Below are 144,179 nucleotides of genomic sequence, written 5' to 3'. Positions count from 1 at the left end.
GTCACTTAGGCCAAGTTGGTTGATAGTGTTGTTCAAGTCTTACGTAAACTTGCTGATTTTCTGCGTAGTCCTTCTATTCATTATTAAAAGTAGAGTATTGAAGTCTCCAAAAATTACCATCAAATTGTCTATTTCTCACTTTAATTCTGTCAGTTTCTGCTAGATGTATTTTGGAACTCTATTGTTAGGTACATATATGTTTATAATTGTTTGTCTTCCTGATGGATTGACCCTACTATCATTGTAACATGCCCCTCCATCTCTAGTAATTTTTTTTGTTTTAAATTCTATTTGTCTAATATTAGTAAAGCCATCCCAGCTCTGTTAGCTCTGTTATGATTGCTGTTTGAGTGGTATTATTTTTCCCATTATTTTACTTTGAACTTATTTGTATAACTGAATCTAAAGTGTACCTCTTGAAGACACCATATGGTTGGATCTTGTTTATTCTTAGTCCAATTTAACAATCTCTGCATTTTTGTTGAAGTGTTTAATCCATTTACATTTATTGTAATCACTTATAGGGTAGGATTCATGTCTGTCATTTTGCTATTTATTTTCTATATATCATATCTCTTTTGTTCTTCTGTTACTCCTTTATTGTGCTCTGTCTTAAGTGAATATTTTCTTTTTTTTATCAGAAAACTGATATCAATTTGTTAGAATTTTATTTAGACTTTTTGGATACTTTTTTAAAAAGCATCTTTATTGGAGTATAATTGCTTTACAATGGTGTGTTAGTTTCTGCTTTATAACAAAGTGAATCAGCTATACATATACATATATCCCCATATCTCCTCCCTCTTGCGTCTCCCTCCCACCCTCCCTATCCCACCCCTCTAGGTGGTCACAAAGCACCCAGCTGATCTCCCTGTGCTATGCGGCTGCTTCCCACTAGCTATCTATTTTACATTTTGTAGTATATATAAGTTCATGCCACTGTCTCACTTTCTCCCAGCTTACCCTTCCCCCTCCCCATGTCCTCAAGTTAAGTGAATATTTTCTAATATACCATTTTGATTTCCTTTAATGATTTGATTTTTAACTATATTTTTGAGTTATTTTATTAGTGGTTGTTCTAGGATTTACAACATACATCTTAACATAGTAAAATCTACTTACAGATTTTTACTAAGTTAATTCTAGTAAAATATAGAAACTTTGCTCCAATATAGCTCCCTTCTTCTCCACTTTTATGCCATTACTGTTATATATTGTACATTTATACATGTCATGAACACAAAATAATATAGTGTAATAATTATTGCTGTATAAATCTTTGGTTTTTTAAGAATCTAAGAGAATAAAGAAGAAAAATACAGAGCCTTTTATATTAACCTTCATATTTACCATTGCTGGCACTCTTCATTTCTTCCTATAGAATTGAGTTATACTCTGGTGTCATTCTCCTGCCTCAAAATAGATCTGTTCCCTCTCCCCTGCTTTGTGCTATTATTGTTATATATGCTGCATCTTTATATGTTATAATTCAAACAATACTATTTTATAATTAGTATTTTATGCAATTATCTTTTAAATCAGTTAAGAGAAAAAAGAGAATATATATTTTTTATACTTACATACTTTGTTTCTTTGCATGTATTTGAGTTAACTTTTGGTGTCACTTCCTTTCAACCTGAAGAATTTCCTTTAATATTTCTTGTAAAGCAGGTTATCTAGCAACAAAGTCTTTTGGGTTTGTTTATGGGAATTTCTTTATTCTTCCTGCATTTATGAAGGACATGAATTTTTCTCCTCTTATGAGGAGAGCAGCACTGCTAGAGAGGACAGACTCCAACAAAGCATTGCAGGAAGAAAGGAGGAGGGAATATAAGGCTCTTGGATACGCAGTTAGCACTTGATAATAATTGGAGAAAGGGGGAGGAGAGGAAGGAGCAAGAGAAGCAAGACCTAAAGGGAAACATAGAGTTACTGATTATAAATTATATTCCAAAATTAAAGTAGTAATAATATTCCCTATGTGTACAACCTTTCCCAATTTTCAAAATTCTTTCATTTCCATTTTCTGTTTCTTCTTCTCAAACATCCTGTGAGTTAGCCATGACAAGAATTCTTATCCCTGGTCTCTTACACTACTCACAATTTTGTTGTCCGTTCTCCATATATATTTATGGAGCCAGACTTCCTGGGTTTAAATCTCTCCTCAGCCACTTACTAGCTGTGTGGCCTTGGGCAAGTTACTTAGCTTCTCTGTGCCTTAGTTTCTTTATCTGAAAAAATGATATGATAGTAGTACCTACTATATAAGGTTTCTCTGAGTATGAAATGAGTTAATATTTTTAGAGTGTTTGGAAGAGGGCCTGGCACCTAGTATCTACTATATATGTTTGTTAAACACATAAATTTCCAGCTGGGAAACTTCCTAGCTGTGTGACCTTAGGCGTCAATGTCTTCATCTGGAATATAGGGATGACAGTACCTGCAAAATTGTGGTTAAGTTTACTCTTATACATTCGCGGTGGGAGTGTTAGCCTTTTGGAAAACAATTTGTCTCTATGTATAAAAATCTTTAATTTTTAAAATCAAACAACTAAAATTAAATAAATTTCTACAGCTGTAGAAGTAATCCGAAATATGGTGGTAGAGGGGTATTTTTCCCATGATTAGTCATTGTGAAAGAATTTATAATAACAGAAATATGGAAGCAACAACAGAGGAACTGTTAAATAAATTATCGTACATTCACTTGACAGAATATTTCGCAACCATTAAAAATGATAGTAATAAAGTGCTATTATAACATGGAAAAAATGCTTACACTGTAGCCAGATAATAAGTTATATGCATAGTATTATTCTAATTATGTTAGAAAATATTCCTGTTTTTTAAAATATTACCAAAATTGTAAAAGTGATTGTTTGAGACGACCAAACTAAATTTTTCTTCTATTCTAATTTCCAAACTGTCTTTTATTTATTTATTTTAAAAGCTTCTTTTTTTTTTTTGGCTACATTGGGTCTTCGTTGCTGCTTTCTCTAGTTGCGGCGAGTGGGGGCTATTCTTCATTGCGGTGCGCGGGCTTCTCATTGTGGTGGCTTCTCTTGTAGCGGAGCACGGGCTCTAAGCGCACGGGCTTCAGTAGTTGTGGCACGTGGGCTCAGTAGCTGTGGCACACAGGATTAGTTGCTCCGCGGCATGTGGGATCTTCCCGGACCAGGGATTGAGCCCGTGTCTCCTGCATTGGCAGGTGGATTCTTAACCACTGTGCCACCAGGGAAGTCCCTCTTTTATTTTTTTTTAATGTAGGTTTAAATCATACTAATCTCTGTCCTGTCTACGTAACAGGCTTAATGTGAGGACTGAATGAGACACTGACATGTATGAAACTGCTTTGTAAACTCTCACATAACAATCTTATGTAAGGTGTTATTGTTTCATAGAGAGTTATGTGCAATCTGAACAGGTCCACAGCTGCACTAAATGGCGCTTCTGGGCAGTGCTTCCCACATTTTCACACCAGGACACACACAGGAAATGAAAATGTTTGCCAGCATACTGAGGAAAATGGACCAGGCTCCTTGCAGCCGGAGCAAGTGGTCAGGCTTCTGACCACTCCAGGCCTTGCCCCACCTGAGGGTGAGAGCACCAGTATCTCTGTATACCAAGTGGAAATCTCTGTGCTATTGGCCTTACACTTTCTTTAAAAGAGGCCAAGAAATGTAGAGCCCAAAGACCCAACACTTTGTGATCTTGGACATTTCACTTCACCTCTCATTTACAAATGGTGATAGCAATATTCCTTTCCTTCCCAGCCTAAGAGGTTAGTGAGTTATCAAGGGAGATGATGGATGTGAAAGTACTTTGTTTGGAAATTCAAAAGATGAGGGCACGCAGTGGACACTATTATTCTTTCACATTTAAACCCCAGGGAGGGGGACTTCCCTGGTGGTCCAGTGGGTAAGACTCCACACTCCCAATGCAGGGTGGGCCAGGCTCGATTCCTGGTCAGGGAACTAGATCCCACATGCCGCAACTAAGACCTGGCGCGTCCAAATAAATTTTTTAAAAATAAATAAAATAAACCCCAGGGAGGGGATTCAACACTAGGGAGACTAGAAGCCAGTGTATTTTTAAATGATACACATATGCTGCTCATTTATTCTGCGAGTGCTAGGTGCTGAGAATCAAAATTGCCCATTCTCCTAAGAAAAAACTGATTTGTTCTTTGGCCATAGCAACAAGTAACCCTTAGAGCCAGTTTTACACCCATTTCTTTTGTCAGTGACATTTGGTGCTAGTAGTCATGCTTCTGAAAGCCAACCGATCAGTGGTAAACCCACGCCTGGGCAAGTCAGCCAGTCCACAGCAGATACACTCCAACCACCATGTTGCTATAGCTAAAGATGGTAAGTTCCTAAGCACTTCTGCTTCTGAAGCTCACCAATCCCCAAATTCCGTGCTTTCCAAAACCCTACATAAGGTAAACTCTCTGCTTTTCTTAGAGCATCTACCCCTTACAAGTGAAGCTCTCCCTTACTTAAGCAAGCGATAAACTTAGCTTTTGTTTTCAGCCATTGAGTAGTAGCCTTCAACAGTACTAAAAGAACTAAAAGATGTTGTATAAGTGAGCCAAAGATGTTCTCTATATATTAGCCCTATGGTGTTGACTTGTTCATAGCAGGCTGGGATCTGTTGGTTCAAAAGCTAATAGGTGCAGGGGAGGGGGGATAAATTAGGAGTTTGGGATTAACACATACACACTACTATATATAAAATAGATAAGCAACAGGACCTACTGTAGAGCACAGGGAACTATAGTCAATATTCTGTAATAACCTATAAGGGAAAAGAATCTGAAAAGACAAAAAATATGTATATATGTATAACTGAGTCACTTTGCTATACACAATATTGTAAATCAACTATACTTCAATTTTAAAAAAGCCAATAGGCAACAAACTCAAATTTTTACACATCCAACTGTTTCAAATATAGCCCAAATAGACAGGTATTTGGCCATTTGGAGCCTCCCTGCTTTGCATAGCATACCTTGCAAAACCACAACTAACATCTGCTAGCCACAGGTGAAACAAACTCTATGGCTATAAAAGACGGCAAGCCACTGCTGCCCTTCAGAGCGCTCTGACTCAGAGGCTTCCCATCATGCTGCTGAGCAACATCACCTAGATGTGTAAACTCCCTCTCCAATTCCCCTCTTCCCTGGAAGTTCCTTGCCCTCCTGCCTTTCTGGGTGGTGGCCCTTGTACCGTAGCCTAGGGAAGGTCTAGTGCTGTGAGGGACACTCCCCCATCTCCACCATGCAAACCTGTCAAACTGGCACCCAAATCAATCTTATTGTGTATTACTGCCACCTTGTGGTCATATTGTTTTCCTTAATCAGCCCAGACACGCCCTCAAGCTCACTACAAGGAGAAATTAGGCTGGCCTGGCTTTCTGCACTCCAGGAGTTCTCAGGTTGATGGGGGAGTTACGACAAATCCATTTAGATCAGTGGCTAGTTGATGGATAGAAACTATTTGTGATCAGATTTGGGAGGGGGGAAGAGGTCATCAAGGGCAGGAGTGTGTCGGGACTAGCTTCCTGGAAGAGGTGGAAATGGAATTGGGTAGTGAGACGACTAGGCAGAGAAAGGGTTCTAGAAACCAAAAGATGAAACCAAGAGAAAACAGGTCAAACCACTCATCAGTGGGGTGATGTTTTCAAATTCTAAATCTTGTTGAAAGACCTAATAGAACTAGATTCCCTGACATAGGTCAAATACTAAAAGCTAGCTTCTACCAAGTGGATCTGCATCTAAATAGTGTGTCGAAGGCTATATTTCCCCTCCAATGGTGCTAGAGTAAAAATGCTGCACATGAAAATGTTCACAGGCTAAGTAATGCGTGGATCACGATACAGAACAGCTTTATGATCCACCTGTCTTCCTGGGTCTAAGTAACCCCGGAGAGAAATAAACTTTATAAACACAGAGGAAAGATTACATCCCACCATGGCTTTTCAAACACAAAAGAAATGCTCATAAATATTCTTTGATTTCACTGGTAACAGCAGGTGCTCGCAGGAAAATAAAACTGTCCTTCCCCTGATGTCCCCAAGCTTCCAAAGGCATCCCACTGCCCTGATCAGGTTATCCTCCTTGAAACAAAGTAACTTTTAATAAAGTGGGTCGCTGGCAGGGAGCACCTGATATGATCACACACCTGTTATAATAGGGTTTAATTCTGCTTCAGATGTGCTAGTTTTAATAAAAAAGGATTGAGCAAATCAAAAATAAATTACATTGAAAGGTCAGGCTTATTGCTTGTACAGTTATGTTAACTTCCCCACCAATACTTTTAGAGACTGTATTTATGAGACCTTTTGATTTGGGAAAGAGAGGTATAAAATACATCTACAATTTCCCCCTTATTTGCAGCAGTATTTAATTTTCAAGTGTCAATTCCAAGCACTTAAGTATGGCATTCTTTAACAGGAGTAAATCTAAAAAGTATGAATTGTTTACAGAATGCTATTATTCAATATATTAATAAAACAAGCTTTCCTATCCAGTGGAAAGCTACAAAAATCCTTCCAGAGTTTATGTAGCATGCTAATTCACTTGAGTGCATGTGCAGCATTTATTAAGAATGTGTTGGCTCTTAATATGAACGAATATATTCCTCTGACATAGCACCTCCTCTGCCAGAGGGAAGCCTGTTTGATTTACTAACTAGGGATGATGGAGCAATGATCCACCCAAGATTATTTTCCTGATCTTTCTAATGGGACATTCAAGTAGATATAGTGAGTTTGTTTCTTTGCTTAGCTTCGCTTTAGCTAGAAGTATTTCCAAATGCAATTCCAAATGTCCTTCCCTGTTCCTAGGTTGGTTTTATGATCCATCCATCAAACAAAACAGAATGTTGAAGGGGACTTTTATTGCCCCAGAATTGGTGACTATGGTCCAAAACTGAAGATAAGTAATAAATAATAATAATAACAACAAACTTGCATGACATTTATTATGTACCAGGCACTGTACTAAGCAGTTTACAAACCTTAATCCAATTAGTCCTTGCAATAACTCTATGATATATATGATATATATATTATTATTAATCTTACTATTATTCCCATTTTAAAGATGAGGAAACTGAGGCACAGAAAATATAAGTGAACTGCCCAGGATGATATATATGATATATATATTATTATTATCTTACTATCATCCCCATTTTAGAGATGAGGAAACTGAGGCATAGAAAATGTAAGTGAACTGCCCAGGAACACACAGTTTGTAAGTAGAAAATTCAGGATTTGAACTCAGGCGCTCTCGCTCCAGACTCGAAGTGTCTTGTAGCCTAGATTCTCTCATAGTCTAAAGAGAGCCACCAACAGATGAGACCAGATATTTTCCCCAGGGCTTACTGGACATACTGTCAACTACTATCCTCTACGACCCTCCCCCTCCAGTCTAGTCCCCTGAGAACTGGAGGAAGGGAGCGAGCAACTTATTAGAGTTTTCAGCCTGGTGGAAAAGAAGAAAAGGTTTTCCTCTTCCCACCACCAAAGGCAAGTGAAGTAGGGGATGGACCCCAAGAGAAGCTTTCACAGATTTGAGGAGAACCTGTAAGAAGAGGAGACTGGTATCTTCAGACTGGGATCGTCCAGTAGACCCTGCATACTTACTCTCATACCTTTGGGTGCAACGGTATGGGAATACTTAAGAGAGTGTGATATAGATTCTCTCAAGGCAGAGGGTGTGTGTGAACATTGAGGCTGGCCCTGCTCCTCACCTGGAGATTTCTGAAGGCAGGTGACTTGCTGGAATAGTTCATCCCAGTAGGATATGAAAGGATTGTAGTGTAATGTAACTTGGAGGAGAACAGGATGATACTCCCACCCCCAGATTGCTGCTGCCCTTGAAAGTCATAGAAAAGGACCACAGCAGTTGTGTGACTCCACATGAAGGATCGTGGAATAGAAGAGGAGGAGCCTGAGCACTACCCAGACAGCTCCAGGGCCGACAGTCATGGCGACCCAACTAGTGACGAGGTTGGGCGCATGGACTTCTGGGAATGACTGTGAGAGCCCAGCTGTCCCTCTCTGAGCGAGTTCGCAGTCACAGAGGATGCATTAGTGGAGCTAGCCACCACTCCCATGAAAGCCACATATGCTGCCTGTGTTCACAGATGGTAGCCCAGCAAGCAGAAGCTACCGGCAAAAGCTAGAAGCATATCTAACCAGGGTGAGGCCAGGGGCATCTCCCTACCCCAACAGACAACTAAAGTAGAGAGCAAAAGCAAAGGAGCCCAAGGACAAGCAGGAAGGGGAAGAAGAATGGGAGTGAATACCACACCCCTGTACCTACTCCCAGTTCTCCTATCCATCCATCTACACAGAAACGGGGTAAGGCGCAACCTCTGAATCAGATATGAGATTGGAATTTTTAATAGACTAAATTTTACTCACTGATAAGGACCAGAAGGTTATGAATTTAAAAAGGGAACTCAACAAATCAAGGTTAGAATCAACGTTCAGAAAACATGAAACCTTTACACGTTAATACCCTACTAACTTAATATTCCTCAGTTCCTCTGATGAAGCAGTTACATCAGAATTTCATGGTGGGGGGTTGCTGGAGAGCAGATGCCTCTTTAGCAGGCTACTGCAGGAGTGTGGAAATTACTCTTCAAGCCCTTCATTTCAAAGATTACAGGTCTATGTAAACATTCTGACCTTCCATGGTTCAGTTTCAGTCTGTCATTCCTGGATTTATGAGCAACAGGTGCTGTCCAGGCCACCAGCCTAGGGGAGGATACAATCACACACAAAGAAACAGGAACAAAATCATCCTTCTCTGGCTCAGTTCCTACTTGCATAATTGGAGGAACGCTAGCCTCATCCACATACTTCCTTTTGGCTCAAGTTAGCTATGGTGAATAGAAGAGGAAGGATCCTTGGGGTGTTTCGCAACTTCTGCCTTAGGCCATATTTCCACATAGTTCCTGGAGACCAGGTCCTGACCACTCTTTCCCGAGCCTACCATATGGTTGCTGCCCAAAGAGTCTACTGCCGTTTGCTGTTTCAGCACTCCACCTGCTAGTGTCATCATCAGCACTGTGGCAGGCCTCTTCTGTACTGGCACTCTTAATCTCACACAGAAATACTACACCAGAATGTGCTGGTACATTCCAGATGCTCCATGGGAGCCCTCTCTCCCTCAGACTCTGACATTTGTCCCAAAGGAATGTGCCAGCAACCTACATGAGTGTCAACCCGCCACAATGCCCGTGTTAAGCCCTCACTCCCCACACTAAGTTGGTGGACCCTAACTCTCTCTGTTACCGAGGTTAGCTCCTAATAATATTAGATATGTATTGTGCAAGCACCCTGTGCTCAAGCACTGTATCAGTGCTGTGATAACTGTATTATCACACTCAAAACCACCCAATTAGGCAGTTCCTGGTTGGGATTAGTTCTGCCTGGAAAAAATGGAAATAAAAAGGAAGTAATAATGGCTTAAACAGCATGGCAGTTCATTTCCACTCATGCTCAGGGAGGACTGGTATAATACCCCACTGTGTCAGAGACCTAGATTCCTGTTCCATTGCTCCATCTCGTGTGTTGCTTCCATTTCCATTGTCATTTCACAGTACTGGTTGGCTGCTGGGGCTTTAGCCATAATGACCCCATTCCCTCCAACAGAAAGTGGAACAGGAATGGGAAGGGTTTGCCCTTCCCTTTAAGGACACTTCCTACATGTTGCACATACTGCTTACAATTCATTGGCTAGAACCTAGTCACATGTTCACGCCTAACTGCAAGACTGCTTGGGAAATGTAGTCCTCATTCTTGATGACTTCATGACCAGCTAAAGAACTGGAGCTCTACTGTTGATGAAGAAAGGGGAATATATTTGGGGGACAATTAACAATCTCTACCACAGGTAGGTACAAGGCTCCCACATATGATTGTGCATTTTGTGGATTTAGAAAAGCTGAAAGATGAGAGATGAAATTTAGCCAGTGCCCACTAACGAAACTAGCGTGCCATAGCTCAAGGTTCAGCGATCCCAGAAGGAGTGCCTTTTGTATTGGGTTAAACCATATGGAATTATCATTTTCGTACATCAAAAATGATGGAGTATCAGCAATTTCATATGGTTCAACCTAATAATATGACCATACCACTGCTCTGCCTAATGGGGAGGGAGCCCTAATGGCTAAACGTTTAGCAACCAGCTCTCCGGGGACAAAAGCCCTTATTTGTAGTATTTGCTGATTTCCATGATTTAAATATACTCCCACTGTGACCAATCTCAAACCTCCAACTTGACATCACTGAACACAGAGCTGGGAATACATATGCAATAATACAAAATTACATAGTATTTCCACATACAAATATAAGTATATAATCTCAAGAGCATATAGAAGTAAAATGTAGTAAGAGAATTAGGAAGTGATGAGTTTTGCATACTTGTTTTCAATATAGTTTTTAATTATAAGTTTATACAATTTAATTTTTAACAATGGCTATGTTTAAAAATTGGCTTGCAAAATCTCCTGAGAAGTTAACAGTTGGCTCTCGTGAGCCAGAATGAGGCGGCTCTAGCACATCCTTGGCTAAAGGTCATGGTCCAATCATCCAGTCATTTGACCCACGTGGAAATTCCTTGCTGCCTTCTGTAAACCAATACCGACCACCCACCCCTCCAGCCTCCCAGATGTGTATGAGTTAAGTGAGTATTTATTGCTTGGCCTACACCCTGAGATCTCTGTCCATATAGCAGCACTTCTTTAACCTATTCTATTTATCTTTTCAGCCTATACTACCCCTTGGGATAATAAAATCTACATGTACTCTCTACTGGGTCAAGTCTACATTTCCCTAGTTTACTTATACTAAAGTAATCTTGTTAGTCCTCTAGCTTCAGAAAGCGCCCCCTACTGATCTTTCTAGGATCCAACAGCTCCATTTTCTCCTTCTCCCCATTCCCCTGACCCCCACCTTCCCGATAACAAAAATCTCTGTCCTGTCATCCATTGCTGCTCTACGTCGAAGAGGCCTAATATTTTGTCCTTGTGGTCAAATTTATCCACCTACCCATCCATCTAGGAAATTTATTCCCATATTCCCCTTGGTTAGTCTCACCACCTCATCACAGGACATAGATTAAACTTAAAACTCCATATAAGGCCCTTCATGAGTCTGTATAAATCCCTTTCCAGGGACTTCAAATATTGTCACTCCTTACCTCACATTTCACATTCCAGCAACACTGAAAAGCCTGGAGTTGTTTACGCTTTCCCAGGAGTTTCTTGCCTTGTGCTTCTGGTCTTCCCTCCGCCTGAAATGCCCTCCCCTCCTCTCCTCACCCCACACAATAATGTTCACTTGTCAAATGCTTGGTCACATCTCTTCACCTCCTCCATGAAGCATTCCCTGATACCTCGAGCCACAATTCGTTCATTTCTCTACTGCACAGCCTCTCTACTCTGTACATAACTCTACTGTTGTGTGACACAGAGGGTTGCCAGATTTCACAAATAAAAATACAGGACACCCAGTTAAATTTGAATTTCAGGCAAAAAATGAATAATTTTTAGTATGTCTCGTGTGATATCTGGGACAAATTTATGTTAACAATTATATATTTTTATCTCAAATTCAAGCTTAACTGGGCATCCTATATTTTCTCTGGCGACTCCAGTGACACCACACTAGCGATCCTCTCTGGTAGCTTGTCTATGAGTTCCTTGAGGGCAAGGATCTCAGCTTGCTCATCTGTGTATCCTTAGCGCCGTGCAGTCCTCAGCACGCGGTAAGAGCTTTACTAAATGTATCAGGAACTACATTTGGGCGCTGCTTTATACCATTAGAACTAGTTTATGTGCATCATTTTATGGAGTCTCACAAAAACCCAGTAAGGTTTTAAAAAACAGATATTATTATCTTCATTATACCAATGATAAAACCGAGGGCCAGAGAGAAGTGACGTACCCAAGACCATGCAGCGCAACCACAACAGGGGCAGAACTGAGACCAGGTCCTCCTGAGTCCCTAGCTCTTTCCACTAAGCCACACCGCTGTTTTTCTGCGTGTGGCCACAGATTTTATGCAACTTTGCAATTCTCAGAACTATCTCTAAGCTTTAAAGAAATGATTATACTTGTTTTGGTTTTAAATGATATTATGCCTCTATTGGTATAGCAGTGACTTTCATATAGTTTGAGATGCTTGAAATTGAGCCTAGTGAATTTTTAATTAGGTATCAATCAAATCAAGAGACTGGTTATAAAGCATCATTTTCCAGTAAAGTCAGCAACATGGTAAATGATTTTATTGGTAAACCATGAGCTTTCTTTACATATTTATTATTATTATGTCAATACAGTTTTCCTCTATCTGCGTATGTATAGCAGTTGACAATATCAGTCACATTATTAGCTTGGTTTCCTCTGCTTGGCTGGCTTTTCAGCTGTGGTAAGTGAAGTCTGCATTCCCTGTCTCAGCACTTCCGAAGAAGTGGCAGTTACAGTAAAACTTATATTAACTTGCACCCAAGTAATGAACCCTCTGTTAATTGAAAAATTTCTGCACTTAGCTGTTATGGAAAAAAAAAAAAAAAGCAATTACATGAGGATGGACTGACAAAGTTTTTTTTCCCCGGAAACGTTTGACAGTAGTCCATTCAGTCCAATTTCCTGTACTATTTCCATCTAGAGTTCCAGATAGTAATGGGCAATACGCACCTTGGCCCTTACGAAGGGCCCAGCTCTCTAGGTGCCGTAGGGTTCAAAAGAGGCAGGAAGAAACTAATGTTTATTAGATGACTACTACGAGCATCTCTGGAAAGACTCTCAAGAAACCGGTGACCGTGGTTGTCTCCTGGGAGGGAAACTGAGTGACAGGGGGGACAGTGGTAACAAGGAGGCTTATTTTGCACTACAGTCCCTTGTGTACATTTTGAAATTTTGATCGTGCACCTATATTACCTAATCAAGGAAATTAATTAAACGTTGTTTTAAATGCCCACCGTGTTCTTAGCATGATTGAATAAATTCTCACAATGACCCTTTGAGATAAGAACTGTTATCTCTATCTTTAGAGAGAGAAAACTAGAGCTCAGAGAATTTAGGTCACTTGCCTCAGCTCACACTAGTTAACTGAGGGAACAAGAATCTGAACAAGGGTCTGCCTCACTCCAAAGCTGTGCTGACTATGCTGTTCCCCAAAGAAGATGAAAACCCAGTACTTATACTTAAGGACAATCTTGTTGGAGAACAAAGACATAAAACTCTGAAGAGTTAATTACTGTATTTCATTGATTCTAAGAAACACATTTTAAATGTTCTGAAATTATTAGGATGTGTCTTCCAATGGATGGCATGTTGTCCTATATTTGGTGGTGGTTTATTTTTCTCAGTGGTTCATTAGATAATGGCGTGTTTTTCCACCAATGGTATCTAGGAGTCCATGAAATATGGTTCCAATAGAACGCAGAGAGAATCGAAAAATCCAAATACCCAACACAAGCAGTAAGTGCTGTAGTCCTGAGGAAGGAGCATCCTCTTCTGTAAGAGTTGCTAGGGAAGGCTCTGTATTGATCTGAGCTAAGCCTCAGTGAAGTGGGTGGTGTATCTGTTATACATTGCCACAATAATGCTGTGCAATAAACCACCCCAAAACTCAGTGGCTCAAAATGACAGCCATTTATTTATTATTTCTCTCAAGTCTACAGTTTAGCTGGGCAGTTCTGATCATCGAGGCTGCATTTGTTCGTATGTCTGTATATGGTGGGCTCTCGGCTAGGGTGACTCATGTGTAGAGATGAGCTGGCTGTTGGCTGATCTGGTTTGGCCTCTGCTTGAGTGAGGGGTGGTGTGGCTCTCCTGTGTTTCTGGTATGTGTTTCTCACATACCTCCAACAGGCTAGCCTGAGCATGTGCTCAGGGATATGGCAAGAGAGAAAGAGCAGATGTACAAGAGCGAGCAGGAGGAAATGTGCAAGCATTTTCCAAGCCTCCCCTCGTACATGTTGGCTAACATCCTGTTGGGCAAAGAATGACATGGTTGAGACCAGAGTCCAGAGATGGGGCAGAACACACTGCCTACAATGGGAGAATGGAATAATTATGTCCATCAACGCAATCAATCCATCACAGGTAGGCTTCAGATATACAGGCTGAGGAAAGGAAGGCTTTGCTTGATGGCTAGGAAAGAGGAGAGTCAGCCAAATAGACTGTATGTATGTGTTTGAGGGGGTGGTTACATCAGCAAAGACAGAACCAGGCTAGGCTATATCTGAGTTCATTTAGGAACAATGTTCACAATGACGACACAGAATCCTTGTTTGAAATAAGGATAGAGCCAACACGGGGGGAAGGGATAAATCAGGAGCTTGGGATGAACATACACACACTATTATATATAAGATAGATAACCATCAAGGACCTACTGTATAGCACAGGGAACTCTACTCAATATTCTGTAATAACCTACATGGGAAAAGAATCTGAAAAAGAATGAATCTATGTATATGTATAACTGAATCACTTTGCTGTACACCTGAAACTAACACAAATTGTAAATCAACTATAAGCCAATACAATTTTTTAGAAAGTAATTTAAAATTTTAAAAAAGGATAAAGCCAATAGTTCAATCAACTTAGCCTCCCCACCTCTGCACCCAGAAGCTCCCGAGGCTCACCCATGGAACCCTAAGTCTCTACCAAATACAGCTGGAAAACTACTGCATGGCACTCTTGGTCCCAGCAGCAGGCCCCGCCTGTCTTTGTTCACCGTCCTAGGACAAGCATAATGAATTCGGCTTGGAGTGCGGGCACTCTGGCCCTGGGGAAGTCACCCTCCAGCTCAGCCATCTTGTGAAGCCAAAGTGCTTTCCTCACTAACCAGGGCACCATTCCTCATGTTCGACTCCAGAAAGAGGTCCCCACCTCAGCAGATGAACTTTAGAAAGGACACGTGAACAACCTCCTCTCTAGGATTCCAATTTGCACCCTAATAATGTTTGCAGAGATTTCTTCCCCGTGATACTGGTGGCTAATCAACCACCTTTCAGTTCTGAATCACACTGAGGATATCCACAGCACTGAGAATTTTTCTTTTGAAAACAAAAGGGAAATCAATTTCAGCCAATTCAGTTATTGCCATTTTATGAAATTAAGGTGCTCAATGTAAATTAATGTTTTGAATGTATGCCTTTGATCAATAGGTGTAATTGTTGTTTGGAATCACACAAAGCCAAAAGCAAACCAATCATTCCTGACACTGTAGGCTTTATACGATGCAGATAAATCCCAAACACAACTGCACTGAGTTCAAAGCTCAAGTGCCTCCCTCCCAATTTTACAAGTCAGCTCTTAAAAAGAATGTAAGCATGTGCAAAAACAAACAAGCAAACAAAAAAAGAATGTAAACATGTTCACTCTTTGCCTTCCTTTCTGTGCAAACTCCTCTGGCTTTTTAATTAAAAGGATCCATAGACCAGAGTAGGGGCAGTTGTTCCTGATTGGTCACTTGTCCAGAAAGTGACTAATATAGTTCCTTATGCTTAGTAATGATGTAACTACTAGGAAGTATATATTAAACAGAATATACCGATGCAGAGCCCTCAGGCAAAGCTAGCCTGATTTTATTATTATTAGAGGACCACTGCAGCCCCTGCCCCCAATCAAAAGGATTACCCCATACGCTTGTCATAGCATACAAAATTCTTATTATTTGTCATTGTCAGGGTACACAGAGGCCTTTTCCCTCTTAAGCCCCAGGATCCATTCTGTCTCAGTCCAGTTTCCCATGCTCTCATGGACAGTGTCTAACACCCACTGAATACTTACCAATGGGCCAGGCACTCAGCTAGCACTTCACATGCATTACCTCACTGAATCTTTACAAAACTCTGCTAAATAGGTAACAGTACCCTGATTTCAAGATGCCAGTAATTTTAAGATTCACTTGATTTTTTAAATATTTATTTATTTATTCACTTGACTGGGCCAGGTCTTAGTTGTGGCACGTGGGATCTTCATTGCTGCCTGCGGGATCTTTTAGTTGCGGCATGCGGCATCTAGTTTCCTGGCCAGGGATTGAACCCAGGCCCCCTGCATTGGGAGTGCCGAGTGCTATCCACTGGACCACAAGGGAAATCCCAAGATTCATTTTAATTTAATAAATCCTATATGAATCCTATACACTGATTATGTAAGATACATATTGAATATGGAGGTGTGAAAATGTTAGAATCAGGAAAATAGGTAATATCCCCATTTACAGATGAGGAAACTGAAGTCCAGAGGAGATAAATAACCACTCCAAGGTCACAAAGCTAGTAAGTGGTGACCAGCATTCAAACCCACATCACTGATTCCATTGCCTGTAGAGGCACAATCTCTTTACTTCCTTTGCCACAGATCTTAGATGTCTTGCTCCTCTCCTCCCCAAATGTCACCTTGCATTGTCTTTCATGGAGTTCTGCTAACCCCTAGAGCCCAGCTGCTAGGGTGACACAAATACCTAGTTTCTTCCTTCCAGAAGACCTCAAACAACCAGAAACAAATGATCATGCCAGGAAATAGAAACAGTATCATCTGGTAATAAAGGTGCAGGATCAGTGATTTCAAGATGTAAGACCTAATACATGCAGCAATCTCTCTATCCAGCACCAAAACCATTGAAATATAGAGGAATCCCTGAAAGAGATAAAGCAGGTGGGATGGTGTTAAAGAGAGAAACTAGAGCACAACACAGGCAGTAAAACTCTGCTGTGGTAGATGAGAGCAGTACAAAGGATGCTTCATGCCCTCAGGTGGTGGAAACAGGAAGAGCCCTCCCACCTCCTCCCTCCACAGGCCAGGAAGTAGCAACAAACAACAGTAGTGTCTGCATCCAGGTGGGAGCCATGAGTATAGGAGCTTGAATCCAACAGACATCAATGCTTTAGGTATAAGATTGTCAGACAAATTACAGGACACCCAGTTAAATTTGAATTTCAGGTAAGCAATGAACTTTTTCCCCCATAACTATGCCCCATATATTGCATGGGACATACTTAAACTAAAAAAGAATTGTTTGTCTGAAATTCAAATTTAAATTCAAAAATTCTAACACTATAAGACTTTAACATGCAATATATGGGACATACTTATATTTTAAAACGTCATTACTTAGCCAAGACATGGAGGCAAACTAAATGTCCACTGAGAGATGAATGGATAAAGAAGATGTAGTGTATATATATGCAATGGAATATTACTCAGCCTTTAAAAAGAATGAAATAATGCCATTTGCAGTAACATGGATGGACCTAGAGATTATCGTACTAAGTGAAGTAACTCAAGGAATGACAAATATCATGTGATATCACTTATATGTGGAATCTAAAAGCATGATACAAATGAACTTATTTAAAAAACAGAAACAGACTCACAGACATAGAAAACAAACTTATGGTTACCAAAGGGGAAAGGGGGGGATAAATTAGGAGTATGGGATTAATGGATACACACTACTATACATAAAACAGATAAACAACAAGCACCTACTGTAGAGCACACAGAACTATACTCAATATCTTGTAATAGCCTATAATGGAAAAGAATCTGAAAAAGAATATATATGTACATATATATATTTACAACTGAATCACTTTGCTGTACAGCTGAAACTAACACAATATTGTAAATCAACTATACTTCAATTTAGAAAAAAACAAAAAGAGTAATTGATGTGAGATTTAACTGGGAATTCTTTTATTTACTCAGTCTGCCAACCATATTCATGAGACTAGCAAACCCTGAGAGTAATAGAGAGCACCCACAGCCAAAAGAATAGCTAGCCATGTCCTCCAGCCAGCAACATCTACTCTCCTCTAAAATAGTCACAGCAAACAGTAGCAACTTCCACCTAGTACGTAAGCCAGGTTGTGCAAACAGAGGCAAGAACTGTCAAACATTTAAGGAAAACTCACACCATTAAAGAGAAGGTGGGATGGGGGGAGGTGGGAGGGAGGTCCAAGAGGGAGGGGATATGGTATACATATAGCTGATTCACTTCATTGTACAGCAGAAACTAACACAACATTGTAAAGCAATTTTACTCCAATTATAAAAAAGAGAGAGAAACCCACAGCCAACATCGTTCTCAATGATGAAAAACTGAAACCATTTCCACTAAGATCAGGAACAAGACAAGGTTGCCCACTATCACCACTCTTATTCAACATAGTTTTGGAAGTTTTAGCCACAGCAATCAGAGAAGAAAAAGAAATAAAAGGAATACAAATTGGAAAAGAAGAAGTAAAGCTCTCACTGTTTGCAGATGACATGATATTATACATAGAGAATCCTAAAGATGCTACCAGAAAAATACTAGAGCTAATCAATGAACCTGGTAAAGTAGCAGGATACAAAATTAATGCACAGAAATCTCTGGCATTCTTATATGCTAATGATGAAAAATCTGAAAGAGAAATTAAGGAAACACTCCCATTTACCATTGCAACAAAAAGAATAAAATACCTAGGAATAAACCTACCTAAGGAGAAAAAAGACCTGTATGCAGAAAACTAGAAGACACTGATGAAAGAAATTAAAGATGATACAAACAGATGGAGAGATATACCATGTTCTTGGATTGGAAGAATCAACATTGAAAATGACTATACTACCCAAAGCAATCTACAGATACAATGCAATCCCTATCAAACTACCAATGGCATTTTTCACAGAACTAGAACAAAAAATTTCACAATTTGTATGGAAACACAAAAGACCCCGAATAGCCAAAGAATCTTGAGAACGAAAAACAGAGCTGGAGGAATCAGGCTCCCGGATTTCAGACTATACTACAAAGCTACAGTAATCAAGACAGTATGGTACTGGCACAAAAACAGAAATATAGATCAATGGAACAGGATAGAAAGCCCAGAGATAAACCCATGCACATATGGTCACCTTATTTTTGATAAAGGAGGCAAGAATATACAATGGAGAAAAGACAGCCTCTTCAATAAGTAGTTCTGGGAAAACTGGACAGCTACATGTAAAAGAATGAAATTAGAACACTCCCTAACAATATACATAAAAATAAACTCAAAATAGATTAATGACCTAAATGCAAGGCCAGACACTATAAAACTCTTAGAGGAAAACGTAGGCAGAACACTCTGGCATAAATCACAGCAAGATCCTTTTTGACCCACCTCCTAGAGAAATGGAAATAAAAACAAAATAAACAAATGGGACCTAATGAAATTCAAAAGCTTTTGCACAGCAAAGGAAACTATAAACAGAACGAAAAGACAACCCTCAGAAGGGGAGAAAATATTTGCAAATGAAGCAACTGACAAAGGATTAATCTCCAAAATATACAAGAAGCTCATTGCAGTTCAATATCAAAAAAACAAACAACCCAATCCAAAAATGGGCAGAAGACCTTAACAGACATTTCTCCCAAGAAGATATACAGATTGCCAACAAACTCATGAAAGGATGCTCAACATCACTAATTATTAGAGAAATGCAAATCAAAACTACAATGAGGTATCACCTCACATCGGTCAGAATGACCATCATCAAAAAATCTACAAACACTCAATGCTGGAGAGGGTCTGGAGAAAAGGGAACCCTCTTGCACTGTTGGTGGGAATGTAAATTGATACAGCCACTATGGAGAACAGTATGGAGGTTCCTTAAAAAACTAAAAATAGAACTACCATATGACCCAGCAATCCCACTACTGGGCATACACCCTGAAAATACCATAATTCAAAAAGAGTCATGTACCACAATGTTCATTGAAGCACTGTTTACCATAGCCAGGACATGGAAGCAACCTAAGTGTCCATCGACAGATGAATGGATAAAGAAGATGTGGCACATATATACAATGGAATATTACTCAGCCATAAAAAGAAATGAAATTGAATTATTTGTAGTGAGGTGGATGGACTTAGAGTCTCTCATACAGAGTGAAGTAAGTCAGAAAGAGAAAAACAAATACCGTATGCTAACACACATATATGGAATCTTAAAAGAAAATGGTTCTGAAGAACCTAGGGGCAGGACAGGGAGTAGAGAATGGACTTGAGGACACGGGGAGGGGGAAGGGTAAGCTGAGATGAAGTGAGAGAGTGGCACAGACATATATACACCACCAAATGTAAAATAGATAGCTAGTGGGAAGAAGCCTCATAGCACAGGGAGACCAGCTCGGTGCTTTGTGACCACCTAGAGGAGTGGGATGGGGAGGGTGGGAGGGAGACACAAGAGGGAAGCGATATGGGGATATATGTATATGTATAGCTGATTCATTTTGTTATACAGCAGAAACTAACACAACAAAGTAAAGCAATTATACTCCAATAAAGATGTTATAAAAAAAGAGAGAGAAAGAACAAACTCAATAAGTGAAAGAATTTAAGTTAGAGGAAGCAAAATTAATAAGAAAATCACAATAAGAGCTTCACATAAGTTTGGTTTGTTCTCTCAGAGAGATATAGAAGGATATTACATCCAGAAACCAGGAGTAAATGGTTTTGAATAAGAACTGAAGATTATTTTTAAAGCTAATTAGAGATCTTGAAAATTAAAATAAAACTATTGAAATAAATATCTCAACAGATGGGCTAAACAGCAGATTAGATTTACATGAAAAGCAAATAAGCTGCAAAATTGAACTGGGAAATTATCCAGTAGAAGCCAAAGAGTTAAGAAGACAGAAAGTACAAAACTACAAAGACATAGAAGTCAGACTCAGAAGTTTTTTTTTTTTTTTAGACTCAGAAGTTTTAATATCAGTCTAATAGATGTTCCAAAAGAATAGAACAAAATAGAGAGGAAGCAATATTTGAATAAATAATAGCCAAAATTTTCCCAGAATTGAAGAATGATAATGAATCTTTGATTGAAAAGTCCCAACAAGTGCCAAGCAGAATAAACACACACACACACACACACACACACACACACACACACCCTTAGACACATTGTAACACAATTTCAGAAACCAAGGATAAAGTGCTAAAAGTTACCAACAAGCAGAAAGAGAAGTCAGATTACCAGAAAGGAATGAGAAATCAAGTTGACATCAGACTTCCATCTGCAACATGGGATGCAAGAAAACAAGGAGCACTTCATATTGTTAAGGGTAAATAATTCTGAACCTAGAACTCTATCAAGAAGAGGGGTAAAATAAAGACATTTTCAGCCACACAAAGACTCAGAAATGTTACCTACCACAAACCCACACTGAATGGTGGATACATTACAGAAAGAAGAAAATTGAATCCAAGAGGAAGTAGTGAGATTCAAATCCAAAACTATCAATATGAGAATTGGGAATGGAGAGAAGAGGGTAGTAGAAACATGCTAAAGTTATTATCTTCTCAGGAAGATGAATTAGATACTTACTAAGTCTAGTGTTAGAAAAAATATAACTTTATGTGTCTGTTAAAAATTTAAGGGTGATTAATAAAACATAGAAATAAAATGTATAATTTTCCACCTTGAAAGAGGGGGGAATAAAAAAGTCTCAATCCATTCAACAGGAAGCAGAAAGGGAAAAAAAAATAAGAAAGTGAAAGCATGATAGCTTCATAACAGAAAATAAGAAAACAGGAATAACCCTATACACATCAGTGATCACACTAAATGTGAATGAATTAAACTTATATATTAAAAGACAGTAAAAATGATCCAACTAGATGTTATGTGCAAGAGAGACACTTAAAACAAAATGACTCATGCATTGAAAATAAAGAGTTAGAAAAAGCTAACACCAGACAAATGATAACAAAAAGAAAACCGGTGTTGCAATATTAAGAGCAGATAAAATATAAATTCAAGGTAAAAAGAATTCAGAATCAAAGAGAGAAACATCATTTTGATAAAAAGAGAGAACACTCCACTAAAAAGATATAACAGTTATGAACCTTTCTGCACTTATGAACAGAGGTTGAAAATATAGACACATAAACTGATAAATGTATAAGAAATCATGCTTTATGTAAGTCACATCACAATAGGAGAATTTAACATATTTCTCTAAGAAATTGAGAGATCAAGTAGAGAAAAAGTAAGAATAAAGAAAAATTGGAATATTACTCAGTGATAAAACAAAATGAAATCCTTCCATTTGCAGCAACATGGGTGGACCTAGAGGATATTATGCTAAGTGAAATAAGTCAGAGAGAAACAAATACTGTATTATCTCACTTATATGTGAAATCTAAAAAACAACACAAATAAACAACCAAACACAAGCGGACTCATAGATACAGAGAACAAACTGGTGGTTGCCAGAGGGAAGGGAGGTGCAGGGATGAGTGAAATAGTTGGAGATTAAGAGGTACAAACTTCCAGTTATAAATAAATAAGTCACAGGGATATAATGTAAAGCATAGGGAATATAGTCAATAACTTTTTATGGTGACAGGTGGTAATTAGATTGATCATGGTGATCATTTTGTAATGTATAAAAATCACAAATCACTACATTGTACACCTGAAACTAATATAATATTGTAAGTCAACTAAACTTCAATTTAAAAAAGAAAAAAATCATTTGGGGAAAAAAAGAAAAATTGAATAACACAATTAATATATAGAAATTCGCATTCAACAAATAGAGAATATATCTTCTTTTTAAACATACACAAATATTCACCAAAAAATGACCATTCATTAGACCATAAGGAAATATCAAATTCCAAAAACATAATGTCCTGTAGGCCATGTCCATTGTTCTTAATGCAATAAAATTGGAAATCAACTACAAAAAGATAGTTCCCTAAAATCTTTATACCTGGGACTTCCCTGGTGGTGCAGTGGTTAAGAATCCGCCTGCCAATGCAGGGGACACCAGTTTGATCCCTGGTCCAGGAAGATTCCCACATGCCACAGAGCAACTAAGCCCATGTGCCACAACTACTGAGCCTGTGCTCTAGAGCCCATGAGCCACAACTACTGAGCCCAAGTGCCACAACTACTGAAGTCTGCGTGCCTAGAGTCCATGCTCCACAACAAGAGAAGCCACCGCAATGAGAAGCCACCGCAACGAGAAGCCCGCGCACCACAATGAAGAGTAGCCCCCACTCACCACAACTAGAGGAAGCCTGCATGCAGCAACGAAGACTCAATGCAACCAAAAATAAATAAATAAATAAAATTGATTCTTTAAAAAGAAAAAAACCCACTTTATACCTGGAAATTATTAAAGGACACAATTCTAAATAACTCTTAAAGTATAAGTAAATAACACAGTATTGTGAAGCCATTATACTCCAATAAAGATCTATTTAAAAAATTAAAAAAATAAAGTATAAGTAAAATGGGAATTATATTTAGAACAGAACTAATCTCAAAGCATTAGGAATGGGTGCTCCACTTCATGAATCATCATGGAAACACAAATCACAGCTACCACCATTACATAACCATCGCACATTCACCAGAATGGCTAAAAATAGCAAGTGAGGTATGCAGAGCAAATGGAAATCTCATACACTGCTAAAAAGAGTGTAAATACTTAGGAAAACTGGGATGAAACAGCTGAACACATACATACCCTATGATCCAGCAATTCCACTCCTATGTATATACCCAACAGAAATGCATGCATATGTTTACCTAAATAGATGTACAAGAAGGTTCAAATCAGCTTTATTTGTTATTGCTAAAAACTGGATGGAAAAAATCCAAATATAATCAATAATAGAATGGATAAATAAATTAACTGTAGTATATTTACACAATGAAATACTATGCAGCAAGGATAATGAACCATTACTCACATCAACGAATCTTACAGACATAAGGTTAAGTGAAAAAATCCAGGTTCAAACGAGTCTATACTGTATCATTCCATTCACATAAAGTTCAAAAACAGGCAACACTAATCTATACAGCGTTATAAATTAGGATAGAGGTTACTCTTGGAGGGGAGTCGTTGGTGATGGGGCACCAACCACTGGAAGGGGCACAAGAGGGGGCTCCTGAGATGCTGGTCATTTTGTTTCTTGACCAGGGTGCTGGTTACACAGGTGTGTTCAGTTTGTGAAAATTAATTGAGATGTACACTTTTGATTTGTACAGTTTGCTATATGTATGTTATACTTCAATAAAAATTACCAAAAAAACTTAGATATGTGGCCAAATAGTACTCAAAAATAAATTTAGTCTTAAATGCATGCATTAGAAGTAAATATTGAAAATAAATGAACTAAGCTTTCAACTCAAGAAGGTAGAAAGAAAACAATAAAATAAATCCAATGAAGGTAAAATGAAAAAATTATATATGTAGATAAAAACATACATTTGTAAAATATAGAATAAAATTCAATAAGCTAGATAATAAAAAACCCAAAAGTGAGTAATCTGAAAAAATTAATAATGTAAACAAATATGGGTAATGTATTTTAAATATATTTATTTAAATAGTATTATTAAATATAATATATATTATTTTCAGATTCTTTTCCATTATAGGTTACTACAAGATATTGAATATAGTTCCCTGTGCTATACAGTAAATCCTTGTCATTTATCCATTTTATATATAGTGGTGTGTATATGTTAATCCCATTCTCCTAATTTATGCCCCCACTTTCCCCTTTGGTAACCATAAGTTTGTTTTCTATGTCTCTGAATCTGTTTATGTTTTGTAAATACATTCCTTGTATCATTTTTTTAGATTCCACATATGTGATACCATATGATATTTGTCTTTGTCTGAATTACTTCACTTAATATGATAATCTCTAGATCCATACATGTTGCTGCAAATGGCATTATTTCATTATTTTTATAGCTAATATTCATATATATATATCATACCTTGTATAATATTGTAAATCAACTATAGTTCAAAACTGAACTATAAAAAAGAATATTTTAAGACAGCCACATTGTTCAACTTCAAGGGTTCCTCCTGGAGTTGTGCAGTGGACACCCTGCAAGACCTTACTGCCTTGATTTTAAATAAAATGTACACTGTTATTTAAAAAAACTAAATTTTAAAAATTAATAATGTAAACAAAACTTTGGCAAATATGACTATTTTTTTAAAAAGAGAGGAAGCAAAAGAAGCAATATCATGAACATAAGGGTATAACTAGAGATAAATTGGGGACTAAAAATTACAAGAGAATACACATTATGTACAACCTAATACCAATTAATTTGAAACCTTAAAAAAATGGACACATTCAGGGAAAATACAAATTACCAAAATTGGCCCAGGAATAAACAGAGAATCTTGAATAGACCAAAAACCATTAAAGAAATTTTAATAGCATCCAAAATTTTCTAATACCCCCAAAAAGTCCCAGTGGTTTTATTGACGCATTCTATCAAAGCTTCAAGAAAGCAATATTTAAATGTAATGAATAGAAAAAGTTCTGGAAGTATACAACCAAACGGATAGTAGTGGTTACTTCTGGGAAAAGGAGGTGGAAATTATGATCAACAAAGAGATAATAAATAATATTTTCATTACTATAAGAAGAATATACTCATGTATTTCTTGTGTAATTTATAATTCCTTTAAAAACTGCCCTACAATTTAAACGCCAAAAAAAGTCTTGATCTGTACCTAAATTGAAGACCTAAATAAAATGGACAATTTCCTATATAAATTACCAACACGGACTCCAAATCCACCACTTCCCAGCTGTGTGATCTCTGGTAAATTATTTAACATCTCTGAGATTCAATTTCTCTGTAAATGGTGAGTAATAATAGTACCTTCCTTACAGGTGTTACAAAAATCAAAATTAAATGAATTAGACAAGTGCTTAGCACAGTGCCTGGCACTTAGTAAGTGTTCAACAATTGTTAGTTATTACCATTACTATTCACTAATAAAATAAATAATATTAAGGTATTACAGAGGCCACAGAACCTTACAGCAATCTCACAGTCACCATCCTTAGTGTGTAATTCCTGACTCCCCTCTGAGTCAGTGGTGACTGAGATCCCCCTTGGGATTCTGTATTCTACTCTCATTCCTGACTGTGGGCCTCACTCTCCCTCCCCACCCACAATTCCAAACCACTTCAGGGAAAGTCACATGGAGTTTCCTTTTTTGTTTCTTTCCTTTTTAAAAATTATTGTGGCAAAATATACATAACAGAAAATTTACCACTGGAATCATTTTTAGGTGTACAGATCAGTGGCATTAAGCACATTCACATTGTTGTTCAACCATCACCACCATCCAATTTCAGAAATCTTTTCATCACACCAAACAAACTCTGCACCCATTAAACAATAATTCCCCATTGTATATTCTTTTTCCTGGAATTTCCCTCTTCTCTGCCTAAAGATACTAAGCCTTTGTCTCCAAGGACACTTAGCATCTCTGAAGCTCTCCAGACTGGGTGGCTTCCAGTTCTCCAAGCTTCTAGAATGATGGTTTCCAGGCCTTTCCTCACAGTCAGTACTTTCAGTGAAAGTAGGGAAGGTGTCTTTTGAAATATAAATATATTTACAGGGATAATGAGCCATTTTAAGTCATTAAAATCTTACTGAGCTACAAAGAACCTGTTATGGGTTGAACTATATCCTTCAAAAACTCTTCTGTTGAAGCCCTAACCCCCAGCACCTCAGAATGTGACCTTATTTGGAATTAGCATTGTTGCAGATGTTATTACTTAGGGTAAGATGAGGTCATACAGGAGTAGGATGGGCCCCTGATCCAACATGACTGGCATCCTTATAAAAAGAAAACCATGTGAAGAGACAGACATGAACACAGGAAGAACACCATCTGGAGTTTTGCTGCCACAAGCCAAGGAACCACCAAAAGCTAAAGAGAAGGCTGGAAGAGGATCCTTCACTAGCACCTTCAGAGGGAGCAGGGCCCTGCTGACCCCTCATTTTTGGACTTCTGGCCTCCAGAACTGAGGTAATAAATTTCTGTTGGGCCAAGCCACCCCATTTGTGGAACTTTGTTACAACAGCCCGAGGAAACTAATACAGTCACCTACCAAAGAAAATAGGATAGAGAAATTTTGAAGAGCAATGGAGGGTTGGTGGAGTGTACTGGTTTTCTATTGACCTGGGTAACAAATTACTCAGAGTATAGGGCACTTCTGGGGAGAGTCAGCTTAGGTTAGAGGCCATAGTTGGGGGCTATGGACAGTAAGGGGCATTATAAGGGTCCTGGGTTCCTGGAAGACTCAGAATGTCTATAAAAACTAGGCCTGCTTACTGACATTCTCCTTGTGTTTCCAAGGTTACTTTTTTCTGGGTCTACCTGATGACACCCTGATGCCACATGATATATAACTTCTTCCTTTTATGTGCAATTGTTTTGTTCATCTAAAGAGAAGATCTCTTGGGAGCAGACAGGCGACTGAGGAGAACGGTCAGAGGAAGGCAGGCTCTCTTTCTAAGCTGTCCAGTTTGGCGTCATGAAGCACTACCTAGTGTTCAGCTCACATGTTGTTTAACTGGAGGCTGACTTTTGTCTTCTAAAGGGCAGTAGGCTACCCTGGATATTAGGGAGGAGCTTTGAGACATGGCATTTGGAATGAGTTGGCATATTCAATCGGCCTTTCCCAGAAGAGCTGGAGGCAGGGCCCCCTTCTCTGTCAACCATGATGTGACTTCCTTACTATAGACCACAGGCTCAGGAATCCAAGATCTTCTTCCAGCCACCAGCTGTTGTCTAAGACCTGGAACTGAGGCCAAAGAGGCCTGACTGGAAAGCTACCCTGTAACCCTCCTGATCTGCCTGGTGGTTGAAAAGGCAGGACTCTTTCTCCAGAGCTTGAAATTGGCCCCCCCTTTTCATTAAAAATGAAACTCACAAGGGCTTCCGTGGTGGCGCAGTCATTGAGAGTCCGCCTGCCGATGCAGGGGACGCAGGTTCGTGCCCTGGTCTGGGGGGATCCCACGTGCCGCGGAGCGGCTGGGCCCGTGAGCCATGGCTGCTGAGCCTGCGCGTCCGGAGCCTGTGCTCCGCAACAGGAGAGGCCACAACAGTGAGAGGCCCACGTACCGCAAAAAAAAAAAAAAAAAAAAAAAAAGAAAAAGAAACTCACGGAATTTAGAAGTTCTTGAGGTTAGAATGTGCACTTGCTGAAATTGGCTCTTAATGGTCTCTCACTTCTCATCTGTGTCTTCCTGTGTTCCAGCCTCCTGCCAGTGCGCCCATCATACAAAGAAAACAGCCTCTTCTCAGCAAAATATCTTGAGGTTCATGAATGACAAATAGCTGAGAAGGGAGAGAGCCCGTGCCTTAGTTGACTATATAAGTTTAAAATGTGTCATCTCTTATTTTTAAGTGTCTTTTGTTTTTTAATTTCCCTCGTGGATCTTTGCAGAAGTTAGGTAACCATAATTACAAATCAAAAGGAAGGTCCTCCCTACGGAATAATTGGCAAGATTTTCAGCCATAATCATCTTGACCAAATATCTAATATATAATCATGCCCTTGGCATTTGCAAATATTTTCCAAGATCAGACATGGAAGCAACCTAAGTGTCCATAGACAGATAAATGGATAAAGAAGATGTGGCACATATATACAATGGAATATTACTCAGCCATAAAAAGAAATGAAACTGAGTTATTTGTAGTGAGGTGGATGGACTTAGAGTCTCTCATACAGAGAGAAGTAAGTCAGAAAGAGAAAAATACCGCATGCTAACACATATATATGGAATCTTAAAACAAAATGGTTCTGAAGAACCTAGGGGCAGGACAGGAATAAAGACGCAAACATAGAGAATGGACTTGAGGATATGGGGAGGGGGAAGGGTAAGCTGGGACAAAGTGAGAGAGTGGCATGGACATATATACACTACCAAATGTAAACTAGATAGCTAGTGGGAAGCAGCCACATAGCACAGGGAGATCAGCTCGATGCTTTGTGACCACCTAGAAGGGTGGGATAGGGACGGTGGGAGGGAGACGCAAGAGGGAGGGGATATGGGGATATATGTATAGCTGATTCATTTTGTTATACAGCAGATACTAACACAACATTGTAAAGCAATTATACTCCAATAAAGATGTTAAAAATAGTGTATCCCTTTAAGAAGACATAAAATAAAAAAGTAAAATGAAGGAATTATGGCAAAGTTTTGCATTGTCACTATATTTTGTCAAGCTTTTTGAAAGGTAGTATAAGCTCTGATGTATGGTGTGATTCATTCACTCTCACTCAGCAGATATTTTTTAAAAACTTACTATATTTTAGGCAGCAGGCTACACACGAGGATACAGTGGTAGGCAAGATGGACCCTGCCTGCACTGAGCTTATGGGCTAATATAGGAAGATTCACAACTAAAGCAGCAATTGCAATAATGTGTGATGCATTCTGTAAAGAGTTAACCTGTCAAGGAGCTGTGAGACTATGATGGAAGAACATTTCTCCTGGACTTGGGAGTGGGGGTGGAGTTGGGAAGACTTCCCAGGGGAGGGGAAATTTCCGCTGAGACTAGAAGGATGAGTTAGTCTGGCAGTATGTGGGTAGATGGGCGTTCCAGACAGTAGAAACCCATACAGTAGGCTAAAGCTATGAGGCTTTGAGTAGGGTACATACAGGGAACTGAACCAAGTCCATTATGGTTGGAGTATTAGTGTAAAAGAGAGAGAGGTCTGGTTTAAAAAAAATGAGGTTGGGCAAGTGGACAGATGCCAGGTCGTAAAAGATTTTCTAAAATTTGTTAAGAAATTTAGAGTTTCTTTAGGCAATGGGAAGCCACTGAAGGCTTTCGGGCAGGGAAGTGACATGCTCAGATTTATGCTTTAAAAAGCACACTCCGGCTGCAATGGAGAGAACTGGCTGGAGGAGGGGACAAGAGTAGCGGCAGGGAGACCAGTGAGGTAATCGCAGTAGTGCAACACAGAAATGACAGGGGTGAGTGGTAGTCTATGGTGCAGTGATGGAAATGGAGAATAGTGGAGAGATTCAAGAGATACTTAGAAGATAAGATGAACAGGACTTGGTTATTGACTGAATATGGGAGAGGGAAAAAAAGTTGTCAAGGATGAGTCCTTGATTTAGGGCACAGAACTCTGGGTGGTTGGCAAAGTCATTCACTGAGATACAGAACACAGGAGAAGAAACTTGAAAGGCTATGGGGAGAGGAAGGAGATGAGTTTAGTACTGGAAAATTTGAGTTTGCAGCACGTGTACCCCAATCTAGACTTACCCTATTTTACTAATGTTTTCTCCAAATGGTTCCTGGTATAGACCTTCGACCCAATTAGTCAGTCTCCTTATATTGTCAACCTCATGTTAGTTTCTTTGCATCCCTCTCTCTCCTCTGTCCACCGAAAGCCTTTGAAGTCAAACTTAAGAGTTCACCTTCTCTCAAAGGCCTTCCTTGACTCCAAGTCATACTGATGGTATGCTCCCCTGCCCTAGTTTTAGCAGTTATCACAAACTACTTCTAACTTATTAGCTTTCTGTTTGAGATATGTTAGTCTTGCCACCCTAGCGAGACTGTAAATTCTTCTAGAGCAGCAACTATGTATTTACTTGCCTATCCACTCCCACATGCCAGACGCAGGCTATGTGCTCAGCAAGTACCTAATAAAAAACATTTTTCTACTGAAGCTGGTATGCAGCCTTCCTTTTCAGCTGTTAAGGCAGCAAGACCAAGCCCCACTCTCTGTCATCTGTGGTATGCTTATTGCAAAGGATCTTCATTCCATGGCATTTGCCATAGTTAATTGGGGGGTGAGGCAGGAAGATGTCAATATTTTAGTTGCAGTAAAGTACAAAAAACAGGCAAATGCACCAGGAAAGAAAACAACAGCAGGCACTGTGCTCAGGAATCTGGGACCTTTATTAGACATCCTCAAACCCCAGCATGGGCCTGGCCTCAAGAATGAACATTTCACACTGAGAGGCACTCATTTTTAAAGAAGGTCATGTTTGAGGTCATAGCTAGTGGACTGTATCGCTTTAATGGGGACAAGATAAAAATCATACATTTTTTAAACAAGGGCTGTTGGAATGACTTTGCCTTGGCTTATGATGCATTTACCCTGGAAGGAAAGCAGGTAAACATGGTTGAGACTTTCATTAAGCTATAAAAATTGATGGAGCCAATTACCTCCCTCTGAAAATCAGCCAGTATAAGGAAGAGGAGAGGAGATAAATGGCTTGAAAGTGGAAATGGGGCACTAACAGAGCTATGAGTTGCATCAGGCAGTCTCTGATTTTCATAGAGGTGCGCAAAGAAGAGGGGTTCCTTCTGAGAGAACAAAATTTGACTGAAGTCATCTTTTGCCAAGCACCTTTGGCTCCTATAAGCCTCTGTGTCTACCCCTTTTGTGGATGATATTAAAGTACAGAGTTCTTGGTCTTTCCTCTGTAGAACCCTATAGTGTAGTCGGTGGAGTCAAGATAAAGATAACTGAAATAACAAAAGAACATTTACAAAGTGGTATGAGTGGAAACATAATGTAAATTAGCTTCAAGCACTTAGGAAATGGGGACTCTGGGAACTACAATGATGTGTGTGTGTCCACACACGTATGTGTGTCCACTTCTGTCTGTTGGGGGAGGTGATGGTGCAATAATCTGGGAAATGGAGCTTCATCTTGAGGAAGTGTATGAGCTATAATATTGGAGGAAATGGAGCATTCTCTGTAACTGTATGAGCAGTGGGTGCAGAGGCAAAAATAAAATAGGGCATGTAAAGAAAAGGATTTTAAAAATCAGGCTATTTAGACCAATGGGTCTTTGTGAGCAAGGCTGGGATTGGGGAGTTGGGCAAACAGGCATGCAAAGGTTGGTAGTGAGGAAAAAGTTGGATTGATCAGTTGAGACTAGTTTAAGGAGAGATCCAAAACCTACGGTTAACATCATACTTAATACTGAAAGACTAAAAGCTTTCCCTCTCAGGTCAGGAATGAGACGAGGATGCTTGCTTTCACCAATTCGATTCAACATCATACTCGTGGCTCTAGTCCAGTCAATCAGGCAAGAAATAAAAGGCACCCAGATTGGAAAGGAAGAAGTAAAACTATCTCTACTTTCAGATGACATGATCTTGTATATAGAACACTAAAGAATCCACTAAAAAAATTATTATAACTAATAAACAAGTTCAGCAAGTTTGCAGGGTACAAGATGAATATACAAAAATCAACTGCATCTTGATGAACAATCAAAGAATGAAATTAAGGAAGCAATTATATTTACAATAGCATCAAAAAGAATAAAATATTTAGGAATAAATTTTAAAAGAAGTGAAAAACTTATACTCTGAAGACTACACATCATTGTTGAAGGATACTGGAGATCTAAATAAATGGAAAAACATTCACCCCATGTTCATGGATTGGAAGAATTCATATTGTTAAGATGACAATATTCCCCAAATTAATCTACATATTCAACAGAATCCCTATCAGAATCCCAGCTGATTTCTATGTAGAAATTTAGAAACTGATTCTAACATTAATATGGAATTGCAAGTTTCCCAGAACAGCCAAAACAACATTGAAAAGGAAGAACAAAGTAGGAGGAGTCACATTTCCTGATTTCAAAACTTACTAAAAAGTAACAGCAATCAGGACAGTCTGGTAGTGGTGCAGGATAGACATATAGATCAGAGGAATGGAACCACGAGACCAGAAATAAAACCATATGTCTAGGATCAAGGGTGCCAAGACCGTTCAGTTAGGAAAAATACCCTTTTCAATAAATGGTACTGGGATGGCTGGATAGCCTTATGCAAAAGAATAAAGTTGGACCCTTACCTCACATCCTACACAAAAACTAACTCAAAATGGATCAACGGGGACTTCCCTGGTGGGCCAGTGGTTAAGATTCCTTACTCCCTAGGCAGGGAGCCTGGGTTCAATCCCTGGTCAGGGAACTAGATCCCACATGCCACAACTAAGACCCAGCGCAGCCAAATAAATAAATAAATAAATAATTTTTTAAAAAAGGATCAACGACCTAAATGTTAGAACTAAAACTACAAAACTCTTTAGAAGGGAACATTGAGGCAAATCTTCACGACCTCAGATTTTGCAAAAGATTCTTAGATATGACACCAAAAGCATGGGCAACAACAACAACAAAAGTAGATAATTTGGACTTCATCAAAATTTAAAACATGTGTGCTTCAAAGGATGCTGTGAAAAAAGTGAAAAGAGAATCAACAGAATGGGAGAAAATATTTGCAAATCATATATCTGATAAGGGATTTGTATCTATTTAAAAAATCTATAACTATAAAAAATCCAGACTATTTAAAAAATCTTATAACTCAACAATAAAAAGTCAAATAACTCAATTTAAAATATGGTCAAATGACCTGAATAGACATTTCTCCAAAGAAGATATACAAAGGGCTTTTCATTAACACATGAAAAGACACTCAACATCATTAGTCATTAGGGAAATGCAAATTAAAACCACAATAAAATACCATTTCATACCCACTAGGATACAATATAAAAGATAAATAATAACAAGTGTTGGGGAATCTATGGAGAAATTGGAACCCTCATACATTTCTGGTGGAAATGTAAAATGGTACAGCCACTATGAAAAACCATCTGGCAATACCTCAAAAGGTTAAATATAGTTGTCATATGACCCAGCAATTCCACTCCTAGTTATATACCTAAGAGAAACCAAAACATATGTCCACACAAAAGTTTGCAGACAACTGTTCACAGTAGCATTATCCATATAGCCCAAAAGTGGAAACTCAAATGTCCATCAACGGATGAATGGATAGACAAAATATATATATATATCCATCATACAAGGGAACATTATCCAGCTATAAAAAAAAAGGAATGAAGTACTGATACATGCTTCAACACGGATAAGCCTTGAAAACATTTTTCTAAGTGAAAGAACAGTCACATCAGACCACATACTTTATGATTCCATTTATACAAAATGTCCAGAGGAGGCATATTTATAGAGACAAAAAGCAGATTAGTGATTGCTTAGGGATGGGACAGGAGAGAGGAAATAGGGAGTGGTTACTAATGGGTATGGAGTTTCTTTTAGGGGGAATGGAAATTCTAAAATTAGATTGTGGTGACAGTTACACAATTCTGAATATACTAACAACCATAGATTGTACACTTTAAATGGGTGAATTATATGGTATGTGAGTGATATCTCAATAAAACTGGTATTATGAGTTGAATTGTGTCTCCCAAAAAGACATGCTAAAATCCTAAGTGCTGGCACCTGTGAATATGACCTTATTTATAAATACGGTCCTTGTAGATTTAATCAAGTTAAGATGAGGTCATTAGATTGGTCCCTAATTCAACATGACTGGTATCCTTATAAGAAGAGGGAAACCTGGACAAAGATACATAGGGAAAATGCCATGTATGACAAAGGTACAGATTGGAGTGATGCAGCTGCTAGCCAAGGAACACCAAGGGTCGATGGCCATCACCAGAAGCTAAGAAGAGACAAGGGGTGATTCTACCCACAATCTCAAAGGAAGCGTGGCCTTGCTGACACCTTGATTTCAGGCTTCTAGCCTCCATAACTGTGAGACAATAAATTTCTGTCATTTTAAGCCACCTAGTTTGTGGTACTTTGTTATAATAGCCCTAGCAAAATAATAAAGCTATTTAGAACATAAATATATAAAACAACACAAAGAGTTTCAACTTGTATGAGATATCAGAGATAACACTGGGGGAGTTCCCTAGCGGTCCAGTGGTTAGGTCTTGGCACTTTCACTGCTGTGGCCCGGGTTCAATCCCTGGTCTAGGAACTAAGATCCTGCAAGTCGCGAGGCATGACATACATACATACATACATACATAAATACTAGAAAAAAAGAAATAACACTGGACTAAGAGTTAAAAGACCTAAATTTTTGTCCCAATTCTCTCCTGACTCCCTCTATGACATTAGGCAAGTCACTAACTCTGAGCATAAGTTTTCCCATTTACAAAATGCAGGGATTGGGTTGCATAATTATTAAGGTCCCCTTAAGGATGACATTCCCTACCATTAATAGAACTTATTCCTTTTTCAATTCTGAAAATGTTAGCATAGGGCCCCAAATTCATATGACACCAATAAAAAGAAGTGAAATATTTTATAATCAAATTAACTCCTTCCATCTTGAAGCTCTTTTGCTCATCTTGAAATCTCACTGGAACTAAAACCACTGTTGTTTATAAGACAAGGATGCCCACTCTTGCCACTTTTATTCAACATAGTATTGGAAGTCCTAGCCACAGCAATCATACAAGAAAAAGAAATAAAAGCATCCAACATGGAAAGGAAGAAGCAAAACTATCACTGTTTGCAGATGACATGATACTATACATAGAAAAACCTAAAGACTCCACCAAACAGCTATTAGAATTAATAAATGAATTCAGTAAAGTTGCAGTACGCAAAATTAGTATATAGAAATCTGTCGCATTTCTATATACTAATAACCATCTATCAGAAAGAGAAATAAGAAAATAATCCCATTTACAATTGCATCAAAAGAATAAAATACCTAGAAATAAATTTAACCAGGGAAGTGAAAGATCTGTATTCTGAAAACTATAAGACATTGATGAAAGAGACTGAAGACAACACAAATAAATAGAAAGATATACCATGTTCTTGGATTGGAAAAATGGAAAGATACCATGCTCATGGATTGGAAAACTTAATATTGTTAAACTGTCCATACCACCCAAAGCAATCTATAGAGTCAATACAACCCCTATCAAAATATCAATGACATTTTTCATAGAACTAAAAGAAATAATCCTAAAATTTGTATGGAACCACAAAATAGCCAAAGCAATCTTGAGAGAGAAGAACAAGGCTGGAAATATCATGCTTTCAAACTATATTACACAACTCAATATTAAAAAAAAACCTATTAAAAATGGGCAGAGGGGCTTCCCTGGTGGCACAGTGGTTGAGAGTCCACCTGCCGATGCAGGGGACACGGGTTCGTGCCCCGGTCCGGGAAGATCCCACATGCCGCGGAGCAGCTGGGCCTGTGAGCCATGGCCGCTGAGCCTGCGCATCCGGAGCCTCTGCTCCGCAACGGGAGAGGCCACAACAGTGAGAGGCCCACGTACCACAAAAAAAAAAAAAATGGGCAGAGGACCTGAATGGACATTTGTCCGAAGAAGACATACAGATGGCCAACAGACATATGAAAAATGTTCAGCATCATTAAGCATCAGGGAAATGCAAATCAAAACTACGATGAGATATCACCTCACTGGTCAGAATGGCCATCATCAAAAAGTCTACAAGTGGGCTTCCCTCGTGGCGCAGTAGTTGAGAATCTGCCTGCTAATGCAGGGGACATGGTTTCGAGCCCTGGTCTGGGAGGATCCCACATGCCACAGAGCAACTAGGCCCGTGAGCCACAACTACTGAGCCTGCGTGTCTGGAGCCTGTGCTCCGCAACAAGCGAGGCCGTGATAGTGAGAGGCCCGCGCACCGCGATGAAGAGTGGCCCCCGCTTGCCACAACTAGAGAAAGCCCTCACAAAGAAACAAAGACCCAACGCAGCAAAAATAAATTAATTAATAAAAAAAAAGTCTACAAGTAATAAATGCTAGAGAGGATGTGGAGAAAAGGGAACCCTCCTACACTGTTGGTGGGAATGTAAATTGATACAGCCACTATGGAGAACAGTATGGAGGTTCCTTAAAAAACTAAAAATAGAGTTACCATATGATCCAGCAATCCCACTTCTGGGCATATACCCAGAAAAGAGGAAAACTCTAACTCAAAAAGATACATGCACCCTTATGTTCATCACAGAATTATTTATAATAGCCAAGACATGGAAGCAACCTAAGTTTCCAACAATAGATGAGTGCATAAAGAAGATGTGATGTGTGTGTATGTATGTGATGTGTGTATGCCTGTGTATATATATGTATATATAATGTGTATGTTTATATATATAATGGAATATTACTCAGCCATAAAAAACAGAATGAAATCTTGCCATTTGCAACAACATGGATGGACCTAGAGGGTATTATGCTAAGTGAAATAAGCCAGACAGAGAAAGACAACAACTGTATGATTTCACTTATATGTGGAAACTAAAAAACAACACAAATTAACAAACAAAACAGAACAGAAACAGACCCATACATACAAAAAACAAATTTGTGGTTGCCAGAGGGGTGGAGGGTGGGGAAATGGAGAAACAGGTGAAGGGGATTAAGAGGTACAAACTTTCAGTCCTAAAATAAATAATTCATGGGGATGTGATGTACAGCATAAGGAATATAGTCAACAATATTATAATAACTTTGGTGACAGATGGTTACTAGACTTACTGTGGAGATTGTTTCATAATATACATACATAAATGTTGAACCACTATGTTGTATACCTGAAGCCACTATTGTATGTCAACTATACTTCAATTAAAATAAAATAAAGTAAAACAAAATAAAATTAGGATCCTAAAAAATCTACCCATTCTGTGTAAAAGAGACTAGAACGATTTTACCCATATCTCAGGGAAACATCAAGGACACTTATAGGCTCCCGACAGCTATGGATTGAAAATAAAGTCTTCCATAAGAAGTCATATTCTAAGTCTGTGACATATTTTTGGATGGGGGTGTTCACTCATATATTACATGGAATAGGACAATAAATTAACATAAAACTTGGCCCAGAATCGGTAAAAACTCCCATGGTTCCTGCAGAATCAAAACCAATTTTTAGAGACACCTCCACATCCTACGGTGTATGGAATACCCATAGAAAAGACAACCTTGAATTTATAATAAAAAGGTAGAAACCACTTGAGGAAATTAACCACCATGAGGAAGAGTCAGCTGTCACAATAAACAGCAGGATTACCATCCAAGAAGCACACAAAGTAAATAGTTGAAGGAGATTATAAAATAGGCATGTTTAAAATAATTAAAAAGATAAAAGAAGAGCATAGGACTTTGAGGAAAAAAGATGAATTTAAAGGAGAAACAAAAAGAACTTCTCAAAATAAAACATAGTCACTGAAATTAAAAACTGAATAGAAAAGAACTGAAGACTAAACACAGCTGAAGAGAGACTTTGTAAAGAGCAGAAGTTAGCTGAGAAATTAACTTAGAGAGATAAAAATGGATGGAGAACGTGAGGATTAAAATACCTAAAGATATAACAAGCAGAATAGTATTAAAGAAATACTATTATTTTAAAGGTCTTGTTTACAATAGATAGAAAATGAGTTACAGAAGAAATGAAGAAAGAGAATGGGGAAGAGGCAATATTTGAGGAGATAGTGGCTGGAAATTTTATAGAACTGAAGAAAGACGTGAGTTCTCAGATTAAAGAAGCACAATGAGTCTTAAACAGGATTAATATAAACATGGGTAGGCGGGATAAGCACCAACCTCTAGATAATGCTCACGTCTGAAGAGGAAAGGAGGGAAGGGTATGACACAACGGATAGAAGGGGAATGAGTCTTCAATGGTATGACGTGCCATTTTGTTTCTTTTTAAAAATTATCTGCAAAGGCAAATTTATAGAAAAAGGAAGTTGATTAGTGGTTGCCTGAAGCTGACGTCGGGAATGGGGAGTGACTACCATGGACATGAGGGATCTTTTGGGGGTGTTGGAAGTCTTCAAAAATTGAATTGTGGCGATGGTTACACAGTTCTGTAAATCACTGAATTCTACTCTTAAAATGGTAAATGTTATGGTGTTTAAATTATACGTCAGTAAAGCTGTACTTTTAAAACTATCTGTAATATATTTAGCAAAACATTATAATGTATGACTATTAACATAAAAAACAAATACATTTGTATATGCTATTAAAAGCTTTTTTTAAATGACGGGGCATAGTAGTTGGTTTCTGCCTATAGGTCTGATGGCTCAAGTCAATTGCTTTTTGGAAAGAAAAGAAAGAATGTGGGACTTAAAGATAGTGTTGCTGAAATACTAACAGTGATAATAATAGCTACTTTATATTATTTGATTTATTAATTTAGATACATGCATATTTAAATTTTAAGTTAGGGATGTTGACTATATTCTCTCATTCTGTGAAGCCAAATCAATGTTTGCATCTTCCTGGATCACTTTCTGCATCATCTAACACAATTTTCCAAAGCACATCATTTTCACTTCTGAATAGTAGCAGAAGATACAGCATTTCAAATATACATATATGATGCTCCCTCTAGTAAAAAAAAATGTTCCCAGGCAATAAGTTATACCTATAGGCATAACATGCATAACAACTAGTCCACTTTTTCTCACTAATAATTTAACACAGTGATTAAAAGAATAAGCTCTGGAGTTTGACCAGCTAACATCTATTGAGGACTTGCTAAGTGTCAAGCCTATCAATGTTCACAATAACCCTTGAAGTAAATATTGTTATTTAGCACCATTTTTCAGAGGAAAAAAAGAAGTCTCGTAGAAGTTGAGTAATTTACAGCTAGTGAGGATCTGAAGGCAAGTGTCTCTACTCTAGCTGCTCCTATCAAAAGTCTAACTACCCAGAGCCATGTTATAAAATTAACCACAGGGTCTGGTGGAAGGAATGTTGTCCTAAACTCTTGTCGGTGCTGTCAGATTAAAACTTTGTTTCCAGTTCAACCAATGATTTTAGGTAATTTTGACACCAAGGGTTCCAAAGAATTCAGATATCTTTGCCAGAGTTTTTCAGATTGTCTTTTCTAGGAAGGTTCCAAGTCCACCAAATCATGGATAATCTCCCTGTTGCTTTAGCTCTATAGAGGAGCTGGGAGTGTTGGCTGACTCGTTGGCCAGGTAGCAGATCAGAGATGGCTGACTTTCGCTGGCAGCAATGGAATTTTTTAAAATGTATAAACCCTAAAACAAAGGCAAAAGTAAAGAGACTATCGCTGGACAAGAAATATCAATAAGTTTCTGAACACAGAAAGCAGATGTAGAAGTGGTAATTGATGAAGTGAGGCAGAAGAAGCAATAGCTAGAAAATGCATAGAGGAATACAGCCAAGAAAGGAATCAGTATGCCGTCTATCGTCCCACAAAAGCTTATTGTTCAGAAGCACCAGAGACAACAAAAAGTAAGAGTGAGGTGTGGAACTGACAACACAGGAATTAATTAAAAGTCTGTATGTGGAACAGTTGACTCTCCCCAACATCCAAATGCCCATGCGCAGAAATATTAACCACCAGACTTTTTTCCCAGGTGAGGAAAAGGGGGCTTCTTCTCTGGAGAAATTAAACAGTCCTACAGCAAAGGCCTCTGCTTTCTGATCTTTGGGAGTTCCCTATCAGATGACTCTAATGTGAAACATACCAGTTGACCAGCTTTATCCAAGCACAGAGTTCCCAAGCAGTTGTTTATATTTTATTTCATTATTCTTATACATGAACCCAAGGATCATCAGGCATTTGAAGAAAGTTTTCAATGGAGAAAAGATCAATAATAAACAGGAAAATGGCCCCAAGGGAAACAGCAATAGTTCAGGGAATAAAGAAAAGTAAAAAAGCAATAAAAATAAAATAATTTTTTTATTGTGTTAAGAGCACTTAACATGAGATCTACTCTTTTAACAAAATTTTGAGTGCACAATACAGTATTGTTAAATATAGGCCTTATGTTGTACAGCAGATCTCTAGAATTCACTCATCTTGCATAACTGAAACTTCATACCTGCTGAACAACTCCTCATTTTCTCCCTCCCCCTAGTCCTTGGCAACCACCTTTAAACTCTCTGCTGTTTTAAGTTTGACTATTTTAGGTGCCTTAGAGAAGTCAAATCTTGCAGCATTTATCCTTACGTAACTGGCTTATTTCACTTAGTATAATGTCCTCCAGGTTCATCCATGTTTTAGGATATGAAAGGATTTCCTTTCTTTTTAAAGTTGAATAATATTCCATTGTACTTATATACCACATATTCTTTATTCATTCATCCATCAATGGACATTTATGTTGCTTCTGTGTCTTGGCTATTGTGAATAATGCTCCAGTGAACATGGGTGTGCACATATCTCGTCAGGATCCTAATTTCAATTCTTTTGGATATACACCGAGAAGTGGCATTGCTGGATCATGTGGTAGTTCTTTTTGGGGTTTTTTGTTTTTTTTTAAGGAAACTCCATACTGTTTTCTATAGCATCTGCACCATTTTACATTCTCAACAACAGTGTACAAGGGTTCAGATTTCTCTAAATCCTGGCCAACATTTCTTGTCTTTTGTTTTTTGATAAAAAAGGTTGTGAAGAGATAACTCATTATGGTTTTTGGGGGGTTTTTTCTACTTCTGCACTCTGTGTGCTACAATGCTCCCTAGATATTAAAAAACAGTGAATCAAATTCATTATGGTTTTGATTTGTATTTCCCTGATGATTAGTGATGTTGAACACCTTTTCATACACCTCTTGGCCATCTGTATGTGTTCTTTGGAGAAATGTCTGTTCAAGTCCTTTGCCCATTTTTTAATCAGGTTGTGTTTTTCTGCTAATTGAGTTGTAGGAGTTCCTTGCATATTTTGAATATTAACCCCTTATCAGATATATGGTTTGCAAATACTTTCTCTACTCTGTAGGTTGCCTTTTCACTCTGTTGATTGTTTGCTTTACTGTGCAGAAGCTTTTTAGTTTGATGTAGTCCCACCTGTTTGTGTTTGCTTTTATTGCTTGTGCTTTTGGTGTCATGTCCAAGAAATTATTACCTATACCAAGGTCATGATGCTTTTTCCCTATGTTTTCTTCTAGGAGTTTTATAGTTTCAGGTCTTACATTTAAATCTTTAATCCATTTTGAGTTGATTTTTATGTATGGTGTAAGATGTAAGATGTCCAGTTTCATTCTTTTGGATCCCATTTATTTAAAATAGCATCAAAAAGAATAAAATACTTAGGAATAACTTTAACCAAGGAGGTGAAAGACTTTTACACGGAAAACTACAAAACATTGATGAAAGAAATTAAAGAAGTCACAAATAAATGGAAAGACATCCAGTGTTCATGGATTGGAAGACTTAATATTGTTAAAATGTGCAACCTACCCAAAGCAATCTACAGATTCAGTGTGATTCCTATCAAAATCTCAATGGCATTTCTTTTACCAAAATAGAAAAAAAATTCCTAAAATTCATATGGAACCACAAAAGACCCTAGTAGCCAAAGCAATTTTGAGAAAGAAAAACAATTTTAAATAACATCCTCATAGAGATTCAAGATATTGTATTCCTAAAACAAGGACAAAATGCTAAGACAAGGGACCAATGAGAAAAAAAGAAAGAGATTGTGTAAATTTAAAATGTAATTTCCAAAATAAAATTTAGTGACAAGGTTGAGCATAAAGCTGAGGAAATTTCCCAGAAAACAGAATGAAGGCACAAAGAGGTGGGAAATCTGAGCAAAAAATATAATACACAGAGGATCAACTCAGAAATTCTAAATCTGATGAACAGGAGTTTCAGAAAAGAGAATTTAGAGAGGAAAGATAAAGAAATTATCATAACAAAGAATATAAGAGCATTTTATAGAGCTCCGTGAAGAATAGAGTTTCTATACCAAAGAGGCCTCCTCAGTGTCCAGTGCAATGAATCAAAAACACTCCACAACAAGCCACATCACTGTGAAACTCCAGAACACCAAATATCAAGACAAGGTGCTAAAAGCTTCCAAAGAGAACAAAAGTGGTCATCTACAAAGGTACAGGAATCAGACTGGCATCATATTTTTCATCAGCACCACCAGATGCTAGAAGACAACTGAGCCACACCTTCAAATTCTGAAAGAAAATACTTTCCAATGAGAATCATCCAACTACAAACTTATCAAGTGTGAGAATAGAATCAAAACATTTAAAACTCAAAAAGTTTATTTCTCACACATTCTTTCCTGGGAAGTTACTTGAGGATCTATTCCTGGAAGAAAAAGTAGTTAACCAAAAAAAAAAAAAGACATTGAGACCCAAGAACCAGTGGCTCTATCCAAGAACTGCAGTGAAGAGAAGTCCTAGGATGATTGCTGCTCCTTAGAACTGGGGAACAATCTGGGCAGAATGGAGCGACTTCTTGATGCTTTTTTTCATCAATTATTTTCCTCAAACTTAGAGGGATTTACTACAAACTGATTTACCTTTCAGTGAATAAATATTTTTCCAAAGTATATAGTTTCTTCAGTTTGACCTCATTTTCTCCTTACTCCATTAAATTCTAGCAAAAGTAAATTGAATAATTTTGATTAAAAATATATATTATATGATCCAAATTTTATCAAAAATTGGTTTGTACATAGCAGCCTACGTGCCCATCAAGAGATGTATGGATAAAGTAGATGTGGTACGTATACAATGGAATACTACTCAGCCATAAAAAATGAATGAAATAATGCCATTTGCAGCAACATGGATAGACCTAAAGATTATCATACTAACTGAAGTAAGTCAGAAAGAGAAAGACAAATACCATAGGACATCACTTATGTGTGGAATCTAAAATATGACACAAAATGAACTTATTTACAAAACAGAAACAGACTCACAGACATAGAAAATAAACTTATGGTTACCAAATGGGAAGTAGGGGAGGGATAAATTGGGAGTATGGGATTAACATATACACACCACTATATATAAAATAGATAAACGACAAGGATTTACTGTATAGCACAGGGAACTATATTCAGTATCTTGTAATAGACTATAATGGATAAGACTCAAAAAAAGAATATAGATATATACATGTATATGTATAACCAAATCACTTTGCTGTACACCTGAAATTAACACAATATTGTAAATCAACTATAATCAACTAATCAATAAGAATAAATAAATAAAATTGGCTCTGTACATCTATCACTGGTCTGTCTATATGTGTGCAATCAGATATTCTAGAATGCTGTTAATCTCATGTTAAGGGTGATTGTACCAGGGTGATGGGAATTGGGGTGGTTTTAGTTCTCAACTTTTTACTTTGAATTGTTTGAACTATTTATAATGAGCATGTATCATTTTTAGAAGAACAATAAAGTCATGTTGAAATGAGAGGATTAGACTCAAAGGTCTCCAAAAATCTCTAAGCTCTAAAAGTCTATGATTTAATATTCTATAAAGCAAGCACAGATTCATAATTCAGTAATGTCTCCACATTCTTTTTTTTAAATAATATTTCACTGAAACTTCTAGCCTCTTTGATCACTGATCTTTGTCTAGGCTCAAGGCCTATTGGAAAAATACTAAATGACCTCAAATAATTAACCTTAGAGGACAGTGTGTTCTCATCAATCAAAAGCAATTTTTAAGATACAAACAAAAATTTTAAAACAGGAAGCAAACTATCTGGTCTAAGAACAATAAAGAAACATCAACTTACACATAAAGTAGTTTTAATATTTAATTGTAATGACTGTAAACTGTCTACTTAGAGAGGTTGTAAATATATCTTACATTGGCATACTTTTCTTCAAAACAAGCAGTCCAAATATATAATCCAGTAGGAACACCCACTATTCCCCTAACCTCCCAGGTCTTTCAGACCTGTGTATCTTTGGACACATCCGAATGCTTTCTCCCTCATCTATAATTTGGACAAATGCCATTCACCTGGCGAAACTCAGTCCCTCCTACAACTACAGGCCCATAGCACTTGGCATATACCTCTGTTATAACAGTTCTCAGGGCCACTGTGTGTAATTGTGCAGGTTGTGCACTGCACAAAGGCACCCACATGAGGGAGTAAGTAGGTGTGCAAATCTATCCTGAGCTTAGCGGCCAAGCCAGGTTGTACCTGCCTAGAGGAAGTCTCTTTATTAAATTTGAACAAAGGTATCTTATAGATTCATACTGACTCTTAGAGTTGTTTGGGTTGAAATCAGAGTTTACTCGTCTATTGCCCCTCCTAGAGTGTGCACTCCTCCAGGGCCTAGCATAGAGTAGGGACTTAATGTTTGTTTAATGGATCCTGAATAAAGATAAGATATAAACAGTTCCCTTAATCTCTCAACATCAGAGCGAAAACAAGTGTCAGGCATCTTTCTCTCCCCTTATTTAGGTTGAAAAACATTTCTCATAAAGTTGTACAGAAGAAAAGGAAGAAAATAAAATTAATATTTCATGAGTAGCAACTCAATGTCAGGAACTTCACATATGTTATCTCATTTTATGTTCCAAATAACCCTACCTATTAAGTTTTACTAGGAGGGATAGTCAAAATACTTAACAACCAGTACAGCATGGGTACCTACCAGTCAGAGTGGACACTGGCCCAATCAGAACAGAGCCCAGCGGCAAACAACTGATCCACCCATGCTGGTAACGTTCAGCTGAAAGTCAGCCCTGAGTATCTCATCCCCACATTACAGATGGGCAAATGAATGCTCAGAGAGGTTAGGTAATGTGTCAAGCTCACATAACTAGTAAGTGGAGAAGCTAGGACTAGACCCTGATAAGTCTGAGTCCCAAAACCGGTGCTCTTTCCCCCATACCATGATGCCTCTCCCTGGTCTCTAAAGCCCAGCAGAAGTGTGACAAGTTGGGCTTAAGTTTCCTGATGTCTAGTCCAATGTCTATTCACTAGACTACTTCATTTCCCCGAAGAGGGATAACATTGTTTATGACTCTAAAATAATGACCCTCATTCCATAAGTCACACACAACAAATAGTCCTGTTGCTTTAGAGTCACACCTCATATCTTAGTAAATCTGAACGAGACATTTCTATCACTTTATACATTGAAGAGGTTAGCAAAAGGAGACAATCCTTGAATAATGCTCCTAGCTCCCTATGCAGTTTTTAAAGTCCGTATTCTTTAAATCTGAACTACATAATGCAGTTCCTTTCAGCAAATACACTTCAACTGTTGAAGAATATACCAAATGTAATTTTGTTCTGTGAAAGTTCAGGGCAATACTTTGCATCCTAGACATTTTACTATCAGTTGATGAATACCAGCTGTTTTCAAGACCTCATACGTTCTCTGAACATAGTTTCATTTTGGGATCCTGTTATTTACCCAGTCCTTGCATCAGCTACTGCACAGCACTATGGCCAGACACTATACATCATGGCACATCCCTACTGGGAATGAAAACATTCAACAATGTTTGGTTTCTTCCAAGGCTGTTTTCCATTACAGTCCTGTAGGAGACTCTAACAAATTTGTTTCTCCTATGAAATCAGTTCTTTTCTGTAAAGAAAAGGGGATTTTTTTCCTTAGGTCAGTTTTACTACAATATAATACTAACCTACAGGTAATTGACTCATTCTGATTTGTGACCAAAATTTATTTTTCTTGCAATAAAAGAGTGAACCTAAGGAAAGATTATCACTTAAAAATGCTTTTTTAAAGATCCAATTTCTCCTCTTTTTACAGAAATAAATGGTGAACGTTTTTAAAATGCAAAATTTGTAGAGACATGTTGAAATTGCTTTAAAAGAAATCAACAAAAGTATGAAATACATAATTTACAACTACACTAATACAAGTATGCATAGAAAATATTGCACATATGCATTTTGTAATACAGGTTTTGGATCTTCTTTCCATGCAAGTCATGGGAATGGCATTCAAAATATTTAAGAAACAGTGTAGCACGGACATCAGCCAATCAAAACAGAGGCCATCCTAGCTCTGAAATAGAAGCCCAAACTCCTCTGCTAGACTACAGATTAACTTTTTAATTTCTGGGCAGTAAGAAGATCTTGGGGTTCCCTGGGAGGGGTCAGGTCATCTGGGATTGGGGGGCACTTGAGGGGCTCAGGGAAGGAACTATTTACCAATCACTAAGAGGTATTCAATATTTTAATAACCAGTACAGCTGGTTATTAAACAATTACAAGTAGTATATTTTGATTTATATTTTAATATTATATTAGATATTACCATATTAATCAAAATAACCAATATGGTGGGTACCATCTGAAAATCAACTTTGCCAGTCAATACACTATACTCAAAATGTTCATCAGTGCCTGCCAGGCCCCAGGCCCTTTGTCCAACTCCCCTACCCTTAGCCCTACTGCCCAGGCAGCCATGTTCTATGCCATATTACTCTGCCCTTCACTGGCCACAGCCAACAGGACTCAGGGACTCACAACCCAAAGGCTGAAAATCCCTAGGCCAGCCTTTTTGGCCTGACACAAAAAAATAACCTGGTCAACCAATCCGATTCCTAGTCTTAGAAATTTGAGTTAGGAAATACAAGTAGCAGTTAGTACTTTCCTGGCAGGAAATGAGAATGGGAAAGGTGATAACAAAGATATCACAAAGGATGGGAGGAGCTTGGGTTGGACACAGTGGCAGCAGTTAATCATGGAACTGTGTGGACATCCCAACCGACACCCGAGGAAGGGTGACAAGCCAGGTGCCAGGAGGGATGGGACACAGGAAAAACTCTGTTTGGGGTTTACAAATATAGGGGCTCCCAGGCACACAAGTGACAGAAGACCTAGAGAAATTCTCCTGGATTGAAACTACCAACAAAACCCCACTTCAACTTGATCACCAGAGGCCTGATTCAAGTACCCTACAACGGCAGTTTTTAAAGTGTGATTCCTGATTTGGATATACACACTACTATGTATAACACAGATAACTAATGAGAACCTACTGTATAGCACAGGGAACTGTACTCAATACTCTGTAATGGCCTATATGGGAAAAGAATCTAAAAAAGAGTGGATATATGTATATGTATAACTGATTTACTTGGCTGTACAGCAGAAACTAACACTACATTGTAAAGAACTATACTCCAATAAAAATTAATTCTTAAAAATTTAAAAATAAAAAATTTAGAGATTGGGTCAAGATGGCAGAATAAAAGGATGCATGCTCACTCCCTCTTGCAAGAGCACCAGAATCACAACTAAATGCTGAACAATCATCCACAGGAAGACACTGGAACTCACAAAAAAAGATACCCCACATCCAAAGACAAAGGAGAAGCTTCAATGAGACGGTAGGAGGGGCACAATCACAATACAATCAAATCCCATAAACACTGGGTGGGTGACTCACAAACTGGAGAACAATTATACCACAGAAGTCCACCCACTGGAGTGAAGGTTCTGAGCACCACATCAGGCTTCCCAACCAGGGGGTCTGGCAATGGGAGGAGGAATTTCCAGAGAACGAGACTTTGAAGGCTAGCAAGATTTGACAGCAGGACTTCAACAGGACTGGGGGAAACAGAGACTCCACTCCTGGAGGGCACACACAAAGTAGTGTGCACATCGGGACCCAGGGGAAGGAGCAGTGACCCCACAGGAGACTGAACCAGACCTAACTGCTAGTGTTGGAGGGTCTCCTGCAGAGGCGGGGGGTGGCTGTGTCTCACCGTGAGGACAAGGACACTGGCAGCAGAAGTTCTGGGAAGTACTCCTTGGCATGAGCCCACCCTGAGTCCACCATTACCCCACCAAAGAGCCTGTAGCCTCCAGTGCTGGGTCACCTGAGGCCAAACAACCAACAGGGAGGGAACCCAGCCCCACCCATCAGCAGACAATCAGATTAAAATTTTACTGAGCTCTGGTCACAAGAGCAACAACCAGCTCTACCCACCACCAGTCCCTCCCATCAGGAAGCTTGCAGAAGGCTCTTAGATAGCCTCATCCACCAGAGGGCAGATAGCAGAAGCAAAAAGAACTACAATCCTGCAGCCTATGGAATGAAAACCACATTCACAAACAGACAGACAAAATGAAAAGGCAGAGGACTATGTACCAGATGAAGGAACAAGATAAAACCCCAGAAAAACAATTAAATGAAGCGGAAATAGGCAACCTTCCAGAAAAAGAATTCAGAATAATGATACTGAAGATGATTCAGGACCACAGGAAAAGAACGGAGGCAAAGATCAAGAAGATGCAAGAAATGTTTAACAAAGACATAGAAGAATTAAAGAACAAACACCTAGAAGAATTAAAGAACAAACAAACAGAGATGAACAATACAATAGCAGAAATGAAAAATACACTAGAAGGAATCAACAGCAGAATAACTGGGGCAGAAGAACGGATAAATGACCTGGAAGACAGAATGGTGGAATTCACTGCCACAGAACAGAATAAAGAAAAACGAATGAAAAGAAATGAAGACAGCCCAAGAGACCTCTGGGACAACATTAAACGCAACAACATTAGCAGTATAGGGGTCCCAGAAGGAGAAGAGAGAGAGAAAGGACCCGAGAAAATATGTGAAAAGATAAGAGTTGAAAACTTCCCTAACATGGGAAAGGAAATAGCCACCCAAGTCCAGGAAGCACAGAGAGTGCCAGGCAAGATAAACCCAAGGCGAAACATGCCGAGACACATAGTAATCAAATTGACAAAAATTAAAGAGAAAGAAAAATTATTAAAAGCAACAAGGGAAAAATGATAAATAACATACAAGGGAACTCCCATAAGGATAACAGCTGATTTCTCAGCAGAAACTCTACAAGCCAGAATGTCATGATATATTTAAAGTGATGAAAAGGAAGAACCTACAACCAAGATTACGCTATCCAGCAAGGATCTCATTCAGATTCAAAGGAGAAATCAAAAGCTTTACAGACAAGCAAAAGCTAAGAGAACTCAGCACCACCAAGCCAGCTACACAACAAATGCTAAAGGAACTTCTCTAAGTGGGAAAACACAAGAGAAGAAAAGGACCTACAAAAGCAAACCCAAAACAATTAAGAAAATGGTAATAGGAACATATATATTGATAATTACCTTAAATGTGAATGGATTAAATGCTCCAACCAAAAGACACAGGCTCAATGAATGGATACAAAAACAAGACCCACATATATGCTGTCTACAAGAGACCCACTTCAGACCTAGGGACACATACAGACTGAAAGTGAGGGGATAGAAAAAGATATTCCATGCAAATGGAAATCAAAAGGAAGCTGGAGTAGCAATCTTCATATCAGATAAAATAGATTTTAAAATAAAGAATGTTACAAGAGACAAGGAAGGACACTATGTAATGATCAAGGGATCTACCCAAGAAGAAGATATAATTATAAATATACATGCACCCAACATACGAGCACCTCAATACATAGGGCAAATGCTAACAGCTATAAAAGAGGAAATCAACAGTAAAACAATAATAGTGAGGGAATTTAACACCTCACTTACACCAATGGACAGATCATCCAGACAGAAAATTAATAAGAAAACACAAGCTTTAAGTGACACAATAGATCAGATAGATTTAATTGATATTTATAGGACATTCCTTCCAAAAACAGCAGATTACACTTTCTTCTCAGGTGCACACGGAACATTCTCCAGGATAGATCACATCCTGGGTCACAAACCAAGCCTCGGTAAATTTAAGAAAACTGAAATCATATCAAGCATCTTTTCCGACCACAAAACTATGAGATTAGAAATAAATTACAGGGTAAAAAACATAAAAAATACAAACACATGGAGGCTAAACAATATGTTACTAAATAACCAAGAAATCACTGAAGAAATCAAAGAGGAAATCAAAAAATACCTAGAGACAAATGACAATGAAAACACAACGATCCAAAACCTATGGGATGCAGCAAAAGCCGTTCTAAGAGAGAAGTTTAAAGCAATACAATCCTACCTCAAGAAAAAAAAAATCTCAGTAAAAAAATCTACCCTTACACCTAAAGGAGCTAGAGAAAAAAGAACAAACAAAACACAAAGTTAGTAGAAGGAAAGAAATTATAAAGATCAGAGCAGAAATAAATGAAATGGAAACAAAGAAAACAACAGCAAAGATCAATAAAACTAAAAGCTGGTTCTTTGAGAAGATAAACAAAATTGATAAACCATTAGCCAGATTCATCAAGAAAGAGAGGGAGAGGACTCAAATCAATAAAATTAGAAATAAAAAAGGAGACGTTACAATGGACACCGCAGAAATACACAGCAACGTAAGAAACTACTATAAGCAACGCTATGCCAATAAAATGGACAACCTGGAAGAAATGGACAAATCTTAGAAAGGTATAACCTTCCAAGACCGAAGCAGGAAGAAACAGAAAATATGAACAGGCCAATCACAAGTAATGAAACTGAAACTGTGATTAAAAATCTTGTAACAAACAAAAGTCCAGGACCAGATGGCTTCACAAGTGAATTCTATCAAGCATTTAGAGAAGAGCTAAAACACATCCTTCTCAAACTCTTCCAAAAATTGCAGAGGAATGAACACTCCCAAACTCATTCTATGAATCCACCATCACCCTGATACCAAAACCAGACAAAGATACTCCAAAAAAAGAAAATTACAGACCAATATCAACTGCTGAATATAGATGCAAAAATCCTCAACAAAATACTAGCAAACAGAATCCAACAACACATTAAAAGGATCATACACCATGATCAAGTGGGATTTATCCCAGGGATGCAAGGATTCTACAATATACGCAAATCAATCAATGTGATAAACCATATTAGCGAACTGAAGAATAAAAACCATATGATCATCTCATTAGATGCAGAAAAAGCTTTTGACAAAATTCAACACCCATTTATGATAAAAACTCTCCAGAAAGTGGGCATAGAGGGAACCTTCCTCAACATAATAAAGGCCATATATCACAGACCCACAACAAATATCATTCTCAATGGTGAAAAACTGAAAGCATTTCCTCTAAGATCAGGAACAAGACAAGGATGTTCACTCTCACCACTATTATTCAACATAGTGTTGGAAGTCCTAGCCATGGCAATGAGAGAAGAAAAAGAAATAAAAGGAATACAAATTGGAAAAGAAATAAAACTGTCACTGTTTGCAGATGACATGATACTGTACATAGATAATCGTAGAGCTGCCACCAGAAAACTACTACAGCTAATCAATGAATTTGGTAAACTTGCAGGATACAAAATTAATGCACAGAAATCTCTGGCATTCCTATACACTAAAAATGAAAAATCAGAAAGAGAAATTAAGGAAACAATCTCATTCACCATTGCAACAAAAAAATAAAATACCTAGGAATAAACCTACTTAAGGAGGTAAAAGACCTGTACTCAGAAAACTATAAGACACTGAGAAAGAAATCAAAGATGACACAAACAGATCGAGAGATATACCATGTTCTTGGACTGGAAGAATCAAGATTGTGAAAATGACTATACTACCCAAAGCAATCTACAGATTCAATGCAATCCCTGTCAAACTACCAATGGCATTTTTCACAGAACTAGAACAAAAAAATCTTCAAATTTGTATGGAGACACAAAAGACCCCGAATAGCCAAAGCAGTCTTGAGGGGAAAAAAAGAAGCTGGATGAATCAGACTCCCTGACTTCAGACTATACTACAAAGCTACAGTAATCAAGACAATATGGTACTGGCACAAAAACAGAAATATAGATCAATGGAACAGGACAGAAAGCCCAGAGATAAATCCACACACCTATGGTCAACTAATCTATGACAAAGGAGGCAAGGATATACAATGGAGAAAACACAGCCTCTTCAATAAGTGGTGCTGGGAAAACTGGACAGCTACATGTAAAAGAATGAAATTAGAACACTCCCTATCACCATACACAGAAATAAACTCAAAATGGATTGAAGACCTAAATGTAAGACCGGACAGTATAAAACTCTTAGAGGAAAACATAGGAAGAACATTCTTTGACATAAATCACAGCAAGATCTTTTTGGACCCACCTCCTGGAGTAATGGAAATACAAACAAAAATACACAAATGGGACCTAATGAAACTTCAAAGCTTTTGCACAGCAAAGGAAACTATAAAGAAGATGAAAAGGCAACTCTCAAAAGGGGAGAAAATATTTGCAAACAAATCAACAAAGGATTAATCTCCAAAATATATAAATAGCTCATGCAGCTCAATATTAAAAAAACAAACAATTCAATCCGAAAGTGGGCAGACCTAAATAGACATTTCCCCAAAGAAGATACACAGATGGCCAAGAGGCACATGAAAAGCTGCTCAACATCACTAATTATTAGAGAAGTGCAAATCAAAACTACAATGAGGTATTACCTCACACCAGTTAGAATGGGCATCATCAGAAAATCCACAAACAACAAATGCTGGAGAGGGTGCGGAGAAAAGGGAATCCTCTTGCACTGTTGGTGGGAATGTAAATTGATACAGCCACTATGGAGAACAGTATGGAGGTTCTTTAAAAAACTAAAAATAGAATTACCATATGACCCGGCAATCCCACTATTGGGCATATACCCAGAGAAAACCATAATTCAAAAAGACACATGCACCCCAATGTTCATTGTAGCACTGTTTACAATAGCCGAGACATGGAAGCAACCTAAATGTCCATCGACAGACAAATGGATAAAGAAGATGTGGTACATATACAGTGGATTATTAGCCATAAAAAGGAACGAAACTGAGTCATTTGTAGAGACGTGGATGGACCTAGAGACTGTCATACAGAGTGAAGCAAGTCAGAAAGAACAAAACAAATATCGTATATTAATGCATATATGTGTAATCTAGAAAAATGGTGCAGATGAACCGGTTTGCAAGGCAGAAATAGAGACACAGATGTAGAGAACAAACATACAGACACCAAGGGGGGAAAGCGGGGCGGGGGTGGGGGGTGGGATGAATTGGGAGATTGCGATTGACATATATACACTAATATGTATATGTATAAAATAGATAACTAATAAGAACCTGCTGCATAAAGAAAAGTAAAAAAAATTCAAAAATAAATTTAAAAATAAGTAAATAAAACTATGTAAGGAAATTCTTGCTGCAAAAAAAAAAAAAGAAAAAAGTGTGATCCTGGACCAGCAGCATCGATATCACCTGTGAACGTGTTAGAACGCACATTCCCACAGAAGCAGAAACTCTGAGGGTGGAGCTCAGCAGTCTCTGGTTTAATAAGCCTTCCAGGTAATTCCAATCCAAGCTCCAGTTTGAGAACCAACCCCCTCAAGCTGGCTTTGCCAAGACTGCCAGCATTACCTGGAAAGGTACTGCTGCTGCCCTTAGGGCATCTCAGGGGTGGTCCCCCCAGAGGCAGATTCTCCAGTTGGTCAGATTTGCTGACCAAGGAACTCACTTCTCTGCAGTGTGTGTACGCCTACCAGTTCCAGTATAAAATCCACCATCCCCAAGCAGCTGCAGGATGCAGTATACACTCTGAACCAGGAATCATAGACAGGCCCAGGAATTGAAGATTTGAAGATGCCACCTAAAAGTTATAGGCACTGAATCTGATGAGCAGCTTTTTTTTTTTTTTTTTTTTTTTTTTTTGCGGTATGCGGGCCTCTCACTGTTGTGGCCTCTCCCGTTGCGGAGCACAGGCTCCGGACGCGCAGGCTCAGCAGCCATGGCTCACGGGCCCAGCCGCTCCGCGGCATGTGGGATCCTCTCGGACGGGGCACGAACCCGTGTCCCCTGCATCGGCAGGCGGACTCTCAACCACTGCGCCACCAGGGAAGCCCTGATGAGCAGCTTTTAATGTGCTCTTTTCATATTACTTCTAGATAAAATCGCATTGCCTTCCTGCTGGAAGTGGGGGTAGCAGGTGTTTGTGGCTGAGGTGTAATAGACCGTTTTAGGCAGAGGCAACTTTGGTCCTGCATGGAGGAGAAAGGTTGGTGTACCAACGGGCAAGAAACAGACTATAGGGACATGTCAATTACTGCCTGTTAGTCCACTTCCTGCCTGCACCCTCTGCTGCTCATGCTGCCAACTTTCATATCACATGACCTTGTCCTCTAGCCATAGGGTGTACCCCCGACCCAGGCACAATCAAGTCAATCAAACCACTTACCTACGATGTCACCTGATGTAGAAGATGATCTGTACCCCTGTGAGTCTCCCAGCAGAAAAGGTGAAGGCTGAAGCAGTTAGAAATGACAGCTGAAGCTTACCAAAATTGCCCTGAGGAGGAGAAGGATCTATGAAGGGTCATGGCAAGGCAAAGTAACAACAAAAACAGGATGCATTGCACAGCATGGGCTTCCAGGAAATGAAATCGGCATCCATCCATTAAGGCTAATCACAGAGAGAAGCAGAGATACTGAGAGAGAATGACAGGGACAGTGAGAGAGGCATCATGGAATCCTGGAGAGAGACGGAAAGCATAACTACCTGGATTGCTGTTGGCTGGTGTCCTTAGGAGAGTCGCCTTTCCGTGTTTAGATGGTCAGAGTTACTGAAATGCCTGAGGAGGGGGCTATTTAAATTAGTTTGAGTGTAAGAGCACGTGAGGGCAATTAACAGGATGAGGGAGACCCAGAGTTCATTAGAAAGACAAAGACAATGAAAGAAACAGAGAAATACACACAGACCAACAGAGACAGAGAAAGACAATGCCTATGGATGCAAAGCTTGAATGGCATTCTGTCAGAGACAGGGTCATGGCCACAACCCCTTCTCCCAGGAGTTTAACCCGAAGTCCAATTAAATGAAGAATGAATGCACAAATGAATAAATTAGTAAATTTTAAAAGGAATATGTAAAGCTAATGACCTTTGTCGGGATGGACACAGGTGACGCTGGTCAAGGCCCAGTGGCAGAAAGAGCAACAAAGCTTCTGAGATCAAATCAGTATGAGAGTAGAAAGAGATGGCACTAGTGGACCAGACCTTGCCCAATGTAGTCAAAGAGGAACAGAAGGACTGGGTCTGCACGGTGGCAAACCCAGCAACCAATCTCAGCCCAGCTCTTCTGGTGGGTGTCCTGAAGAAAAGTTAGTTAATGTTTCTAAAGAGCTCAAGTGTTCGAATTTCAGACCAGTTTTGTTGGTTTTTTTTTGGTTTTTTTGGCCATGCCACACAGCATGTGGGATCTTAGTTCCCCGACCAGGGATTGAACCCGTGCCCCCTGTGGTGGAAGAGCGTAACCCTAACCACTGGACCACCAGGGAATTCCCCAAACCAGTTTTTGATAGAGCACCTTAACTCAGTGGTGGCCTGGGTGAGGATCTCACTCAGGGCCCTGGGAAGTGATGGGAGTGGGAGTGTTTTGCCCCAGACTTATCAGTTCAGTCATCACACGTGGCAATGCACAGTCCAGCACCAGTAATGGCCTCAGTGGCAATCAAGGAATCACAAACCTTGCCAACTACAGTGGCAGCAAAAGTGGCATGGAGGGACTTCCCTGGTGGTCCCACGGTTCAGACTTTGTGCTTCCACTTCAGGGGGCCAGGGTTTCATCCCTAGTCAGAGAACTAAGATCCCGCATACATGCACGGTGTGGCCAAAAGAAAGAAAAAAAAAGTGACATGGGAAGCCTGTTCTGAAGTAAACGACTTAGGGTAGCAAAGGTGGAGGTTTCCAGCCTCAAAAGGGTTTATCTGAATTCTGGCCCAGTGCCAAGAGAGGAGTAGCAGGACCAGCCTTAGGCCTTGGTAAACATGTGGGGCCTTAGGGCATTCCAAGACAACACAGGACATTTGCTCTTATGGCCTCTATTCTGACCCTGCCATTTTGACCCCCAGGACATTTTTGTTCTGAATTTTGCTCTTGCCTCCACCCAGAGTATGGACCATTCAGGTTAGAGGAATTTAATTTTACTAGCCGTTTAATACCTCTGTTTCAACTTATAAGACATTTCTTGGAATGTAACTAGGGATTTGACGCCTTGAAAGCAGCTGAGCCCAGGAGAGGAAAGACACCATGTGCTAATCTTCCCAGTTATAGAATCCTCCTGCTTTACCAGTTTATAGCAATGATAACCTCCAGCATGGTGCCTGAGAAAGAAAGAAAAAAAAAGGCAGCCTCTGAAATCTGAAAGCTGGTAGCCTGGTGCTCACAGCTAGGCCATGTTATTCTTCTATTGCACATTAATAAGTCTGCATAAAACTAACTTCAAACAAGGTTATCCTCAGAATATGAGACAAAACAAGGACACTTCATAATTGTAAGCAAAAGTCAAGGTCACTGTGTCCCAAACCAACTACCAAACACCGCCCCCTCTTGGCTAAAATGAGGAACTGCTATTTCTTCACCAGTTAACAGCTTTATTCTCTCTCCAGCTGACCCTCCCTATAAAAAAGATTTTATTGAGATACCCAGTCATAGAATTGTCCCTGATTTCTGACAGAATCAACCTAGAATGAACCCTCATTTCCTTAGACCCTCCCTCTACCTAACTAAAGCCCAAATCCTATAATAGGCTCTTTCTACTATCGTCTTACTGAGACACCCCATGGTTCCCCAAGGTGTGTACTCACCCTCCCTGTAACAAGAAATAAACCCAACTTGATCAACTCAGGTGTGTTCCCAGTGGGCTTTAGCTGAAGGGCATTGGCATGCCCCTATAATTCATTCTTTTAATTGATTTATTTTGTCTTTATTGTATGTTTGTGTGTATGTGTGCGTTTTGCATGGAAGGTGGAAAGACATAAACTTTCAGTGTCATATTTATGATTTTGGAGGGGTAATAGAGTTTTAAATGTTGAGTGTAAAATATCTACAAAAAGTTTAAGAACAGGTAACTAGCCATAATTATATTAGGAGAAACTGCCTGTTTAAGTTGTACTATGGTAAGTAATGTTAATTATTAAACCACCTGAGTCTTTTAATGGAAATTTGGTGATATTTTAACAAAAGGAGTGTCAATTGGGGGGCTCAGGGATGCATAACATTTTTTTTCCCATTTAAAGTAATGGTAATGGTAATTGCAACTTTGATTCAGGAGGATTTGCACCAAGGGAAATTGCCAGGAACAAATCACAAGGGGAAAGATTATACTCATAAGCATTGGATGTGCAATAGCATAGATCCACCCTGAAGAATGGGAAATTTCTGGAACACCTGAGGGGAGGTGCTCACAATTTCCTCATGGAATCACTAAGAAATTAATATCAATTTCCAAGTCATAATAAATATAACTGGTAGACCTAATCAACACAAGATAAAATGGTCAATGTCTAAAACAGCACAGGGTAAAATTTATTAGAAACAAAAAACTGAAAAAAAGACATGTCATTTGTAACACTGGAAACTGAAAACTGACCTGAGAAAATTTAGACTTGGTGGAAATAACCACCATAGAAAAACATGGCAAGTTGTGAAATTGCACAAGATAAAATTTTTTACTGACTATAATTTTACAGAAAAATCACACGTTCTTAAAAAATTTAGACATGTAAAATTTGACCGAAGGAAACAGACTTTGATAAAAATAATGTTCACAATTTACAATGCAAAGTAAGTTTTACTATGAAAAATAGTTTATTGATAAAGCAAATCCTTACTGTAAACTTAAAATGAAACTAATGAATCCCAATGAAAATACTCTCAGTAGAATAAAAATACAAATGGAAAAAATCTGTACAGTTTAGAAAATCGATCAAGGACTTTAGTTGGCTTAAGGGAATTTGTTTCAGTAAAAATTTGCTCAATAAGAAAAATCACCAATGTTGGGGTATTAGTTAGGATATAGCTCCATATACCAATGACAACAAAAATCAAAAACAGTGGCTTAAACAGATGGAAAACTACTTCTCTCTCAAGATAAAGTCTGGAAGTGGGAGCACCCAAGGGCTGGTCAGGCAGTACCATGGTCCAGGGACCCAGGCTCCTTCTATCCAGCTGCTACACCATCCTTGACGTGCGTCCACATAACTCAAGATGGTTGCTCAAACTCCAGCCATAATAGCCACATTCCAACTAGCAGGAAAGAGGAAAGGAAGAAGACCTCTCCTTTTAAGGACACTGTCCAGAAGTTGCAATGTCACTTCTATTTACATCTCACTGGTCGAAATTTAGTATGCAGCCATACCTAGCCACAAAGGGAACTGGGTAATACAGTCTTTTAGCCAAGTGGCAATGTGAACATCTGAAAATAGATATTCTTATTACTAAGCAAGAAGTAAAAGATGTATATTGGGAGGCAATTGGCAGTCTCTGTCTCTTTTAGCATAATTGTGATATACATGCTTGTACTCAGAAACAGGGCATCCAAATGTTCTTGTAGCTAAATAGATGGGGGATCCAAATTGTTGGCTCAAAAACGCTACTAGTTCAAATGGTAGAGTCAAAAAGGCAGGTACCAAATATCTTTGTGCCCTTCACGGACACATCAGGAAGGAAGGTTCTAAGTGACTCACTCTGGACTTTCCATTGAGCTGTGTACAAGGGGACTCAATGTTATAATTTGGGGTACTACTAGAGGACTGTTATTTGCACACTGACTATAAAACAGGACACCTCAACAGCAGAAGCTCGTGGTAGATTCCCCTCCACCCCCGTCTTGTATCCAGACCTTTTGCAATGTAACTTTGCAGCATCTCCCCTCGAGAAATGGAGTCAATTTCCCTATCCCTTGAATCTGGTCTGGCCTTGTGATTCGCTTTGACCAGTAGAATCTAGAATGAAATCCAAGCCTGGGCCTCAAGAAGGCCTTGCAAGATCTTGCTCTTTCTTTTGGATCCCTGCCAAGCTGCTGTGTGAACAAGCCCCAGCTAACCTGCTGGATGATAAAGAGACATGTGGTGAAGTTACCCCCATTGCCCAAGCCAACAACGAGTGACTCCCCACAACCGGGGTCACCTAACTGACCGTAGTAGACATGTGGGTGAGCCCGGTCAAGACCAAAAGAACCACCCACCTGAGCCCAACCTACAGAATTGTGAGTTAAATAAATGGCTGTTTTAAGCCACTAAGTTTTAGAGTGGCTTGTAGCAAAAGCTAACTGATGCAGAGCCTAACTAAAATAAAGCCAAACCAAGCTCAGTTATCATCAAAGCCTGAAGGTGACAATTCTGAATATTCTCCTTAGCATGTTAAGTCCAAAGCCCTGCACCCTGGGAGATACAACCACTAGTTAACAGTTCCGTGAGGCTTGGGCAGTGCACCTTGCCATGCTCCAGCACCTAGCATTGGGGAAGGTCTCCACATGAAGAAAATTATGGCACGTAAATTACTCACACATGGTTTATATTGCTTTTCTTAACTATAAAATAAAAGTGAATCTTTTAAAGACACAGTCCATCCACAATCAAATTTTAGCAATAGATGTGCATTTATAATACAGCATATGAAAGAATCACTTTTTCTCCTACTATCATGACCAGCAACAGTTGCCACCTCCCAGAACACTCAAAATACTGTGACACTGTCATACAATTAACCACTGTTCTCAAGGACTCATGTTCACTGACAAACTGTCTCACCAATAATCACAAAATATGGTAAATAAGAAACCCCACATAGGTGATACAATTCTCATGAGAAGTTATCAAGTTTGCATTCTTATTATAATGGTACTTCTTGTGATAGCTTTTACGCTCATCAGTGTTCCAGCCATATACCAACATGGAATCAACCACAGGCCATAGGAACTGACCTGGCTACAGAAGCTGAGCATCTGGACAGTGTAGCATAGTGTCCATATTGGCCTCCAGGGGAAGGGGTTCAGAGCTCCTCTCCGGTCCTCTTCCTATCTCTTACAGGAGTCGTGGAGGAATGCCGAAGTGATAAGTAAGATTCCCGAACACTTGCTGAATCACAGTTTCTTGTGGGTGGAGCCTTGAGAATATAAACAACCCCATATGGATGGAATGCCTCTTTCTGGATTCATTCCCTCTGGAGCTGGTAGCTGTGAGTTCTTTTCTCATAGCAGTGGCAAATTCTGAGATTTGATTTTGGCCTAAGGGAAATGCTACGCTATTCATCCTGCTTTGGTTCTGAGTTCCAGGCTGCCTCTACCCTAAGCTGCCTTGTGATCAAGCCCAGCTCAGTAGAGTCCTGAACTAGGGTTTGGAGCCAATGTGCAAGTTAATGTTACTTTGCATTCTTTTGACACTCTTTCATGCATATGCATCCCTTGTGGAACACCAAGAGTGGTAGGGCCAAGGCACAATTTAAGTATTCCTGAGTTCCCTGGCCTAATACCACCATAATTCCATCCCTTAGTAGTACCTGGACCTTATCTCCACTCCTAACACTGACATGGTCTCAGCAGACAGAGCAGAAACGGACATTTAGAGAGCAAAGTCCCACAAAAGAGATTGAGGTTCAGTTTCCAGACTTGAAGCACTATTCTGCAAGCACAGACTATAATCTCCCATGAGTAACAGGCAGGTGTTGGTATTGGTGCAAATAATCATTTTAGGAGCTAGCCTTGTTCCTGACTTCAAAGTACAGAAGCAGCAAGGTCTGCAACACGACCTAGGTCTCCCTAAAAGAAGCAGTGTGACATTTTTGGCCTATTGGATGGTTAGATCCAAACAGTCATATGGCCAACTAGATGGCAGGTCCAGATTCTGTTCCTCTTAATCTTGTTTTAACCTGCACCCAGGGATAAAGAGAAAATGATGATGAGATAAAATTCTGGGGTATCGTGTGTCTTCTCTGAAGTTTTCTGAGTCCCTTCTCCACCATATGTTCTCACGCTGACTCTGATTTCGGCATCATCTAAATCCTAATCTACGAATTTGTAGAAAGAAGATAAAGGGATAGAGTAACAAAAAATAACTGTTAGTGATTTGCAAGGTTTAATCAGGAGACAATACATTCCTTGCGATGGCTGTTATGATCACGTATCTTCAGTGAGCACTGGCCAAGCTCCAATCGTGGTTGTGGATTTCAGAGACTTCCACCGTGGGATGCAATCACTGCAGGGAGGTAGAGCTCACTAGTAACAAAGATTGAGGCCTTTACTGCCTGGGGAAGGTAGCCTCGTGGACTGAGTTGGAGAGGAAAATTTCAGGAAAGAAAAAACAAGTCCAAGAGTCAAAAAGACTTTAAATAATGCCTATACCTAGAATGCCCTGGCTGTGAGAATTGGATTGGCCCAGACACAGTGGAAGGCCTTTACCAGGTAACATGATTACAGGATATTTTAAATGAACTAAAAACTCTTGTCCAGGAGATAATTTGAGCTCTAGGAGTGACGGAAGGCAAACTAGGAAAGAATTAGGAAATTAAGGAAAAGAAGAAACACTGAGGTCTCAGAAACCATGATGGACACATACGAAAGGAAAAAAGGGCATACAAAGATATAACCAGACCTAACTGTAATCAGCTACCACGAATGTAAGGGCGGCCATCTATCCAACACACACTGGGAAACAGCAGATGGAATACCATGCCAATCTCAGTAGAAAATGGGTAAATTACCATATTTTGGCAATGCTCTCATATGGCCAGTACAAAAACTAAGCGGCATTTGGAGACTTACAGTTGATTCTAGAACAGAGGTATCAATCCCAGTTGAGATGATGGTCACATACCAAATACTCTAGCAAAGATGGGACCTTATTCACAGATCTTTTCTGTCTTGGATATAGCAAATAGGCTTTAGTGTCTACCACTGAAGGAGATATGTTAGTTCAAAACTGTATTCATGATGAGAGGTAGACAGTTGGACATAAATAGTACTCACCATCAACCTCCCATAGATATATGGAGACCCTAAAAAACAGGCCACATAATTTGATAGTCCTACATATAGACAAATCTAGTATCATGTCACAGAAGGAAGATCAGAGATTAGCCAAGCATACCTTGGGGGCAATATGGAAGGCAAGGTTGAAAGTCAAGGGAAAGATATAGCTTGAATCTGACTACAGTGGCCTAGATGAAAGTTTCCCCAGTGGGAAAGCAATGTATCAGGAAAGGGACAAATAATCAGGTCACTAGACCAACAGATGAAAAAGAAAGGCCTGCTATCACCAGGCTTCTGTAATGGTCACATGGCACAGTACAATGAGAAAGGCCAACACGTGGTCCAGTTACCTAAATGAACCAGTGCTACAGCAAAGGGGCACCAGCCAGCATGGAGAACACTTAAAGAGACAATAGCCCGGGTACTAGCTTTGGTCATACCAAAACTTGGGAACCTTTAACTTCTGCTTGATAATAATTCCCAGTACCATAGCTATCAGTGATTCTTACAAGAAAGTCTGGTTTGTTAATGGAGAGAAATGAGAACCCAGTACTTTGTACCAGTGCAAAATATCCTGGGCCAGTCACATCACACACTGTCCACACAGGGGTAGATCTTCTAAGAACAGATCAATGATATACTATCCAGTCATTATTCTCCTTAAACACACCACACCTTTTTATGAAATAACTAAGGGCTAAGAAGAGCTATGCATGCAAGGTGAGTGTATTAATTTGGGTTTCCTCAGAAGCAGACCCTGAGACAAAGATTCTAATGCAAGTAGTTTATTTAGGAGTTGGCCCCAGAAAACACTCAAGACAGGAGTGAGGAAGTGAGACAGGGAAATGAAAACAGTCAATAAGGAGCATGTTATCAACACAGCCACTACTGCGGGAGACCGGAGCTTCATCCCACGAGTAAACTCTGGGGAACCATACAGATGACACACCTTAGAGTGACCTTGCTTAAGGGGCGCGAGAGCTGTTGCACTTACACACCAACTCCAATCCACTCTGAGGTGTTAACCCTCTTCCAGCCTGCTGTGCAAAGGGTAGAAAAGCCTTCAAGGCCTCTGATAAAGCCCTCAGATAAAAAGATACTGGCAGTTAGAAATCAGCTGGAGCACACAGAAATAATACGGCGGAGGGATAGGGAACGTGTACCTGAACCACAGGAAAATCTCACCGCTTGTCTATGGGGGAGGGTAGCTTAGGCAGACTAAATGAAGGAGACACGGGGTAGAATACTGATAGGAGTTTGAAATTTGACGGCAACTGGAGGATTTCAAAAAAACACCTGGAGAGAAAGCATGCGCACACCAGCATCATCATTGAAACTGGCCCGGGAATCTCTACTAGCTGCATTGGCTACTGCACCATAGAGAAACAACAGACCACACTGGGGACCTTTGCCAATAACTGGGAAAAATAGCATTTCATTTTGGTGACAGTAGATAGTTTCGCGAGTTAGGTAGAGGCTTTTCAAACCAAACACCCAGCAACTAAGATAGCTGCAAAGATTCTAGCCCAACAACTTCTCTTAACTAGGAGGTCTCATATAATGGACCAAATTTGGGGGCTTATTTCATGGGAGAACGTGTAATCTGATAAGAATCCGGGTTTTCCAGACAGCATAAGCACTGGTAGGCCAGGGAGCCAGAAGGAACTGTGTGATAAAGACTGAGAGACAAGCAGCTACGATGAAAATGAGAGATTTCTGAAGTCTCTGCCTTCTTTTGATTCTAAGGAAATTAGGGACCGAGTATCCAGTGGATCAAAACAGATGCTTTACTAGGGCCTCTGTGGGAGCCTGAGATTACTGGGAAACCTATTCACCTCTTGTCTTCTACAGAGAGGCCCTGAGTAAAGGAAACCACTCAGAGTCCCTGTACTTCTGCTCACTTCCCTCCTTCACATTCTCCAAACAAAGAAGCAGGTTGGGTCAGATTCCAGCACAATCTGTAGACCGCTTTTACTGGTGGGCTGCATCACTGTGCATTTGTCAAATTGTACTCATAGATAACAGCACTCTCTTCTGCTGCTTCTGGTCTCTGAGCAGCTGACTCAGTAAACTGACTATCCTGCTCCCTCAATCCAACACGGCAGCCAGGTCTAGTGTTACTATCCTATCAGTCTAGGCCTCTTGTGTGAAGTGGGATTTATTTGTTGGGAGTTTTAAATCTTCTGTGACACTTTAATTTCTCTGTGGAAAACTGACAATAAGAGGGGTTTCAAATAGAGACTTGGGGCATTCTGCATCCCCAACATTGTATTGGTTGGACTGTGCTACCATCAGGTGTTCACTGTATGGACCTCCTTGGTAGGCTATGTTCAACAATGACGCTGTACATAATCTAGGAGACCTAGATTTCACATCTCTTTGGTCCAAGAAAGAGCCATGATATAGCCAGGGAAATGGCCCCATGAAAAGACTGACAGAACTTACCTGCAGATTTTCTCTCTTAAAGTAGATGGTCACATACAGCTTAGCCATTAACCCCTTTGGGTTAACAGAGAAAGAACAAGAAGTAGAGATTGTTAAGCTTCCGTGAAAGAAGTTCAAAGACCCTAATTGTACCTGCTCCCACCCTCCATCTTCATTTCTCCCCAAGAAATGCTGAACTGATTGATCGGAGGCCAGTACCCTCACTGGGCTATTTTTCAGTGCACAGAACTTGCGGGTATTAATAAGACCCTCTAAGGTATAATTTTCTCCATCTCAGATGACTGGAACTTTTAATCTCATTGGAGTGGAAAATTCCAAGATTTCATTTTGGGCTTAATAGTTCTGGATTGAAGTTTGGAGCCAAAGCAACAGCTAGTGAAGTATTACTTTGCTTACCTTTGCCTCTCTTGTGGACCTTATAGAAAGGGCAGTTAGGCCAAGGACAGATTTGGATATCTCTGGGTCCCTTGACCTAATATCATTGTAAACTCATCTCTTAATAGCACCCTAATTTCAACCAACCTCCAACAGAGTACAAGAGTCCAAGTCCTAATAGTGGAAAGAGTAAGAAGAATCCTATCAGGAGCATGGCAGTAAGAAATATGAAGTCTGGACAATGAAAAAAGACTTGGAAGAGTCCAGCAGACAGTGGGTTGTCATTCTAGAAGTTCTATTCATATGTTGCAGAACCCCAATGAGAATGAGGATGTGAAAGACGCTGACTTGCACTCAGGGCTACCCAAGGTTTGCCAGTGGTACACTAAATAGAGTCCGATAGGAAATGCAAAAGATCTTGGGAGGGGGACAGAGCAACTCTTTAGTGGCCCCAATTTTGTTTTGATAACAAACACCACTGTCCTGCATTCCCAGCTTTGCTTATTTGCCATGTGTTTCACACTAGGTTCTGATCCATTTTCCCTGTTCCCTTATAACCTGACCTTGACTCTGATTAATCACACACTAACGGTTTCGTGTGACAGCCCCTGTGGCAGGGGCAGTAACGTAAAAACGTTCCATTTGTTCCCCTACATTTGCCAGTCCTCTTGCACATACACAGGACCATGTGACTAGTTTTGGACAATGAAATATAAATGGATGTGACATTTGTCACTTCTGGGCTGAGGCAATAAAGAGCCTATATGCGATTCTCCAGCCTCTTTTTCTCCTACAGCGGCAGCTGAATAGGCCACATGTTCCAGATGGTACAGCTGTAAAACAGCGGAGCCTCAGTCAGCCTGGAGCCTTGAGGGACTGTGTGGAGCAGATCTCCTCCCAGCGTGGGGTCTGTGGTGTGGGAAAGGTAGAAGCTCTTGGTGTGCAAAGCCTCTGACGCTCTGAGATTATCTGTTATCTGACCGTACTTGTATTCCTATGGAAGACCCTCCCCCTTTCTTCTGCATGCATAGCACTTACTTCATACTCTTAACTTAGTTGTTAATAAATCTACGTGTTATACCCAGACTCCCATGGACTGGCTCTATGGGACAAAAGATCAGGCACAAGTCAGCAAGCAAAGCTTTAACTTTCAACCAAATACATAGTTGTGAGCAATTCAATTCAGTAAACACAACTATTTTCTACTGCACAAAAAACAGGAAATAATTAAATTTCTTATAGACGTTTCTTTATTATACTTTCCCACTTGAATATTTAGAGAATAATTTAAATGTAATGCATACTGACAGCAAGCACAGTATCAAATATTAGTTTTTTAAATTTTTTCTGTTCTCACCCTTTATTCCTTTAGGAAAAAAATATTTAGATGACCTCAAAGAAACAATTATTATGCTAATCACAGTATGCAGTAACACGTACAAGCCCATACTCAATAGAAAAGAAAGCAACAAAGAAGTGAAAAAGTCTTTCTCCTCAAATCATTTTAATTCAATTTTCCACAGCCATATAAATTTAAAGTATGAAACAACAATAATACAGCTATAGAATCTAGGTTCTCTTTCAAAGCAGCGGCATATAAAACATAGAAAAGCTAAAACCTCAGCACAAGCTTCAAAAGAACAAGGACTGAGAGGATTTTGATGAAGACATGAAATGCACAAAATACAGTACACAAAAATACTAGAATGCATAAAATATAAAGCTACACATTTCATGTAGAAAGCATTGTAAAATATATAAAATATGCAAGAAATCAAAACCAAAGAGATTTTTCTTAGAGTACCATGAATACACTGGAACTGGCATTAGCATTTGAAGATGGGAACAAGAAAATAGCAGTTTCCCATTTAAAACTTTATTTCTAGGCTTTAGGATTTCACCTTCTTGACATCCTTCTTTCCAGAGCTCTCAGTAGCTGACTCTGCTTTTCTTTTCTGTGACTAAAATGGAAACAGATTTAATGTTCTGCTCCAATATGCACATTTTTAAATGGCCCAACAATGTTAAATCTAGGATGTAAATGCATTAAAAAAAAATTTTAACATGAATATTCACTTAAATGTTATACTCACATTTAATGTTCTATATAGCCCAACAAACTATGTAACCCAATGTAAAATAACCTCCAAACATGTTTCTTTTTAAGAAAAGACATAAAATACCCATCAAAAATAGTCATCAAGTTTCTACTTACACATGGCACTATAAATGTATGCTTATCTTAAAGGATTACTTAATACTTAAAGTTTTCCGGGAAAAATGTTATTTATGAGTGTATTATTTTTTAAATCTTATGACAGATGTTAACATACCATATTTCATATATTCTATGATGCACATTTGTTTCCCACTTTAGCATCTCTGAAATCGGGATGCATCCTATAATTGATGACAAATCATAGTTACTTGGAGCAGTTCTTCTTAGTGGCACATAAAATAATGCTGTGTCTTACAATGGAAGGCATCTTAGACTTGATGAAATATGGTAGTTTACTTAACCACACTCAAATAATATCATCTATTAAAGAGTATTTGAAATTGTAACTATACAAGGCAACCTGACTGAATTAAAATTAAGTCATCTTATTATTCAACAGTTAACTTATTACCAAGTAAACCAAGTAAAGCTTTGCTGTCTCCTCAAAGTTCTTATTTGCACTCATAGTTCCACAAAGATCAGAAAACTTATTTGATCAAATCAGAACTCCCAGTTTCAAACTCAGTCCCACCCCACCCCACCCCTCTCCTACTCCCCATGACAACTCTGGTCTCAATTCAAAGGATTTTACTTGCATTATACTTCTGCTTAAAAGTCATGAGGAATTTTTTAAAAATACTGAGCCCTGTTACTACGGGAGTTCCTAACCGTATGTTCTACAAACAGATAGGAAGCATGTGGTTGTAGTGTAACTCTTTTTCTGTCAAAAAACAAATCAGCATTTCATAAAACCAGTTTTTATAATAGGCATCACTATGGCATTAAACATAATATAGGCATTTTAATTATGTAAAAAAAATGGGATCTACCTAAAAGTTAGGAAAATGCTGAAAATTTTACCATTGGAGTTTTAGTTGCCCGTTTCTTCTTTTCTGCTCTCTCTCTTTCCTCAATTTCCATATTTTCTTTCTCAATCAATGAAATCAGAGTATTACAGCGTCTCTGGAATTCCTAAACCAATTAATACAAGACTTTTAATTTCTTCAACCCCGGCACAATCTTTAAAAAGTGGTAATTCTTTAACTGTATCATTTTTGTGACACAGAATTTCTAAGTTGGTATTCTTCAGAACAATAGTCATACAGAGTATATTCCACCAAAAATATGAGAAGTGGATAAATATCATTCAGTGGGTAAATGGGTAAACAAACTGTGGTACATCCATACTTTGAAATACTACTCAGCAATAAAAAGGAAAGAAATATTGGTATATGCAACAACCTGGATGAACCTCAATGGAATGACGCTGAGTGAAAAAAGCCAATCTCAAAAGGTTACATACCATATTGTTCCATTTATATAGCATCCTTAAATGGAAGTTTAGAGATGGAGAACATATCAATGGTTGCCAGGGGCTAGGGAAAGGGGGGAGAGTGGGTGTGACTATAAAGAGCTAGCACAAGGAAGTCTTGCGGTGGTGCTAGTTACACGTACCTACCTGTGATAAAATTGCACTGAACTACACACACGTGTGTGCGCACCCCCCCACACACACACACAAGTGCATCTATAACCAATGAAATCTGAATAAGCTCTGTGGATGGTACTAATGTCAATTTCCTGGTTGTGACACTACTGTATTTATGGAATATGTTACCATCTGGGAAAACTTGATGAAGGGTGCATGGGCCCTCCCTGTACATTTCTTTACAACTTCCTGTGAACTGTAAGTATTTTGAAACAAAAAGTTAACAAAAATCACATAAACAAAAAAATAAGAGGATGTCCTATTGTCAAAGCACATTTTGGAAGTACTCAGTTTACAAAAGTCAAACAGATTTCTTTTCTACAGGGCTGCTCATAGCCTTTAAGTTCCTAATGAGCACTGTCAACCACTAGGGTAGGCGATGTAAGAAGCAAGCAATTCCCCAAGCTATTCAAACAGCAGAACTCCCTTCTCAAAGGACATCTTGTGGGATCAGAGTTCTGAGGAGGGCGTCTCAGGAAACGCTGATGCATTTGTTAATTCAGAGCAAGCAATAGCTGGAAAGATTCCGCATTAACCTTGCCACTACCTATATTTCACTGCCAGCAAATCAATGCATCCAAACGATAAACAGTTTTTATGAACATATGATGAGCATTAAACATATGATTAGTATGGATGCTCATATATATTAACCCTGTACACTTTGCTGTATTTTAAAGGTAAATAAGTTTAATATCAAAGGATAAATAACATTTAAAAATGATTTCTTTTTTGTATAAGCAAAAATATCTGGGGGTTCCCTGGCGGCGCAGTGGTTGGGAGTCTGCCTGCCAATGCGGGGGACGCTGGTTCGTGCCCCGGTCCGGGAAGATCCCACATGCTGCGGAGCGGCTGGGCCCATGAGCCATGGCCGCTGACCCTGCACGTCCGGAGCCTGTGCTCCTCAACGGGAGAGGCCACAACAATGAGAGGCCCGCGTACCCCAAAAAAAAAAAATGGATAAAATATAAAGCAGCTAAACCCTCAAATAAAAATGTAGATTTATTGGCAATTAAGAACTCCAACCAAAAAATGGTCCAAGTACAAGAATAGAAAACTCATAGGACTCCCCTGGTGGTCCAGTGGTAAAGAATCGCCTTCCAATGCAGGAGACGCGGGTTCCATCCCTGGTCGGGGAACTAAGATCCCACATGCCGCGGGGCAGCTAAGCCCATGTGCCACAACTACTGAGCTTGCGCGCCTCAACAAGAGAGCCTGTGTGCCGCAAACTACAGAGCCCACGCACCACAACAAGAGAGAGAAAACCTGCATGCTGCAACTAGATAGAAGCCCGAGCACCGCAACGAAGAGACTGCGTGCCGTAACAGAAGATCCTGCATGCCTCAACGAAGATCCTGTGTGCCGTGACTAAGACCCGATGCAGCCAAAAAAATTAATAAAAATAAATAAATAAAATAAATATTTTTTAAAACTCATAAAAAATTAAAATGTCCATATATTAAAATTTTTTCAAAGAAATGCAAAGTAAGACAATGATATATTTATTAAATTAGCAATGACACGTTCATGCAAGTGTGTGTGTGTGTGTGTGTGTGTGTGTGTGTGTGTATGTGTGGTGTGTGTATCTGGTGTTGGCAATAAGATGAAATGGGAGCTCTCATTCATTGATGATGGGATGCCAAAGTTAAAAATTGTGCCCTCCACAAAATCTGTAAGTTGAAGTCTTAACACCCCTGCAGTGTGACTGTGTTTGGAGAGAGGGCCTTTATGGAGGTAATTAAGGTTAAATGAAGTCATAAGGGTGGGGCCCTAATCCGATAGGTCTGGTATTACAAGAGGAAGAGACACCCAGAGATCCCTCTTCTCTCTCTCTCTCTCTCCACTCACACAGAAAGGGTCATGTGAGGACACAGCAAGACGACTCCATCTACAAGCTAGGGAGAAAGGCCTCACCAGAAACCAATCCTCCCGGCACCCTGATCTTGGACTTCCAGTCTCCAAAGCCATGAGAAATTTGTTTAAGCCACCCCATCTACAGTACTGTGTTATGGCAGCCCAAGCAGACTAAAATAATATCTTTCTAGAAAGCAATTTGGGAATATCAATGATACATCTTAAAAATTTCATACTCTTTGAATGAACAATTCCACTCCTAGATGCTTAATGTAAGGCAATAAGAGACGTATACAACGATTTACAGAAGAATATTTAGAGCAGTGCCATTTTTAGCAGAGAAATACTGGGAACTAAATTTTGGGTACTTTGTCAATTACCATATACATATATACACAACTTACTATATATGTATATACACAGCAGGAATATCTGAGCGAGTACTAACTACATACAGTGTTATAGTGGTTAACAGCAGCTATTTCTGGAAATAGGAGCAATGGTAACTTTTATTTTCTTCTTTATACTAGCATGTATTTTCTAAATTTTCTGCAATGAACATTTAGGCCTTAGGCAATCTAACATTTTTAAGAAATGGCAAATTTTTTAAATACAGTTTTATCTTTCCAAATAAAAGCTAGAAAAATGGCATACAGAAATATTATCAACTATTCAAGCATTTTCTACTCTGTAAAATTCAAGCCCAAAAGAAGGCAGAAAACCAAAGATAGTCTAGCCAGAAAAAAATTCTTCGTTAACAAATTATTGTTTGACTATTAAAAATAACCTTACAAAACACTGGTACATTCATGTTTCTTGTGCATCCTCAATTACCCAAGGTTAAATAATTTAGGAAAAATAACACTGGAATTTTCCTTACTTACCAAAACAATAGTGGTATCTTTAATATGCAGACCAAACACTCTTCACAGCTTCATTCAGTAACACACATACAAATTAAACAGCATGTTATTCAATTTATCTATTATAGAAAGGGCTAAGTTGACCCCGATGAGATTTGATTGTTGGTTTCTAGGGAGACTAGATAAGAGTCTTTATGTGAAGCTGATTCTTGAATCATTAAGCTATACCCTCTGGCTATTATTATTCTCAGTAAGTAATAGTTGCCTGTGACTGCAGATATCTTTAGATACATATTCATGGTTCATAATGGGTGATTCAGAAAAAAACTAACACTTTTGAGACAGTCTCATATGCAGTGAAATAGAATATTTCAAAATGATTATAAATCGACTGTATAGTAAGTTCTTACCTTCATTCCTTTTAACCTGTCACTAACTACAGACAGAAAAATAATCTAACTCTCTGGAGAAAGGCACCAAGGAATGAGTGAGTCTGGACGTTACCTTCCTAGCATAGGTAATGCCACTTTCTCTAAAGATACCAACCCCATCTTTTATTCACATGCTTGAAGACTGCCTAACTAAACAGATGGTATCATAAACAGAGCACGAGCTAACACCAGAAATTACAAGGAGGCCAGATTACCAATAAAATAGTGATTCATGTTTTGAATAACTAAGTGACTATGAAATGACTATGAGAAATTTCATGATGTCAAAAGCACTTTTATCTCATATAATTTCGCCTTTCACATACATATCCCCCTAGATTCTTGTACCTTTTTAATCTTCCTATTTTCCTCGGATTACAGGGAGTGGTTCATGTGCTCTCAAACTGTTTCCACAATTCTGTAGTCTAATTATCTCTTTCTCTCACGATTTCCCCATGCTGGATTTAGGAATGAAATTGGAGGGAGAAAAATAGCACACAAGAGGAAGAGAGGAGATACAAAAACAATAAAGACAACAGAAGAGAGTGGGAAAATGGCAAATGGGAAACTGTTCTGCAGTGTTAATAGCTGTGGCCAAAGGAAAAAAAAGTACTTTGTGTTCACACATGCGCAGGAAATGCTAGATTTTTAAAAGGTTAAACAAATTTCTTCATGGCAGGACTTCTCAGAGCTTTTAGCATTCTAATGTAGGTTGGAAGTGTCACAGGCAGGATTCAGTATCAGCCATTTCCCAAATTTATTTGAACACAGAACCCTGTTCTGCATATTGTATACAGTAAGGCCCCTACATACAAACCGAGAACTTTCAAAGATGCGAACTTGCGTTCCATCTTGCAGCTTGCCCTCCATCTCCTACTGCTGATGATCCTTCAGCTCTACCATCTCCCACCTCCTCTCCCTCCTACAGTCAGTAACTCTTCTTGCCTGTTCACTCGATGCCAGCCCCTATATGCCAGCTATTATACTGTACTACTGTACTTTTCAAGGTACTATACTGTAAGATTTAAAATGTTTGATTTTTTCTATTTTTTATGTATTATTTGTGTGAAAAGTATTATAAACCTATTACAGTAGTACTATATAGCCGATTGTGTTAGTTGGGTACCTAGGCTAACTTTGTTGGACTTAACAAAGAAATTGGACTTACGAACGCACTCTCGGATTGGAACTCGTTCGTATGTAAGGGACTTACCGTATTTGCAAATCCTGGAACAATGTTTGGTAGAAACCAACTTGGGAAATGCTGTGCAGGGTAAGAGTGATAGATAAGACTAAGTTTGAGTCAAAATACAAAGAACCCAGAAGCTAAAAACAAAGAACTAAGCAATTTTACTTAATTCAGTTGACAAAAGGATCTCACTGATGATTGTTGAGCAGGAGTCGTCATGTAATCAAAGGTGTATTTTGCACTCTGAAATCTTCCCTTGATACAGAGTCTCAATAGTGGGAGCTCATAAAATTACTGACTCTCAAGATTGGAAAGGACCTTTAAAAATTATTCAGGTTGATGCTGAATCCCTTCTACTAGGTCCTTACTAATTAGCTATTCAGCTTGTCTGAATTCTTCCAATGACGGGGTACTCACTACCTCCCAAAGCTGTCTATCCCACCTTCGGACAAGTTAAAAATGTTCCCTTATGCAAACTGAACAAGCTGATTTTTGTAGTCAAATTGAACAAGCTGATTTTGTAGTCAAATTGAACAAGCTGATTCCCTCTTCTGTATGACAATCTTTCAAATACTACAAGGCAGCTCTCATGGCTCCATCACAATCACTGCAATTACCACCAGACCTGCCAGACATCCCTCTTTTAGGCCAAATAGCCTCCCCCTTTACCCATCCTTCATTTAACACTTTTCTTGAAGGACTGTATAACACTTATGTCTACCCTTGGTTATATTATTTCTTTCCTTCCACCTTTCTTACACATTCTTTTAAACCACGGGTCAGCACATCCTTTCTGTGAAGAGCCAAACAGTAAATACTGTCAGCTTTGTAGACCACATGGTCTCTGTCACGACCACTCAGCTCTGCCATTGCAGCATGAAAGCAGCCATAAACGATGCATAAGTGAATGCGTGTGGCTGGGTTCCCATAAAACTTTACAGATGCTAAAATCTGAATTTTGTATAATTTTCACATGTCACAAGACAGTCTTCTTTTGATTTTCTTTCAACCATTTGAAAATGTAAAAATCATTCTTGGCTTGCAGGCCGTACAAAAACAGGTAAAGGGCTGCAGTTTGCCAAGCCCTGTTTTAAACTAGTCTTTAGATTGACTTTAAACAAACTGTCTGCCTTGGTTTTCCGTATCTTTTTAATAGTTTATAATTCCATTCAATGCAAAGTCACCCAAGTTTCAACTTTTGAATACTAGGATATGTATCTCTACCTTTATTTAATAAATAATGGGATGTTTGCAGTAAGTGGCGCTGCCCTGTACTGTGTGGTGAATATCAATCACGCCAGGCACCAAGTTCAAACATCCTCTGCCCCAATACCCAGCTTCAAAGCATCAATTCAAAAGGCACAGAAAGCATCAGTAGACTTGAAGTGACTTATTGAAAGAGATTAAAGAGACTCCACATTACATTTCCTATGTACTAAAATCCTAGACACTAAGCCTGCCTAAGTCTCAATGACAGAAGGTCGCTGCCCGTTATGGTTGAAAGTCAAAAGCAGGTGAATGAGCAAAAGCAAAAAAAATAAATAAATAAATTGCACTCCACATCTGCACATCTAAATTGGTAGGTGGTTCTATAAAGTCAGAATCTTCTACAGTTCTTAGTAAAACAAAATGGGTGTTTGTTTCTCCTTTGCTCTTTCATAAACTCCCTATACTTTACCTTTGGGAACTGATACCTTCAACTATACATTCTGTGGTATATTTCCTAGGTTCTTTGTCACTTTGGAACCTCTATCATACTAACAAAAAGCAATGGCATTCTATACTAAAATCTCAGGGCCCAAGTACACTGGTAGTTAGATGGGAGTTATATATTCTAATAATAATAATTAAGAAATATATCCTACATTTCTTAAACAAGTATCAAATGTTATGATAGTCTTACCTAACTGCTGCTACTTAAACATCGCTATTTGTAAAATGTCACATCACCTCTTCACAATACATAAATACATAAAACAAACTCCTGTTAGTGCATGTATCGTATTTCAGATTGTTAGAACAACTCAGTCTTAAATCAAACACTACAGTTACTAATAAAACACATGATATTTACAACTGGCTACTCAAACAAAAGCTGCAGGGATTACAGCCAAGTAAAGTCTATCATTAGAAAAAGGTAGATGAAAATAAAAGAAAGGAAAGGAAAAGAAAAAAGAACTCAAACCCGTTGCTACATTTCTTCACATTCTATCCAAATCTGATCCAACTGTAGGGGTCTATGAGATAGAAGCAAACTGAAGTACGAAAGTTCCATGCTCATTTATTCACTGAATGCCTACTTTGTGCAAGGGTTATGCTGGTACTTTTAGGTGTAACCATTTGCACCTGATAGTTAAGAGAGCAGCAGTAAAAAATGACTCTGGGGCAGATGGTGCTATAATAGCCAAGGGAAGTAAAAAAAGAGGAGGAACAGAGAAAAGACAGAGAGATAAATTTGGGAATCGTCAGCCTATATGGTAGTTGAGGTAGACATTTGCCCATTTCCACAGAACAGTATTTCTAAAATGTAAATCTGACCATGTCACTGCCCTGTTAAAATCTTTCAATGACTCCCCATTTCCTATAGAATAATGACCAAAGTTCAATACCAAAGACAGGGCTCTTCGTAATTTCGCTGCCAGCTCCTTCCTCATCTTCCAGAACTTCCCTACTCACACTCCAGCACAACCTACTTGCAGTTTCTTAATGTGCTGTGCTTGTTTCTACCTTTGCACATGCTGTTTCCACAGTCCCAGGGCCAACTCCTTCCTGGTCATTCAAGACTCAGTTCCAAGAAGGACCTCTTCTATGAAGCCATTCCTCTGACCTAACCCTCAAGGTAAAGTTAAACACAACCCCTTCTGTACATACCTCTATACAGGACCTTTCTGAAAATTAAGGCTGAAAGGGACATTTTAGTCTTTCAAGCACATTAGGAAACAATATATCCCTATAAGCATAAATATATTTTAATATTTTCATAATTCTACAGTCAAGAAGAACCCATCATTAATTTTACATTTTACCAATTTTGGGAATAATGTACTAATTCATATCCTCACATTTCATTAAGAATGTAATGCTCTAAGAAATCAATATTAGCTGTTATCACACAATTAAGCACTAATACACAAAATTAAAAATCATGAGTGGCCTTCTTCATAAAATTTCCTAGGCTGTGCTGCATAAGCAACAAACAAAAGTGTTATTGTGACTATAAAACAGTTTGGAAAATTTTTAATTTGACTTTTGTTTTTCTAAAGTATCTAGAAAGAAAATCCTTCTCTGACTGGACAGATAATTTATCAAATATCCTGTGCTGAACTAATAATTTAGTTAACGTTTACTATCAATGATAAACCTATAAAAAGGGAGGCAAGCTAATAAAGAGCTATAGTAATATTTTCTAAATAGTATTTTTTCTCCTACAATTCTGATGAGGAATGTCATGTTCTTAATTTTAAATAAGGAACACTTTCATTAATAATAAAGCTGTGATTTGAAAACAAACAGCAATAACATGAAATTTTTATTACATTGTATACAACAGTGTGTGATTCTCTCTCTGAGATACTACCCCAAAAATTCATTTAAACTACTACAAAAGGCAGGGTAATTGTAATAACTAATTACTAATACTCTGATTCAACTCTAAAGTCCATGGCCACGGGCTATGTACACGGAGCTTCTTGCGAGGCCAGGAGAGGAAAGGAAAAAGCTTCCTAGAGGCTAAAAAGTAAGAATATTTTTAAACTAAAATTAAGAGTCAAAGCAACCCTGCGGAGGAAGCATAGTGGCTATATCAAGAAATGTTCTTTATTTCAGAGAGCCAAATTCTGCTTTTTCTCCTTTAAGTACTTAAAAGAACCTAAGCAGGTCCAAAGAATTACTGATTAAACTTTGGATACTTTCAATATGTCCTTTCCAGTAAACTAATGTGCTAGATATTTTAGAATTCTCAGATTCTTTTCAAATCTCCCAGTCACGTTAGTCTGTCACTAAATGAACAGAGATAATGCCCTGACATTCATTCCCTAAAAGGAATTAATGAGCTAATGTTGGTAAAGGGATTGGCAACCTTATATATAAAAGGTAGTATATAAATACAAAGTATTATCTTTTCCTCTTACAGTCATCTGGCAAAGGTCCTTTTAATTCTGATAGTTTTTTAATGTCCTAAGACTAAGACCTCATTATAATACACTTTTTTCTTAGAAGGAAAATGGTAGGGCAATTCATGTACTCTGAGCTTAAAAATCTAAATTGATCATATCCTTCCTACTTGTTTATGTAGTTCAATAGAGACTGATTACTTACTTAAAGACCACACAAGTTCTCAGAGAAAGAAATCACAGTCTTTTTAGCACAGAGAAACAGAACTAAAACTCATTTTTTCTTTTGTATAGCCAGCATTTTTGAATGGAGAAGAGCCTCAAAGAAATTTTCAACCTTTAGCTGAAGGCTTTCAAAATGCGGCATATTTAGAAGTGGAGGTTCATGCCTTTAAGTACTTTAAGACTGTTAAGTCAGAAGCCATGAATTCAGTACTTTGAGATCTCTGAATAAAATATAACTACCAAGGTTTCTTTTTTTTCCCCTAAGTATTTCACACTATTTATTGGTGTCACTGGGAAAGAGTCATCTTTAAGCAAGATTATGTTTTTAAAGATAGCTTCTTTAGTAATAAGCTAAGTTTAAAGTTTAATCATTAATAAAATTTTAATTTGAACACAGCGATACACTCATATAATGAATCAAATTACATCCCCTGTTATTTCTAAGACGGGGTTTTTCAATGAAGCAAATTATTTTAATTTTGGAAATCACAAATGCCTCTTTCAAGAGGGAAGTTTCACTTCCTAGATTGTGAATGTGATTCACTATACAAGATCAATTATTTAAAATGAGGGGAAAAGAGATCATCTAGAAATAATAGTAATCCATTTCTTTAATTCCCTAATGATTTTTATTAGCATGAAACATTCCAAAAAGATGATCTAAATATATTCATGCATATTTTAAAATATATTTCTTATATTCTAAATCCAGAAATATAAGCAAAAATTATCCATTAACTAGGAGGGAAATAATATAGTAGAAAAGTTAACAAAAACTCTGGACTAAAATATTTAATATGAAATAAACTACTATGTGTTTTTAAAGATTCTTTACAAATCATAAATTCCACCTTCCAGAACATAATTAAGGACAGAATTGTCTTCATTTTTAACAGACAAAATAAAAGTTTCATTTTTCAATCACGTATGTAGTTAATATCCACTCTTTGGAAAACATACATTAGATATTTAAACCTCTTGGTAAAGAAAGAGATAAATGTTTTGTTGAAAGATGGAAGAAAAGATTCTTTACAAGGGAGTTGAGAGACATCTAGTGGTTGTTAATAATACACTGGGTTTCTTCACGGAAAATGAAATAAGGTTATGTATGTAGTTCTACAGTCATGTTCATATTACAAATAATGTAAGATTTTCCTTGCTCTTTTGAATCTGTTTCATCCGACTGCTTTAATGTTTCCAGAAACTGAAAACAGCATTAAACTCAACCTTTTAAAAAATTAGTAAACTATCACTGAAATAATACTCAAAATTCAGCAAATGTTCCATCACATAAAAGGGCATGTATGATCGAAAACATGATTCATCAACAAATGCAGGTGGGCATTTGTCTTTTACAAGCTGCTGATGCCGCTCTAAATCAGATCATTACACGCATAAAACCCCAAATGGCTAAAAGTTTTAAATGCATGGCTTTTGAAAGGAGTTCTCTGCTAAACACGGTCATAGATGCACCGAGCTAGAAGGCACCTTAAAAGGCCAACTAGCTCACTGCCAAAGTCTTCAGACTGTCAAAATAGAATCTCATTTTCAAAGCTAATAGAAAGCTATTTAACACTGTTCTTCAATAATCTATTTCAACCATCCAAAGAACCCTGTCAAACAACTCTTCCCTACATCCAACCTCAGCCCTTCATGCTACAGATTAATTCCTATCTTTTTTATTCTTTTCTCAATTCTTCCTACTGTATCTTATTAACATATACACCTCTTCCTATTCTTTTGTACAAGTATAGCACTTTACATTCAGCCCTACAGTTGTCATGCTGCAAGGGAGATTCAATCAATCCATCATTCCAATTTCTCTAGTTCCTTTTGGATTCTGGCTTGATCCAAAGTATTTGCTACCTCTCCCAGCATTATGTATTCCATAAACTTGACAGACACATTCTAATAACAATCCAGGAACCCTCTAAATTTGTGTTAAAATTTTAAGAAATATCTGATCTTATAAAAGCATCCACCAAAATTAGCATCTTCAGTATAGCAACTCAGATTTTTCTTTTCTTTTTTCAACTTGAACTGAAAATATAAAATGGGTCAAACAAAATGTTCAGCATTGCTTCACACCCCTATGAACTTTTGGCCGAGAAAACATTTACGATAGACAGAAACTAAAGAAAAATGCTCACTGTTTAGATTGTTAGTTTCCGGTTACTTTTAATGTTTAGGCTGTATGAATCTACTTTTGTCTTAATTACCTCGGCTAACAAAAGACTGACAATGCCAACATTAAAAACATGTGGCATTTATTTCAATATCAGCAAGAACACTGCTAAGCAGCACTAGGATTTAACAGGAACACAATTCATGTTAGAAAGTAACAGTAAATTGCATGAAGCTAAAAATAAAATCTCTTCTTAATTATTCTGTCTCATAATATTCTTATAAAAACTGTACTTAGGCAACAATTCCTTCTCATTAAAAATAAATCCTTAAGTTATTCACACAGTCTCAAGTATCACCTGCCTCATGACAAAGGGGAAACTACCTTTAAAGTGAAGAGCTCTGATGGTCACCATATTAACCAAGTAATCAAACTCAGCATCACCAAGAATGTGACAACCTGACATAATGAGCCTACTGATGTGATGCAATGAGAAATACACATCACTTAGGCAGCATTCCTGCCGAAAATGCTTAACCTAAATCTAACAGTGAGCAAACAATGAGATACATGTTGGGCATTCTACAAAATGAGTCTGGGTACCTTCAAAAAGTCATTGTCACGAAAAACAAAAAGTTGTAGACTGAAGAGACTAAAGAGACTCAACCAAATGCAATATGTGAACCCTGACTGGCTCATCAATTTAAAAAAACAGCTATGAGAGACACTTTCGGGACAACTGGAAAATTCTGTACATGGACTGTATACTAGATGACATTACTGAATCAACGTTAACATTTTCAGGTAGGATGATGGTACTGTGCTCATGTAGGAAAATATTATTTTTATATTTAGGAGATAAATGCTGAAGTATTTAGAGGTGAACACTCATGATGTCTGTGACTTACTTTCAAATGGTTCAGAAATATAGATCTGTATATAGATTAATGAATATAAAGCACAGATCTGTATTTCTGAATACAATATATAGATTCTATATCTATAGATAGATGCCATGTATGTATGTATAAGTATATACACACATATACTAGTGAGAGGAGAAAGCCAGCGTGGCAAAATGTTAAGAATTAGAGAATCTAAGTAAAGGATGTATGATATTTGAAATTTTTCAAAAGAAAAAGTTGGAGGAAATAAGTAAGAAAGGAATACGTACCATGGCGGTTCTAGACTTGATAAACCAGTCAAATCTAAACTGAGGAGCATTCCGAACACACTGTCTTAATTCTTCATACACGTTTTCTCTATCAAAGCCCATTTTGTGTAACATACAAATCAAGAATCTATCTTCTTCCTCAGTATAGTTCTTTCCTTTGCTGGTTCCATACTGAATACGTAACTGATGAAATGGAGCCTTGTATCTTGCAATCTGTAGATTTAAACAAAATAGTGCTTTTGACTAAATGTGCAATAATAATAAGTCAAAGCTAATCACCATTTAATCAATTAAAACAATCTATTGGTAATTCGACAATTATGAAATATACTACTTTGGCATCCAGGGCTTTCTTGATACTGATCCTTCGTTGGATTCTTGCTTCTCCACGTTCAATTTGAGCCATAATTTTCTCAATGTCCTGTAATTCATTGCAACGTTCCCAAAATACAGCTGAAAAACAGAGTTATTACTTTACAATTCTATCATCTTAAGTAAGTGAATCCAAGGAACTGTAGAATGAAGAATTAGCAGGAAAGGATACAGTGAACTTACACTGTTTATAATTAAGATTCAAATTCATCTGTATATATACGTTCAATTATTAAATACTCCTAAGGTGTAATAAATGAGGGGTATTAAATACCTCCTTCCATTTAAAAGTAAGACCTCAACAAGGAGGTTTTAGGTTAGTGATTTTCCTTTCATGAAATATTACGAAGTTTTTAATTATCCATCCCAGATGACCAGAATTTCAAAAGATATTACTACAGATACTGATTTAAGCTATGCTTTTATTCAAACATTATATAGAAGGCACCAAACACATAAAGTGAAAAAGAAGACAGGGTGGTCATATAAACTTAGAGAACATAGTTTCCTAGCAAGCAAAAATAAAAACGAAACTATTATCAACAGGTCAATCAAACTTCCTATAAAGCAGCAATTTCTACTGAAACTGTTACTTCGCTTTTGGAACCACACACTATTCTTACAGTATTTCCAGTGACATACAGCTTGTTTTTTAAACTTACTTGGAATAGCCTTTTCTCTTTAAAAAAAAGGAAAGCCAAGTCACCCAAATTTTATAAATGAGCTAAATGATCTGGCTGCATTAATGTCACATCTTATGACTTCAGTGAGAGGCCCTCTAATGACATAGTCTACATTCTCAAATTTTTTCATTTTTAGAGTCTATCAAGAAAGGAATGTCAGTACTCTGATTTTTATAAGCACCTGTATTCATTTATTCATTCTCTCACTTATTCATTCAACACAATTTAAACGCCTACTATGAATAAGATACCACAAACAGCCAACTGTACACATTTCATCTTTTATTGCAACCAACTACATAAATTCATTCAAATCTCCCCATCCTCTGACTTGGTCCCAATTAAGCTGCCCTGAGCTAGTCATGCTACCTGGCTTGCTGTCAATTTGAGGGAACATCTGACATGGTATTTTTTTTTAAATAAGCTCTTTTTAAAAATATTTATTTATTCATTTGGCTGCGCCAGGTCTTAGTTGCGGCACGTGGGATCTAGCTCCCTGACCAGGGATCGAACCCAGGCCCCCTGCATTGAGAGCACGGAGTCTTAGCCACTGGACCACCATGGAAGTCCCGACGTGATATCTTTTTAAATCATTTTTTTTCTTGCAATTTCATACACACTGATGCTATCCCCCTTCCTAACTTTTGAAGAAAATTCTACTTCAGAAAATCTCTCTGCACATATCCTTTTATATTCCTTTCATTCAACTCTTGCTGCTAAAATTTCTCTCTCTCCTCTATTTTTCCCCTCTTTAAGCCCCCAAATGTCCTAAACTTATGTGATAAATTTTAAGGGTAGTAGTAGTAATGTTATACTGTTATCAAAGTAAAGGACGTTCATAGACTTGATGTTATACTACACGAAATAAAAACTCAAATGTAATCCATCTCTCAAGTCCCTGGCAATCACCAGAAGACCCTTTCAGATTTCCAAAAGAAAAAAAAGTGTTCTCTAATTAAACATGGATTTATTCAAGCATTAGCACTATAAATAAATTAAAAATTGTGCCTAATCTATATTAATCTTTGGTCTATTTAGTAGTATTTCAATGTTTCCTCCCTACTATTTTTCATGGCAAAAATGCAGAATTTCAGTTGTTAGGCTAAATAGGCTTTGAGAGGCTAGCTCAGAAACCTAAACCTACTTTGTAACATTGTTTCTATGGGGAAAAAAAATGCCCTAGATTCTATACAGCTGATATTCAGACTAAATTTGAGAGCTCAATCTAATTGGATTTTAGAAACTTCCTATGTTCTTCTACATAAAGAAAATTTACTAGACATATTTACCTATTTTAATAAGATTTCTTTTCAGAAGCCTGAGGTTGGATGCACTGTGACATGGAAATCAATATTAACTCCATATGCTTCAGCACCTAATCTAGTTCTGGTCAAGACCAAAGACACAGCTAAGTAAGAGAAGGAACTGATTCTAGGACCAATCAACAGGTTTATTCAAGCAGTCTTTTCAGATCCACTCCAGCTTGACTGGAGTTAGCAGAATCCACACATAACTTGCCTGGAGCAAACTAGAACCCTGAGAGTGTTTGAGGATCTAAAAGGACCTTATAGGAATTCTCTACTTCAAGGACAACCTAGAAAGACACTAATTCCATCCACTGAAACTGAAGCCTTAGACTTGACTTGCCCAGAAGATGATCAAATTCCAGACGTGGGAAAGTAGGCATTTTGCCAGTGCTCATCCAATAGCTACCCTTGTTTTATCAGTGCTATACTTGGCTCTATTAGCTAACTAGTAGGAACCACAGCAATTTGTTTTGATAAATCTTATAATCTTTTCATAGAAATACAATTATATTTTATACTTTCACTTACAGTTTATTCATAAAAGTCTAAAGGTCTCTGAACAAAGGTAAAATTAAATTGACACTAAAGAAATGCATAAGGTTACAATTAAACACCATTTTTGTAGTTGTATACAAACCTGAATATTCCATGACCTCCTCAGGAGATTTGCCCTCCACCTCTCGAGCTATATTATCAATGTCATCTCTTCCATACTTCTCATTAGCTTTAATAAACTGATTAAAATCTCGCTTAGTCCAGTTTGTGAATCCCTGTGAACAAAAAATTAAGCATCATCAATAGAGGTTAAATCAACCAATCCAAATATTGTTCTATTTAGTTCTATACAATGATACATTAAAAACAGTTCAAAAGGCTTAAAATTTTCCTTCTTATAAAATCCCAGGTGTTTTATGTTGGAATCAAAAGTTGAGTTAGTGTTACTAATAACTGCTTTTCTATCATGAAGAGAATATACTTCCCTCCAAGTACTAAAAACTGATTTATAGCTCCAAGATATTGTGTAGTTTTTAACTCCGTATTTTATAGATGCCTACTACATTAAAATACAAATGCATTAAAATTAAAATACTAATGTAAATGCTGAAGTCCTGGATATTCCAGTACTTCATTTTTTTCACAGACTTATTCCCATGTAAATTAAGAAAAAATGTGTATGCATTAAATCAAAGAAATACATGAAGGAAAAAAAAAGACTGAAGAAAAATTTTTGTAGCTCTTTACATCATTCCAAACTACTGTGAACAAATAATTTCTGTTCAAAATTATATTCATAAATAGGATTCGATAAACAGAATGTTATGGGGCCTGCTCAATTTCTTTCCTAAAAGATAGAACAGTTCGACCAATCAGTGTTTTAAGTCTCTTTGGTATTTATTTGAAGTCACAAGATCAAATTTTTGTCTTCCACTCCTCAAGTCCCCACCCACATAAATGTGATACCCTTGACAGAGCAAAACTCTATCCCTAGGCGTTAGTTGATAAAGATTTTAGATTACCCCATATTTTGTTCCTTTGTACTCCCATGATTTTTTAAAAGATTAATTATTTAGGGCAGTAGAGAAAGGTGATTAAAGATGACTTCAAGTACTAGGAGGGGCAAAAAATTGATTTTGTTTCTAATTACAAACTAAAGCAATTTCTCAGTTGAGACTGTATATTCACAATATGTTGTACATTCACAATATACTGCAAGCCAAGTAACAGTCTAAGACCATAACTTTATTTTTGTGTTCAGGAAATAAATTTTGAAAAAAAATCATGAATATTTAAATGTTTTACTTTATTCTGTGGTAAGTCCTAATATTCAACCAGTTGCAATTACATTTTCAAACTAAACTTTATGACTTCCAGGCATGTGGCTCAAAAATTATGAATGTAATTTGTAAAACTTCATTCAATAAAATTACATGTTATAACAAAGAAAAGACCTATATAATAAATAGGATATAAATATAAAAACTATCTTTCAATAATTAATGTGGAAAATTTCCTAGCACTGTGCTTTGCATATTGTTCAAAAGAATTTGTTGAATAAATAAATCTTGCTGGCTACTTTCTATACTAAGGTGGTATCATACAGTACATGTTTCTTTATTATTTTCCAAGGATCTTTTGCACTGTAATTCTTTTTATCTTCTACAGATTATTTTGGAAGTATGACACTCGTAAAACTCATTAAAGCAACAATGACCAGAAAGCATTAATATGTTGTTCAAATCGAAATGTTCCCTACTTATTAACTATTAGCTTTTAACTATACAATGAGCACCTTTTATAGTTTCAGAAATTTCTCATCATTGTATTAAAGTTCTTTTCAAGAAAGAATATAAGGCATTTTGAGGATTATGAAATCATTCCATAAATAAAAGATTAGTAGAGTATAATTTCAGAGGACAGTTCACAATCAATAAAATAAATTTAAATTTTCAAGAATATGCTAGTAATTACTGTCTATCAGGATTCATATGTGGATTAACTGACTTTACTATAATTGATAAAATGCATGTCTTATTTCTTATAATTGACACCTATATTTTGCATTTATATATTTTTTAGTATTTCTAAAAGAGTGTATTCTATAAAAGGAATTAAAAAAATAGGGATATTTGGTCTAAATGTATGTTTACAAAATAGCCCTGAGTTGTGTTGGTGTGTCCAATCAGGGTACCAGGTCCATACAATAAAAAGTAAGTGTAATTTATAATATCTTTTTTTCTATTCGTTGACTAGAAGTATTTCAATCACTTAAAATATGTTACTTGTGTGAGAAGTTTTTCCTTTTCTTCAGTCTCTTCTGGTGTAAGAGGTTCAGCTCCATCAATCTTTTTTTGCTCCTCTCTTTGAGCCACAGCTGGATTTGGGATATCAGGATTCCTTGGGACCTAAGAATCAAGAGGTGTGTTATGAGTAAACTGTTGAGAAAAATTAATTAAGGGTATACATACTTGTATCAATATTTAGAGTTAGTTCAGCAGTAAACAAAATAAAGTCATACCAGAATGACACATGACCCTCTCCACATTTCTACTACCATGATATTACCAAAGTAGAACTGTTCTTAAATGTGCCACGTGGTACTTTACAGTTAAAAACCAGTTACAGCTAAATGCTACATTATATTCTAGACTTAATTACACTGTGGAACAAAAAAATCCTTATGATATGGTAATACATGGTAATAATAATATCATTATCCCCAACACCAACATTATACAATAAAATCTCAAGCCCAGAAACAAAACGTTGGGTAGTACAAAAAGAGCCCATATTCACCTGGCAATACAGACCAGGGTATAGAAGTGGCAATGCACCTGAAGATTGCATCCAATGCTCTAATCAGTTCAACATGCAAAAAGAAAGGAGTACTTTTATTGCCTTCCAGGATATGGAAAGAGACAGCATCTTCACATAAAATGCAAAGACTGAAAGAGTGACAGGATAATGAAGAAGCAAAAAAAAAAAAAAATAGAGACTATATATAAGAGGGAAGGGGTAAGCAAAGCACACAAACAGCTGTGATGGGACCTGCAGTCAAGGGGAAAAAACTACAGTAGCAGTGAGCAACAGAAGGTATAATGTATACTATACAGCGCTGCATAGTATATAGAGCTGCAATACACTGGCAACTGAGAAGAAGAGAGCTCAAGTTCAAAAGACTGAGGACAGAAGCTCAGCTCTACAAGGAAGCAAGCAGTCAGCCAGTCATTTGTATCTCAAAACTGTAGTCCCAGGGGCCTCAGTGTGTCACCATGAACTTAGACAACCCATACAGTTCAGCAGTATAAAGCAGCATTCATTGTATGGAGTGATAAACTAAGTCACTCAGCGCAAAGCCTCACATCATTTTTATGTGCATCTGCAGTGACAATGCAGCACATTGATTTACGAGGGCAGGTATATAACATGTATAGTACATTTTATAGCATCCATCAAACATGGCAAGAACAGGGTTGGCAGTAAGCCTTCCACTGTTTGGAAGGCACACCTATCATAAATGACTCATCCTCTAGACGTATCAAATAGTCACGGTTTTACTAAAACATGATTATAATACATACTAGAGTACATTTCTCTAATTGTCATACATATTTCATAGAGTTTCAATCATAGCATTGTAATTTAAAAATAAGTATTTTTAAAACTATTGTATCCAATAGTTGTTTAAATATAAAACCTACTAACTGGGCATTAAAAAGACATACTGAAAAACAGATTCATTTGTACATAATCATCAGTACGAGACAATCAAATTAGTAAGTAATGACTAAATGTCTATTTTGTCCATAGCACTATGATAGGTGTTCACTGGAATATAAAAAATAGTGGACATGGTCCTTGCCCACAAGGAGCTCACAACCTAGCTGCGGAATTCTGAGCTATACTCTAAGAACTATAAGAATTTGGGAAGATGGAGAAGAGAGAACGAATATTCTAGGCTGGAGCAGTAAAGCAAAAACGGTAAGGCAAAAACAGGAAGGAGCATATATAAGGTTTATGTTGAGACGGGATAAGAAACAAGGTCAAGGGGAAACAGAATTAGAGGGCCTTCTGAAACTACACAGTAGGCAACAGCAAGCCATTGGAGATCTTTCACCAAAGGAGTACTGTTTTCACCTGCAAGCCTTGTGCTGGATGGATTGAAGTGAGGAAGCAACTAGAGGCAAGAGAACCAGCTAAACTGTTGTAATCTAGAAATGACGTATGATCACCTGGCCTAGGATGGTAGCAAATGGAAATGGAAAAGAAGGTGTAAATTAAAAATGAAATGTAGTCCAGTGATATGCATGATTTAAAATCACTTTTTTCAATAGCTAAATTCCACTTTTAAATCACAGGCACACCAGCAATTCCATTCCTAACATATCTATACAAAGACTTTTAGGAGAATGTTTATAGCAGCTTTACTCACAAGAGCCAAAACCCAGAAAGCAGTCCAGATGTCCATCAACAAGAGACTGGATAAGCAAACTGTGGTATATCCTTACAATGGAATAGTACTCGGCAATAAAAAGGAATGCACCATTGATAATGGGACAACAGATGAATCTCAAAAACACTATGCTAAGTGAAAGAAGCCTTACACATAATATATGATTCCATTTATGTGAAACTCTGGAACAAAAAAACTAATCTACAGATGAAAATAATATCAGAACAGTGGTTGGTCTGGGGAATGAATATGAGGATTGACTGGGAAGGGGCACTTTCTATATCTTTATAGGGGCTTCAGTTATATAGGCGTATGCATTTGTCAAAATTCACCAAATGGCACACAAGATTTATATATTTCAATGTATATAACTTTTATCTTAAAAAGAATCAAATAAATATTGAACTCTGGCTAATGATATACATGTTGAAGTGTTTCCGGGTGAAATATACTTATGTCTGCAACTTTGAAATTCATAAAGAAATAAGAAGGATATCCATTTGATAGAAAGCTGGAGAAATGGACAAATAGGTGATAAAGCAAATACAGTAAAATGTAAATTGGAAAATATATGTGGTGTGTATATGGGTGTTTACTGTATAATTATTTTGACATTTTTCTGTTTGGAAATTTTTCATAATAAAATGTTGAAAAAAATTACAGACATAGCTTTAAAAGTTTAACAGACCCCTTCAGTTACTGGTGAAATTACTTTGGCCATAAATTTTCACTTTCATTGAGGAAAACCTCTTTAATCTTAAGATATTTCTCTACCAAAATGCTTCAAACTTTCCATACCTGACAAACCATACTTTAACAAAATATTTCACAAACATCTAATTTTATGACAGAAAATGGATAATATACCCACACAAAATGAACTTTTTATTCTATGTAGATATCTTCAATACTAAAAATTTTCCACCTGAACTTTAATAAAGGCAAAATCAGAATATTATAACATACCATTAGATTTTAGGATCGACTGCCCATATTTTTAATACAGCAAAACTTTAGAATGACTTCATCAATGTTACATTTACAATTTTATTTTTCTTTTAATTTTTTTAAAATTCTTCTGCGGTATGCGGGCCTGTCACTGTTGTGGCCTCTCCCGTTGCGGAGCACAGGCTCCGGACGCGCAGGCTCAGCGGCCATGGCTCATGGGCCCAGCCGCTCCGCGGCACATGGGATCTTCCCGGACCAGGGCACGAACCCGTGTCCCCTGCATCGGCAGGCGGACTCTCAACCACTGCACCACCAGGGAAGCCCACATTTACAATTTTAGTTCTAAAAATTACTCAAACAACTGCTAAAATTTTTAGAATTAGAAATGACTCGTAATTCCTAAATTCCTGTATCTCTTCCTACAAATAATCTCCTTCTTAATATTTATTATTTTTAAAAGGTATTCATTTTTTACCTCATGAGGTTTTATTGACATTTAGCTTCCTAGAGTGATTTCAAAGTGCTATAAAAGAATTAAGTAGACAAATTATAGGCCAATAGTACTAAACAGATACCTAGATGGTATCTCAAGTACTCATACTGTATATATTACTGATGACCCCCAGTAACACTTAATATACAAGAAGTTATCTTTCAAGGAAACAACTCAATTATTATTTGGATTTCTAGTCAGATAGTAAGGAATTTCTGATTAAGAGTTATGTTCCATGGAAAAGTGAAAAACTTTTTGGGGGGCCTTGCTTCTTAGGAGCTTCAGCAAACATTTCATAGAAATATGGAATACTGAATTAAATGTGACAACACACAAAATAAAAGTAGTAACCTGAAATCAGCTCACTGTATTTTAATTCTACCACAACAAAACAGGTGGCCCACAATGACACATTACGGAAACTCACAAAGATTATAGAACTTCCTGCATTTGTCAAATGTTTATATCCCCTCCCAAAGAATTTTTATTGAAGATATATATTAGAATGTCCTACAGCTTTCTTCAGCTTCTAATATGGCAAAACTCTTTCACTCCATGTCTTAGACTCAACGGGACTTTTGGATACTCCGGATTTTTAAACTTCTGCAATTGAAATATCAATTCAGTCACCTTCTTCCAATGGAAGGGTTTTAGTGAGCAAGTGATTAAAAGCATTAAGTAACTCCTTTAAGTCACAAGAGCAATGAAGCTTCTGAATACGTCTAACCTGCAACAAGGTCAGAGCTTAGACAGCAGGGAAAATTGGCACATAATGCACAGCTATCTACCAAGTGGTTAGGACAAAACAAACAACTACTTCTCTCAGCCTCAAATAAAACAGAACTCTTTAATTCCAGATCTTATTATCAGGAATACTGCTGTGACCTTGTTGTGCTGAGTATTGAGGGGAAAAAACAAAACAGAAAATAAAAATGCAAATAAGCAGGCCCTGAAGAAAAATGCTGTTTACCAACTGCTTCAAGCCTACTGAGCCCTTCACTAACCACACTCCAAGTCACTACAGAATGTGACAGTGGGGACTCAAAATGGACAAAATGGAACCATGCACCACAATGCCCCCAGCTTCAGACAAAACCTCCCTCCCCTGAGCTAACAATCATTTAAGCAGAAAGAGGGAAAGGAGTCCCTTTTTGAGAACCTAACTACGTAGAGAATATCAGGAAACTCCACTACAGCAGTCCTGTTCATCTGAGAACAAACTATTGTTCCATTCATATTGTGGCTTGGGTTAGTTTTCTGGCGGTTTAGTAGGGGGGAAAAAAAAATCAATGCTAGGAATCCTTGAGAAGATATGCCCAACACTTATCAATATCATATCGTCCTTTATAGGAAGCTTTTGCAAGTGATTAACATGCCATGCTCATCTGTCTATACAGTCAGCCCTCCGTATCCGCGGGTTCTGCATCTGTGGATTCAAGCAACCTCAGATCAAAAACATTTGAGGAAAAAATTGCAGAAAGTTCCAAAAAGCAAAACTTAAATCTGCTGCATGCTGGCAACTATTTACATAGGATTCACATTGTATTTATACCTATTTACATAGCAATCACATTGTATTAGGTATTATAAGTAATATAGAGATGATGTAAAATATATGGGCGAATTTGCATAGGTTACATGCAAATACTACGCCATCTTATATGAGACTTGAGCATTCACGGATCGTGGTATCTTTGTGGGCTTCTGGAACCAATGTCCCGCAGATACCAAGGGACAACTGTACTCAAACACAAGACCCACCCAATTAAAGCACCCACCTTAGCTCAGGTCTGTAGCCCCTGGTAAAGAATGGAAGAGACAAGGTTCAGAAAGAACCAACATCCAGAATGTATTCTTCTTTGTCTTGTAAATCCCCAGCTAAGTAGGCATACAGAGGATCAAGGCAAGTCTTAAGACAGTACAAAGGCAATCCAGGATGGGGCTGAGGAGAGCCTGGGGCTAGGAGTGGAGTGGTAGGGGGTCGATTCTTCTTCCACCCCCACTGCCACCACCACACTCCCAGCCACCACCATCTTTGCATCTTCACACTGCAGCAGCCTCCTGGCTGGTTTCCCTGGAGAAACTCACCATTCTCTGTGTTGCAACCAGAGTGATTTTTTTTTTTTTTTTTGCGGTACGCAGGCCTCTCACTGTTGCGGCCTCTCCCATTGCGGAGCACAGGCTCCGGACGCGCAGGCTCAGCAGCCATGGTTCACGGGCCCAGCCGCTCCGCGGCATGTGGGATCTTCCCGGACCAGGGCACGAACCCGCGTCCCCTGCATCGGCAGGCGGACTCTCAACCATTGCGCCACCAGGGAAGCCCAGCCAGAGTGATTTTTAAAAATGTAAGTCTGATCATATTCTACCTCTTATAAGTGGCTTGACCTTGAGCAAATTACTCAGGGCAAATTACTCAACCTCTGTATGCCTCAGTTTCCCCACCTGTAAAATGGGTATGTAGTTCCAGGGCTCTTCTGAGAATACTGAGCTAATCATTTCTCAACAACTAAGAAGAGTAAGCAACACAAGTAAGGACTAAATAACTATCTGCTGTTATTATTCCATCACCCACCTACCCCTTTGCCTTAAAAACATCTCAAAGGCTTTCTTTGCTCTGAAGTTCAACCTAATTAATATGACCTATAATTAATGTTCAATGCTCCACTTGATCCAACTCAACCAACTCACCAGTTTCATCTCAAGTCATTCTCCTTCTCACCACTCCCTAGCAACACTGGCCTTCTTTCAGTTTCTGAAGGGGCAATCCTCCTTCCTACCACAACACCTTTGTACCTGTGGCTCCCCCACCTGAATGCTTCTGTCCCACACTTCACTTGGCTAATTCCTGTGCATCTCTCTGATCTCAACTTAAATGGTGGTCCTTAGGGACCACCTCCCTGACCTCCCACTCCACACTAGATACCCACGTTATGATCCCTCGTAGCACCCTTTGTAAGTACTGAAAACAAGTAACGTCACTACGCTGTGCTTTCAGCTTAATGTCTGTCTCCTCCATTAGAACGTGAGTACTGTGCACTGAGGAACCCCCACTGTCTTATTCGTCAGTTTATCCTCAGACCTTGACATAGGACCTGGCATAGGGGAGCACTCGATAAATATGTATTAAATGAAAAACAGTCCTCCTTTCACTCACACTCCCTCTCCAGTCACTTCTCTCCGGGAGGTGAGGAACAGAAAACAGTAAGGTGCCACAGCATGGATGCCGTGCCATCTCCCCTCTGCTCACTCATCCCTTTCCTCTCTTCTTGCACCTTCCTCCTTCCTATCACCCTTCGCAGCTGTCCCTTCATTCCTCCCTCTTCTAAGGTTTCCTCTCTCCTCCATCTCCTTCCAGCTGGCCACCACCCAACTGTCATGTAAGACCCTGACCCTTAACCACAAACCGCCTGTAATGAAAGGCACTATCTACATTAAAACCAGAGCTGTGGCGAGAATGTGGTGGGCACTGTATTATCACAGGGAACAGAATTTCAGTATCTCCAAAGAAGGAGCATAAACAGTTATATTAGCAGAGGTGATTTTTTTATTGCTGCTACTTGACTACCACTTGGCTCACCTCCCAAACAACATGTCAAACCACTGTAAACACAGTCCTTATTTAGGGCTGCAGAAAGAAGCAGAGTTATGTCAGATGCAGAAATAGCCCAGAATGTCTGAGTGGAAAGAGCATAGCATTTGAATGCTCAGAACCTGTGTTTGAGACCAGCACCCTTGGCAACTCTGTTAGCTACCTGACCTTGAACAAGTCATTTAACCTCACTGAACTTGTTTCCTCACCTATTATATAGAGGTGATAATAACACCTATCTCGCAGGGTTTCTAAGAAATCAAATGAAGTATGTGGTAAAACATTTATTCAATTATAAGATGCTCTACACAGATATTTGGTTGATTACTGGGGTCTAACATTTCAATCTAATTCTCCTTTAAGTCTCACTAATAATAGTCAATAAAAGTTAACAGAAAATAATGATCTAAACCTAAAATGTTTAATAATTCTTAGTGGGATCATGTATATATTTGTTTACCTCGTGAAATCTTATTCACTACTTTATTAATTTTACTATTTTTATTTTACATTTTAAACCTATAACTTGCCTGTTTCTTCTACCATATCGCTGTTTTCACTTTCTTTGAAACTGGTTTTATGCCTGATCCGATGTTCAACCATGATTCCTGTACTCTTCTACAACTTCCTAAGAAGGATTTTATCCAGTCCTGTTGGTTAAATACATTCAAATTTAATCATATTTCCCTAACCAGATTATAACTAACCACTTTATATATTTTTATACTTATATTCACCCTAACTTTCTTGTTCCTATTTATATATATTTCCACTTATATTCACCTTAAGTTTCTTGTCCCTATTTATATATATCTAAACTTTGGTACATAAATAGCAAGCAAAACTTTTTTGCTCTATTTCAAATGACAGTGCTCCCACTTTGGACAAATAGTAGAAACACTCTAGAGATTCATTCAGTTCCAAAATATTTTTTAACATCTTTATTAGAGTATAACTGCTTTACAATAGTGTGTCAGTTTCTGCTTTATAACAAAGTGAGTTTGTTATACATATACATATGTCCCCATATCTCTTCCCTCAGTTCGAAAATATTAACTAACTAAATATCTTATATATATATGGAGCTTTTCTAGGCATATTACAGTTACCAATCAAAATAACTGGTCACAGTTCCACTTGTGATAAAAGTTCACAAAATAAATTTTAAAACACAGCTTCCAATTCATAAAACATAAATCTTCATAAAATTATAACAGTGTTAATACTTTTATAATTTTGTTCATACTATTGACTATTATTTGGTCATCCCTTTCCACTCACTAGGAAGCCAATTTCAACATACAGAAATAACCTGGTATGCTTAATCTCTCAATGTGATAGCTGTAAGTATGACAGACATTATATTTCACTCACTACAAACGGGTTCTTATCTACCTATATAAGTAAGAAATTTGAATTCCAAAAGATCATTTTTAAGTTCCATAATTCATTATCGTGTTTATCATTATTTTAACACCTAAGTGATCACAATCTACTAACCACCAACAGGGCTTCTATCAATCTACGAGCAATAAACACAAAAATACTATTTCTTGGTCATTTTGAGGAAAATAATCAAACATTTCCTATCATCTATTATACATTCACTTCTATTTAAACACATACCTATTGTTTATTCTACATATTCTTCGAGCACCTGAATACGAGAATTATTAAAATGGTATTACTATTTTGAAATATTGGATAATTCTCCACTAATCTCATTTAGTGATGATCTTACTGGTGATTGGGTAGCTTGATGCTTTGCTTCTAGTTAAACCCCCTCTTTGGTTTTAAAAACACCACTATTTTGACTTACTCTTAAGTTCTCTCACATTAAAATGGAACACTTTCTAGTCTAGCTTGATACATTATATTAGCTTAAAAGATTGTATTATGCTAATCCAAAAAACTGAAAAATTACCTTATAGCCTATGGTCTTCCTATAATAAAGAATTTCCTTTTCGAGGAGCTCAAATAAGCGTGGTGGGAAAAACTGAAAATCCTGAATATTTGGCTGTTTTGGAGGTCGTGGAGCCTGCGGGGGAGAAAATGCATTACATATATATTTGTTTTCAGTACATGAAGTGAACACACTTATCTTTTATTATTTCTTTTATATATAGAAAAATAAATACAATGGAATCCATTTATATGGCTAGAGCATATCAAGTACTTTTCTGTATTGTTATATTTTAGGGACTAAGATTTAGCACTAATATAAGTAAATCTGAATCAGAGACCACGTTACGAGACAATTCTACTGTAGGACATAAAACCTGGCCTCATACTGCTTTACCTTTGGAATCTTTGGCTCACTAACACGTAAAGCCTCTCTGAAGTAGGCATCCACCGCATAGTTGGCTTTGCGTTCTCGTTTGGGAGGTTCAATCCATTCCACCATTCCAAGCTATACACGAAAACAAGAATGAGGAGTTTAATAATTCCAAATTTTTTTATAAATATCAAGCACATCAAGGTTGTAGAAGTGCGAGAAAACCAAAGCCATTAGGAAGAATCAAAACTTGCTTTGTAAAACTCTAATTGGAAAAGATACATGCACCCCAAAAGAATCTGAAAAAGAAGTAACTAAATCACTTTGCTGTACACTTGAAACTAACACAATATTGTAAATCAACTATACTTCAATTAAAAAAAAAACTTGCTTTATAAGTCAGTTATACATCCCAACTTCCAAAACCTCATACTGTATACCAAGTTTAGGTGCAAGTGCAAGGATGGTTTTCTTTTTTTTTTAAAGGAAGTTTGAAACTTAGCTCTTGCTTAGTGATTGAGAAGAATTTGCATAATCTGGTTAATATTTTATGTCAAAATAAATAAATAGCGTCTAATATAGGAGGAAGACTAATATTGATTCTGGTAACTGTGTTAAGTGTATGAATTAGAAAATAGCTGAAAGGCATAAATAATAAATATCAACATGACAGCCACATATCCCTTCAAATCAAGAGAAATTTTAAAATAAGACCTCTTGGTAAGGTAGCTGTGGGAAAAGCCAGTGGAATCAGAAAGACCTGAATTTGAAACCAGGTTCTGCCACTTTACCAACTGTATAACTCTGAAGAAATTATTTTCTCCATCTGTAAAATGGGAATAATAATAATACCTACTCTGAGGATTAAATGTGACCATATATGTGAAAGCATTAGGTAAACTGCCAAGAGTTAAATGTAAGTTATTATTAAATATCCAAAGTGGTGTGAACAATGATTTGGTAGCCTTACAAAACTTTACCCCAATATCAGCTGGAAAATGCAATTTAAAAGTCAATATACAAAAGTGACAATATAAAGTTCTGAGTCTGTAGGTATGCTTTTCTAGTTCAGATATTTTTCTTGATTTCACAGTGCCTAGCCTACTACTTTTACACAAAAGAGGCCATTAATCTATTGGGCTGGCTAAAAGTTTTGTTTGGTTTTTTCTGTAAGATGGCTCTAGTAGCACTTACTTGTCTTTAACTTCATTGGAAATAATTCTGTTAGATTGTATGTGACAGCTGTCATATCAGCATGCATTTAAAAAAAAAGACTTATCAAAATTGGTGAATTTTTGTGTAGCCATTTTAACATTGAAGATGGAAGAAAAAAAGCAACATTTCCAGCATATTATACGTTATTTTTCAAGAAAGGTAGAAACGCAAAAAAAAAAAAAAGATTTGTGCAGTGTATGGAGAAGGTGCTGTGACTGATCGAACGTGTCAAAAGTGGTTTGCGAAGTTTCATGCTGGAGATTTCTCACTGGACGATGCTCCACAGTCAGGTAGACCAGTTGGAGTTGATAGCGATCAAATCGAGTTATTGAGAACAATCAACAGTATACCATGCGGGAGGTAGCCAACATACTCAAAATATCCAAATCAAGCACTGAAAATATTTGCACTAGGTTGATTATGTGAATCGCTTTGATGTTTGAGTTCCACATAAGTTAAGCGAAAAAAACCTTCTTGACCATATTTCCGCTCTACTTAAACATAATGAAAATGTTCCATTTTAAAACAAATTGTGACGGGTGATGAAAAGTGGGTACTGTACAGTAATGTGGAATGGAAGAGATCGTGGGGCAAGTGAAATGAACCACCACCAACCACACCAAAGGTCAGTCTTCATCCAAAGAAGGTGATGTTGTGTATATGGTGGGATTGGAAGGGAGTCCTCTGTTATGAGCTCCTTCTGGAAATCCAAATGATTAATTCCAACAAGTACTGCTCCCAATTAGACCAACTGAAAGCAGCACTCGATGATTAGTCAACAGAAAATGCATAATCTTCCATCAGGGTAACACAAGACCGCATGTTTCTTTGAGGACCAGACAAAAACTGTTACAGCTTGGCTGGGAAGTTCTGATTCATCTGCCGTATTCAGCAGACATTGCACCTTCAGATTTCCAATTATTTTGGTCTTTACAAAATTCTCTTAATGGAAAAAAATTTCAATTCCCTGGAAGACTGTAGAAGGAACCTCGAACAGTTCTCTGCTCAAAAAGATAAAAAGTTTTGGGAAGATGGAATTATGAAGTTGCCTGAAAAATGCCAGAAGGTAGAGAAACAACAGGGTGAATACGTTGTTCAATGAAGTTCTTGGTGAAAATGAAAAATGTGTCTTTTATTTTTACTTAAAAACCGAAGGCACTTTTTGGCCAATCCAATACAATTAATGGTCCCACTCTATTTGACCTCATCTACAGGCTGAGTTCTAACCTTGTTATCACATTTTAAGAGTGGAAGATAAACTAAGATGACTAGAATGGTTAGAAATCATAAACTCTGTGTCTAGAGAAGTAAAGACTAAAGACAAAATGGTGGCATCCACATATGGAAAAGTCTATCAGATAGAAAAAAATGTTCTTTGTTGATCTATAAGATTAAAACCAACATGGAAAGTCACAAGAAAGTAGATTGCTACTCAATATAATTTAACAAATATGTCTTAAGTACCTATTTGCATGTGTCAAGGATACAAAAGTGAATAAAACAATCTCTTCCACCAAGGAGCTTATAAGCCAAATAAGAAGTATTTTGAGGTACTTCCCTGGTGGCACAGTGGATAAGACTCTGTGCTCCCAATGCAGGGGCCCCAGGTTCAATCCCTGGTCAGGGAACTATATCCCACATGCATGCTGCAACTAAGAGTTTGCATGCCACAACTAAGAGTTTTTTGCATGCTACAACTAAGAAGCCCACCTGCCTCAACTAAGGAGCCCACGTGCCACAACTAAGGTGCCCGCCTGCCTCATCTAAGGAGCCTGTGTGCCACAACTAAGACCCGGTGCAACCAAATAAATAAATATTTTTTAAAAAATAGAAGTATTCTGAGAACCAGAGAATATAACACAGTGAAATGAAATATCCTGAATAAGAATCCCAACAATACCGAGTTCAACCAGAGGTTGGATGGGGGGAAGAAAAAAAAACAGAGGCTAGATAACTGTCCTAGATGTTATCGATAGGATTTCTTAATCACAAACAAGGTTAGACTAAATGTCTCTTTTACCTCTAAAAGTTCACGAGATGGATAATGTGAGTTATGTAACATGATGAGTTTTGTTTTGTTTTTCCCCTCAGATGGGTTAATGTGAGATGACAGTAATAGAAAAGATTTTTTTTTTTTTTTGCGGTACGCGGGCCTCTCACTGTTGCGGCCTCTCCCATTGCAGAGCACAGGCTCCGGACGCACAAGCTCAGCAGCCATGGCTCACGGGCCTAGCCGCTCCGCGGCATGCGGGATCTTCCCAGACCAGGGCACGAACCCATGTCCCCTGCATCGGCAGGCGGACTCTCAACCACTGCGCCACCAGGGAAGCCCGAAAAGATATTTTTTAATAACCAGTATTTATTTGTCTCGATTGGGATGAAAAATCAATAATAACTTAACTTTCTAAAAGTAATGTATTTGGCCATTTAACCTATACTTGTTTGAAGGTTTAGATATTCAAATGTGAAATAAGTATTAAAGGCCAATTCCTGGATTTTCAAAAACAGAATAAATCATGCTAAATTAGTTTGTTTTAGATAAGACTACGTTAATACAAACTTATTCAGGTTAATTTATTCAGAATCAATTTCAGTCATTATGACTTAATTCACCAGGTATGGTTATAAACTAATGCAACTGGTTCGATAAATCTTATATAAAAATCTACCTCACTGTGCAATTTCCATATGTATGAACAACATTCTTGCAGGTTTTCAATTCTCTTCAAAGGACAGTATGAACTTATTTTATGAACCTATCTAGAAAATATGGAAAGACATAATAAAAATATAATTTCAACTCAGAATATTCAGAAAAAAATCTGATTTAGTCAGTCAATTATAAAAGTCATCATAATTGTTATCATCAAAATTTCTTTATATCTGTACATCATTATTTTGCTAGAATTAGAAACACAGGAAAACTTGTTATATTAGAAATGGACAAATATTTTACTAAGCCTAATTTTCCTCTAAGAAAGTAGGTAGGAAGCACCACTGATATTTAGACTTTTCACTGTTACTTTATAAAACACTTATAATAACAATAAGCCCAAGGGAATAATTGTAAAATTAATAAAATTCATATCACATAATGAGATCTAAAAAGCATATTAGGAAGGCAGTTTGCACTCTGTGTATGCAGGCTGTCACCTCCATCTCCTCAGAGTAAGCCATAAGTAGTCTGAATTAAGGTTATAGATAGAATAACCACATAGATTTTGGTCAAGATACTAAAAACTAACCAGAAATAATGACAGCAACAAAGCATTATCAACATACTAGTTGCAATGCAAATTAAAATGGCTCACCTCTGATTTTTCAGTAAAATCAATACCTAAGAATAAGCTTTTTTATTTTAAAAAATTCATTCTGTCAGTTAAAAAATTTAACAGCTTTATAGAACAATTTGAGTAACAAAATAAAAATGATAGAATTGTATTATAACTCAAAAAATAACTCTCCTTGAGTCCATGTTGATATAAATAAAAGAGTACATAAATAAATGGGGAGAAGGGACAGCTCTTCCTTACAGAAAAATCCCAATTAATAAATGTAGATGGAATGAAGGAAATACAAAATTACCGTTAAGTAAACACCGCAATAACTATTGCAGGCAAACTCCACCAAGAGATGCTAAAACCAGTGGGCAAAAATTTGAGGCGTATCTCCCCCCACCAAGATACTTATCAATTACAAAGGGAAAAATGGGAACTCTACAGTGGAAAAAGCCAGCAGACATCACCTCAACAACGTGACTAAGGTTACTGTCCCCAGTAACATGACATAGTGATGTCATATGTTCCCTGGTATGATGTACTGAGAAAGACGTAACATCCCTTCCAACACATTCTTGCTAAAAATGCATAATGTCAATCAAATCATGAAAAAAATGTCGAACAACCCCAAAGTGAGATTCAAACTACAAGACAACTGAACAATACTCTTCAAGAGTCATGAAAAACAAAGAAAGACTGAGAACTATCACAGATTAGAAGAGACCAAGGAGACACAGCAACAAAATGCAATGTGGGTCAAGAGAATGAGAAGACAAGCCACAGACTGGGAGAAATTGTTTGCAAAAGACATATCTGATAAGAGACTATTATCCAAAATATACAAAGAACTCTTAAAACTCAACAATAAGAAAACCATTCTGATTTTTAAATGGGCGAAAGATCTGAGGAGACACTTCCCCGATGAAATATACAGATGGCAAATAAGCAAATGAAAAGATGCTCCCCATCATATGTCATGAGTGAAATGCAAACTAAAACAAAGACATACTACTACACACCTACTAAAATGGCAAAAATCCAGAACACTGTCAACACCAAATGCTGGTGAGAATGTGGCGCAAACAGGAACTCTCATTCACTGCCCACGGGAATGTAAAATAGTATGGCCACTTTGGAACACAGGCTGGCAGTTTCTTACAAAATTAAACATACTCTTACCATACAATCCAACAATCGTGCTCCTTGGGATTTACCCAAAGGAGTTGAAAATCTATGTCCACACAAAAACCTGCACATAAATGTTTATGGCAGCTTTATTCATAATTATCAAAACTTGGAAGCAACCAAGATGTCCTTCAGTAGATAAATGCATAAATAAGCTGTAGTACCTCCAGAAAATGGAATATAACTCAACACTACAAAGAAATGAGCTATCAAGCCATGAAAAGACATGAAGGAACTTTAAATGCATATTACTAAGTGAAAGAAGCCAATTGGAAAAGGCTACATACTGTATGATTCCAACTATATAATATTCTGGAAAGGGCAAGACTATGGAGAAAGTGCAAAGATCAGTTGTTGCTAGGGGTTGACGGGAGGGTGGGATTAACAGGCAGCACACAGAGGGTTTTTAGGGCAGTGAAACTATTCTGGATATCATAATGGTGGATACCAGTCATTTATACATTTATCCAAACCCACAGACTGTACAACACCAAAAGTGAATCCTAATGTAAACGATGGACTTTGAATGATAATGATGTCAGTGTAGGTTCGACTGGTGTGGGATGTTGACAGTGGAGGAAGCTGTTGGAGGGAGGCAGATGGAATATGGGAAGTCTTTGTATTTTCCACTTGATTTTGCTGTGAACCTAAAACTGCTCTTAAAAATAAAACTCTGTTTTTAAAAACTGCAATGTGGGATCCTGGATTATAAACCCTGGAACAGGGAGAGGACATTAGGGGGAAAACATGTTAATTTCCTGGACTTGATCACTGTAATATGATTAAGTAAATTGTTAACATTAGGGGAAGCTGAGTGAAGGATATATGTGAACTCTTTACTAGTTTTTGCAATAAAGTCTGAAGTCATTTGAAAATTAAAAGTTTTTAAAATTACAGCCATAATTTCAGTTTAAACAGACAAAATAAATAAAATTCCCATTTCTTCAAGAGACCTTTGTTGTCCATGAAGTATATTACAAGGCATTCTTTTATAAATGAGACCACCTGTAACAAAGTCCTTCTGGCATTTAAGTAACTATATGTTAACAATAATATTATTACTAATATAATTAATACTAAGTGCTACATATTTTGTTCTAATTACTCTATAATGTAATTACTCCAATCTCCATTTGATAGGTGAAAAAACTGATTATCCAAAGTCACTTAATTATGGTTACCAAAGGGGAAAGGAGGGGAAGGATAAATTAGGAGTTTGGGATTAACATATACACACTACTACATATAAAATAGATAACCAACAAAGACCTACTGTACAGCACAGGGAACTATACTCAATATTTTGTAATAACCTATAAGGGAAAAGAATCTGAAAATAATACATATGTATGTATAACTGAATCGCTTTGCTGTATACCTAAAAGTAACACAACATTGTAAATCAACTATACTTCAATAAAAAAAAATTTAAGTCAATTAGTGATCGAGTTGTGATTTCAGCTTTAGAATCCAGGAACTCAACCACATCCTATACTGCTTCTCAAAAACAAAAGTGGTGGTAGTGGTAGTAGCAGCAACAGCAAAAATGATGTTGATGGTGGTGGTAATAATAATAATAATAAACCAGCCCTTAGATAAGATCATTTTGACATACATCACTTTCACGCTGTAGCACAGTATTGTGATAGGTAAGTGCCAGTGTTTTGTTAAATATATAATTGTTACGGGAAGAAATGCTAATTTGAGAATCTAATGGTTGAGGGTAAAAAGTTACCTTCTGTTTTTCTCTATAATCTTCTCCTTCAAACTTGTACAAACTTTGTTCAGTGTCCATTCTAAAATTTCTCAGAGAAGACTCTCCCATTTTCTGCAAGCGTTCATTCATCTCTGCAGTCTAAAGTTGAAGGCATTGAAATTAGAAAATTATCACTGAATTACTTATAAAAATCTGTGGATTTTCTATCTTTTTAAAAGTCAGGTTTTGATATGAAATATGCAATCTGTTAATTTACAAGGTAATAATGCAATGTTAACATCAAACTTGAATATAAATTTAATTTGCCCCAAGTATTTTAAATACTTAAATGGCTCTTAAGTGTTCTCACTTAGGCTTTCTTTAAAATCTTTTGTCATTGAAAATGTAGCCATATTATAATTTCTGCTGCATAATTTTAATGGGACACATGGCTAATGCTAAAACAAAGGCAAACTTGGATTAAACAACACATTTGCACGCTAACATAAAACACAGGAACACAAGATTGTTCAAATTCCAACATATGGCTTCAGATACGTGAAAAGGTACTAAATATCACTAATCGTCAGGGAAATGCAAATCAAAGCTACAATGAGATATCACCTCACACTTGTTAGAATGGCCATCATCAAAAAGTCTACAAATAATAAATGCTGGAGAGGATGTGGAGAAAAGGGAACCCTCCTACACTGTTGGTGGGAATTGGTTAAGGAAATGTAGAAAACAGTATGGAGGTTCCTCAAAAAATTAAAAATAGAGTTACCATATGATCCAGCAATTCCAAATTCCACTCCTGGGAATTTATTTGAAGGAAATGAAGACACTAACTTGAAAAGATACCTACCTGCACCCCCATGTTCGTTACAGCACTATTTACAATAGCCAAGACATGCAAACAACCTAAGCGTCCATCGATGGATGAATGGATAAAGAAAATGTGGTGTAAATGTATACAATGGAACATTACTCAGCCATTAAAGAGAAGGAAATCCTGCCATTTGAGACAATGTGGATGGACCTTGAGGCTATTATGCTAAATGAAATAAGTCAGACAGAGAAAGAAAAATACCATATGATCTCACTGATATGTGGAATCTAAAAAAAAAGAAAACCTAACTCATAGACCCAGAGAACAGATTGGCTGGTTGCCAGAGGTGGGGGGTGGGAGGTCAGTTATAAAATAAATAAGTGCTGGGGCTATAATATAAATGTATGGAGATATAGCCTCAGAAACAAAAAATAGTCTGAAAAGTAAATTCGACCAATTTACAGGAAATACAGTACATAAGTGAACATGGTAAAATACTCCGTGGGGATGGAATCAGCAAAATCTAGACTGTGAGCAACTCAAAAGGCAAACAATCCAGTTTCTTCACCAAATAAATTACAAGGGAAATAATACATAAATGGAGGGAGAACCTACAGATTAAAAAGGATACATATGACATATCAACCAATGACAATGTATAGACCTTACATGCATTCTGATTTTTAAAAAAGTTTTAAAAAAGCTTAGCTACTTCTGAGATAATTGGAAATTTGAATTATAACTGGATTTTTGCTGTTAAAGAATTATTGGGGTTTTTCAGGTGGGACAATGCCATCATGGTTATGTTTTTAAAGAGTTCTTATATTTTAGAAATACATAGTGAAATATTTACAGCTGAAATGATATGGCTGAGATTGAACTGGGGCTGTGAATGGGGCAGGACTGGTTGATGAACTGGGGCTGTGAATGGGGCAGGAAGATGAACTGGGGCTGTGAATGGGGCAGGACTGGTTGATGGTTGTTGGAAACAGGTGATAAGTACATGGGGGTTCATTACACTATTCTGTCTACTTTTGCTTATGTTTGAAATTATCCATAATAATTTGTGAAAAAAGGTAAATTCAACACAAAATTGCAATATTCTGAAACAGCTTATTATACTTTAACAAATAATGCTTTAATATTTTACAAAATGTTCACAAAAGTTACAGTTAACACAATGTATCAGTAGATAATTTCTAATCCCATGCAAAAAAGTCACAAAAATGCAGTCCTGATACAAGTGATTAAACACAACATTTTTGGGGCTTTTAAGTAGAGTAAATACCAATATTATAAGCATGAGATATAAGGTCACTCAATTTTAAACTCCGGTTCCTACTCTTCTCACCAAAAATTAAACTAAAAAAAAAACCCTAAATTATCCCTGGATATAAATCTACAAATTCTTAGAACATGAGTCATTTGAAACATGCATTTGAAACAACACACTACAATAATCATGCTGAAATAAACTGATGTTAAAGCAATCCATCATGAAAACAAAATGCCATTTTAACTAACCTTCTTTTCCCCTCTTTCCAGAAGAGTTGTAATGTCTTCATCTGTCAGCTCACTTTCTTTAGAAGCAAAAACATGGGTGGCTCCATGACGTATCATTTGTAACATTTCCTCTTTTGCCATCTTGTTAGACTGTTGGTCAATAAGTCTTCCTGATAATAAAAATAAAAGTTGTATATATGCAATGATATTCCAGAGAAAGCATAGCATATTAGTTCTAATCAGAAACTACTACATTTAAACATAAGTAAAACTTTAGTGAGCTTTAAAGTAATTTTTTAAAAGAACAACCCTGCAAGTTTTTCTTCTACCATACCTTCTATTTCAATATGAATTTCCTTCTATAAAATTCAGTTAAAACATAGGACAGAAACATTTTTTCATGTTCAAACTTCATTTCTCAGATCAAATTGTTCTGTATGAAAAGGCACCCTCTAATACATGTTCTAAAATTTTTAAACCAAACATTTTATCTGCTAAATAATACCAAGTACTTCAAAAGACATGCCACTGACATTCAGCTATAAGCTAGTGATGTTCAAGTACCTACTCCATATACTGAATGCCAGGTTTCAAAATAGGCAGATTTAAATTAGCATTTTTTTTAATTTGACTTTTTTCTTTTACTAAGTTTGCAGATTTTGGTCAACTTTCATTAAAAGTAATCTCCTCTGAAGAAAATTGCACGTGTTTTTCAAAAAGAACACCTAATTCAGTTTACACGTATAAATACCTTGTTGTATGACAATTGAGTCAAGTCTCAGTTTTATCTCAGCTCTTTCAACAATCCTTTCTTCAACGGTGTTGTCGGTGATGAGACGAAATACACGTACTGGCTTCTTCTGACCGATACGATGTGCCCGATCCTAGTAGAAAAAAATCCTAATATAAGACATTGGGCATTCTGGATAAAATGTATGGTATAGCAAGCTTATGCTATAAAATTCTGAAAATAAAAATTAGTTCCTGATCTCTCTAGACCTGCCATTTTTGAAACGAGGGTAAAGAATATTAAGAATATCTAGAGACCCCTGGGAACACAGAAATCTGCAAATATTCTGCCGTACCATTAATGGAAATTTCCAGAAGGACAACAGACAAAACCCCTTTAAGATGAGGACTAAAGAGAGCTGAAAGCTTCTGGATTAAGTTACTAAGTAACTTTAAGCCATTAAATACAAACATCTTCCACACTAGCAAGGAGTTTTTTAAGTGAGGGGCAAATTAGTTAATAAGGGCTGCTTTGGTGGCAAAAGTCAGCTTTCTCTCATCAGCAAGCAGTTCTTTCTGTTTACTGAGGCAATTCAGGGATCTGTAATAAAGGGTCATAAAAATTAATGGGCTATTAATATCCTTACTGTATGGTCTTGAACTGGTCCTATGGTTTACAGTTGGTAAAGGTGTGACAGGTGGCAAGTTCTGATAACATATAAACAGCTAGGGGGAGTGTTTTTGTTTTTGTTTTAAACATCTTTATTGGAGTATAATTGCTTTACAATGGTGTGTTAGTTTCTGCTTTATAACAAAGTGAATCAGTTATACATATGTCCCCATATCTCTTCCCTCTTGTGTCTCTCTCCCGCCCACCCTCCCTATCCCACCCCTCTAGATGGTCACAAAGCACCGAGCTGATCTCCCTGTGCTATGCGGCTGCTTCCCACTTAGCTATCTATTTTACGTTTGGTAGTGTATATATGTCCATGCCACTCTCTCACTTCGTCCCAGCTTCCCCTTCCCCTTCCCCGTATCCTCAAGTCCATTCTCTAGTAGGTCTGTGTCTTTATTCCCATCTTGCCCCTAGGTTCTTCATGACCTTTTTTTTTTTTTTTTTTTTTTTTTAGCAGTCACTATGGAGAACAGTATGGAGGTTCCTTAAAAAACTAAAAAGAGAACTACTACCATATGACCCAGCAATCCCACTACTGGGCATATACCCTGAGAAAACCATAATTCAAAGAGTCATGTACCACAATGTTCATTGCAGGGGGAGTGTTTTTAAAACACAAGAAGCTGCCAGGGCAAATAGGTGAAGGGAGGAGGCTGGTCAAGAAAAAAAAATGAAAGAAACAGGGTTCAAAACAGCCCTTGTACTAAATATAAAAACACTAGAGCCAGTAACAGTTTCAACACAGCACACTGAGAGAGAATGCAACACCCCTACACATATTTACATTTCAAACTCAAATCGGTAAATCGTGAAAGATCAGCTATCCTCTAACACTTTTAAGGAAATAAAGTGTCACCAGTAAGTTTTCCAGTTCAGTAACACTGTAACTTACTGGGGCTTACTCCAACTTAGTCACATCAAACATGCAGTTTGGTACCTAAAGCAGTAACAATTATGCCAAAGCATGTGGATTTTAAAATGTCCCGATGGTCAATATTTTCAATTCTCTATTATAAAAGAAAAGGGACGACTTCTAAGCTCTGCCTCATTGGCATATGACTTTAATCATTTCCAAAGACAGTCAGTTGTCCCATAAATTCCTGGGATTTTGAATGCATAGCTATGTTTTATCTTTTTACCTCTGAAATTATATATAATCTCAAAACTTGAGTCACAGTGACTCAAGTTGTAGCTCTAGTTCAATAAATGATACCATGATGAAAGGTAAGAAAATCTCCCTGAACCTTTTTTAAACATAGAGTAGTTTCTGATGGTGTCCTTAGGTAGCAAATGTTTTCCTGGAATATATTCCTTTGTTACCTTTTTACCTTCTTGCCCCAATTGTTTTATAACAGAAATTAAAACCCTATCTCTCCCAATTTCAGTGCTAAGGATTTTAATATATTTAGTTGTTAAGGAAATTAATACTGAAAGACTAATTTTTAAACCCTTTTCATTAAAACATATGTATGTGCCCTCTTCAATATTTAGGAGTGGGAAAAAATGACATTTCTGTTTCATGATAAAAGCCAAAATCAACACACAAATGCTATAGTTGGGCTTGGGGTGTATTTGTTTTTGTTTTGTTTGTTTTTTGCAATTAGCACAGCAACTTTGTTTTCCAGAAAAATCTATTTTAACATCTACAAAATCCCCCAAAGATTGTTGTTACCATTTTATCATAAATTACCTTTGTGCTGTATAAATAACAATAGTTTTCCGAGCTAAGGTAAATTTCTGATACCATTAAAGATTACTAACCATAGCTTGTAGATCAACCTGTGGATTCCAGTCTGAGTCATATAGTATAACCACATCAGCACTTGCCAAGTTAATTCCAAGACCTCCAGCCCTGGTACTCAGCATAAAGATGAATTTGCTACTATTAGGAACATTAAAGGCCTCTATTGCTTCCTTTATTTAATTGACAGGAGATGGAAGAAAAAGAGAGAAAAATCAAATTATATTACCAGAGTCCTTAAGAAAGAAATAAACATTTTAACATGCATGCTCAAAACCCCACTTTGTAATATTCTTCCATCTTCAAAAATATTTAAGCATCTATCTATAAACTGTACTATGTGTACAGTAAAAAGTGTATTACATAACGTTCCTAACCTTTAGAAGCTTACCTCAATAAAAAGAACAATCACAAAGACAAATTTAACTAAGCAATTAATCAATCATTTAAATTATTTTAAAATAATAATAGTGAAAATGTTTTAATTGAGTGGGAGCTAAAATATATCTAGGGGGTAAAATGTCAGATATCTCAACTTCATTCCCATTAATTTATGAAGAATTAATAAAGAAGGTATAGAAGACCAACCAAGAGAGATAAAAGTTTAGAAATGGGAATGAGAGCAACAGATAGAGGGGAAGGTAAGTAGATTTATTTCCATATGGTGAAAAGGAGCAAACAGGGAAGTAATGAGGAAAATCAGGAAGGTAATCCAGGGATATTCAGTGAAGAGTCTTAAAAATTAATAGGATGTTAATATCCTTGCTATATAAAGATCTCATACAAATTAATTAGAAAGAAACACTAAGACCGCAATAGAAAAATGAGAAAAAAAAGGACAGTACACAAAAGAACAAGTACGAATGGCTAATAAACACAAGAATAATGTTCAATCTCACTAGTAATCAAATAAATGCAAATTAAAACAACATAATACCATTTTTTAAAGATTAAAAAAATGATATACTCAATGTTGACGAGGGGGCGGTGAGACGGGCACTCTCATACATTGCTGCTGGGAGTGTAAATTGGTACAACCTTTCTGGAAAGCAATTTGGCAATATGCATCAAGAGTCTTAAAAGTGTTCATACCCTTTGACCCAGTAATTCCACTTCTAGGAATTTATCCTAAGGAAATAATCAGAGATGGGCACAAAGATTTATGTATAAGGACTTTTACTTAAGCATTATTTATAATAGTGAAAAATTGGAAACAACCTGAATGATCAACAATAGGGGGATAAATTATTTATTGTATGTCCACAGGATGAAATATCACACTAAAATTATTTTTACAATGATATTTTTTACTGATATAGGAAAGTACAATATAATGTTGAGTAAAAAGTATCAGGATACTGAACTTCATATGTAGTGTATAGAGTATAATATTAATTATTTATATATTATATATGCATAAAAATATTGGCCAGAAATACTTTTCTTCTCAAGATTTCCTTGGCAATCATATATTACTTTCATAATCGCAAAATACAGGAAGTTCTATTTTTAAGGAATGGAATGGCATGGTCAAAAGTTGCAGACAGAGAAGGTGACTCTGCCGCAGCCCATACAGCATGTAGAGGGGGCAGTACAGAAAGCAGCATGGTGTAGTGAGAGGCAATTTGGTGTAGAGGAAATAGCAAAAACCTGGGCGTGAATCATAACTCTACCATTTATTACACATGTGGTTCTCAGCAAGCATTTAACCTCTCTGAGACACAGTTTCAAGTGGAGAAAATTATGCCAATACTTTACTGGGCTGCTGGGAGAATTCAGCTGGAACTCTAAGTTGCCTAGCTCATAGTCGTTGCTTGACAAATGTTAGTTCCTTTCCCCATAAAAGTGAGGAGCTAGCTGAATTTAGCTGTAGCAATGGAGAAAGGGCAAATCCAGCTGCTATTGAGAAAGAATTGCTTATTAACAGCTCGCAAACAAATCGAGTAAGGAATTAAAGGTAGTCTTCCCCTTCTTACTAGGAAAATAGATGAAATGCTTGTCTGAACAACAACATAATGGGAAGGCAGGACATTTCCAAAACAAAACAAACAGCTCTCACTTTGCTATATCTTTTTTGTTTTAAAGATTTTTTTTTTGATGCGGACCGTTTTTAAAGTCTTCATTGAATTTGTTACAATATTGCTTCTATTTTATGTTTTGGATTTTTGGCTGCAAGGCATGTGGGATCTTAGCTCCCTAGCCAGGGATCGAACCCGCACCCCCTGCACTGGAAGGCAGAGTCTCAACCACTGGACCGCCAGAGAAGTCCCTCACTTTGCTATATCTAAAGTCAAAGCATGTGATTCAAAGTCTCTGAAAGGAGAACATTATTTAACATTTTAAGAAACCAGATAATTGGAGCATAATTAGGTAAAGTCCACATTATTCATGAGCAGAGAGATTAGACAGAAATGCAAATTGGCTATTTGAGATCAGAAAGCACCTACTCTTCTGCCTTAGTATCATCTTCATTCCGGGAAGAAGGGCCATCTTGAATGGTACTATGCTTAATGTGGATTTGGAGAAATCCATTCCCAGGAATAAATCAGCGAAAGCCCAATAAAGATTCAAGTTACCATTTCAGAGAGGGTAAAAGACTAAAGAGCAGGGAACAGCATAAGCTTTGAAACGTCCTCATTTATAAATATTACCACAACTGTTTTCCCACAGTGTGTAGCAGGGAAACCCTTAATGTGAAAAGGGCCTGTGCTCCTGCTGTGGACACTATCGTACACTATGCCAGGTTTCACTAAGGAGGCGCACAAGGGACAGAGTGCCCACTGCAGCTATGGAAGGAGAGGGACACAGGCTGAGAGTCTTTGTGGCCTGAGAAGGGGTCCTAGAGCTGAGAGGTGAAAAGGCCTGTGTGCACTTTCATGACCTGTGGGCTATACTGCACTACATAGTACAAAAACTCTGTTCATACATATTATATGCAGTGGTCCTCACAACACTGTCAGGAAGACAGAAGCCTAAGCATTAATATTACCCTTATAATAAAGAGTCAAAGATACTGAGGCTCAGAGGATTAAATAGCTTGCACGCATAGTGGTGGAGTTGGTGTTAAGTTCAGGTCTTCTGAAACCAAGTTCAATGCATTTTCCACTATACCATGAAATCACGATCTCTGCCCAGAGCATGAGTATAGACTTAAAACAGAGGCCAAAGACAGAGCCCTGAAGGATCACAGAAAAGAGAAGATAAATTAGCAAAGCCCTCTCCCTCAAAAAAAAAAAAGTGCTTTAAAGGGCTTAAAATACATTAGACCCCTGACATTCATGAGAAGTCATCTAAAAATCTTCAAGAATTTCCAAATTACAGAAAACTAGTGGGTGCTAGGCAGGCTTCCTCATTAGCTAAGTGACTCATTCCTGCACACCAACCTTTTAGTACTCCAAAATCCAAGTGCATGATAAGCTCCTACACCTATGTTGTCCCATTTCAGTTGTACAAAATTTCTGTAAGACTGAGATCATTCCCTTTACAAATTACTGTCTCATGAGTCTATGGTTGCTCATAAATTGAAACAATCTCAACTGTTAAGCTCCATGAATGGCGAGGCTCTAATGTAGGAGGCAAATCAAGAAAAGAAAATGACACAGAATCAGGGGTCAAAGAGTAAACTGAGAAACAAGTAGTCAAAAGGCCAGAGACAGCAGTGATTAGAGGAGGTAAGGATGTAATAGATAACTTAGGATGTCTTTGAAAACCTTGGAAAGAAAGATTTTTAAAGAGCCAGTGTAATGGAAGTCCAGCTAAAGATCTCAAAGAGAGAGAGATGGTAGTGAGAAATTCAATGCACCTAGCTAAAGAAAAGGCCAAAGTTCAAAACTACCTAATGATGAAAAACGTGGCTTAATTGAACTCTGATTTTTCAAGTCTTGTTTTATTTTCTCTTCCTCACCTCTCTTTCTTCATGTGGGGTTTGTCCATCCAGTCGACAATATTCGTAACCACGCCACATACAATAATCCTCCAAAATGTCCAGCAAGCGAGTCATCTGGCTAAAAATGAGAACCCTTGAACCTAAAACATTTCACCAAAAAAAGCAAGTGGTTCATCTTGTGTAAAACTAACTTGAAAGTTACAAAAATAAAAGTAAACATCATTTGCAATATAAATATATAGCACATGAACACTCCACTAACCACACACACACACACACACACACACACACACACACACACCCCTTCAAGGGATACTATACATAAGTATGCATTTGTTGAGTTACACATTTTTAAGGTCTTCAAAATCCTCCACACATATTGAGATGATTTAAAATCTTCCCTTACTAGAAATAGAGACACAGATGTAGAGAACAAATGTCCGGACACCAAGAGGGAGGAAGTGGTGGGTTGAATTGGGAGATTGAGATTGACATATATACACTAATATGTATAAAACAGATAACTAATAAGAACCTTCTGTATAAAAAAATAAATAAAATAAAATTTAAATGATAAAAAAATAAATTTAAAAAATAATAAATAAATAAAATAAAATCTGCCTTTACTCCATCCTGAGGATGTTTCTAGTCTCTCATCCTCAGTAGATACACCCCCATGCTGCTTCCAAGCTTCTCTTCCTAACATACAAGTCTGATCACATCGCTGTCCACAGCCAAATGTTCTATGACCACCCCCACCACCTTCAAAATAGTCCAAACTCCTTAAATCATAGTGTAAAAGGCCTTTTGTAATGGCCCCATCCATCTTCCCAGACTCATCCACTGCCACTCTACCCAAATACCACAAGCTCTACATTCCCTTCTTTCACACCTCTGCTTCACTGAAGATGTGGAACACCCTTCCCTTCCTTTTTCTCATGGTTTACTCCTACACATTCTCCCGTGCTCACCTCAAACATCATCTTTGTGAAGACTTCCCCAACTCCCAATCTCTCAGCATATCACAGCACTATCACAGTGACCTGCAACTATTCCTCCTCACTGTACTGTGAGCATCTACAAGGCAAGGACTGTTGTCTTGTGCATCTTTGTATACCCAGCCCATAGGACAATTCCTGACAAACAGTAAATACTCAACAATGTGTGCTGAACAAGTGAATGAATGAATGACAAATGATTATGCAAAATGTTATTCATATACAATATTAAGTTACTTCACATTAATTTGAAGATTTGTAACTCACCCTGTTCCTTGAGTTTGGCCAACAGTTTATCAAGAACTACCATTTTACCACTGTTGCTAACAATGTGCTCATCAGTGGTATACGGTGGACCAGGTTCAGCACCATCAAACAGGTAAGGGTGATTACAACACTTTCGAAGCTGCATCAGAATGTTTAAGAGCCGCATCTTGTCCATTTTGCCAGCAGAGTTTAGAACATCAATATCTTTCATCAGGATTTTTGTATACCTAAAATTTTAAACTATAATTAATCATCAACTATTATAAAGGCTTAATGCCATCAAGAAATGTCCCTTTGGAAAAAAAATAATGTCCCTTTGGTGATCTGCTTAGATTCCTATTTAAAGAAAAACAAAAAGATTTGATTTGAGACTAAATTTGATCAGCAAAACCAAAAAATAGTGACGATCTGAATATTTTAACTTGTATGTTGCCTATAAACCTATTTCCTCCTGCTTTATCCATTGCTAAAAATTGCCATCAGCTGATAACAATTCAGACAACTACATCTGATAATTATTAATATTTAATAACTACAATATTTGCTGAAAGTTGGTATCTGGCTTTTACTTGTTTGAGTTAAAAACAATTGCAATTTCTTATACCTGTCTTCATAGGTCATTTTTTTCTGATCCTATAAACATTTTTATTGTCTTTTCTAGACCTTCACCCAGGAGAAAACAGACCTACATATCCACCTGGACAGTAATAATATTTAATTATAACGACGGCCAACTTGTACTGAGTGCAAGTGCCAGGTATATGAATCATCTTGTTACATCTTTACAACTCCAAGGTAAGTACTAGGGTCACTGCCATTTTACAGATGGAAATTCAGGCAGCTAAAAGAAGTGAAACAATTTATTCAGAGCCACAGAAAGGGACAAAGCGAGGGTTTGATCTTAACGTCTGAGTCCAGAGAAATATACTCTTTACCACTCCTCTATACTGGCTTCAATAATAGAGAAGTCACTGTATATTATAAATTATCTAATTTTATTTATATAAGCAACACTTTGCTTCTCTTAGTAGCATTATTACATTACTAACATGTTTAATTTTATGTTTAAATTTATGATTCCTTGTGACTCCTCTTGTCAATTTCCTGCTCTGCTTGTATTTATCAATACAAGCTTGCTTTTTTCATTGATGGAAAAAGCAAGAATAACTAGCAAATGTGCCGGTGACATTATCCCCTTTAACCCTAACATCCTTATAAGCTAAGTATTATTACCCCCATTTTACAGAAGGGAAACTGAGATTACATAACTTGTCCAAGCTAAGTAGCTATTAAGAGGCAAAGCACTGACTCAAACACAGGTCTATAGACTCCAAGGCCCATGCTCTTTCCTAAAGGTTAAATAAAATACTCATCAATTTTCTATTAAAATATCTGAACTACTTAACTTGGCATTTAAACATAAAAATGTAATTTTTGAACTAAAGGCACAACTGAACCACTACAAAGCTTTTTTTTTTTTTTTCCCGTACGCGGGCCTCTCACTGCTGTGGCCTCTCCTGTTGCGGAGCACAGGCTCCGGACGCGCAGGCTCAGCGGCCATGGCTCATGGACCCAGCCGCTCCGCGGCATGTGGGATCTTCCCGGACCGGGGCACGAACCCGTGTCCCCTGCATCGGCAGGCGGACTCTCAACCACTGTGCCACCAGGGAAGCCCACAAAGCTAATTTTTAATAAATAAATTCTAATGGAAATATAATAGCTCACCATTCTCGCTGCATTTTACTCAATCCCAAGTAAATCTTGATTTCCTTTTTAGGAGGCAGGCTCTTCTCTACATCAGTTTTTATACGCCGTAACAAAAATGGTTTTAAAACCTAAAAAGTGAGAGTTTTTATAAAAGTTTATAAAACATTCAATATTATAAACCATTTATTTCATTGACAACACCCTAATGTGAAATTTACTTCCCACTGTATAATCTGAAAAACACTACCAACACCAGTTGCCAACTTTCTTGGTAAAAAAGAACCAAGTAACGGCCCATTACAGGCTCAGAATAGGGGACCTAAATTAGACATTCATGATTTGATGGCAGAAAAGACATTAAAAATTAAGACAGTAAGATTATTGACTATTGAAAAAGTACAAAATATACTTTTTTAAAAAATCTGCTGTCATACAATATTTTTAAACCTGAGAGGAAATCTGAAGTCAGAGTATGGATCCAAGAGTCTCTAAAAGTGAAACAAAAATTCAAGCCATTTAAAAATGGTTAACTATATGAATGAGGAGAAAATGGTTCAATGTTAAGGAAGATACGAATGAAAAGAGAAAAAACATGAAACAATCAGTGTATACCTGCAAGGCAAATTCTATCACAAGAAAAAAAAATCTCTAGAGCACCTGCAATGTGCCAAATACTACACCATGAACTTGATAGAGTATTAAATCCTTACAATAAATCTTTGAGGGAAAGGCAATTATTTCAATGTTAGTAATGTCACCAAAGTCACCTTGCTAGTAAGTGGTAGAAGCAGAAATCAAACCCAGATCAGGCCGATTCTACATCCAGCTCAGTCCCTGATTAGCTGTTGTGAGCTGGGCAAGTTCTTTTAACTTTTCCAAGCCTGTTTCCTCATCCATTCATCCAAAACATATAGATTTATGGTATTTGTGTATGCCAAGCATTTTTAAATGGGGATAAAGACACCTAGTTTCAAGGCTTCTGTGACAATTTGTGGTAGTACATGTGTAGAGCTTAACCACAGTAGACATCGGTAAACTGTGGCTATTATTACTAGAGATCCATGGGAGGTAAGGAAAAGGGAAGTGTAAACGAAGACTTCTGGTTTCCTGCTTGGGCCTCTTAAATTTGTCTAAGTGCCATTTTTAAGAGTTTCAACTGACTGTGAGACATTTAGGCAGAAGACTCAGAAGGCAGTGGGATATGTAAGTCTAGAGCTTAGGAGAGAGACAAGGAGAGAGAAATTTGGGAGTTATAAGTATAGAGGTGGTAGCTGAAACTATGGGAGTGAACCCCCAGGGAGAGCACATATGAAAAAGGAAGCCAAAGACAAAGCCCTATGAAACACTAAACTTTCAGGGACAGAGAAAGAAAAGACCATGGTTGGGACTGAAAAGAATAGCCAAAGAGGTAAGAGAAAATCCATCCCATACCCCAGACACTAAACAGAAAGCTCTTAAAGCAGGAGTGGTTAGCGGTACTAAATATTACAGAGACGCTAGGGCACTGACCAAAAGGTATACCCTGAACTAAGTAACTGAAATCACAAACACTTGTTAAGTAAGTTTCAATTGTATTTAATGGATAAACTCTAGTGGTCAATGGATTCAGGAGTGAATAGGACCCACCAGAGACAGAGTAAACATTCCCCAGAGTTGACCAAGTTCGTGCTATCAGAGGCCCAGTTGTACTACAACTTGTGTTACAAGATTCTTGGAAGATTTGTCTTCTACTCCTCTGCATTCTTGCAATAAATTCCCTATTACATAAGGTCATTTGTTTCTGGACTTGTTCTGTTTAACTCTAAATAAATATTTACATAAAGCATGATGACTGTTAGGGCTTCAAGTCAATAAATGTTTAATGAGCAGTTACTCTGGACCAGGCACACAGGGCACAATGTGGTGGAAAATAGACAGGGTCTCTGCCACACCAAGTTTACATTTTTCCAGGGTAGGGGGAGAGAGGGAGAAGTGGACAATACATGGGTTTTTTTTTTTTTAGTATTATCTGTAAAGAAAGATTGAGACTCTCATTAAAAACAGCAGACAAAAAATAGCAAATGCATCTATACCCACTTCCTCACAAAACTCCACTAAGCCAATTAAAATTATAGATGTACATTTTTAAAAAGAGTGAATAGGGACTTCCCTGGAGGTCCAGTGGTTGAGACACCACACTTCCAATGCAGGGGGCAGAGGTTTGCTCACTGGTCGAGAACTAATATCCCACATGCCGCATGGTGCGGCCAAAAAAAAAAAAAAAAAGGAGCAAATAGGAGATTTGGTGGTGGAGATAGAGGGGATAAACTAAACTTTCAAATAGCTTAGCCATCAAGGTAATAAACCAGAATCACAGCTCGAGAAGGACAAAGCGTTGAGGGAGTACTGTTCTGTGTATGTGAGATGGGGGCATCTAAGTGTGGGTTAGGATTTAATAAGGGAGATAATTGAGCATATTTACCTGTTGAAGGAAAAGAGCCAACATGGAAGGAGAGGTAGAAAATTCAGTCAATAAAAAGGATAAATCAAGGGGAAAAGTCCATAAGGAAACAGGAAAAGATGAGATCCAGGGTTCACGTTGGAACAATTAGCCATTGCTGGGAGAAAGACCTCTTCCACTCAAACAGAGGTAACACAGATGCAGATATCCTTGGAAGATGGATATCCTTGAAGGAGTTCCTACCTAATGTCTTCTATTTTCTCTTTGAGAAAGGAATGATGGTACTTGCTGAGAAAGGAGGAGGGCAGGGAACACCTGGGTTAGAGGTCTTGGGGAGACTGGGGAAAGTCTGAAATAGCTGTTCTAGGAAATGAGAAAGAATGCTGAGGAAGGCCATGTTGAAGGATCACCAACATCATCAAATCCCAGCTTACGTTAGGGAACATGAAACTGTAGTGGCTCCAACCTGTACAGTGGGTGTAATCTCCTTTATCAGTGTTGAGCAGCCCCAGTACAGAGCAGGTCACTCTGCTAGTAAGTGGTAGCAGCAGAATTCAAACCCATAGGACAGTTACATAATTCCAGTTTAGGGCTTTTAGGGCAGAAATGGCAGATCAAGAGAGCAAGGGAGTTTGAGATATTGGCAAAAAAAAAAGTGGTTCAAGTGATAGAACATGGGCTCATTGCTGGATACAGAAAATGTAACAGAAATGGTCTGACAGATGGGGGTAAAGCAGGAGTCCAGGCACTGGATATCTCTGTGAGATAACAGGACAGATACAAATGGAGTAATATGAGTGAAAGAGAAGGATACAAGAAGCTGTTAACAAAGAAGGGGAAACTGGTGTTCAATGAATGTGAGGGGGTCACCTGGTAATGAGTAGATGACAGAGAAAAGAATGGACGGAGGATGGACTTGCAAGATAACTTGAGCCTCAAAGGAAGAGTTTTACACATGACAGTGGAGAAGCAGTGGTTTTGAAATGGCATTGGGGAACTAAGAGAATACTGATGCAATCTCAAGGACCTGTGGGGTACGGGAGAGTGAACAGCCTCTATGGGAGAGAACCACATTATCCTGGGGAGAGAGCCAAAGCAGAAGAGCTGTTCCATAGAGAAGCTGAGGATACAGTGGGAGTTTGCCTCCCAAAGAGGCTATTAGAAAAGTCGAGAGGGAAAAACACTAAGACTGAGCCCAGAAGCAAATCCACAAGTTCAAACAGATTCTATAGCAGCTTGTTTTCTAGCTCAGTTATATATATATAATTACTAAATTTTCCTGTCTGCTATTACTTACTGCGTGAAGTCTTTCCACAAGTTTTTGATCACCAAGACAATTTTTAGTGTCAAACCAAGAATCAAAGTCCTGTGGAGGGGTGAAAATTCTGCAGTAAGTGCACAGTTTTTTTTTTAATAAATGCAGTATTCTATAAATTCTTATACAACTCATATAGCAATAATTCATTTTAAAAGCACTGTAAAAATATGTTAACTGTGATGGCCAATATTATTTACTTCTGAAAACAGATAAAATACTGGAGCAGTTAACAAAATCTGAACTGCATTATAGAGGCACTCCATCAGCAGGTTTTCCTTAAAAAGCTTTTATTAGGCTTCCCCATACCATAGTAGCATTGTATCCAGTTAAAAGGAGTAGGAATAAGAATAAAAAATCGAAGACATGCTAATGAAAATGTTAATCAAACAGTAAAAATGAACAAAAGCAAGATAAGGTATACAAACCAATAGATAGCTGAACTTGGTACTTTTATTATCAATTAATATCAGTAATGAGGAAAATCAAGCTCCAAAGTCCTTAAATCATTCAATTCTGTTTGCTGCACTAGCATAACCTTATGTTAATGATAAAAACAGTATAAATCATACATTTACAAAATATGTTGCTTTTCACATCACATATTATAAGCTCTTTAGTACTCACCAAATGTTAATACCTGCAATAATTAAAGATTATTTCAATGACTCCACCTGCCAAACTAGTATGTAGAAAACCCTTCCAATTTAATTAAAAGAAAATTTAGAAAGCACTATTCTGAACTCAGTCTACCTTATGTCATAAGTTGTGGTAGCAATGTTATTATATAGGCAAAGTTTAACAGGCAGGATAATCTCAAAGAAAAGAAACATTATTTCTCTAAATATCCCCGTTTGAAAAAATTTCTACTTAAGAGCACCTTTCTGAGAAAATCAAAACACAAATAAAGAATTACAAATGAAAAAGAACTATCAATTTCAATCTACATTCTATGCTTTGAAAACAGATGTCTGTGAACATAAGAAAATTACACTTAAAACGTATGACAAACTTACATCTGCAGAATTAAAGACATCAGGCAATAAAAAGTTGAGTAGTGCCCAGAGTTCATGCAGGTTATTCTGCAAAGGTGTTCCAGTTAGGAGCAAGCGGTTAGTTGACTTGAACTCACGAACAATCTCTGAAAGCTAGAAAAATAATAGTTACGTCAACATTGTTTTATTTATTAGAATGTTCATCAGTTCTTCATCCAACCCAAGACATGTTTTGAATAAAATAAAACTTGAAAATTAATTTTCTGTGGCAAAATATCCTGGTTCAGGTGACATTGCCACAGTGAAGCACAACTGAACAAAATATTCTAGGCATTTCTACACTTACAAGAATGCAGATCATAGTCACACCTGAGACCGTTCCCCCGCTTTAAAAAATTTATTTTTTCCATTTTGGGTCCACAGAAACAGTCAGAACTCTATGGAATTCAGGCTAGTCACTTTATACAACACTATCGCCTTCTCCCTGCCAATCATGTTCGTCCATCATGCCTAGCCAACTTCTAACTTGGCCTGGTCACAATTTTTAAGCACCACACTTGAGCCCATTTTCCCCGAATATCTTATATTAACTTTCTAAATATAAAACCACAAAAATTAAAGCACAAAAAGTATAAAAGAACAGTAATCTTATCAATAAAAATGCACATTTTTATAGTGCTCTTAAATTAACAATTATTCTCTAACATGCGTCCTCTTATCGGGTATTAACTCTAATTTGAAAAGCACCACCTGGTGATTTTGCTTCAGTTGTGTCCCTGGTTCTCCCAAAGCAGCCCAGTGATCCAAAGAGAGGTTCATCATAATAATTGACGCTTTTCCTACTGTTGATGGAGTTGAATGGCAAGAAATGTTGGTATTTTTCAATGTTAACACCACACTCTAATTCACACAAGTCAGATAATTCTAGGAAATGATTTTTTTCTAATCCATATGAATACACGTAAGGTAGCTCCTCAAAAAATAAACCAATGCAAATGACATTTATACACCAAATATTGCCAAAATATTAAAATACTGTAGCATAACAGAGTTACTTAGGCTGCAACAGTGATAGCTAATGAACACCTAATTTTCTTTACATAAAAACTGGGCTCAATTTTCATTTGTCTTATATTCAATCATTTAAACTTCAAAATCATTTTAAAAACTGATTTTCTTTCACATTCTGTGAATAAAATCACAACCTTCTATCACTTTTTTAATTCTGAATACAGAGAAGTAAACAAACAGAAATTGTAGTTAAAAGAAAACTTTAATAAAGATGTTGAGAACTAGCTTACCTTAGATTTTTCATTCTTTATTCTGTGAGCCTCATCGATGACTAGGTATCGCCAGTGAAACTTTTTGAATACAGATTTTTCTTTAATTACCATCTCATAAGAAGTAACACAAACATCCCACTCTCCTGGCATCATTTCATCACGAATAAAAGCAGCCTGATGCAAAATAAAGTTCCTTATATTAGAATATGTTGACAAGATGTCACAGAATTAAAGCATCAACAGACTATTAAGAATTCTAAGAGACCCTTGGAATCATTCGGTCTCATCCATTTTACAGATAGGAAATCTGAGGCCCAAAGATACTTTTGTGGTCAATTATCTGTATGACATGCTAATATTTTTCATCAACAAAAGAGAAGCAAAGGCTTCCGTTAAACGAGTACAGCATATTCAATGAACCGGAGAAGTTCATATCACCAGAAGATGACAATTACTAGGCTCTCTCTTCATACCACAAAGGATCAAAAGGACATGGGCAAAGGAACTACTTTCTGAATACCATACTCTTACCAAAATCCAAGCATTACCAACATGATAGCACTTCGATAAATGGAAAAAGCTCAACATATATGAGTGATTCCAACCTTTTGAGATCTCTTGTATGTCTCCTTCACTTTCTAGCAGGGATGAGTCATAAATTTTGTTAAGGGGTCATGAAAGCCCATTAATGTTTTTGTGAAATTCCTGATGTTATGAGACTACAAATGTGATTTTATAAAGGGGACTTGCTCTCTCTCGGTACATGAGTCTATTTAAAACAGTGAGACTATTTAAAACTATTTTTAAATCTTCATAGGCAGTGGCCAATGTGGTAGCCAAGTTGATTGAAAGCATTTTTAACTTGTATTAACTGAATTCCAGATTATTTTTTATTACAGATCAAAATAAAACCACAAAGGTTAACAGGGAGCAGCAAAATCTACATTGAGAAGGGACTGGTTAGTACTGTAAATCTGAAGTTACAGTGCATAAACAAAATTGACTGTTCACTGCAAAGTCATTATTTCATAAATTCAGTTATGCATCAAATACGCGAGGGACTCTTTCAACAAATATTCAACGAGTGCCCACTATGTATAAAAGAATTGCCTGGACTGAAGTAGAGGATAGATAAAAGGCCTTTGTAGATCTCAGCTGCTCCCTGGGAAGTGGTATTCAAAAAGTTAATTAAGACATTAGGGAGTTAGAGGCAAAATAAAAAGAACCAGGGTGCCAGACCCTATTTAGTCCTGCATATACCTTACCCTTATTTGATTTTGTGAAATACTCAGTTTAATGGTTCCTCGTACAGTTTCATAGAACATACACATATTTTAATTTAAATTAGCTCTTCTTTGAAATTTGTGTAACTACTTGATAGTTTCAGAATTAAATATCTTGATAGAATATTAAATAAGGATCACATAATCCAAAAGTTCTCATATTATAGGTGACAAAAATTAAGGCCCTTTGAGATTCATTCAACACCACAGTCAGTAGCAAAGCCAGAATTAAGACCAGATCTCCTGTTTCCATGTCCATGACCTTTGATGCCTCTGGAGTGTGAAAGGAAGGGGTCAAAAACTATGTTTAGGAATCATACCTCTAAATACTTCAGGACTACATTAGCTTCAAACAGGATCAGGATTTTCTCTAATAATTTCCTACCTCAATTAAATACCTACTGTAGCCTACATCAAATACTTTATTACCAAAATACTGACCTCATAAAGTGTTTACAGAAGGCCAAGAAAATAGAAAGATCCAATATATCTATCCCATGTGGTACAAAGGCTCAAATCTGTCTATAAATAATGATCTGGATTTTCTCTACACATAATGACATCAATCTTTAAGTGCTGCATATGGCACATTAATTATTTATGTAATTAACAATTACTGGTTCTCAAACTCTTTGACCATGGCCCACAGTAAAATTGTATTTTAGGTCGCAATCCAGTGTATACATACATGTTTGAGGGCGTGTATATAGAAAGAAGCAATACATATCCTCAATGCTACTTTCTACTCTGTTCTATCTCAATGTTTTAAAAAACTGTTGTCACCACCCACTAAACTGAACCCCAACCCATTAATGAGTGGCAATTTGCAAAACATTGACTTTGAAGGTTAGTTTTCATGATTAAGAAGTTTTCGAAGTGTCTAGAAGAATTTCAACCTCCCATGGGGTAGAGATAGGGCAGTCACCAATTAAATACATCCACTCTTTCTTGAAAACTCCCAGAGACACTTCATGAAACCCTTGGATTCCACATAATATAGTCGAAAACCACTGACATACATTTTTACTGAGACATGATGACAACACAAGCCTAGATATTTCTCAATATCTATGACCTTCAAGAATAATTCCAGGGACTTCCCTGGTGGCGCAGTGGTTAAGAATCTGCCTGCCAATGCCGGGGACATGGGTTCGAGCCCTGGTCCGGGAAGGTCCCACATGCCGCGGAGCAACTAAGCCCATGCGCTACAACTACTGAGCCTGCGCTCTAGAGCCCGCGAGCCACAGCTACTGAAGCCCGTGCACCTAGAGTCCGTGCTCTGCAACAAGAGAAGCCACTGCAATGAGAAGCCCCCGCACTGCAATGAAGAGCAGCCCTGCTTGCTGCAACTAGAGAAAGCCTGCACACAGCAACGAAGACCCAACGCAGCCAAAAATACATACATACATACATACATACATAAAACGAATAATTTCAGCAAAACAAATCAATACTTAAGAAATACAAAATTTTATAAGAAATGGTATTACATAATAGCAGCAATCAGAAAGATTTCTAAGTGACTAATTTGCTACTGCGAAATATTAGGCATAGGGAAGAATCAAGCCTGTAATTCTATATTTATGAGCTCAGTATTTCAATATTTAAATTATTTATAAGCTAAATTTAAATAACTTTAAGTAATTTTTCTTCAAGCAAAATGATAAGAATAAAATCACATAATTCATTATGCTACCATTCTTTTGAGGATATCTTTTGATAACCTATCTAAATATGTAAAATAGAATAAAGCTTTACTCTAAACTATGTTCTCTGGAGGCAAAATAAAGACCAAGTTTAATCATATGCTTTCTAAACTGATTATTCATTTTGGTATTTTTGCATAATTCATTATTTTTAGATTAATTCAACAGTCCTAAAATAATTGTAGCCTACTAGATTGACAAATAGCTACTTTAAACAAGAGCCCAGAATTTCTGATATTATCTAAGAATGTATGCACACATGTATTTTTCTATTCAAAGATCAAAACTGAAAGCTGTGTCTATGCATAAACACAAAACACAAGGCTCTCTGTACAAAGAGAAAAAGTTCCATTCATGTGTGTGTGCATGTGCATGTGTGCGTGTAAACAAGTCAAAGTCAAAAGTAAAAAATTTAAACAAAAAAATTGAAATGCAAATTGATACATTTTTGGCATCAAAACAGCACAAATGATAGAATCACTGAAAAGATAGACTGTCAATAAAGTAAGATTTTTAAAAATAAAACATCACTTAAAAGTGCAATTCAAAATGCTTAGGTTAATGAGCTAGTTAAAAGTAAATGCCAATAAGCATAATAATGGGTTTTCTGTTATGAATAGGTAACACATCTACCTCATAGGAGTGTTGTGAGAATTAGCTTAATTAATATATAAAACGCACTTACAAAAGAGCCTAACAAAGAGTAAGCACAACTTAAGTGCTATTTAGTAGTAGCAGTCAACTCGAATGTCTTTTATAGCAATAAAACTTAACCCCAGAAATGATGTTATCCTCGATTGCCTTTTGAAACCTGTTTCTCACTTACTCTCGCATCCTTGTCTCCAACGAAACAAATAACACGAAGAGATGGGACCCATCGCTTAAATTCATTCATCCAGTTGTGTAAAGTCGACTTTGGAACTAAAACCATGTGAGGTCCAGGAATGTTTCGGTAATGTTTCAGGTAACCAAGCAAAGCAATTGTCTGTAAAGTCTTACCAAGGCCCTGCGTTATCATCACAAGGAAAAGAAAGCCATAAACATTTTTTATTTAATGAAACATTTGTTAGTAGCAACTTTACAGAAGATATTTGCCAACTATCTCACATAGGGAAAAGTTAAAAGACTTTTTTTTTAAATGAATAAACATTCCAATTCAATACTTACCCTGAGCACAAAAAGAAGCTAAGAACTTGCAGTTAGAAAGTTGCTCAACAAAGCAATTTTCTATTTAGGAGACTTTTACTCCTAAAGGAGCAAGCAACCTATATTATTTTTTCTACTAGTTTGCAAAATTAGGAATTTCGTGTATTTCACAAAAACACATTTCCTTTATCAGCCTGCTTAGATACCGGTCTTTCTTTCCCATTGACCCCAACATTATTACAGCCCAGACATGAAATATTCAGACTATGCATTTCAAGGGGCATGTAGCTCTATACTTGCATCTCACACCCTTGAAGACCTAATGAATCATAAAAGAACAGAACATAAATGAACTTTGCAGCCAGAAAGGACTGTAGAGATCACCTAGTCCAGTGGACTTTTTAAAAAATAATATACTGAACACCCATGAATCCACTACCTAACCTATGGGAAAGAGAACTATGTCCTATGCTGTATGACCTTTCAAAACAGTTTCTGGCTTTATCGCTATACAAGGTATACATTGCTTTTATAAACCTAAGCTTAAAGCTATTTTTATAGCATTCATCCTATCTGATATTTCACTTATGAGATGAGTTTTATGGATGTTATGCATTAAAATCTTAAAATGTTTATTCTCCTTAACCAAGTAAGTGCACTTCTAGAAATCCTATGGAAATAATTTGAGAGGTGCAGAAAAACTAAATTACAAGGGTTCTCATAACAGTATTATTATATATCAAATATATACATATATATCAGTCAACATATACGATATACATATATAGAATATATACTATCAACCAATCCATATGACCAGCAATAAGGGAGGAAATGAATAAAATTATGGAACCTCCCTAGGATTAATTATTATGCAGTAATTAACAATTATTCTTACCAAAATGTTTTAATTGTGTGGAAAATATGTATGAATGTGAAGAAATCAGAATACCAAATCATATATAACACGACCTCAACTATGCAAAATAAATACAACCAGAGGAAAAAGACTAAAAAGAAATATGCCAAAATGTTAACTATGGTTATTTCGAGGTAACAAAATTATAACTTACTTTTAATTTTTTCTCAACTTTTTTCCAAATTTTCTATACTCGAAGTATCTTTCCCCTTTTTAGTAATTAAAACATAGCTGGTGTCAGCATAACTTCAATAGGAAGGATCTTTAGACAGGCTGCAGCCAAGAGGAGCGTGAGGCAAACCCTGATCTTTCTCTTGTCCAATTAACTAAGCTCCTCCCTGTCTGAGCTGACTGTAGTTTCCAACCCAGAATACTAAATATAAGGAGCTACAGACCCTTGATTTAAAGGACTTGCCACACACCTAACAATTGCTTAGCCAGGGATGAGTACCTATGGGACTGACTACTACACTACAAGCTATAGAGCATCGATAGTCATGTGGCCCATATGGATATGTGATTGTAAATATGGCTCCAGAGTCACATATATGAGTATCACTGCCCTCTCTTAAATCCCACCTTATTCATTTGGTCTTAAAATGCCAAACCAGGTCTTCATACACTCCTCTGACCTGATGAATTAGCATCTTAAATGGCCTTACTTTTTCTCTTCGGTCTTTTTTTTACACAGTCTGCCCTCAAAATCCACAGGTTTCACATCGGGCATTTAACCAACCACAGATCAAAATCTGTGGATGGCAAACCGCGGATACAGAGCGCCCAACTGTACTATGCCATTTCATATAAGGACTTGAGCTTCCATGGATTTTGGTATCCCTGGGAGTCACAGAACCAATCTCCCTCGGACATGGAGGGACAACTGCATGTCCATCATTCCTTAGCTCATTTCCTGACTCCCAGCTGGCACTCTACTGTCAAGACTCAACAATGCTCTTCACTTTTTTGTTCCTCACACTTTCTTTGATCACACATGGAGGCATTTACATTCACTCATGCATACATTCATTCATTTAGCGTTTGGTTTCTATCGCCACCTCATTCCCAAAAGGATTTCAGGTAGCCTACAATGAAAACATGGAACATAAATTAATGGTCAAAAAGAAATAAAGAGGGGCCAAGGAAAGTAAGACTAAAAGCTAAAGGATAGGAAAAGGCACAAAGGACACAATGGGCAGACCATTAAAAGTTACACTGATGCTCCATTTTGGTATTCACTAGGGCTCTGAGCTTCCTGGAGGCCATAGTGCAAACATGAACAAAAGTACAAGGAGGTTTTTTTTATACCATCTGAGAAAATCTCACTAAGAATTTTGTGGCCTGTGAAAGTATATGTTCTAGAGGTTACTTAAAGAAACAATTCTAGACTTCACAAATGCCTTTTATGTTATAACTAAATAAAACAATTAGCCTCCAAACCCCAGGGGGGAAATTCAGCTCAGGTATTTCAAATTTACATAAAATTACTGATAACTAAGAATGTGTTTTAAGCTACCAACTCCTTACCATTTCATCAGCCAAAATACCATTGACTCCATTTTCATACAAAGAGATCAACCAGTTCAGTCCTCGAATCTGATAATCTCTCAGTGGTCCTCCTTTCACATCTGAAAAAAAAAAATCAAGGCTCTCATAATTTCATTAATACAACCAAGTAAAATTTTCTAAAACTAAACTGAAAACAAAAAACACCAACATGATGAAGTACTTACATGAAGGTGACACCTCAAATCTAACACACACGTTAGATGTTTTCCGACTCTCCGAGAGCAGCTCTTCATCTTCTTCTTGCTCTGTGCGCCTGTGACGGTAGCTGAAATGAAAAAGAAATACCTTCGTATTCAACCCAAATGCTAAGGTGTCAATTAAGTCAGTATACACTGTTAATATCTTTTATGAAAAAAGAAGGGTTATCTAGAGTCTTGCTTAGAAGTTGGTAGAACCAGCCTACCTTTTTATTGATTGACTTCTACTGAGATAAGAAATATTGTTGCCTCCAAAACATACTTACACTGACAATAACCATATTTTTTGAATATAAAATCACACTGAATAAGTGAAGAAGGAAGGGAAGTACGAAGGGAGGTAGAAGGGGGGCAGGAGGAAGGGAGGGAAGGAGAGAGGGAAGAAAGTAGAGAGACAGATGCCAACATACTCTCCAACAGAAATTAAGCTCTGCTTGTCATCTTTCTTTATTCGAGGGCGTCCCAATTTCATGTTCAGAGGAGATGTTGGAGATTTCTGTGCTGAAGGTTGAATGAAATGTGCAAAAAGTTCTGTCTGCTTCAGTAAAAATTCAAATCTCTTTGCTCGATCTGCTTTCTAATTTACAAGACAAAAGAAAAAGTAATGATTTCTTTTTGTGTTCATTCAAAATTTAACAAATACTTATATTGCACTTAATTTGTACTATGTTCTAAGCACTTTAAACATACTAACCCATTTAATTCTCTTAATAAACCTATGAGGTAGGTACTAGTATTATCCCCATTTTACTGATGATAAAACTGAGGCACAGAGAGGGTAAGTAACTTGCCCAAGTTCCCACAGCTAGTAAGTAGCAGAATTTGAAAATGGTATTTTCAGATGGTTTGAGTAGAAGCCAAGTGATCCGACAGACTTAATAAATGACTCAATAAGAAGTACTCTGCTTAAAGAATTGGGGTCAAAAGGCAAATCCTGAATGGTTTGGAAAGCCAACCAAGAATTTTCAAGCTTCATCTAGAAACAATTTAAATCTTAGAATACAGTGTCATCTTGTCTCAAAATACTTTCAATGTCATGGTACAATACATTTCTCTCTTCAAATATAGTGATCTGGAAAACTGTGTTTTATGCTATGAGTATATAAAGTTTCTCCCGAAAGTGAGGATTTGGAGAAAAAATATACACACACACATATATAAGTGAAATAGTTGATATATGTTAACAATTAAAAATCGACCAAAGGTAAAATAGAGAGCTAGTGGGAAGCAGCCACATAGCACAGGGAGATCAGCTCGGTGCTTTGTGACCACCTAGAGGGGTGGGATAGGGAGGGTGGGAGGGAGACGCAAGAGGGAGGAGATATGGGGATATATGTATATGTATAGCTGATTCACTTTGTTATACAGCAGAAACTAACACACCATTGTAAAGCAATTACACCCCAATAAAGATGTTAAAGAAAGAAAGAAAGATCGATATATAATTTCTCAATACATTTTAAAAGGTCATATAGCTTATACCAATAAATGCAATAAAACTTTTTTCACTAAAAAAATCCTAAAAGATCAAGATAAAGAAAAAAACCAAGGTGATTTTTAAATTCCCAGTCACTTTCTGACCACAGGGTAGAGAACATTTGATTACCAATGAAGGATGCATAATTAATAACATCAGAATCTTACAAGAATTCATTAACATAAATATAAGAATTAGACAAATACATTCAGACCAGTAGCTGGAAGGAGGCCAAAACCTTTCCATTTTATGTTATCCTCACTGGAATGTTGTTTTTAGAGTTGTTAAAACATTAACTGTCTACGTTAGATGTGGCCTTAAACATTAAGGCATGGAGTTTTGTAAAATCACCATGAACAACCAAAAAATGTACTTCATCTCTACTAATTTTTATAATATTACTTCAAAAACAGCCCCTTGACCAAAAAACAATCAGTTCTAACTGCCTATTAATTTCTCTTTTCAGTTAACCAAGTTCACTGGTTTTGAAAGATCCCAGGGCATAAAAGTCTAGTTAAAATTAAAGCTAAAATATGGGTTTTAGTGACTAAAAATTAAATAATTAAATGTAGAGCAAAGCCATAGGTGGGTGTAATTATGGTTATACTGCTTAAGCATGTAATATTTTCATACATTGGGCAAATAGCCTTCCCTCAGGAAAATGTATTACCATATTACATGTTTCATAATGTGCAGCATTCATTCACACATCCAGAGCAAGGAGAGAGGGAGAAGAAAATACCAGGCTGGTTTTGTGACCTGCTTTCTCTCAGCCATATTGATATTTTATCCACTTACATTTTCACTTCGTGGATAAAATATTTCTAGCATAAAACACCCTATTATGGGGTAAAGAGTGCTAAACAAAAGTGAAGAGATGTGCCTTCCAGTCCCAACTATTCCATATCATTTCTCTGATACTTTATTTCCTCATCCGAAAGTGAGGAGATTCATTTATCCATCAAAAATCTATTATGGTGGATGATATATTAAATTACTTTTCAATTCTAAAACCTATGATTCTGTATTCACTAAACACATATATTTTTTAATCTTTCACATGTCCTCTATACAAATCAACTACTGTATTCACTATCCTAGCCAAGAACATATTTACCATTTTCTCTTCATATTCTGGATCCATTTCCTTTTCAGATTTAGAAGCTTTAGCAGCAAGTTTGAGTTGAAATGGAGAAAGGATTTTCTAGAATTTCAAAGAAAATAAATCATCAAATTGCAAAGCAAGGTCAACATTCTCATTTGAAGAAAGTAAAAAGTAATTAAATACTAAATAAATAAATCAACATGGGCCATGCCTGGACCAGTGATGAGAGCATGCCATGAACAGGGCTTATGATTAATCCAGTTCTGTGCACCTGAGGTCCAATTAAAAAAAAATCCGAAGAATTGTGAAAGCCAGCGAAATAACATTAATTAAAATAAAAACCAAAAGGTGGGAAAATGAGCCTTTTCACCTACTGTCTAATTTAAAGTGCAAGAAAGTGTATAACCACCAAATAGGAGATTTAAAATCTAGACTATTATCAACCACAAACCAAAGAATTCAAGGAAAGTAAATATTAATTCTCAGAAACACTTCTTAATGTAACAAGCCAAACTTTCAGAAGAAAAGACTGTGGTTTGTTCCTGAAAAGATATGATTTTTTAATATTGTTTTATATTCTAATTAGAACATTCAAACTGTTTTATGTACTGCAGCGCAATCATTTATATTTAAAATAATGAAATAGTACAGTTTCAAACTTTTGGTTTATGTTAATTTTCTCCTACTGGAAAGAAAACCTTTTAAAACTATTTATAAACACGAATATTTTGTAGAAGCAGTTTCTCAGGGCTATTAACTATTAACCTTTGATATTTAAAAAAACTGTAATTTAGTGAAAAGTAATATAAATCAGCTACTTTAAAATACTGAAATTATCTAGGGGGTTATCTCATACATCCTATCCTTTATAAAGACAAAGCTGGTACTTGTAAATATAAATAGATATATAGAATACACCTCCTTCCCTGTAAGAAATCAAGAAATAAAATAATAAAAACACAAATCTACCCATTAGTACCAAAGTGGAGAGTATTCCAGTTTTAACACAGACTGCAAAGTCAAAACACAAATCTGTTTGTGAAAACTAAAGAAATTATGTCCATTTGAGCACGGCTTTTGACAGCCTGTTCCTGAAAACTTAGGTCATAAATCAACACAAGAATGTGATCTTAAACATAAGAAAAACATGGCTCCAGTAGTTAATAAATGTTTTCTAACATTTACTAAAATTTCTATTTTGAGGAAATCCAGACTAAGATTATGGAATCTGACCCTGGTCAGGGTTCTCCTTTGGAGCACTGATCAGATATTTTTCAGTTATTCTTAGCCCAAACAACAGCCATCTTGATTTACAGCATCTCATATGTATGTATGTGGGATGTTCTGAATGTAATTCTGGATGGATGAGAATAGAAACTACTAAAATGCCCTCAATACCACACTTTCAAACTGTCACATACACTAGAAACCCTATTTTATTTTCAAAGCAACAAGGAAAATTCGATAACAAAATCCACACCTTTATCATTCCCTGAAAAGCTAAATGAAATCTAGTTTTCAAGTTTCAAAATTACTTTCCCTCACATACACAAGTATATATCTAATAATGTGGGATACAAATTTCACTTATAGAAAATTAAAGCTTTATTATTAGAAAAACATTTTACTCTTTACTTTTTTGCTTACCTTGTGGTAGAATACCATAAAATTTTAATTATATGCTAATTAAAATTCCTAACCTTGAGCATTGCCATTAAAAGCTGTAGGTAATTACTTAATTGGCACTATCTTCCACAACAAATTTTAAAATACCTACCTTCTAAGCCTTTCCATTTGTGTCTGTGTATGTTTTCACAAATAAACCCTCTCATACAAGAAAAGATAAAAGGTGACTAAGATATTCTAATGAATTCCTTATGGATTTTATCATCTGGTAGTCTAGATGCCATGAGAATGCAGCACAAGGTCACCAAGATGCCCTGTCTTAAAGACCATGACCTTTTTCTTGACATTTTCATTACCAAAAATACCAACTCTAATTTTCACAGCGTTAGGTTATCCAACTGTCACTTAAACCAAGGAAGTTCAAGAACCAGAAGGTAAGCAAAAATACCCTTCTGTAGCTAAATGTCACAAGATAATCCACTCTCATCTACTTTATGCATCACGAAAATGCTCTCATTCAGAGCCTACTTTCTTTTATTTGATACGCAATTCCAGCAAGTTTGATAATCTGGCTTCCCATTCTACAGAGAATAAAAGCTGCAGCAAATGACTTGGGAACGACCACTAGAAGAAGGCATGCTGGCAACAGCAAGAAAGGATGGCAGAAGCCCAGGACTAAAACTTAAGTTCCATTGCGCTAACAGCCCTTCTGCTTGGTGTTCAGGTTATCTCCCTCTCCCCGCTGGATCCCTTGTATTTTTGTATTTTGCAATTGTTTTAAATGAAAGGTTTTGTTACATCTATGTTCTTTATCATAAACCCATTCTTTCTGATGAAAGTAGATGAAGTGTCTAAAAAGTGATAGTTAGCCTGACAATTGAGGGAGGAGACTGAAAAATTATGAAAAAATCAACACAATACCAAAGTGTCTGGGAGGTGGTTATTTGAGGGGAAACAACCTCCTAGGTCTCAAATGCCTTTGTATCACTGTCAGAGTACAATAACTGGCGGACATGAGAAAAAGGTATTTAATCTGCACTTTTAGGACACCATTTAAGGCATCAAGGCAGTGTGTAAATATTTAGACTGGAGGGAGGTACCGATTTACTTTATTTGAAGCAATGGTACAAATGAAAGCACTCAAATAGATGTTTTGGTACTACTCAGAGTTTTAAGGAAAAATTAAAAAAGATGTAGTGACTAAATCAGTGAACTTCAGATATCCAGAAAGTTCCTTCCAGGCAGCACCTCATTTCCCTACGCTGAGCGGACAGATGAGATACTATTAGTGCAATTTCTGATCAGGCCACAGAGTTGTAGTAATATATATGCATCAACTCTCTGATTATACAGGATTTTTATTGATTCCCAGTCTCTTCACAATTCAAAAAATTTATACACCCTGGAAATTCGACAACCTTTACTGCCATACAAAAGACAGCGGAGCACTTACATTAACCCCATCTAGGGAATAAAAGGCACCTAGATGCACTCCTGAATTTCCCAACATTGATTTATACTGATGCTCGGTATTTGGCCCAGCTTTAATCATCAATATTGTCTTACCGATCCAAGTACCACACAGATCCTAATATGCGTATGTTTTCTATGGTTTTCACTTAGCATTACAATCGTCCTTCTGTTTAGTCAACCTTGTAACAGTAAAATATGTCACTGAAGCAACTGCTGAATTTAAAATTACTCTAATTCGCGGCGAAAGGTGTTAACTTCCCTCAATAGCTTTTCATTTGGTCATATAGTACCATATAATGATCCAGACAAAGCCACTGGAGATCTCTAAAGCATAATTTTAATTACCTACGGTTTTTTTTTAATTGCGATATGTCTACTCGTAAACGGAAAAAAATCCAGCCATGAAAGATCCGTTCCACAATTTTATTATACATCAAAAATCCTTATGCCCCATCCTATTTTTTTAATCTCAATTTTTTCAACGAGTTTCATAGTTTTATTTGCACGTCTCGGCCCATATGATATATGCCTTATGGAGATAATATATATTTTTCTGGATCTGGCTTTAATAGGTGTCAGAGCCGTCCCCTTACGTACATTAGCAGCAGTTCATCCTGGCGACGCTGAGTTTAAAAAAAATTTTTTTTTTAAACCTGCGTGTGTCCAGGAGCCAGCAGCGCCCACTAGGAAAGGGAGGCGGAAGCCTGGAAGGCTTGGGGCCGGATTGGGGGACCATTTGGGTGGCCCTGGAGTGAAACACTATACCGTCGGGGGCGGGGCAGGAGAGGGTGAGGGTGCACACGTTGGAAATTTTCCTAAGCCAGCGTCCACCGTGCCTCAGTTTGGGGTTTGGATTGGGAGGGGGCGGGGGTACAACGCTGAGAGCTCATTTTCTCGGGGTGACACCCCCGCCTAACTCAGCAGGCGGGGACCAAACGAACAAGGGATGATTTTTTTTTTTCCCTGCCACCCAAGGGGCCGACATTGCCAATCAAAGAAATAAAAGTCTCTCCTATCGTCCTCCGCCTTCCAACCACCGGCACCTGGAAATTCAAATTTCAAAAAAAATAAGCCCCCAGCAAAACCCCTTTTGCGCGAGTGTGGGATTGAAGGGCCCAGATTTCCCAGGCAGAGGCCGACGGGAAGGGGGGGGAGAGGGAGCGAGCGAGAGGAGAGGGAGAGGCGGAGGCTTTTTCCTGCACGGCCCCATCCCCCACCCCGTTACCCCAGTTCCGGGAACGCGAGGCGGGCCGGGGGCTGTGGAGGGGCTCCCCAGCCCCCAAGTCCCGGGATAACGGGCACCCGCCGCCCCGCGCCGCGCCCGCGCCCCGCCCCCGGCCTCCAGGAGGCGTAAAGGGAAGGGGGAGGGGAGCGAATGCTAGACTGTTCCGCCGCCCCCACCCCGCGCGCCCGCCGCCCCCAGCCCAGCCGAGCTCCGCGGGTACCTGTCGGCGCCCAAAGGTCAGGGTTTGGGCCCTCGGAGGGGCCCGGCGCAGAATTTGTCCACCGCACACACACCCCCTTCCTATTTACCTCCTTCTTCTTCTCGCCCTTCTCCTTGGCCACGGTGGCTTCGGTGGCCGCGGCGGCCGCTCCCTCCTCCTTAGAGGTGGACGGCCCCGGCTGCTCGTCTTCTATGACCACAATCGTGGCGGTCGCATCAGAGGCTGCCACGGTGGCTGCCACTGCGGCGGTGTCCGGCTCCATGGCGTTGGAGCGGGAACGAGGAGGGGGACGAGCAAGGGGACGAGGGCTCCTGGGCGGCGGCAGTGGCTGCACTGGAAAGAGCTAGATGGAGCAAGGGTGGGGAATCACTGGCTTCCAACCCCTTCACTCGGGCCCCCCTTCTTTAAATAACCCTCAACCCTGCCCCACTTCCGTCCACCCACCCTACGTCATGGCCTCCCCCCGTCACCCTCCCCCCTTCCTCCACCCCCCCCTCAACGATCGCGAGACTCCCCCTCCCCACCCGGAGCCCGGGCCGGCACCGCACGACCAACTGTTGCCTGAGCGTGGGGCGCGGACAGGGGTGGAGGCGGGAACCCACAGCCCGCGGCCCCCTAAAAATCTCCTTCCCCACACGCCCCCAACAGTCAGCCTCAGCTCCCCTCGCAGATGTGTGCAGAAAGAATCCTCTTCCCCTTAAATCTGCTCTTTGTACCTCGGGGCGCTCTCCCCTTCTTGCACAAAGAACTTTTCCTCTGCTTATAACTGTACTGTAGAAGGTCTGTCTCACCATTTGCAAAGCCCAGAACCCCTCTGGGGACTTCCCTTTCCCAGGTCCCCAAAGGGGGACTGGTGGTGCTCTTCCCACCTTCGTAAATTCTGCAGAAGCACAAGCACTCCTTCAATCTCTAGATTGCAGCTGCAAACATTCACTTACAAGGCAAAGCGTGACCTGGGTTTTACGTATATTCGCTCTGTTTTCCAGTCTGATACCTCTCGGATGGCCAATGTGCAGGAGCCCTTCTTTTGCCTTCACCACTGAATTTTAAAAGTCCTGGGGATCAAGGTCAAGGTCCCCACAGAACCTCGGGCAACTCATGGTAGGTGCCTAATACTAATAATTGGGTTGAGTTATTGTGTTTTTTTGTGTATTTTATTCGTATCCCCGTTGTTATTTAGTAGTAATTCAACACCAATAATATGCATGACCACGGATATAAAAGCATTTTGTAAAGGGTATGCAAATGTCAGTTATTAAATATTATTGTTTCTATTTCTCCCCACCAGTTATTTTGATCAATAACGGGAAGATTAACATCTTAGTCTTAAAATTCCAGTCATTAGGGACAAAAGATAGGAAAACATATAAAACACAGTATACCAAACAACAATCACAAAACATACAATTTCCAAAATGAAGCAAGTATTTTCCAAAGTGGAAAGAAATCATGATTAATTTCCCTTAACACACCTTCCTAAATTCCCAATCTGAAATCAAGTGTGATTTCTGCAAAGAGCAGGAAGGCACACAATTGTCCCCCAAATATATCCCTTTTTCCTGGGGATAATACCCTAAATTCCCTTTTGTTTTAAAGCTGTGACTCCTTAATGTGCAGAAACTTTGTGAGATTTTAGCTGGTTTTGATCATTTACACCCTAATGTGAATGAGTGTGAGATCCTGTCCAGGGACTGGTTTTGAACAGAGAAAAAGAGGCAAAGAGCAAGACAGGAGATTGAAGGAGTGTGCCACTGAGAGGAAAGGAGAGGCTGGTGGTTCTAGTTTTGCTCTGATTTTACTTTCATTATATTCTTCTCATTTACTTTAGATTTTTCCCCCAGTGCCCACGTTTCTCACCCTGAAGTACACATGTGTACTATCCAACAGGTATACGGAGTCTAAGTATTAAAAATACTTCATATTTCTGAAGCGTCAACTGTAGTCCAAAAGTGGAATGGAATTAAGTCACTTAACAGATCATTTGAAACACGATTTTTTAAAAAAATTATTTATTTATTTTTGGCTGCATTGGGTCTTCGTTGCTGAGCACTGGCTTTCTCTGGTTGCAGCAAGCGGGGGGCCACTCTTCGCTGTGGTGCGCGGGCTTCTCATGGCGGTGGCTTCTCCCGCAGCGGAGCACGGGCTCTAGGTGCACAGGCTTCAGTAGCTGTGGCACGCAGGCTCAGCAGTTGAGGCGCACGGGCTTAGCTGCTCCGTCGCATGTGGGATCTTCCTGGACCAGGGTTCGAATCCACGTCCCCTGCATTGGCAGGCGGATTCTTAACCACTGCGCCACCAGGGAAGCCTAAAACACAATTTTTTTAAATTAAAATGTGTAGATGTATTAAGGAATGAACGGCAGAATTTGAAGTATCTCCAAATAAAAGCTTGAGACTTCCAGTTGGATATCCTACCCCTTCCCCACTAACTGTTCAGTCTCCTCAGTCATTCAGAGTTGTCTGGTGGGAAAGTTCAAGAAGCGCTGAGAGAGAAGGATGCTGCAATGCATGCATCCACCTGACTTGAGAAGGACCTTCCAGATGAGGGCAATGGAAGAGTTCTTTATTACCAAACTGCAGCTGTGGGAGGATAGAAGTCCCCTTTCATTGCCTGGGGTTTCAAAGGAGAAAGACTCAAGAAATATTCGTTGTGTATTGATGTGTTCCTGCTTGCAAGTGTACTTTATCCTATTGTATTTCTCACTGCCAATGTATGGTATTTCAGATACATCGTGGGCTAAATGCACTTTTGTGAGGAAATCTGGGAAACTCACATCCTTTCCTAACACCTTTTCTGTGGGAACATGTGTTCCAAGTTCCAAAAAAAGAATTTAGAAATTAATTTGGGGGATACATTGGCAATTTTTCTTGTATGTATAATGCATCTTCCTTTTCGAGATGATGCGGCTGAAAGTGCTACCAAGTATAAGTTTGGCTGGAAAGGTCAATGCTTGGTCCATAGACCTTGCCACTGGATTCATGTAAATATTGCCCTTTGGCTTGTGGCAACAACTGCTATTTACAGAGCATGTGCTATCCTTATTTGCAAATCTGCCTAAAATTCATGATCTGTAGACTTTGTTCTGCAAGAGTCACCTCATTTCTGATCCTACTCAACACCTTGCCCTGTCTGCTACTACTTTCCCGAATTATGTCTTTTCATTTGAAATGATCTTGAATTGCTCTGCAACGTTGAGGTTGGAGAAGAAAGCAAATTTTTTTTATAGAGAACCATGGGGTCATATTTGGGAACCTCAAAACAAATCCTAGTCTATAGGACAGGACAATACGTCCATTTGGCAGATTGTGAATATTGTAGAAGTTATCCAATAGTCATTTTCACATAGCCAAACTTGTTTAGTAGCTACCAGAATGCGTGTCCAGTGGTGGTATTAAATACTTTTATAAAGTTCATAAAGCAAGGTCAAGGGCATTCATAAAGGCAAGGTCAGGGGCGTTCCTTCTCTATCCAGTATCTGAAATTTATCACTGAAACTACAGTACGACAAAAAACCACATTGTGATCCCACTGATCAATGTTCTTCAGAAGCTGGTACAGAGGATTCTGGTGACAGTATCTTGCTTGCCACTCTAGTGACCATTCTGTTCATATCAGTGAGCTTCTTCACCATTCTTGTCAAAGACATTTATGATAGTGGCATTTTTAAACAAATTTTGTGATGCATGCACACTTTGGTTTTAGAATTATTTTTAATAAATTTATTTTATTTATTTATTTTTGGCTGCATTGGGTCTTCGTTGCTGCGCGCGGGCTTTCTCTAGTTGTGGTGAGCGGGGGCTACTCTTTGTTGTGGTGCGCGTACTTCTCATTGCGGTGGCTTCTCTTGTTGCAGAGCACTGGCTCTAGGCGCATGGGCTTCAGTAGTTGTGGCTCACGGGCTTAGTTGCTCCGTGACATGTGGGATCTTCCTGGACCAGGGCTCGAATCCATGTCCCCTGCATTGGCAGGCGGATTCTTAACCACTGCACCACCAGGGAAGTCCCAATAGTGACATTTTTGAAAATGTGTTGTTTTCTCGGTGCTCTGTGTGTCAAGGAAAAGGTGATGGTAATAGCTAGTATACGTCTACCATTTCTTGAGTACCCACTATTGTATCAGGCACTGTGCTAGGTTCTTTACATATGATATTGCTAATCCTCCTGGTAATTTTATGAAATGAATATTATTATCCCTATTTTACAGATCAGAAAACAGAGGCTTAGAGAGGCTAAACAACTCATCTGAGGTCCAAGGCTGGTGAATGACAGAAGGCAGATTCAAATCCCAGACTGTCTGGCTCCAAACCTCACCTTTATTAAGTACTCTCTTCTTCACAAGGCTTCCTCCTTGACAGTAGAAATCATGTTGAGAAAATGACGGAAAAGTATTTCTGCCGATTGTCTCCATGGTGTTCACTCTGGGTTTATTAGAAGAAACTGTCACTCTTAAGGCTCTGGTTTTATATACAGCCAGATAATTTCTTTAGCTCCATGTAAAAGTTGTTGTAAAGTGGAAGTTGGAGAATAACTTGGGATTCTTGCATGTACCCAAAGTAAATTCTTGGAACAGGAATGAACTCAGGACAGTTAGAGGTCAGGGAGTGGGGAAAACCTAACAACTTAGATGTCCAAGAAGAAGTGTTTGGCAGAATATTGTATAGTACATTCATAAATGGGATACTAAGTGGTCATTATGAACAATTATGTAATATATATTTGATGACATGGAAATATGCTTCTAATATATTTCTCAGTAAAAAAAAGGCAAACAAGAAAACAGAGTGATCCCATTTTTGCAAAAAGATAGAAATTATTTACATAAGTAGATTTCCACAAAGGAAAAGTCTGGAAGGTTCCACTCTAAATGTTAACAGTAGTTACAGCAAGGTGGTGGGATTATGTGTGACTTTTTTCTTATTTTTGCTTTTCTAATCCTAATTTTCCTCCATGAAGGTATTCATGCTTATATAATAAATAACATATATATATATATATATATATAACTGAATCACTTTGCTGTACACCTGAAACTAACACAATATTGTAAGACTTCAATTAAAAATACAGAGAAAAATAACATTTTCACAAGTGAATCAAAAAATATTGCTGAAAACTTGACAGGTTGAAATAATCCCTAACGGAAGGAGTAGGAGCTAGTAGACAGGGTAAGTCAAAAAGGGACTATTTCATACTGAAGAGACAATGCAGTTATTTCATGTGTAATGTAAAAGAAGAAATATAAATTACTGTGCTGTTTACAGTAATGTTACCGGGTTAAGGAACTGTTTTTTGGTGTTTTTTTTTTGACTTTATCATTTTAAGTTGCGTGTAAAAGATTTTTTTTTTACTTCTAAAAGTTATCACACAAAACCTAGCTCAGGAAAAAGTTATAGCCAGATTTTTTAAATACTTCCCACCCTGAAATTCTACACACACCATGCAAGCCCTAAAACATGAAACACATGCTAAGTAATCGGAATTGGATTTGCTAAAACCAAATGGTGAATATTATTAGAGGCAGAATAGCCAATTATTACCAGCTTGGGCTCTAGAGTTGGAAAGACTTGGAGTTCGAATTCTACCAAATTATTTAACCTCTCTAAGCCTCAGATTTGCATCTGTAAAATGGATATAATACCTAACTCAAAGTGGCTTTATGAGGACTTAATGTAAAAGTATACGTAAAACATTTAGCATGGTCTTGGCATGTAATATGCATTCAATGGATGGTAGTTAACAAAAAGAAAAGCAGGGTGATGCTTTGAGTTTCAGACTGAGCCAAGGAAAAAGCCAGGATATGAGAAAGTCCAGAACTAAAGTCCTAAACTAAATTGGGGATAAGGCAGAATTGTTATTTGCCAAGTGATTTTCTCTGTTCGTTATCATTTATTAGGGTCAGCAATTTGGTGCAATCACACTTCCTCGAAGGTAAGTTATGAAAAAGGCAGTAAGTGAGGGAGAAGAGGGTCAGGACACCTCCCTGCTTAGAATATGACCTCCTTGAGGACAGGGACCGTATCTAATTCATCTTTGCTTAAAGGCTACATGAAATGAGGTGGAGGGAAGGGGGTCCAGGGGCTGGCTCCCCAGTGGCATTGTGTCTTCCACCCTCCACACATACCCTTCAGGTGTTATGTTGCCCTCTGTGGTTTCTCCCACTTTTCCTCTTTTAATTTTGCCCTAGGTGTCCATTTCGGACAGATTTCATATTCATAATAATATATTTATAAAACACTTTTCAAGGCTCTTTTACAGCTTACCCACTCTGTGTTAAACAGTATATCAAGGAGTATGATGACTTGCAGAGAAAATGGATTAGGCTCGTCTAGAGCCTCGACCAGTGGTCTCAAACATTAACACACCAGCATCACCTGGAGGGCTTGTTAAACACAGATGGCTGGACCCACTCCAACACTTTCAGAATCGATGGGTTTGGGGTGTGGCTAGGAATTTGCCTTTCTAACAAGTTCCCAGGTGATGCTGATGCTGCTGGTCCAGGGACCACACTTTAGAACCAGTGACTTAGAACAGAGCTCAGCAAACTTTTTCTGTAAAGGACCAGATAGTGCATATTTCAGGCTTTGTGGGCCAAAAGATCTTTGTTATAACCATTAAACTCTGCCGCTATAGCATGAAAGCAGCCATAGACTATAGGTAAATTGTGAGCATGGCCAGGGTCCAGTAAAACTTTATTTATGGACACTGAAATTTGAATTTCATGTGATGACATATTATTCCTTTTTTGACTTTTTCAACAATTAAAAAATATAAAAACAATTCTTAGGTCGAGGTCATACAAAAATGGGCATCAAGCTGTGTTTGCTGAACGTACCTGAAAGAGAACTCATTATCTAAGGAAGATAAAACAAACACAAGTGGAAAAAAGAGGCATAACAAAGCAATAAACATGTGAGTAGGTGTTTAACCTTGATAGTAATCAGGGAAATGCAAATTAAAACCACAATAAGATACCGCTACACATCCACTACAATGGCTACATTTTTTTAAAGATTAACAATACCAAGAGTTGGGATGAGAAGCAATGGGGACTCTCATGTAGTGCGGGTGAGAGTGTAAATTGTATAACCACTTTGGAAACCAGTTTGGCATTATTTACCAGCGCTGAACACACATGTACCCTATCATGGCAGAGAAATGGAGACGTGCCACCCAGATTCTCCTTCAATAAAGGACATTCTGTGCAGATATGGGGAATGCCATCAACAGATAGCTTCCAGCTGCCAGCTCCTTGAAGGTCTGCCTTAGCTGCAGAGAGTTGCTTTGCCCAGGGTCATGCTCTTCCTAAGATGAATGAGCAAGACAGGCGTGTCAATGAGCCAGGCCTGACACAGAGCACACTGATGGGCACTACTTGTTCTGAAGCTCCACACCAAGTTGGCTCAAGCTTTGTCAGACTTGGGTCACAGTTCACCTTCTCCCTCGGCCCAATCCTCCTTCCTCCACCTTTCTTTCATGGAGGTTGGTCCTAATAAACATCTTGTACTCAATACCCCATCTCAGGTTTTGCTTCTGGAGAGCCCAACCTATGACACCTTTGACCCAGTAATTCCACTAGGATAATATACCCTAGAGAAAATCATTCTTATGTACACCAAAATCTATGTACAAGAATATTCATAGCAACTTTCGTTTATAATAGCCAAATGCTGGAAACCGGGCTTCCCTGGTGGTGCAGTGGTTGAGAGACCGCCTGCCGATGCAGGGGACACGGGTTCGTGCCCCAGTCTGGGAAGATCCCACATGCCGCGGAGCGGCTGGGCCCATGAGCCATGGCCGCTGAGCCTGCATGTCCGGAGCCTGTGCTCCACAACGGGAGAGGCCACAACAGTGAGAGGCCCGTGTACCGCAAAAAAAAAAAAATGCTGGAAACCACCCAAATGTCCATCAGCAGGAGAATGAATTTGATGTATTCACATGATGAAATATTATACATCAATGAAAATGGCAGCAATATATATCTACATGCATGACACAATATGGAGTGAAATAAGCAAGATATAAAAAGAGTGCCTACTATATGATGCCATCCATTAAAAGTTCAAAATTAGGCGAAAGTATTTATGGCTGCATTCATAATTGACAAAAATATAAACAAAAGCAAATAAATGATTACCACAGAAGTCAAGATAGTAATGTCCAGGTATGATCTTCAAAAATTTTAACTGGTATGACTCAAATCCAATTGGATAGAAGCTTTTATACCTCATGAGAGTATGCTGGCTCAATACCAACACTGGTTTAATTCTGGGTGGTGGAAGAAGGGGTGGTCAGAGAGAGAGGCACCTGGTTTGGAGGTGTCTTCCAAAATGCCAACAATGTTTGGTTTCTTGACCTGGCTAGAGGTTACATGGGCATCCACATGGTAGTAATTTGTTAAACTGTACATACGTATTTTATGCACATTAAAAGCAGGAAAAAATAGACATACTATAGGAAAATATAAATGCTTTATAAACATTTACTTTAAAAAGTATAACTGTAATGGAGAACAGTATGGAGGTTCCTTAAAAAACTACAAATAGAACTACCATATGACACAGCAATCCCACTACTGGGCATATACCCTGAGAAAACCATAATTCAAAAAGAGTCATGTACCAAAATGTTCATTGCAGCTCTATTTACAATAGCCCGGAGATGGAAACAACCTAAGTGTCCATCATCAGATGAATGGATAAAGAAGATGTGGCACATATATACAATGGAATATTTCTCAACCATAAAAAGAAACGAAATTGAGCTATTTGTAATGAGGTGGATAGACCTAGAGTCTGTCATACAGAGTGAAGTAAGTCAGAAAGAGAAAGACAAATACCATATGCTAACACATATATATGGAATTTAAGAAAAAAAAATGTCATGAAGAACCTAGGGGTAGGACAGGTATAAAGAAACAGACCTACTAGAGAATGGACTTGAGGATATGGGGAGGGGGAGGGGTAAGAAAAAATAAAAAAATAAAAAGTATAACTGTAAAGCACTGAGGAGATGGTGGGGGAGTGAAGGTAAGAATGATCAGAGCTCATCGTGTGCTAGCTCACTGTGTGCTTATTTGTTCTGTAACAATATGTTATAAAACAGATCTTGAGAAATTCCAAGACATTCTATAAAGAG

General features: G+C 37.8%; 1 protein-coding gene across 6 annotated transcripts; it reads right to left on the bottom strand.

Moving 5' to 3' along the window:
- Positions 1-66,104: 66,104 nt before the first annotated feature.
- Positions 66,105-135,611, bottom strand: SMARCA1 (SNF2 related chromatin remodeling ATPase 1). 6 transcript variants are annotated; one of them, XM_060003042.1, is made up of 26 exons: positions 135,570-135,611; positions 135,134-135,388; positions 130,514-130,600; positions 128,330-128,496; positions 127,887-127,987; positions 127,681-127,781; positions 124,918-125,097; positions 121,121-121,276; positions 119,841-119,972; positions 118,807-118,875; positions 115,088-115,197; positions 113,363-113,589; positions 112,116-112,237; positions 109,304-109,339; positions 108,232-108,384; positions 105,817-105,949; positions 105,087-105,235; positions 102,773-102,892; positions 95,384-95,494; positions 95,009-95,122; positions 85,884-86,006; positions 83,741-83,873; positions 81,076-81,194; positions 80,742-80,954; positions 68,141-68,251; positions 66,105-67,022 (listed from the first exon to the last, which is right to left on the bottom strand). In XM_060003042.1, exons 2-26 carry the CDS (start codon positions 135,305-135,307, stop codon positions 66,951-66,953), a joined length of 3,213 nt encoding a protein of 1,070 aa, XP_059859025.1. In that variant the 5' UTR covers positions 135,308-135,388; positions 135,570-135,611; the 3' UTR covers positions 66,105-66,950. The 6 variants fall into 6 exon arrangements, with proteins under 6 accessions (XP_059859025.1, XP_059859027.1, XP_059859028.1 ...); XM_060003044.1 differs by lacking the exon at positions 135,570-135,611 and having other exon boundaries at positions 66,105-67,091; positions 68,110-68,251; positions 135,134-135,421; XM_060003045.1 differs by lacking the exon at positions 135,570-135,611 and having other exon boundaries at positions 68,110-68,251; positions 135,134-135,421.
- Between the last annotated feature and the right edge of the window lie 8,568 nt (positions 135,612-144,179).

This window comes from Delphinus delphis, chromosome X (genome assembly GCF_949987515.2).
Source record: "Delphinus delphis chromosome X, mDelDel1.2, whole genome shotgun sequence".
NCBI classification, from domain to species: Eukaryota; Metazoa; Chordata; class Mammalia; order Artiodactyla; family Delphinidae; genus Delphinus; species Delphinus delphis.
The sequence above is the reverse complement of the archived record's forward strand: the minus strand, read 5'-3'. Positions and strand labels throughout refer to the sequence as shown.

Bases quoted from the DNA above. Each gene is read 5' to 3' on its own strand.
- SMARCA1 (XM_060003042.1), bottom strand. From the start codon at position 135,307: ATGGAGCCGGACACCGCCGCAGTGGCAGCCACCGTGGCAGCCTCTGAT. The intron at 108,385-109,303 runs GTATGAACACTT...AATTAAATAAAG, and splicing joins TGGAATTACTGGGTCAAAGG to GAAGCAATAGAGGCCTTTAA. The intron at 102,893-105,086 runs GTTAGTTAAAAT...CTTCAACTTTAG, and splicing joins TGGAAAGAGGGGAAAAGAAG to ACTGCAGAGATGAATGAACG.